Genomic DNA, 144,179 nt, shown 5'->3' with positions numbered 1-144,179 from the left:
ATTGGTGGTACTATGGTTATGTCAGTATTACAGGTCATGTTAATGATTTCAGCACCAATGTAGCGGTCCGGAAATTTTCTTTAGATTATCCTTGTTTTGTAGGAGCAAAAGGATCTTCAAATGCAGAACACCTGTATGGCATTATGTTCTGTTTACTGCTTTGTTATTTGTTTCCATCTTCTGTTTGTTCATTGCTGATAAAGCACACCTTACCATACTGAATGTACTATCTTTATGCAGAGACAGGGCATTTAAATGGTTGGGGTTTTCATTGCATAATTATTTAACTGTTATTTTTCCATTTAAAGGAAGTGCTGATTCAACTAACTCACATCTCAGCAAGAGGAACCAATGTGGGACAAAGACAATAACTGTCATGATCGCTGGCGTCATGGAAATGACCGGACCAAGGTGTAGCATGGTGAGCGTACATTGTTTTGATTGATAAATGTCGCCAACAAAACAAAGAACAAGGAAACGACCGTGAAGCTTACTTAGGCTATAATGCCCCTAACAAAGACAACTACCCACCATTACAAAAGGAAAAAAGGCTGCCTAAGTATGATTCCCAATCAGAGACAAAGATAGACATACCCGGCCGATTGAGAACCATACCCGGCCGAAACAAAGAAAATAGAGTTTCCCACCAGAGTCACACCCTGACCAACCAAACATAGAGAATAAAAAGATCTCTACGGTCAGGGCATGACAATAACAATGTTCTACGTTCTCTGCTCTCTGCTCTCTCTCTCTCCCTCACTATTTCTCTTTCTCAATCTCTCCTTTTCCCCCTCACCCTCTCTCTCTCCTCATCTCCTTCTCCCTATTGTGAACATTGCCACACAGATCAAGGTACTGTCAAACCTGAAACGCCAAACATACACTTTCATCATATGGAACCTTTCCACTGTTCAGCAATTAAAATCTCTCTTTAAACAAGTTTGGTTCTAGATGCTCTTAGGCCCTCAACCTGCTGTGAATTCCATGATGCTGTTTGAGTTTCAATACAGCCAAAACCTGCATCCCTGTTAAAAACAAACAAAATTACACACTCAAGGGTGTCATCCATCGATCACACACAGGAAGAAGGGAGAGGTGGTTCCACTCCAGTGAAACATTGTTCCCCCTGCTGCGGTCTTGGAAAATAGATTTGATCTCAATGAGGTTACCCAGATAAAAAAATGTTCAAAAAAGGAGCTCATGTGCTGCTCAACAGGACTCAGTCCTGAAATACTAGCCTCCCTCCACTGCTCAGTCGAAGGTGTAAAACATAGGGCGAGTTTATGGGTTAATAAGGCACAGCGTGATCAAAACAACAGTGGAGGGACTTTTACTCTAAAACATCCTATATATCCTCTGAGCTCGGTATTGTTTCTCCATCTCCACTGGGCTGCTCTTTAAAGACAGGCTCTAATTACTTTTATAGGGCTGGGGAGTTAGGCTGTAACTCAGATGAAGTGGATGTTGCACTTGATCTGAGTTAAAGCTAAAGGGCAGCTCTCTATAGCTTTGAAAGGCCAGTGGCATACACAGACCTCTCTGAATGGCTGCATAGTGAGCAATCTCTTTTCTTTTCTACCCATTATTGTAAATGTCCAATATGAAACGTGGAATGGCTGTCTATTGTAACAGCCTAGGTGTTTGCCTTGTCTGTATGCACGTTCTGCATCCAATGTTCTTTCGGAGAATAAAAGGAACCACACAGTATTGTTCTCCCAATAATTGGTGTTTTATAATGTCTCTTGTTCGAATCACCGAGCCGGCAAGGTGGAACAATCTGCCGTTCTGCCCTTGAGCAAGGCAGTTAACCCCAACAAGAACTGCTCCCCAGGTCCTGATGACCGGGATTTCGATTAAGGCAGCCCCCCCCCCACCTCACCTCTGACGGGCTAAGCACCTGGCCATGGATTAACAGAAGGTTAGTGTGTGTGCTGCTTGCTTAGCGAGTACCACTTCCTCCTGATTTGGCGAGTACCACTTCCTCGTGATTTGGCGAGTACCACTTCCTCGTGATTTGGCGAGTACCACTTCCTCGTGATTTGGCGAATACCACTTCCTCGTGATTTGGCGAATACCACTTCCTCGTGATTTGGCGAATACCACTTCCTCGTGATTTGGCGAATACCACTTCCTCGTGATTTGGCGAATACCACTTCCTCACACTGAGGCTCGAACCCTGGACAGGTGACCGCTCCTATACAGTACAGAACTTTTGATTGGTACTGTGTATGTTTTATATATATGTGTGTGTGTTTATGTTTTATTTATATATATATGCACACATATATTCATACACATATATACAGTTGAAGTCGGAAGGATACATACACTTAGGTTGGAGTCATTAAAACTTGTTTTTCAACCACTCCACAATTTCTTTAGTCGGTTAGGGCATCTACTTTCTGCATAACACAAGTAATTTTTCCAACAATTGTTTACAGACAAATTATTTCACTTAAAATTCACTCTATCACAATTCCAGTGGGTCAGAAGAAAACACACACTAAGTTGACTGTACCTTTAAACAGCTTGGAAAATTCCAGAAAATTATGTCATGGCTTTAGAAGCTTCTGATTGGTTATGGATGTATGGATAGGCTATGGGTGTATTTCAAGGCCTACCTTCAAACTCAACACCATGGGGAAATCAAAATAAATCTGCCAAGACCTCTGAAAATAAATTATAGACCTCCATAAGTTTTGTTCATCCTTGGGAGCAATTTTCAAAAGCCTAAAGGTACCACGTTCATCTGTACAAACAATAGTACGCAAGTATAAACACCATGGGACCGTCATACCGCTCAGGAAGGAGACGCATTCTGTCTCCTAGATATGAACGTACTTTGGTGCGAAAAGTGCAAATCAATCCCAGAACAACAACAGAGGACCTTGAGAAGATGCTGGGGGAAACAAGTACAAAGGTATCTAATATCCACAGTAAACGAGTCCTATATCGACATAACCTGAAAGGCCGCTCAGCAAGGAAGAAGCCACTTCCCCAAAACCGCCATGAAAAAGTCACACTAGGGTTTGAAACTACACATGGGGACAAAGATCGTATTTTTTGGAGAAATATCCTCTGGTCTGATGAAATAAAAACAGAACTGTTTGGCCATAATGACCATCATTATGTTTGGAGGAAAAAGGGGGAGGCTGGCAAACCAAAGAGCACCATCCCATCCGTGAAGCATGGGGGTGGCAGCATCATGTGCTTTGCTGCAGGAGGGACTGGTGCACTTCATAAAATAGAGGGAAACAGTTTGGCTATATTGAAGCAACATCTCAAGACATCAGTCAGAAAGTTAAAGCTTGGTGGCAAATGGGTCTTCCAAATGGACAATGACCCCAAGCATACTTCCAAAGTTGTGGCAAAATGGCTTAAGGACAACAAAGTAAAGATATTGAAGTGGCCATCACAAAGCCCTGACCTCAATCCTATAGAAAATGTGTGGGCAGAACTGAAAAGGTGTGTGCGAGCAAGGATGCCTACAAACCTGATTCAGTTACACCAGCTCTGTCAGGAGGAATGGGCAAAAATTCACCCAACTTATTGTGGGAAGCTTTTGGAAGGCTACCCGAAATGTTTGACCCAAGTGAAACAATTTAAAAGCAATGCTGCCAAATACTAATATAGTGTAGGTAAACTTCTGACTCACTGGGAATGTGATGAAATAAATAAAAGCTGAAATAAATCACTCTCTCTACTATTATTCTGACATTTCACATTCTTTAAATAAAGTGGTGATCCTAACTGACCTAAGAAAGGGAATATTTTACTAGGATTAAATGTCAGGACAGGAATTGTGAAAAACTGAGTTTAAATGTATTTGGCTAAGGTGTATGTAAACGTCTGACTTCAACTGTATGTACATACACACACACACTATATATATACACAGTACCAGTCAAAAGTTTGAACACACCTACTCATTCCAGGATTTTTCTTTATTTTTACTATTTTCTACATTGTAGAATATTAGTGAGGACATCAAAACTATTAAACATATGGAATCATATAGTATCCAAAAAGGTATTAAACAAATCAAAATATAACAAATCAACATTTGCATTTTAGATTATTCAAGGTAGCCACCATTAGCCTTGATGACAGCTTTGCATACTATTGACATTCTCTCAAACAGCTTCATGAGGTATTTCAATTAACAGGTGTGCCTTGTTAAAAGTTAATTTGCGGAATTTCTTTCCTTCTAAATGCGTTTGAGCCAATCAGTGGTATTGTGACAGGGTATAGGTGGTATACAGAAGATAGCCCTATTTGGTAAAAGACCAAGTCCATATTATGGCAAGAACAGTTCAAATAAGCAAAGAGAAGTTTGTTGTTGCTTATCAGGCCTACCACTGTTGTCATCAGCAAACTTGATGATTGAGTTGGAGTTGTGCATGGCCACACAGTCATGGGTGAATAGGGAGTACAGGAGGGGGATGAGCACGCACCCCTGTTGGGCCCCCGTGTTCAGGATCAGTGTGGTGGTGGAATCAGGAAACAGAGGCCCTTTAGAGTAATTGCATTATGACAAACTGTATTGTGTGTGATTTCCAGAGGATAGAAGGGAAGAAATCCATTGCAGGCAACAAGTTTTGGCTCCCATCTGGACAGCTCTTTAGTCAGATGGCTCCAGTGCAAGACGAGGGATATGGAAAGCACTACATCACAGTGAAAGATAAGCCAGAGCTATACAAAGACAACTACAAACATTTACCAAAGAGATTAAACCTTGATGGATCGGGATATTAAGAGAGCAAAGAGATATTTGCGACAGATATGGTTTGACATTTCTCTTTCCGACATTGGAAACAAGTTCCACAGACAAATTACTACTGATTATTTTTGTGTCTTCTGGTTTGGAATCCACAGTGGTGAGATCTTGGCTCATCATCGGTTTGGAATCCACAGTGCTGAGATCTTGGGTTATCGTCGGTTTGGAATCCACGGTGGTGAGATCTTGGGTTATCATCACTGCTTAGGTTTATCCAGTACAATGGTCACAAGTCAAATGTGTAATCTCTGACACAGATTAATCAGTATTTTAAAGAAAAAACCTGTCTGTCAAATCATACATTAATCTTGGAACTACCCATCCCGGATCCGGGAGAATTGTCATCAACTGAAACTAATTAGCATAACGCAACGGACAAAAAATATTACTAGAAAATATTCATATTTATGAAATCACAAGTGAAATATAGTGAAACACAGTTTAGCCTTTTGTTAATCACCCTGTCATCTCAGATTTTGAAATTATGCTTTACAGCCAAAGCAAGACAAGCATTTGTGTAAGTTTATCAATAGCCTAGCATAGCATTATGTCCAGCTAGCAGCAGGAAGCTTGGTCACGAAAATCAGAAAAGCAATCAAATTAACCGTTTACCTTTGATGATCTTCGGATGTTTTCACTGACAGGACTCCCAGTTAGACAGCAAATGTTAATTTTGTTCCATAAAGATTATTTTTATAGCCGAAATACCTCCGTTTGTTCTTCACGTTTGGTTGAGAAATCCACCGGAAACTGCGGTCACGACAACGCCGAAAAATATTCCAAATTAGATCCATAATATCGACAGAAACATGGCAAACGTTTTTTATAATCAATCCTCAAGGTGTTTTTCAAATATCTATTCGATAATATATCAACTGGGTCAGTTGGCTTCTTAGTAGGAGCGAGAGAAACAATGGCCGCATTTGTCTATTACGCACAAATCACTCTGAGAGCCACCAGCTGACCACTGACACAATGTTGTCGCTCACGCTCATTTTTCAAAATAAAAGCCTGAAACTATGTCTTGTGACACTAGACACATTAGGGAAGCCATAGAAAAAGGAATCTGGTTGATATCCCTTTCACTGCTCAATAGGGATGCATAGGAACGCAGAGGTTTCTAAATAAGAGTCACTTCCTAATTGGATTTTTATCAGGCTTTCGCCTGCAATATCAGTTCTGTTATACTCACAGACAATATTTTTACAGTTTTGGAAACTTTAGAGTGTTTTCTATCCTAAGCTGTCAATTATATGCATATTCTATTATCTGGTCCTGAGAAATAGTCTGTTTACTTTGGGAACGTTATTTTTCCAAAAATGAAAATAGTGCCCCCTAGTTTCAAGAGGTTAGAAATATAAACTTCACCCTGGTAATTGCTGGAGTATGTGTATTGAAGCCATTAGAGTACAATCATTCAACCTTCCTAGACGACTCAGAGCCAAGCTGAAGGAAGGGACAGTAGATTGCCCAGCTAGAGTGAGTTATTCTAGGAGGGAAGGAGAGAAAATTGGCCTCATTTCTGTGGCGAACCCTTAAGCTGCACAATCCACAGACAGCACATAGCTCCCTCTGTGCCAAATAAGCACTCTATAGGCACTGTTTCCCCCTAGCTCAGACAAACACAACCATAACTATTGGGTACAGTGCTATATAGTTTACAACTCAGATAACTGTCTTTTCTCCTCCATCCACAAAACCTCTGTATAAGTACTGTATGGTGCCAGGACAACAACCTCTCCCTCAATGTGATCAAAACAAAGGGGATGATTGTGGACTACAGGAAAAAGAGGACCGAGCACGCCCCCATTCTCATCGACAAGGCTGCAGTGGAGCAGGTTGAGAGCTTCAAGTTCGTTGGTGTCCACATCACCAACAAACTAACATGGTCCAAGCACACCAAGACAGTCATGAAGAGGGCACGACAAAACCTATTTCCCCTCAGGAGACTGAAAAGATTTGGCAGGGATCCTCAGATCCCCAAAAGGTTTTACTGCTGCACCATCGAGAGCATCCTGGTTGCATCATGCATCATGCATCATGCCTGGTATCGCAACTGCCCGGCCTCCGGCCACAAAGCACTACAGAGGGTAGTACATACTGCCCAGCACATCACTGAGGCAAAGCTTCCTGCCATCCAACCTAGTCATAGGCTCCAGACCCCCCTCTTTTACACCTCTGCCACTCTTTGTTGTTATCATCTATGCATAGTTACATTAATAACTCTACCTACATGTACATATTACCTCAATTCTCTCGGTAACCGTTGCCCCCGCACATTGACTCTGTACCGGTACCCCTCTGTATATAGTGTCACTATTGTTATTTTACTGCTGCTCTTTAATTACTTGTTACTTATATTTCTTATTCGTAATTTATTTATTTATATATATATATGTATATATATATATATTCTTTTTTTTTTTTTTACTGCATTGTTGGTTAGGGGCTCGTAAGTAAGCGTTTCACTGTAAGGTGAAACACCTGTGGTATTTGGTGCATGTGACTAATACAATTGGATTTGATTTGTATTTCTCAGTTCCATGAGAGAGAGAAAGCAGTCACAAGTCACAACAGAGATAATGATCAACATTTGCAGCAATAGAACTCTACTCAGTATGTGGATTTCTCCCATTGCTTTCCATTCTTCTGGCCTCAATAGGTGTTCCTATGAAACATGCATCAGTTTCCTGGGTTCATGATGCTTGCCTTTTGATTTGGAGTCAGTGTTTATGGAGAAAATGGCACTACGTGACTGGGATTGAGGATTATGAGGAGACGAGGGCCAAGCCACAGGAAAGGTATTGGAATTGTGTTTTTAATGCACTCACTAAAATACAGGGAGACAGTGTATAAAGGGGAATACACTAGTTGTTGAGCTCTAGTATAGTGTCCCTCCTGAGAGGGGTTGGGTGTTATGGAAGATCTAACTGGGATAAGATGGAGGTTCTCTGAGACACGGAGACCAATGCCTAATACATAACACAATCAGACTACTGGGTGTTCTGCAGCGATCTGGGTGTTATCTGCTACAACAGGGTTTCATAACTCCGGTCCTCCAGTATCTCCAACAAAACACATTTTAGTTGTTGCCCCAGACAAAAACACCGGATTCAACTTGTCACGGGCTTGGTGATAAGTTGACAAGTTGAATCAGGTGTGCTTGTCCGGGGCCATGACAAAAATGTGTACTGTTGGGGGTACTCGAGGACCGGAGTTGAGAAACTAGGGCTATCCCCGACTAAAAAAAATCTGTTCCTGTTCTTTCAACCAATCGATTGGTCGAAATGTTTAAAGTTATTTCTCCATAGATAGACAAACACACCCTGTGTGTTTAATAAAATCAACTGCATATGCACTGAGCTTGTCTGATGCTTTAAGCAGACTGTTTGATTAAATAATTAAGACACACAAATGACTCAATAAAAAGCCAGATGGTCATACTGTGTTAAAAAAATGACAGCGAGTGCCTGTGTGACTGGCGCATGTTATCTCGCACAGCAAGTATTTATTGCGCTGTCTGTGCTGAAGCATTTCAGCCAATTAGTTTCTTACTTGTTTCTGACTGAAAAGGTATGTTACTGAAATCCCTAATTTGTTTAGGAAAAACATTCCCTATTCCCTCAACCCTTGCTCTCTTTACGTGGAACATGTAGAGTACCGGTCAAAAGTGTAGACACGCCTACTCATAAAATAATACATATGGAATCATGTAGTAACCAAAGAAGTGTTAAACAAATCCAAATATGTTTTAGATTCTTCAAAGTAGCCACCCTTTGCCTTGATGACAGCTTGGCACACTCTTGGCATTCTCTCAAACAGCTTCATGAGGAATGCTTTTCTAACCGTCTTGAAGAAGTTCCCACATATGCTGAGCACTTGTTGGCTGGTTTTCCTTCACTCCATGGTCCAACTCATCCCAAACCATCTCAATTGGGTTGTGGTCGGGTGATTGTGGAGGCCAGGTCATCTGATGCAGCACTCCATCACTCCTTCTTGGTCAAATAGCCTTTACACAGCCTGGAGGTGTGTTTTGGGTCATTGTCCTGTTGAAAAACAAATTATAGTCCCCCAAGTGCAAACCAGATGGGATGGCGTATCGCTGCAGAATGTTGTAGTAGCCATGCTGGTTAAGTGTGCCTTGAATTCTAAATACATCACAGACAGTATCACCAGCAAAGCAACCCCACACCATCTCACCTCCTCCTCCTGCTTCACGATCGGAACCACACATGCAGAAATCATCCGTTCACCTACTCTGTGTCTCACAAAGACACGGCAGTTGGATCCAAAAAACTCAGACCAAAGGACAGATTTGTACTGGTCTAATGCCCATTGCTCAAGTTTCTTGGCCCAAGCAAGACTCTTCTTATTATTGGTGTGGTTTCTTTGCAGCAATTCGACCATGAAGGCCTGATTCACGCAGTCTCCTCTGAACAGTTGATGTTGAGATGGGTCTGTTACTTGAAATCTGTGAAGAATTTATTTGGGCTGCAATCTGAGATGCAGTTATCTCTAATGAACTTATCCTCTGCAGGTAACTCTGAGTCTTCCTTTCCAGTGGCAGTCCTCATGAGAGCCAGTTTCATCATAGTACTTGACCTTCATGTCTTAAAGTAATGATAGACTATTTGTCACGCCCTGACCTTAGAGGTCTCTATTTGGTTAGGTCAGGGTGTGATGTGTTTCTATGTTTTGTTTTCTATGTTTCTGCCGGGTATGGTTCTCAATCAGGGACAGCTGTCTATCGTTGTCTCTGATTGGGAATCATACTTAGGTAGCCCTTTTTCCCTCCTTTCAGTGTGGGTAGTTATCTTTGTTAATGGCACTTAGCCCTGTAAGCTTCACGGTTGTTTTTCGTTTCTTGTTTTGTTGGCGACATTTTAAATAAAAAGAGAAATGTACGCTCACCACGCTGCACTTTGGTCCTCTTCTTTTGATGGCCGTGACACTATTGTTTCTCTTTGCTTATTTGAGCTGTTCTTGGCATAATATGGACTTGGTCTTTTACCAAATAGGGCTATCGTCTCTATACCGTGTTACAACACAACTGATTGGCCCAAACGCATTAAGAAGGAAAGAAATTCCAGAAATGAACTTTTAACAAGGCACACCTATTAATGGAAATGCATTCCAGGTGACTACCTCATGAAGATGGTTGAGAGAATTCCAAGAGTGTGCACAGCTGTCATCAAGGCAAAGGGTGGCTACTTTGAAGAATCTCAAAAATGAAATATATTTTGATTTGTTTAACACTTTTTTGGATACTATATGATTCCATATGTTTAATAGTGTATGTCCTCACTATTATTCTACAATGTAGAACATTGTAAAAATAAAGAAAAACCCTGGAATGAGTAGGTGTGTCCAAACATTTGACTGATAAGTAAGTGTACCAGAGAGTCTGTTCTAACAATAAATATATATAAAGCCTTTATAATAGCAGACTAAAAACAGTTGCATGCCTTTGTGAATTGCGGTTTATTTATTGTTTGGGACTAATTATTCAAAGCTCCCTTTGTTATTTAATTTTAACCCTAAAATGCTTGATTGCATTTCAAAGCATGCATGTTTCGTATGCTGTGTGATGGCATGAACGAATGACTGATTGATTGATTGATACAGTAGCCTGAATAGTGAAATAGCCCCGTGGGAAACACTGTCCTACAGTGTTAACATGACACAGTTCATCAAATCAAATCAAATTGTATTGGTCACATGGCTGCTACTTGACATTATGTGAATATTGATGTGTATAGTGTGTATTGATGTGTATTAATGTGTATACAGGGCTCATCTATAAAAGAGAACATGGTCTCAGCATGACTCTGTCGTGTCTTTACTATCATTAAACTAAAGACTTCGTCCTGTCCCAGAATGTCTGACCCTAACTGGGCTCAGGGCGGTCCTCTGATTTAGTTCAAATCAAAAGGGAATTGTATTTTTCTGCATTAAACAGTCCACAATCATCCTCACTCATTCATCTTATACAACAATTAGATGTAAAACCTCATATCTGAGGCTATGATATAAACAGCGTTATGGTAATGTGGCCACACCGTCTCTCTTGAGCTTCCCCAAGTTGTGACAAACGGACCAGTTCGTAGCTGGATTCTTCACCGATCTTTTACACTTTCTCTGGAAAATGAAATTTGTTCGTACCTCACGTTCTGTGAGGTGGAAGGATTTCCTTTGTCCTCTGTGAAAGTTTACCCTCTCTCTAATATTGTGTGTCCATGAGGTCTAATCAGGAATTTACGACCTCTGACCACAGCAGTCTGGTTGTAGAAGCAGAGAGCGGGGGATGGTGCTCGCTGTACTCAAAGAGGGCAACGTCATGACAACTCCATGTCACAAAGGTTAAATTAAAAATGAAATTAAAAAATTGAAATAAATAAAATGTGATGAAGTGGAAAGCTGGTGTCTGGGGAGGATGGTTGCAGGAATACACTTAGAGGAGAGTAGCATTGGCGGGTGCAGAGAGGTAGACAACGAGCATGCCAAGGTCGTTGTAATAGAGGATGTGTGTGTGTCATTCACAACAAGCATAGTGTAATAATATAGACAGATGACTGATCCAAACAGCCTTGGGGTTATGCCCAATACATTATATCCAATCGTACATTCATACACACACACATACAAACATAAACAAGGGGAAAAAAAGAAAAAAAAACAGCCCCAACAGCAAAAAACAGTCCAGCCAAGTCACATGGGAGACCAAGTCCTCTCATCTTTGCTTCTGAACTAATGTGTCAAACTTATGAATATGGATGCAAACTGTCTTTCTTTGAAAGCCTCTATGTAAAATATGAAAAGAGTCCAGTGGGAGGTCATTTAAAATGCAGACAGAAAGTTGAAACACCAACTCTCTGATGAGTTTATCTGAGGAACAGAAGAGATGTGACGTGAGACCAGACTGTTGCAGGGCAAAAAACACCAGACACACATTCCAGGCACCTAACCGAAGATGGTAAAAATATATCATGGTTATCAACTGAATGCGATTAAATTAACAAAATGTGTATAATATCTTTCCCCAGGCATTGTTCTGCTTCACTAAAATGTCAATTCTGCTGGAAACAGTAAGTTTGTGTTTGTTTGTGTGTGTGTGTGTGTGTGTGTGTGTGTGTGTGTGTGTGTGTGTGTGTGTGTGTGTGTGTGTGTGTGTGTGTGTGTGTGTGTGTGTGTGTGTGTGTGTGTGTGTGTGTGTGTGTGTGTGTGTGTGTGTGTGTACACAGGTTAAACATCATACAGGTTAAACACAATACAAATGTACAGTGCCTTCAGAGAGTATTCACACCACTTGACTTTTCCCCCATTTTGTTGTGTTAAAAAGTGGGATTCAAATGGATTTAATTGTTTGTTTTTTGGTCATCGATCTACACAAAATACTCTACAATATCGAAGTGGAAGAACAATTCTACAGTTGAAGTCGGAAGTTTACATGTACTTAGGTTGGAGTCATTAAAACTCGTTTTTCAACCACTCCACAAATTTCTTGTTAACAAACTATAGTTTTGGCAAGTCGGTTAGGACATCTACTGTGTGCAAGACACATGTAATTTTTCCAACAACTGTTTGCAGACAAATTATTTCACTTATAATTCACTGTATCACAATTCCAGTGGGTCAGAAGTTTACATACACTAACACTGTTTAAAGACTGTGCCTTTAAACAGCTTGGAAAATTCCAGAAAATTATGTCATGGCTTTAGAAGCTTCTGATAGGCTAATTGACATACTTTGAGTCAATTGGAGGTGTGCCTGTGGATGTATTTCAAGGCCTACCTTCGAACTCAGTGCCTCTTTGCTTGACATCATGGGAAAGTTTTAAAAAATCAGCCAAGACATGAGAAAAACATTGTAGACCTCCACAAGTCTGGTTCATCCTTGGGAGCAAGAATGTTACCATGTTACCATGTTCATCTGTACAAACAATAGTACGCAAGTATAAACACTATGGGATCATGCAGCCGTCATACTGCTCAGGATGGAGACGCGTTCTGTCTCCTAGAGATGAACGTACTTTGATGTGAAAAGTGCAAATCAATTCCAGAACAACAGCAAATGACCTTGTGAAGATGCTGGAGGAAACAGGTACAAAAGTATCTATATCCACAGTAAAACGAGTCCTATATCGGCATAACCTGAAAGGCCGCTCAGCAAGGAAGGAGCCACTGCTCCAAAACCGCCATAAAAAAGCCAGACTACGGTTTGCAACTGCACATGGGGACAAAGATCGTACTTTTTTGAGAAATGTCCTCTGGTCTGATGAAACATAAATAGAATACCGAATGCACTGCAGAACAAGCCTATAGGAAAATAGTAGCTTTGGTCGCGATGGAGGTTAATGTTTCTCTATAGAGGCTTGTGGCTGGGGCCGAAACTGTGTGTGTGTCTAACTATGTGTGTGGATGGCGGACTAAAGCAACATTCAAAGCTTTGGCCATGTATTCGGTTGATCATGGACCTGGTGGCATTTAGGAGAAAGGAGCCAGGTTTTCTTTAGAGGTGTGAATTGTGGATTTTGCTCAATCGGAAAATGTATTTCTGGAGCTCGCCTCATGAGTTGTCTTTTGGGAGCCGCTGGCTGTCTCTATGTGTGTTTGTGAGTGGCTGGTTGGATGGTGTCTGTGGCGCCATGGGAATTTCTAATAGAGCCTGCCTGTGGGCTAAATTGAAATGCAACGCTTTGGTCATTGATCTGATCACGAATCTGGGAGGGTTGGATTGTGGATTTTTTTCTATGGGAAAGTTTACTTTTTAATCTTAGGATCAATGTTGTCACAGTTGCTTCTTGTTGAAGAGGCATCAGCTAACGTTAGCTTGCTATAGCTAGCTTTACTGTTCCTCTGATTCTGAATTATTTTGTGGCTGTTTCTTTCAAGCTGGCAAATCTAGTTAGCTAGATTGTTTGTGTATTGCCACTTGTTGATAACATTTGTCACTGGTATGGACTAGTAAATATCTAGTAAATATCCTAAAGCTAGTCAGCTAGACAATGATAGCCACAAGCTAAAACCGGCAATAGTGGGAGCAGAGAATTCACTTCATCTGCTGCTGGCTTGATAATGTTCACTCAAATATATTTTTCACTCAATGTAAATGACGAAATTAGATTTTTATTCTATTGAGATTGTAATTGTATCAATATGATGTGAATATTGTAGAAACACCCTCCCAGCCGTTTTCCATACTAAAACTAGCGGAACTTGGTGAGCACAAGCTTACCATGTATAGTAGGCTACAGTAGGCTTAACGTGTGACACCATACCCCCACACCAAACGTGATCACGACACGCAGGTTGAAATATCAAAACAAATTATATAAACCAATTATATATTTGGTTTATTTTTATTTCACCTTTATTGAACCAGGTAGGCTAGTTGAGAACAAATTCTCATTTGCAACTGCGACCTGGCCAAGATAAAGCATAGCAATTTGACACAAACAACAACTCAGAGTTACACATGGAATAAACAAAACATAGTCAATAATACAGGAGAAAGAATAAATCAAAAAGTCTATATACAGTGAGTGCAAATGAGGTACTATAAAGGGGGTTAAAGGCAATAAATAGGCCATGGTGGCGAGGTAATTACAATATAGAAATTAAACACTGGAGTGACAGACGTGCAAAAGATGAATGTGCAAGTAGAGATACTGGGGTGCAAAGGTGCAAGATAATTAAATAAATACAGTATGGGGATGAGGTAGATTGTATGGAGTATTTACAGTCGGGCTATGTACAGGTGCAGTGATCTGTGAGCTTCTCTGACAGCTGTTGCTTAAAGTTAGTGAGGGAGATATGAGTCACCAGCTTCAGTTATTTTTGCAGTTCGTTCCAGCCATTGGCAGCAGAGAACTGGAAGGAGAGGGGGCCAATGGAGGAATTGGCTTTGGGGGTGACCAGTGAAATATACCTGCTGGAGTGCGTGCTATGGGTGGGTGCTGCTATGGTGAACAGTGAGCTGAGACAAGGCGGGGCTTTAACTAGCAGAGACTTGTAGATGACCTGGAGCCAGTGAGTTTGGCAACAAGTATGAAGCGAGGGCCAGCCAACGAGAGCGTACAGGTCGTAGTGGTGGGTTGTATATTGGTGACAAAATGGATGGCACTGTGATAGACTGCATCCAATTTGCTGAGTAGTGTTGAAGGCCATTTTGTAAATGACATCGCTGAAATCGAGGATCGGTGGATGGTCAGTTTTATGAGGGTATGTTTGGCAGCATGAGTGAAGGATGCTTTGTTGCGAAATAGGAAGCCGATTCTAGATTTAATTTTGGATTGGAGATGCTTAATGCGAGTCTGGAAGTAGAGTTTACAGTCTAACCAGACACCTAGGTATTTGTAGTTGTCCACATATTCTAAGTCAGAATCATCCAGAGTTGTGATGCTGGACGGGCGGGCAGCGATTGGTTGAAGAGCATGCTCTACTTGCATTTAAGAGCAGTTGGAGGCCACGGAAGGAGAGTTGTAATGGCATTGAAGCACATCTGAAGGTTAGTTAACACAGTGTCCAAAGAAGGGCCAGAAGTATACAGAATGGTGTCATCTGTGCAGAGGTGGATCAGAGAATCACCAGCAGCAAAAGCAACATCATTGATGTATACAGAGAAGAGAGTCGGCCCAAGAATTGAACCCTGTAGCATCCCCATAGAGACTGCCAGAGGTCCGGACAACAGGCCCTTCGATTTGACACATTGAACTCAGAGAAGTAGTTGGTGAACCAGGCGAGGCAGTTATTGGATGAACCAAGGCTGTTGAGTCTGCCGATAAGACTGTGGTGATGAATGAGTCGAAAGCCTTGGCCAGGTCAATGAATATGGCTGCACAGTATTGTCTGTTATCCATGGTGGTTATGATATCGTTTAGGACCTTGAGAGTGGCTGAGGTGCACCGATGACCAGCTCTGAATCCAGATTGTATAGCGGAGAAGGTATGGTGGGATTCAAAATGGTCGGTAATCTGTTTGTTAACTTGGCTTTCGAATACCTTAGAAAGACAGTATAGGATAGATATAGGTCTGTAGCAGTTTGGGTCTAGAGTGTCACCCCCTTTGAAGAGGGGAATGACAGTGGCAGCTTTCCAATCTTTGGGAATCTCAGACGATACGAAAGAGTGGTTGAACAGGCTAGTAATAGGGGTTGCAACAATTTTGGCAGATCATTTTATAAAGAGAGGGTCCAGATTGTCTAGCCCTGCTGATTTGTAGATTTTGCAGCTCTTTCAGAACATCAGCTATCTGGATTTGGGTGAAGGAGAAATGGTGGGGGCTTGGGAGGGTTGCTGTGGAGGGTGCCGGGCAGTTGACCAAGGTAGGGGTAGCCAGGTCGAAAGCATGGCCAGCGGTAGAGAAATGCTTATTGAAATTCTCAATTATAGTGGATTTATCGGTGGTAACAGTGTTTCCTAGCCTCAGAACAGTGAGCAGCTGGGAGGAGGTGCTCATATTCTCCATGGACTTTACAGTGTCCCAGAACTTATTTGAGTTTGTACTACAGGATGCAAATTTCTGTTTGAAAAAGCTAGCCTTAGCTTTCCTAACTGCCTGTGTATATTTGTTGCTAACTTCCCTGAAAAGTTGCATATCACGGGGACAATTCGATGCTAATGTAGAACGCCACAGAATGTTTTTGTGCTGGTCAAGGGCAGACAGGTCTGGAGTGAACCAAGGACTATATCTATTCCTAGTTCTACATATTTTGAATGGGGCACGCTTATTTAAGATGGTAAGGAAGGCACTTTTAAAGAATAACCATGCATCCTCTACTGACGGGATGAGGTCAATGTCATTCCAGGATACCCCGGCCAGGTCGATTAGAAAGGCCTGCTAGCAGAAGTATTTTAGGGAGCGTTTGACAGTGATACGGGGTGGTCGTTTGATCGCAAAGCCATTACGGATGCAGGCAATGAGGCAGTGATCTCTGAGATCTTGATTGAAAACAGCAGAGGTGTATTTGGAGGGCGAGTTAGTTAGTCTATGAGGGTGGGGCTAATAAGCTAGCAGTGAGTAGGCCGGGGCTAACGAGCTAGTAGTTAGCAGACCGGGGCTAGCAAGCTAGCAGTTAGCTTACCAGGGCTAGCAAGCTAGCAGACTGGGGGAAGCAAGCTAGCAGTTAGCAGACCGGGTCTAGCAAGTTAGCAGAAGGGCCTTTGGGGGCTAATTTGTCCTGGGACATAAACATTCAGTTGTGCATTTCAGGTAAAATAACAAGGTCCTCCACTCCGACAATTAATCCACACATTAGACAGTCAACCGTTTCTAGTCATCTCTCCTCCTTCCAGACTTATTCTTCTTTGGACTTTATATGGCGATTGGCATCTAACTAACTTTCAAAATAAGGTGTATTACCACAACTGACCGAAAGACCTCAGTTCATCTTTCAATCACCCACGTGGGTATAACCAATTAGGACATGGCACGTGGGTATATGCTTCTATAAACCAATGAGGAGATGGGAGAGGCAGGACTTGAACCCTGTTCATCATCACAAATAGAACTGACTTCTATTTTAGCACTTGGCAACGCAGACACACGTTGGCACGCACGAGCAGTGTGGATGCAATGATTGAATAACATGTATGTGTACATTTATTTTGCGATGCAAGCAGTGTGGTCAGCATGTGAGTCATCAAAATTACAATCTTGCGTTCGGGCATTTCCGGCAGTCTTCCTGGTTTTTATATGCAGGTAGCATAAATTGTGCAATTGTAAACTAACAAATCATTTTTCAAGTTAGAACCCATGTATATTTAAGCAATAAGGCACGGGGGGATGTTGTATATGGCCAATACACCACGGCTAAGGGCTGTTTTTACACACGACGCAACCAGGAGTGCCTGGATAAAGCCCTTAGTCTTGGTATATTGGCCATCTACCACAAACCCCCGAGGTGCCTTATTGCTATTATAAGCTGGTTACAAATGCAATTAGAACAGTACAAATACATGTTTTGTCATACCCATGGTATACGGTCTGATATACCACAGCTTTCAGCCAATCAGCATTCGAAACACCCAGTTTATAATTGTTAACATACAGCACCAACTACATAAAATCTGATAGGGTCTATTACCTGCTACCTGAATTTTAGTGGAGTGTGGCAGTGTGTGGTAGAGGTGTAGGTAGGTAGGAGAAGGGAGGAGGGGGAAGGGAGGAGGAGGGAAGGAGAGGATGAGGGGAGCCAAGGTGCTGACAAACAGGGAGAGAGGAATGGAGAAACGGAGGGAGTACTGTACTGCATCGCCCAGCAGCTGTATGGGCGTCCATGCCTCACTCAGTCTGCTCTTCTCTGCCTGTTGTCTCTCCTCCCATCTAATGAAAACTAACTATGCCCCATTACAAGAACCAAAAATGTAAACGTGGAGACATTGCACCAAATAACAGTGCACAGTAGCATGGCTGTTTTAAACCAGCCTTACAGGCCAACAAAACATCCAGAGAGGATGTGATGGTGAGATTTTAATCGTAAGAGTAGAGGCTGCTATTGTGGGGCTGGAATTAGGTCTGCATAGGTCACACACCATAACAGTTTCAAAGAATAATCACATTTTCAAAACCACCCTAATCCTTTGTCTGCTTGCAGCGATAGTGATACATTTAATTTGTTGGTTTTTCCATCAGCAGCAACACTTCAGCTCCACTATAACACTTCAGCTCCACTATAATGGCCCTGCTACACTACAGCCATCAGGCGCCCAGCGTTGCAGTCAGACGTCAGCCGTTGAGGGAATGGTTCCTTTGAAATCAACGAAAGCTGCTATACTTGACTTCATAAATGTTAGTAAAATAACCTGTGGTGTCTAAAGGAGACCATATGCAACCAAAATATACTTTATTTCTCATTATTTCAATTCACAAGATAGAATTAACGTGCGCGCCAGCCATCAAGAATGGAACCTCTGCGATTAATGAGCTTGGACAGCTTTCATTGATTTCAAAGGAAGCATTTCTTCAACAGCTGACGGCAATGCCTGACGCACTTATGGCTATAGTGTAGCCGGGCTGTAACAGCAACAGTAGCAGAAACCATAACAACCATAGCAGAAGCAACAACTGAAGTAGCAACAGTAGGCGCAACAGTAGGAACAACTGCAGTAGCAACAGTAGCAACAACAGTAGCAGCGACCTGAGCAGAAGCAACAACTGCAGTAGCAACAGTAGTAGCAGCCATAGCAGAAGCAACAACTGCAGGAGCAACAGTAGCAGCAACCATAGCAGTAGCATGCATAGCAGCAGCAACAGAAGCAGCAGAAGCAACAACTGCAATAGCAGTAGCAACAGTAGCAGCAACAATAGGAACAACTGCATTAGCAACAGTAGCAGCAACCATATGACAAGCAACAACTGCAGGAGCAACAGTAGCAGCAACCATATGACAAGCAACAACTGCAGGAGCAACAGTAGCAGCAAACTTAGCAGTAGCATGCATAGCAGCAGCAACAGAAGCAGCAGAAGCAACAACTGCAATAGCAGTAGCAACAGTAGCAGCAACAATAGGAACAACTGCATTAGCAACAGTAGCAGCAACCATATTACAAGCAACAACTGCAGTAGCAACAGTAGCAGCAACCATAGCAGAAGCAACAGTAGGAGCAACAGTAGGAACAACTGCAGTAGCAACAACAGTAGCAACAACAGTAGCAGCGACCTGAGCAGAAGCAACAACTGCAGTAGCAACAGTAGCAGCAACAGCAGTAGCAACAGTAGCTGTAGAAACAACTGCAGTAGAAACAGTAGCAGCAAACAACTGCAGAAGCAACAGTAGGAACAACTGCAGTAGCAACAGTAGCAGCAACCATAGCAGAAGCAACAGTAGGAGTAACAGTAGGAACAACTGCAGTAGCAACAACAGTAGCAACAACAGTAGCAGCGACCTGAGCAGAAGCAACAACTGCAGTAGCAACAGTAGCAGCAACAGCAGTAGCAACAGTAGCAGCAACCATAGCAGTAGCAACAGTCGCAGCAACCATAGTAGAAGCAACAACTGCAGTAGCAACAGTAGCAGCAACAGCAGTAGCAACAGTAGCAGCAACAGCAGTAGCAACAGTAGCAGCAACAGCAGTAGCAACAGCAGTAGCAACAGCAATGGTAGCAGTTGGCTAGCTGGGTTTAGATGCAAACTTTAGGATCGTCACTTTAAACACGTCGTTGGACCTAGTATAAACCAGCTGTGGGCTGGGATTTATTGAATCATTCTGACAAAGGCATTCCTCTGCAGCAGCTGCTCCTGCTCCTGGGGTGTCCAGACAGATTATGGAGTCACATTCAGCAAGGCCAATCGTGTAGTGTAGCAACAGTGAATAACAATAACACTGTGGTAACTACTGCTTTAACAACAAACTGCTACTGCTATTGAGAAATGACAGAGGCTCTCATTTCCTCAAATAAGAACAGCCATGTTTTAAACTAATTATACATTGTCTAAGTCTAGACACAATTGGGAGACGGTTCTTTCACTATGGGTTATGGGGTCGTTACACTCAAAAGGCACCAAATTGGTGGAACACATTTTTTTAAAGGATCACACCTCATTTTAACATTCTGCCATAAAGAGCACATATTCAACTTCATAAAAATCAAGTTTTCCCATCTCAAATGGTTAAAAACTAACTACAGTAAGTGCATACTAAGTTCTAAATAAAGTAACAAGGTTGACCGTAACAGGGTTGACGATTTCATCTTAAATCAGCCATGAATCCCCTTCTGACAGGGGGAATGGAAGTGTGTTGTGTGCAACAGGGTGAGGCAACTGAAAGCTTCACAAAAATGTTTAATTGTTAAAATATTGATCTATGGGTAAAGGGGTTGACATGTTACGGCACTGCTACGCTATAGTCTTCAGGTGTCCGGCATTGCCGTCAGACATCAGCAGTTGAGGGACTGCTTCCTTTGAAATCAATGAAAGCTGCTACACTGAGCTCACGTTTCATCACGTCCAATGACAGCATCCAAGCTCATGAATTGCAGAGGTTACATTTGTGAAGGCTGAAGCGTTGCGCGATCATTCTATCTTGTGAATTAAAATAATGAGAAATAAAGTTAATTTTGGCTGCATATGGCCTCCACTAGACATCACAAGTGATTTTACTAAGATTTATGAAGTCAAGGAGCTACCAGCAAGCAGAAATTCTAGCTAACAATCTATCTACATTGACTTTATTCCCTATGTAAGCAAAAGCAACATCTGTAATTTAGAGGATCATTTAGTAATAACACTAGCAACAATTTAAGAGTACTTAAGAAAAACTGGACCAAAGCTATTGTACTAATGCATAATCAATGAATATGGTACAGTACAGTAGGGGAAAATAGAATAAAGATGCTCTTCCTCCCTGCTCCTCTCCCCTCTCAAAACAACGCGCTCTCTGTAACATGCTGACTAGACCAGGTACCCTCATGCGCCATCGCACTCATGTTGATTTTGTCCATCCACACCAAACGCAGGTAGTTATTTTACCTGAAATGCACAAGGTCCTTTTTTCTGGATCTTTGTAGAATTTTGACCCATTTTGAGTCACACAAAATCATGTGTTCTCTGCTCCGACATTTATTTCACAGATAAAAGGGGAAACCTAGGGCCGTCTGAGTGGCACAGGGTCTAAGGCACTGCATCGCAGTGCTAAAGGCATCACTACAGACCTGGGTTCGATCCCAGGCTGTGTCGCAGCTGGCCGTGTCTGGGACATCCATGAGGTGGCGCACAATTGGCCCAGCATCGTCCGGGTTAGGGGGGGGGATTTGGCCGGCCGGGATGTCCTTGTCCAATCCTTGTGTTAGGCCGGGTGCATGCACGCTGACCGTACTGTGCTACCTCTGACACATGGGGGTGGCTGGCTTCCAGGTTAAGTGAGCAGTGCGGCTTGGCATGGTCGTGTTTCGAGGGACGCATGGCTCTCGACCTTCGCATCTCCGTAGGGAATTGCAGCGATGGGACAAGACTGTAGCTACCAATTGAGTGAAAAAAGTACACACCAAAAAAATAAAATGGGAAAACATAGTAATTTCTTCTTCTTCTTCTGTGGAAGGCAACCAACTTCAAGGTACATTACCACCACCAACTGGATTGTAGTGGGAACCTCAGTTCATCTTTCAATCGCCCACGTGGGTATATGCTCCTAAAAACCAATGAGGAGATGGGAGAGGCAGGACTTGCAGCACGTCAAGAGTCAAAAATAGAACCAAGTTTTGTAGAATACAAAAGTATGTGGACACCTGCTCGTCGAACATCTCATTCCAGAATCATGGGCATTAAAATGGAGTTGGTCCCCCCTTTGCCGCTATAACAGCCTTCACTCTTCTGGGAAGGTATTCCTCTAGATGTTGGAACATTGCTGCGGGGACTTGCTTCCATTCAGCCACAAGAGCATTAGTGAGGTCGGGCACTCATGTTGGGCGATTAGGCCTGGCTCGCAGTCAATGTTCCAATTCATTCCAAAGTTGTTTGATGGGGTTGAGGTCAGGGCTCTGTGCAGGCCAGTCAAGTTCTTCCACACTGATTTTGACAAACTATTTCTGTATGGACCTCGCTTTGCGCATGGGGACATTGTCATGCTCAAACAGGAAAGGACCTTCCAGAAACTGTTCCACAAGTTGTAAGTACAGAATCGTCTAGAATGTTCGGGCTAGACCCCTTAGTTCCAGTGAAGGAACTTTATGCTGTAGCATTAAGATTTAAGGTGTAGGGGCTGTGCTTTGGCAAAGTGGATGGGGTTATATCCTGCCTGTTTGACCCTGTCCGGGGGTATCATCGGATGGGGCCACAGTGTCTCCTGACCCCTCCTGTCTTAGCCTCCAGTATTTCTGCTGCAGTAGTTTATGTGTCAGGGGCTAGGGTCAGTCTGTTATCTGGAGTACTTCTCCTGTCTTATCTGGTGTCCTGTGTGAATTTAAGTATGCTCTCTCTAATTCTCTCTTTCTCTCTTTCTTTTCTTTCTTTATTTCTTTCTTTCTCTCTCTCGGAGGACCTGAGCCCTAGGACCATGCCTCAGGACTACCTGGCATGATGACTCCTTGCTGTCCGCAGTCCACCTGGCCGTGCTGCTCCAGTTTCAATTGTTCTGCCTGCGGCTATGGAACCCTGACCTGTTCACCGGACGTGCTACTTGTCCCAGACCTGCTATTTTCAACTCCCTAGAGACAGCAGGAGTGGTAGAGATACTCTTAATGATCGGCTATGAAAAGCCAACTGACATTTACTCCTGAGGTGCTGACTTGTTGCACTCTCGACAACTACTGTGATGATTATTATTTGACCATGCTGGTTTAGGAACACATTTATGAACATTTGAACATCTTGGCCATGTTCTGTTATAATCTCCACCCGGCACAGCCAGAAGAGGACTGGCCACCCCTTATAGCCTGGTTCCTCTCTAGGTTTCTTCCTAGGTTTTGGCCTTTCTAGGGAGTTTTTCCTAGCCACCGTGCTTCTACACCTGCGTTGCTTGCTGTTTGGGGTTTTAGGCTGGGTTTCTGTACAGCACTTTGAGTTATCAGCTGATGTAAGAAGGGCTATATAAATACATTTGATTTGATCCACCAATCCCAGATTCGTCTTTAGGACTGCCAGATGGTGAAGCGTGATTCATCACTCCAGAGAATGTGTTTCCACTACTCCAGAGTCCAATGGGGGCAAGATTTACACCACTTCAGCCACAGCTTGGTATTACGCAGGGTGATCTTAGGCTTGTGTGCGCCCGCTCAGACATGGAAACCCATTTCATGAAGCTCCCAACAAGTAGTAATTGTGCTGATGTTGCTTCCAGAGGCAGTTTGGAACTCGATAGTAAGTGTTGCAACCGAGGACAGGCGATTTTTATGTGCTACGCTCTTTACCACTCAGCAATCCCATTCTGTGAGCTTGTGTGGCCTGTCACTTCGAGACTGAGACGTTGTTGCCCCTAGACGTTTCCACTTCACAATAACAGCACTTACAGTTGACCGGGGCTGCTCTAGCAGGGTAGAAATTTGACCAACTGACTTCGGGGCAAAAAAGTACACACCAAATAAAAGGGGGGGAAACATAGTTTTCTTCTTCTGTGGACTTTATATGGTGATTGGCAACCGGGGCAGCTCTAGCAGGGTTGAAATTTGACAAACTGAAATCGGGGCAAAAAAATACACAACCCCCAAAAAAGGGGAAAAAACTTGTTGGAAAAGTGGCACCCTATGATGGTGCCACATTGAAAGACACTGAGCTCTTCAGTAAGGCCATTATATTGCCAATGTTTGTTTATGGAGATGCATGGCTGTGTACTCGATTTTATACACCTGTCAGCAACAGGTGTGTCAGAAATAGCCGAATCCACTCATTTGAAGGCGTGTCCACATACTTTTGTATGTATAGCGTATGTGAGTCATTATTCACTTGAAAGAAATAATAATCTTCAGAAATGACTTTCTCAAAGAAACAAAGTAACTAGGGTTTAACAATGATGGTGAACATATTGGGGTTGAGTGGGTTAAAATCTTCCTTGAAGTCACAGAAGGTCATGTCAAAATGCTGAATGTTGGTGCTAGTAAGCCTTTATTAAAAAAATATGGAAATGTCTGCTCTACACAAAATTAGAACCTACATTTTTGCACCATTACCGCAAAAATGGGAGAGGCAAGTGGAAGAGAAGAAGGGAAAAAGTAAGAAACTTGTCTGTCGGCCTTTAAATACCAAAATTGGCTGAAGAAAATTGTAATAAATAAAAAGGTATAGCAGTTTCATTTAAGGACCAAAACGTTTACAGCTGTGCCATATAGATTGCAAAATAGTTGGGAAGAGATTTTCAATGTGCCAATTCCATGGCACATGGTTTATGAACTGTTACACAAAAGAATGCTTGATTCAAAACTTAGAGTTTTTCAATTTCAATTATTATACAAAATTCTTGCAACCAATATAATGTTGTATATATGGAGGATACAACCATCTCAGCTTGAAGAGACAGAATCATTAGATCATTTGTTTTGGTACTGTCCATACAGTATGTAGCTTGTTTTTGGTCGCAGGTTCAGGAACGGCTGAAGAATTGCAACATTTACCTGGAGTTAGCACTGCTGGGTGACTTAAAAGTCATAGTCAATCAATCAATAATATAATAATACTCTTAGTAAAAATGTTCATCTTTAATTTGCAATATGTAGAATCTATGAGAATAGAAGGATTCAGAACGTTTGTGAAACATCAGGGCACAGTTGAAAAATATATGGCAAATAGAAATCCAAACTTGATGGTTTTCACTGTTCAGAGAGATGGGAGGGGTTGAAGGATGGGACTAAAAACAAACAACAGACAACTATTGTAAAATATACTGTGTCTGTAAAATGTATATAGTGTGTATAATCTGGAAGTAGAAGCCTAAGAGTTGTTGTCCATGAGTTTACTCCAATTAGGGGAGGGATGATAGGGTTAGGGGAATATAATAAAGGAAAATATATACAAAAAATATATATATTTTACATATAAAAAATAAAAAAACTTCATTAATATTCATCATCTGATTGATTGAATTCTTCATGTGGTCTATATTAAAGGGCACCTCATTTAATATAACAGGCTTTTACGATTCAATATTGGTGAACAATTTATACTTAAAATATCAAAGGCACTAATTTCATGGAATGACCCCATAGCAGTAAAGGCTATAAGGGAATGGCTGGTTCATGCCCTTAATGAGGCTGAACCTTGACTCGCCTGTAGGCCTCACTCCTGGGTCTCTTGGTTCCTGCCTTTGGGCGGCTTGTCCTCAGTTCCCCAGTCATGGTCCTATCTGAAACACAATACAACGACGGCTATAAAGTCACATTAAGTTAGAGGTTTAGTAATGTCTGGTGTTAGGACAGCTGTTGACCTCGTAAAGAAAACCCCTGGGGAAACTGGAATAGAGTTGGACAGGTGAGCAGAGCGGGCTGCCAGATGCGCGCACACACACACACACACACACACTCACAGAAGGACAAATTAACCAGAGGACTCTGAGCCTAATTGCCCTCTGTATGCCAGAGTCAAATTAATAGCCTCTCACAGTTGTGTTGCTTCATTCCTTCCAACATGTACCTGTCTGTCAATGCAGAGTTCTCTCTCTCTCTCAAAGGGCATGGGACACCGTACTTCCTTTTTTTTTCTACTGACACTATAGCGCTCCATACTCCCTCAACTTCACCCAGGGGCCTGACTGACAGGGCTGCCCTCACTCTACTTCCTCCCTCTTGCCCTACCTGTCTGTCCAGCATCCCTTGTCAGTCCAAATAAAAGGTGGAATTCAATCAAACATACACATTGCAGTATAAATGTTTATTGCTAGAATTTGATAGTATATCTACTTAGGTCTCAACTATCTACTTAGGACTGCACATCTCTGTCCAAATGGCAGGCAGCATTACATAGCCCAATAGCAGTTGTAAATCAGACTCCGGCACAGCACACAGCCCAATGTTGAACAGCAGTCGCACTATACATCAGACTCTGGCAGCGGCCCAAAGCCCACCCTTACAGAAATGACACCCCATGACAGCCTTGTTTATGACAGAAAAGCACTCTTCTGTTTGTGGTGCATTACTGTTTTAGTGCAGGGTTTATGAGCACCATCGCCTGCCATCTGTTAGCTGCTGCCATGGCACTTTTAATCGCCCAACCCCGGAGATCAATATCGCTGTCGGGTCACGGGAATGCTCACAGCTTGGTAATGGGTAATTACGCATCATTGACTGAATGATTAGCGTTATTTATTTATTATTCCCTTGTATTGTTGGGAAACATATAGCACAGAAGGAGGAGAGAGGGAGATGAGATATATAATGCACTGTGGTTATTAATTATATGGAGACATTGAGCCCGCCCTTTCGACAAAAACGTGCAGTATTGGCCTAATTCTTCAACTACACTGATTGAAGTGGATTGAACAGGTGACATCCATAAGGGATCATAGCTTTCACTTGGATTCACCTGGTCAGTTTGTCATGGAAGAGTAGGTGTTCCTAATGTTTTGTACACCCGGTGTATATTATGCACTGTGATTATTAATTACACAGAGACATTTATGTATTCTGCCCTACCAAGCAAAAAGGCAGTTCCACAGAGCATGGAACTGAGAAAAACAGATTTTATTTACCTTGGTTTCACAGTAACTTTATGCAGTTACTGCTAACATGACCCCCATGTTCTCCAAAACATAATACAATAGAGGCAGGATACTTCTCCACATGATTAAGCATGCATTTAATGTAATGTAGTTACTGCCTTTTTGCTTGGTAGTGCAGTATTGTGGTTAGAGTAAAATAACAGCAGGTGTATATGAGTGGTAAATAGAAGCATGTCTGTTTATTATAATATGATTAAACTATATGAGTAGGCTGAATCCTCATACGTACAGGCTACTAAACCCCAAAATGATCATGTGGAAATCAATTGCATTTTGCAAGTATAACAGAGTGCATTCTGTTCTGCCCAAAGCGGAGATCGAACTAGCAACCTTTTGCACAACAACACACAAAACTACATTCACCCCCCTTTAACCTCCTCCCTTTAACCGGACAGAGCCCAACTGTGGATGGGGGTCACAGATCCTTTGTAAGGAAATTATGTTTTGTCCTGAGCTGGGATGCCCTGAGCAGCAACATTCTGCACAACTTTTAACATGCTGCAGGCGAGTTTACATCCACTACACAAGGGTCACACTCTCTCTCTCTCACACACACACACACACACACACACACACACACACACACACACACACACACACACACACACACACACACACACACACACACACACACACACACACACACACACACACACACACACACACACACCTGTCCTTCTTAGTGTGTGAGTGACAGATGCTTCCTTTACTTTGGCCCAAGCTGCAGAATCTGATCGATTCTTGGCAGATACGTATCTACATAGCCTCTTCAATAACCTCAGCTCACCAACCTCTCACCCACACACACACAAACTACATTCTAGACATGCTTCAGTCAGTGTACTACGAGGCACCCCTTTTATTGCACAGATAGTCAAGCATCCTTGATCAGATGTTGTCAGGTATCTGTGCATGGAATATGTGTTAGTAGAGCTCATCAAAGTATAAGACTTCTCACCTAAAGTTCAGGCACAATAAACATACAGTATATAACAGCAATTAGATATGTGCTGATGCATCATCAATGTGCTTTCTTACTAACACAGAAACACACAGACACAACTACAGAGAGAGAGAGAGAGAGAGAGAGAGAGAGAGAGAGGCAGACTGCCCTATACTCACGTCTTAGGCTGTGATATCCACTCTTGAACAGGGTCATGGGGGGGGGTGAGAGAGAGGGAGAGAGCGCAGAGGAATGCCTTGAAACGAGCAGAATCAGTGGAGGCTCTCCTCTTTTAATCTCTCCTTCCCAACCCTGACAAAGAGAAGAGGTGACTGTTCACTATGGAATCAATGACCATGCTCTAAGAACAGTACCAGCGGGATGTACCATGTCAAGCTCCACAGTGGGGGGGTGGGCTGACCCACTCTGTAACAGGCAGGGGGGTGCTGTGTGGACTGGAGAGAATGCTATAGCTGTGTGGTTGCTTGTATTGTATGTCACAGCCACACAGAGCACTCGGGAATTATTACTGTTTATTGTAGTAGCAAAGGAAATGGAGAAATGCAGGCTGTGCCGAGGGAGAGGAGAGAGAGGACAGATCCTTGAGAAGAGACAGGCATCACAGATGGAGGCTGTGGAAAAAACTAATGTTGTGGATCAGAGTCAGACACAAAGGGAAGTACTAGAGTCAGGGCCACCTCGCAAGCAAAATATTTTAGTTTAATTCTGCACATTAGTTTTACAACTAATTTCCTACAATTCTACCAATTGTGTCATTTTTTTTCACCTTTATTTAATCAGGCAGGCTAGTTGAGAACAAGTTCTCATTTGCAACTGTGACCTGGCCAAGATAAAGCATAGCAATTCGACACATACAACACAGAGTTACACATGGAATAAACAAAACATAGTCAATAATACAGTAGAAAAAAAGAAAACAACAAGTCTATATACAGTGTGTGCAAATGAGGTAAGATAAGAGAGTTAAGACAATAAATAGGCCATGGTGGCAAAGTAATTACAATATAGCAAATTAAACACTGGAATGGTAGATGTGCAGAAGATGAATGTGCAAGTGGAGATACTGTGGTGCAAAGGAGCAAGATAAATAAATAAATACAGTATGGGGATGAGGTAGATTGGATGGGGTATTTACAGTTGGGCTATGTACAGGTGCAGTGATCTGTGAGCTGCTCTGACAGCTGGTGCTTAAAGTTAGTGAGGGAGATATGAGTCTCCAGCTTCAGAGATTTTTGCAGTTCTTTCCAGTCATTGGCAGCAGAGAACTGGAAGGATAGGGGGCCAATGGAGGAATTGGCTTTGGGGGTGACCAGTGAGATATACCTGCTGGAGCGCGTGCTACGAGTGGGTGCTGCTATGGTGACCAGTGAGCTGAGATAACGCGGGGCTTTACCTAGCAGAGACTTGTAGATAACCTGTAGCCAGTGGGTTTGGCGACGAGTATGAAGCGAGGGCCAACCAATGAGAGCGTACAGGTCGCAATGGTGGGTAGTTTATGGGGCTTTGGTGACAAAACGGATGGCACTGTGATAGACTGCATCCAGTTTGTTGAGAAGCTATTTTATAGATGACATCACCGAAGTCGATGGTCAGTTTTACGAGGGTATGTTTGGCAGCATGAGTGAAGGATGCTTTGTTGCAACATAGGAAGCCAATTCTAGATTTAATTTTGGACTGGAGATGCTTAATGTGAGTCTGGAAGGAGAGTTTACAGTCTAACCAGACACCTAGGTGTATTCTAAGTCAGAGCCGTCCAGAGTAGTGATGCTGGACGGGCGGGCAGGTGTGGGCAGTGATCGGTTGAATAGCATGCATTTAGTTTTACTTGCGTTCAAGAGCAGTTGGAGACCACGGAATGAGAGTTGTATGGCATTGAAGCTTGTCTGGAGGTTAGTTAACACAGTGTCCAAAGAGGGGACAGAAGTATACAGAATCGTGTCGTCTGCGTAGAGGTGTATCAGATTTTCACCAGCAGCAAGAGGAACATCATTGATGTATACAGAGAAGAGAGTCGGCCCGAGGATTGAACCCTGTGGCACCATAGAGACTGCCAGAGGTACGGACAACAGGCCCTCCGATTTGACACACTGAACTCTTTCAGAGAAGTAGTTGGTGAACCAGGCGAGGCAATCATTTGAGAAACCAAGGCCGCCGAGTCTGCCAATAAGAATGTGGTGATTGACAGAGTCGACAGCCTTGGCCAGGTCGATGAATATGGCTGCACAGTAAGGTCTCTTATCGATGGTGGTTATGATGTCGTTTAGGACCTTGAGCGTGGCTGAGGTGCACCCATGACCAGCTCTGAATCCAGATTGCATAGCGGAGAAGGTACGGTGGGATTCGAAATGTTTGGTAATTTGTTTGTTAACTTGGCTTTCGAAGACCTAAGAAAGACAGGGTAGGATAGATATAAGTCTGTAGCAGTTTGGGCCTAGAATGTCACCCCCTTTGAAGAGGGGGATTACAGTGGCAGCTTTCCAATCTTTGGGAATCTCAGACGATACGAAAAAGTGGTTGAACAGGCTAGTAATAGGGGTTGCAACAATTTGGCAGATCATTTTAGAAAGGGAGGGTCCAGATTGTCTAGCCCTGCTGATTTGTAGGGATCCAGATTTTGCAGCTCTTTCAGAACATCAGCTATCTGGATTTGGGTGAAGGAGAAATGGTGGGGGCTTTGGCGGGTTTCTGTGGAGGGTGCCAGACAGTTTACAGGGGTAGGGGTAGCCAGGTGGAAAGCAGGGCCAGAGGTAGAGAAATGCTTATTGAAATTCTCAATTATAGTGGATTTATCGGTGGTGACAGTGTTTCCTAGCCTCAGAGCAGTGGGCAGCTGGGAGGAGGTGCTCATATTCTCCATGGACTTAAAAGTGTCCCAGAACTTTTTTGAGTTTGTACTACAGGATGCAAATTTCTGTTTGAAAAAGCTAGTCTTAGCTTTCCTAACTTCTTGTGTATATTTGTTGCTAACTTCCCTGAAAAGTTGCATATCACGGGGGCTATTCGATGCTAATGCAGAACGCACAGGATGTTTTTATGCTTGTCAAGGACAGACAGGTCTGGAGTGAACCAAGGACTATATCTATTCCTAGTTCTAAATTTTCATGCTTATTTAAGATGGTGAGGAAGGCATTTTTAAAGAATAGCCAGGCATCATCTACTGACGGGATGAGGTCAATGTCATTCCAGGATACCCGGGCCAGGTCAATTAGAAAGGCCTGCTCGCAGAAGTGTTTTAGGGAGCGTTTGACAGTGATGAGGGATGGTCGTTTGGTCGCAGACCAATTACGGATGCAGGCAATGAGGCAGTGATCGCTGAGATCTTGGTTGAAAACAGCAGAGGTGTATTTGGAGGGCGAGTTAGTTAGGATGACATCTATGAGAGTGCCCGTGTTTACGGATTTGGAGTTGTACCTGGTAGGTTCATTGATAATTTGTGTGAGATTGAGGGCATCAAGCTTGGATTGTAGGATGGCCGGGGTGTTAAGCATGTCCCAGTTTAGGTCACCTAGTAGCACCAGCTCAGAAGATAGATGGGGGGCAATCAATTCACATATGGTATCGAGGGCACAGCTGGGGGCAGAGGGAGGTCTATAGCAAGCGGCAACAGTGAGAGACTTGTTTCTGGAAAGGTGCATTTTTAGAAGTAGAAGCTCTAATTGTTTGGGTACAGACTTTGATAGTAATACAGAACTCTGCAGGCTATCTTTGCAGTAGATTGCAACACTGCCCCCTTTGGCAGTTCTATCTTGGCGGAAAGTGTTATAGTTAGTGATGGAGATTTCAGAGTTTTTGGTGGTTTTCCTAAGCCAGGATTCAGACACGGCTAAAATATCCGGGTTGGCAGAGTGTGCTAAAGCAGTTAGTAAAACAAACTTAGGGAGGAGGCTTCTAATGTTCACAAGCATGAAACCAAGGCTTTTACGGTTACAGAAGTCAACAAATGAGAGCACCTGGGGAGTGGAGTTAGGCACTGCAGGACCTGCAGGACCTGGATTAACCTCCACATCACCAGAGGAACAGAGGAGAAGTAGGATAAGAGTACGGCTAAATGCTATACGAGCTGGCTGTCTAGCACGTTCAGAACAGAAAGTAAAAGGAGCAGGTTTCTGGGCACGATAGCATAGATTCAAGGCATAGTGTACAGACAAAGGTAAGGTAGGATGTGAGTACGTTGGAGGTAAACCTAGGCATTGAGTAATGATGAGAGAGATATAGCTTCTAGAGACGTTTAAACCAGGTGATGTCATCACATATGTAGGAGGTGGTACAACATGGTTGGTTAAGGTATATTGAGCAGGGCTAGAGGCTCTACAGTGAAATAAGACAGTAATCACTAACCAGGACAGTAATGGACGAGGCATATTGATATTAGAGAGAGGCATGCATAGCCGAGTGAACATATGGGTCCAGTGAGTGGTTGGGCTGACTGGGGACACGGTGATTCAGACAGTTAGCATGGGGTGGAAATATATATTTTTTACAGTTTTACTTATGCCATGTTAATAATATCTGAGTGAGAATGACTAACAAAATTAATGTGGGTCCCCTGGAGGTCAGGGCCCCTGGGTACATGCTTGCTCCTTGTCTCTAAATCTTAATAGTAAGTTGAGTCCCCAATTGAGTAAAAAAAGAAAAAGAAAAACAACAGATGTTGCAGTTTTAAACAAAGTTTTCTGCAGTTCTACAATTTTTTTCATGGGGCTGAGAGAAATTATTACACATGTAATGCAATTTTTTTTTAAATACCATGGGTTGGAGATAAAAATATATTTTAAAGTTAATTCCTTGCAATTCTACACATTTTGCCATGTCTTATGCCATGTTAATATCTGAGTGAGTGTGACTAACAAAATCTATAGGGGCCCCCTGGAGGTCATGGCCCCTGGGCACGTGCCCTGCGTGACAGGTCGGTATTGGAAACTACAAGTTTAGATAGCTGACATGGCTAATTGTGTGAGGACAGACACTGGGATTCAAGAAGCAAGTACAGGAAGTGAAGATTTAAAGGATAAACAGACATATAACAAAACAAGAACAGCGTCTGGACAGGGGGAACAAAACAACAAGCCAGGGTTTCCCAAACTCGGTCCTGCAGTCCCCCCTGCACGTTTTTTGTTGTTGTTGCCATAACACTACACAGCTGATTCAAATAATCCAAGCTTGATGATGAGTTGGTTATTTGAGTCAGCTGTGCAATGCTAGGACAAAAAAACTAAACATACAGGGGGGACAGCACTAAGTTTGGGAAACCCTGCCCTAAGTGACCACATATGTCGCTTATGTCTGAAGCTAGATTTCAAGCACCAACTCACTCACTGGATTCAATGTGCTGCAATACAAAACAAGAGAAGACATGTATGCTACTATGCAGAAGAAGACATGTATGCTACTGTGCAGGAGAAGACATGTATGCTACTATGCAGAAGAAGACATGTATGCTACTGTGCAGGAGAAGACATGTATGCTACTGTGCAGGAGAAGACATGTATGCTACTGTGCAGGAGAAGACATGTATGCTACTGTGCAGGAGAAGACATGTATGCTACTGTGCAGGAGAAAACATGTATGCTACTGTGCAAGAGAAGACATGTATGCTACTGTGCAGGAGAAGACATGTATGCTACTGTGCAGGAGAAGACATGTATGCTACTGTGCAGTATAATAATTAAGTGACTGGGGCCAACTGGTCATAATCTTGATTGCAGTCTCCATCTCTTGATAAAGCATTCTTCAGGTTCATCACTGACAGTCATCTAGAGAATTCAACAGCAGTTTCTAGCTAGACTGGTTCTAGAAAAGTGCCTCATCATCAACCTGTGAAAGACACATTTTTATTTTATTTATTTATTTAACCTTTATTTAACCAGGCAAGTCAGTTAAGAACATATTCTTATTTTCAATGACGGCCTGGGAACGCAGGACAGACGGACGGGAGATTCTCTCTGTGTAAGAACAGTCTCATCTCTTCACTCACAGAGGTTTGCCCCAGAATGGTCATCCTTATTTTTCACTCTCTGTCTCTCGCTCCCATCTCGTTCTTCATCTCTCTCTATAACCTGACTGCCCCCCCCTCTTTATGTCCATCTCACTAAGTCGTGTCAGCAATACTCGCTCCGAAAACACCATGCAGTCTTTTCATCTTTCATGCAGCGGAACAACAGAGGGAATCGCATGAGCGACATCAAAGCTCAGTCAAGTCAGAGAGACTCCCTCGATCCCTCCCCTCGCCACTGTCTCACACACCGTTCCTTCAGACAAAAATACAGAGATTAAATCTACACATCGGTCACTCTCTATGGCACTGATGGCAGCAAAGTAGCATATTCACTAAGACATGCAAGTGAATCTAACAGAAAAAGAGCAGTGAGAATGTGTGATCAATGTACTGTTGAATGTAAACAGACGTGTTATTGATTTAATACACAGAGCTAACCTGAAGAGTTCACCTAGTTAACTGTGCATTGATACATTCAAATGATGAGTGTTATCAAAGTGACTGCTTCATTCTCATTCGTACAGTTGAAGTCAGACGTTTACATACACTTAGGTTGGAGTCATTAAGACTGTTTTTTCAACCACTCCACAAATTTCTTGTTAACAAACTATAGTTTTGGCAAGTCGGTGAGGACATCTACTTTGTGCATGACACAAGTAATTTTTCCAACAATTGTTTACAGACAGATTATTTCACTTATCATTCACTGTATCACAATTCCAGTGGGTCAGAAGTTTACATACATTAAGTTGACTGTGCCTTTAAAAAGCCTGGAAAATTCCAGAAAATTATGTCATGGCTTCTGATAGGCTAATAGACATAATTTGAGTCAATTGGAGGTGTACCTGTGGATGTATTTCAAGGTCTACCTTCAAACTCAGTGCCTCTTTGCTTGACATCATGGGAAAATCTAAAGAAATCAGCCAAGACCTCAGAAAAACATTGTAGACCTCCACAAGTCTGGTTCATCCTTGGGAGCAACTTCCAAATGCATGAAGGTACCACGTTCATCAATAGTTCATCAATCAGTTCATCAATTCAATAGTACGCAAGTATAAACACCATGTGACCACGCAGCCGCCATACCGCTCAGGAAGGAGACGCGTTCTGTCTCCTAGAGATGAACGTACTTTGGTGAGAAACGTGCAAATCAATCCCAGAACAACAGCAAAGGACCTTGTGAAGATGCTGGAGGAAACAGGTACAAAAGTATCTATATCCACAGTAAAACAAGTCCTATATCGAGATAACCTGAAAGGCGATGAAGCAAGGAAGAAACCACTGCTTCAAAACCGCCATAAAAAAGCCAGACTACGGTTTGCAACTACACATGGGGACAAAGATCATACTTTTTTTGAGAAATGTCCTCTGGTCTGATAGAACAAAAATGTAACTGTTTGGCCATAATGACCATTGTTATGTTTGGAGGAAAAAGGGGAAGGCTTGCAAGCCGAAGAACACCATCCCAACTGTGAAGCATGGGGGTGGCAGCATCATGTGTGGGGGTGCTTTGCTGCAGGAGGGACTGGTGCACTTCACAAAGTAGATGGCGTCATGAGAAAGGAAAATGAGGTGGATATATTGAAGCAACATCTCAAGACATCAGTTAAAGTTAAAGCTTGGTCGCAAATGGGTCTTCCAAATGGACAATGACCCCAAGCATACTTCCAAAGTTGTGGCAAAATCACTGAAAGGACAACAAAGTCAAGGTATTGGAGTGGCCATCACAAAGCCCTGACCTCAATCTCATAGAACATTTGTGGGCAGAACTGAAAAGCGTGTGTGAGCAAGGAGGCCTACAAACCTTATTGAGTTACACCAGCTCTGTCAGGAGGAATGGGCCAAAATTCACACAAGTTATTGTGGGAAGCTTGTGGAAGGCTACACGAAACGTTTGACACAAGGCAATGCTACCAAATACTAATTGAGTGTATGTAAACTTCTGACCCACTGCGAATGTGATGAAATAAATAAAAGATTAAATAAATAATTCTCTCCACTATTGCTCTGACATTTCACATTCATAAAATAAAGTGGTGATCCTAACTGACCTAAAACAGGGAATATTTTACTTGGATTAAATGTCAGGAATTGTGAAAACTGAGTTTAAATGTATTTGGCTAAGGTGTATGTAAACTTCCGACTTCAATTGTATGTACATGCCCTCAGTACCATGCCTATATACATTTAAAAACTGTTCAGTTACATACATACAGTACCAGTCAAAAGTTTGGACAGACCTACTCATCCAAGGATTGTTCTTTATTTTTTACTATTTTCTACATTGTAGAATAAAATTTAAGACATCAAAACTATGAAATAACTATGTCGTCTCACTATTATTCTACAAGGTAGAAAATAGAAAGAAAGACAAAACCTGGAATGGGTAGGTGTGCCCAAACGTTTGACTTGTACTGTACATACATCTCAAAGTTAAGAAATACACAACTACACTTTAGACGCACACACACACTAAGATCAATGACTGCAGACTGTCGAGCCAATGAGATCGACCATCAGCTAACTCCATTTTAATTAGAAAATCAATTTAATGATTACATTTTAATTAAACTCGTCCTATCTAATTAAGATATGATGATATTGAGTGGATTGTGGTCTCTTGAGTTTATTTATTTATCTGTGACGTTTACCCCTGTCAGCCAGTCCTTATCACTACCAGTGCACATACAATGCATTCCATTGAGGATATGCTGCTATCAACTGAAAAAACAGCATCTCTGGTTTAAAATGAGGTTGAAAATTCCAATGAATGCAAACTAGAAAACATAGTGGAGATCACCTTGTTCTCACTTTTTTTGGGTGCTGCGCATTTCCTCAAGGACTGCCGTGCTGAAGAAATGCCATGCAGAGACCCAATAGATTACATTTCATAGTTCGCCCCTTTAGTTTGTACTATATAGATCAACGTTTTTTTTGTGATCGAATCAACATTATATCATACCCTTTTCAATGCAACAAATCAAAACAAATCTAACTTTGCAAGATTTTGTCTGTGATTTTGTTATACGCAGAACCAGAGCGAAACGGAGTAGAATTATATTGGCGGGGGTAGCAGACCAGCGCGTTTGCACATTTGTTGATATTATGTGCTATTTAGCGAGTTATTTGCCCAGTTATATATACGTATAGGTCAGCAATGGGGAAGTAATGCTTCCTAGAAGAGCACAAAACCCGTAGGCTACATTTCAACCTGTCTTTGAAAAGCCAGTCAGTTGAAAAGCTTATTTTAATTAAAGGGGCAATTTTGTATTTTGAGACAGGCTTCAATATGCAAATAATGTAGGCCTGCATTGAACACCACATATAGGCTACTGAAGGCTATATCATAGAAATTAAAAGCTATTTCCATGTGAAAATGTTATGGGATTTGCTCCATTGGTATTGTTGGTAGACCTACATTATGTTTAAAATAGCCACAATAGCCTTTTGGCTACTGTTTAAAACTGTAAGGGTACAGCCTTAGTATTCACTGTAAACGCAAACTGGAAGTTCCTCAAAGTTTCTGATCACAATACCTCAAATTTGCTCAGTGCCCCCCAAAATTAGACGGAACATTGTCTACAAACTCTTTGTACAATCATTGATACAGTTTCAGAAGAAGAGACAGTCTTCAGCCAATCAGCACCTGTGAGAAATGACACAACACCGCAAAGCTACTTCAGTTATAGTAACACCCCCCAAATTACCACACAATATAATAGAGAACACACATCCTCATCATGGGTCTTGAATGAAGAGAACCGGAAGAAACTGTTTTGTGGCTGCAAGCACTGAGGATCAGTGAACTCCAGGAGTGTTCTGTCATCCTCTTCCCTAATTAATACAGCCTTCAAACAGAGCTGATCTGCTCACCATTAATGGCTTGTCAGAGGTAGTAGGCCAGGGAGCCAGCGAGCTCACACTATGGGTTATGATAGTTCACTGGGATGGAGAGAGAGGGCTAACTCAGCTCTATGGTCCTCTCCTTTGGAGAGAATTGTTAGTTTATACACCTGACCAGCTGTATCACACAATCTCCATATTATCTCGGTCTCTTGTGTGTGTGTGAGTGAGTGAGGGGCTGTGTGTGTGTGTGTGTGTGTGTGTGTGTGTGTGTGTGTGTGTGTGTGTGTGTGTGTGTGTGTGTGTGTGTGTGTGTGTGTGTGTGTGTGTGTGTGTGTGTGTGTGTGTGTGTGTGTGTGTGTGTGTGTGTGTGTGTGTGTGTGTGTGGAAGGGAGGGAGTGAAGGTCTGTGTGTGTGAGAGACAGAGAGAAGGCCTGATAAAGGTATTGTGTGTGTAATTGGTAGTGGCTTCCTCCTCTACCCTGAAGTGAAAGTAATTAAGATACAGCGGTTTTTAGAAGAGGATTGTAACTGTAATCCCTTCCTCCAATTCTAGTTTGCCATACAATGCAGCAACCAAGAAAAATATTGCTCGAGTTAGCCCGAAAGTTAATCCCAATGTCATTGTTCCTGTCAGGCTGTTTCCAATCATGTCCTTTTTAAATCCCCCTATTTTATGCAAGTTTACAGGTTCTCTATGCTCTGGAGAGGAGCAGCGCACGTGCACACACACGCCATCCCTGTAGACTACACTACACAGATTCCTTCTCCACATCACAGACTAGTGTTTGAAATGAACCTCCAACCTTCTTCGAGTTGCTAAACCGGTGTACCAATGTTTGTCCTCTGCATACCTGTCTCTGTTTGCTGAAATACAAACTTTTAATAAAACCTTAATCAAATACAACCACCGACGGTTTCCTAGTTGCTGTTGCTCTAATGGCAACTCAGTGTGAATGTGCATGTGCCAATTGAATCTCAACAAGGAAACAGTCAGTGGTTGTATTTGATTAACGTTTTATTTAAAAAGTATGGTTTTCAGCAAACAAAAAAAGGCATGCAGAGGACAAACATAGGTCCTCTGTCCATAGTGACTTGAAGGAGTCTGAGGATCATTTTAAAAACTCTAGTCTGCAAACAACTCCGGAGGAGTTGAGGTACTTGGCTAGAGCTTTTGTGCCTCATTGTAAAATCAAAATATGATAGCAACTATTCACAATAATGTAAGCAGTCTCTAAATCATATTATGACATGGTCCTCTAATTACAAAATGCCCAGACAAGTTTTTCATGACTACTTAAAATCTTCCAAAAGCAGAGCCAAGACAGGGGAATTCAGAGCCATGGGTGTAGTGGATATGGGTGTAGTGGATATGGGTGTAGTGGATATGAGTGTAGTGGATATGGATGTAGTGGATATGGGTGTAGTGGATATGGGTGTAGTGGATATGGGTGTAGTGGATATGGGTGTAGTGGATATGGGTGTAGTCTAATCTCTTGTCTGGAGGAATCCAAACAAAAGGAGTCACCTTGTGGACATCTAGCAAGCTGCACCTATAAACAGGGGTGAAAGAGAGAGACTACTCAGTATGTGGTACATTCAGGTCCTCATTTTGACTTTAAACTGGTCGTCTGTTAAGCATGGAGAAATGTGGCATCTGCTCTCGAGGCTGCAACCAGGACTCAGTGGTGGGCGTAAGATAGTAAAAATAAATCTGGGACATGCCAATTAATTCATGTTACATGGTATGGTATATATTAATTTGTGGATGTCCATCATCCATTTCGTATGATGTGTTACGAATTATAATTTGTATGATGTGTTACAAATTACAATTTGTACAATATGTTACAAATTACAATTTGTACAATATGTTATGAATTTTCAAAAGGTATGATATCTTACGAATTTACTGCAACCTGGACTCAGTGATAGGTGGCTAATGTTAACCAGGTTAGGGGTTAAGGGTTAAGGTTGGGGTAAAGGTTATGGTTATAAGGTAAGGGTTAAGGTTAGGGGAAGGGTTAGCTAACATAGTAAGTAGTTGCAAAGTAGCAAGTAGTTGCAGAGTTGCTAATTAGCTTAAATGCTAAAGTTGTCCGTGATGAGATTCAAACACGTAGACGTTCGCGTTATACACTGAGTGTACAAAACAAGCAGTAACATATGTGAAATGTGTATGTGACCATTAACATTTGATTTGATTAGGAAAACCTTCCTTATATTGAGTTCCACCCCATTTTGCCCTCAGAACAGCCTCAATTCGTCGGGGAATGGACTCTACAAGGTGTCGAAAATGTTTTACAGGGATGCTACCCTATGTTGACTCCAATGCTTCCCACAGTTGTGTCAAGTTGTCTGGATGTCCTTTGGGTGGAGGACCATTCTAGATACACATGGGAAACTGTTCAGCGTGAAAAACCCAGCAGCATTGCAGTTCCTGACACAAACCACCAGTGTGCCTTGCACCGACTACCATACCCCTTTCAAAGGCAAAATCTACACTGATTGAAGTGGATTTAACAGGTGACATCAATAACGGATCATAGCTTTCACCTGGTCAGTCTATGTCATGGAAAGAGCAGGTGTTCACCTAATGGTTAGAGCCTGTAAGTAAGCATTTCACTGTAAGGTGAAACCTGTTGTATTCAGCGCACGTGACAAATAATCTGATTTGATAATTAGTAATGCTGCATACTCGAAGAAAGTTTCCGGTAAAAAAGACTGAAAAGATTTGCCATGGGTCCTCAGATCCTCAAAAGGTTCTACAACTGCACCAGAGAGCCTCCTGACTAGTTGCATCACTGCCTGGTATGACAACTGCTCGGCCTCCGACCGCAAGGCACTACAGAGGATAGTGCATACGGCCCAGTACATCCCTGGGGCTAACCTTCCTGCCATCCAGGGCCTCTATAGCAGGGGATGTCACAGGAAGGCCCTAAAAAATGTCAAAGACTCCAGCCACCCAAGTCATAGACCGTTCTCTCTGCTACCACATGGCAAGCGGTACCAGAGCGCCAAGTCTTGGCTTCTAAACCAAGAGAAGAGGCTTCTAAACAGCTTCTACCCTCAAGCCATATGACTCCTCAACATCTAATCAAATGGCTACCCAGACTACTTGCATTGCCCCCCCTCCCTTTTTTTTACACTGCTGCTACTCTCTGTTATTATCTATGAATAGCCACTTTAATAACTCTACCTACTTGTACATATTACCTCAATTAACCGGTGCCCCCGCACATTGACTCTGTACCGGTGCCCCCTGTATATAGCCTCACTTTTGATATTTTACTGCTACTCATTAATTATTTTTTATTTTAATTTTTCTTAAATTTTTTACTGCATTTTTGGTTAGGGCTTGTAAGTAAGCATTTCACTGTACGGTCTACACCTGTTGTATTCGGCGCATGACAAAATCGATTTGATTTGATCCACCAATAAGAGCTACTATAGTACCCTGGTCTGAGCCACAGTTTGTTACAGGGGGATTACATTTGATACCACCTCTGATATTTAGCACTACTTGCATCCATGGATTTTTGATGGAACAGTGCTACTTTGTAATCGCAATGAAAACTAATGGTGACTCTGTATTATATGATAAAGCTTTTCCAGTTAAACTGACGCTTTGGGAGATGTGACTTAGGCTTATTGGGGACCAGTCTTGGTTACTTGTGTTTCTTGTCTCCCCCCTCCGCCTCTGGGTAGATATTGATGAGTGTGAGAGGAAACACCACAACCGCACCCAAGACCAGGAGTGTGTGAAAACATACAGGGACTCCCATTGTGTGCACATGGAGGGTCCTCACATAATACATGCAAGGCGTATGAATACCTCTCTTATGTAAGTAACTGGTGTAACAAAAACAAAACCCTTTCCGTTGTCATCAAACCATATCGCGGTTGCATTAAGACAGATAATCCCAAACTGGGGTACAGTTTTATATGTAAGATGGTTAAATAAAGAGCAAAATTATTGATTCTTATTATGTTATTATTTGTGCATTGGTCATATAAGAGCTCTGTCACTTCCCACGAGCCGAGTTGTAACAAAAACTAACACTCATTCTTATGTTTAATAAATGTATTGTATAGTGTGTGTGTGTGGCAGGCTTACAATGATGGCAAAAAACAACATTTGAGAGTGTGCTGACCGTGGTGCTGGAGTGGGTACGCAGCTGGAGGTTGAATGTTTGAAATGGTACGGACTGTAAAAAGTTTTGGAACCACTGCACTGAGATTAAAAGCTACACTGATTCAATGCAGAAAGAGATTCCCTACACTCTCAATCATTTTGAAACAAACTAACAATTTAGCTGTTTCTGTGGAGAGAAAAATTTGAAATGCCAGTGTCACCACTGTGCAGCTCCACCCATCATTTGGCTCACAACCACATTCACCTAAATTAGCCCTTGCTCTGAACAATTCATTTTTTATTGAGCATATAAATAACTGAAATTAAGACAGATACACAATACCACAATAGAAAACAACATTTAGAGGGGTTTAAGGATGCGAGTTTGGATTTATTATTTTGTTAAGTTATATTTCCCAGGTGAAACAAGAAGAACCCTCCTCACCCTACCCGTGAGTGGTGGGGGACAAGGCCTACTCCCAGGCTCCCAACTTTGTCTCCTTCCACTTCCTGCCTGTGTTCTCCAACATGTTCGCCCCACGGGTGCCTGCAGGCGCCACGCTGTGCTTCGGCCTGCTGGGGAGTCGTGGTCACTACGCTCGGGCAGGGAGACGGATACTCTGCTCCGTGAGCCCCATGCAGTGCCCTCTACTCTGGAGGCAGAGGTGGAGATGAGAGATTCTAGAGTGAAGAAGAGCGAGAAGGGAGAATGAGGGGGACAGTGGGAGAGAAGATGAGAGAGCACTGTCTGGTGTGGTGGAGAGATTTGAACTACTGCGAGAACATTGTGGGTAATGGCGAGGGGGAGGCCTCTGTGTAGATGGCTATGCTGTGTTACACAGGAAGTCCGGAACTAGCCATACTGTTGTTTTTTCTCCCTGGTCTGTCAATACAGGGATCATAATGTAAATCTTTTAAAATTGTATATTAGGCTTTAGGCTGCTCTCATTATCACCTTGGCGAATTTGAGGTATTTTTATGAATGAACCGGAGGCTGTGTGCTTAATACAATGTTTCTTTGGGCTATGGAATTAGTAGCTTTAGTGTTACAGGCAGAGCACCACCTCAGGTGTAATGCATACTATAAATGAGAGGTCATTAGTATTGAGTTTCCATACTTAAGTGATATTTGTCTATATTTGTTTTGTATGCGTTTGTTTTTTGTAAGGCATGTGTGATTTGAGGTCCTCTTCAAACTATGTTTTGTAACTTGTTTTTGCAATTTCTAAATGTTTATCATTTTGCTTAATTGGATATTCTCTGAAGTTGTAGGAATACGTTCATATAATAAAAATATATCCATTTAACAATTAGTCCCTGTAAAGCTTCACTGTGCATGAAAAAACACTAATATCGTTGGCCAGGGCGACTTGGCTGAGGCACTCGTCCCACTCACCAGGCTATTGGAGCTGTGTCTTAGCCAGCTGATTGCGGAGTGTTCAATTAAATCGTTCCACCATTCCATCACATTGCAAATGATAGGAGCTGGTCCTGGTCTTCTTAACACCCAGCAACGGTCTCCAGACACTATCTAAAGATCATTCAAATGACAATATTATCAAAACGTAAATCGTTTTCTAAATGTTGTCTATCCAGTGCACCTGGTCCTTACAGGGAGAATACACTACCTATCCATCTGCCCATGTATGCACTGGAAGGCAGACAAACAGGATCTATCAATCCAGCCATCCATCTGACAATGACCTGTACACACATACACACACTCCAGAATGTCACAGGTCAGTTCTTCAGATGGTCATGAGGCTTATCTGCCTGATGAATAGAACATTTTAGTTTTTCTAAAAAATAAAGGGTCTTATGCAAGGTTTGACAAATTCAGTCCCCAGGACCCCAAAGGGGTGCACATTTTGGTTTTTGCCCTAGCACGACACAGCTGATTCAAATAATCAACTGATTATCAAGCTTTGATGATTTGAATCAGCTGTGTACCATTAGCGCAAAAACCTAAACGTGCACGCCCTGGGGTCAAGGACAGAGCTGGGGAAACGCTGAACTAGCGGTTTAGTGTAGGGCCAGTAAGGTTGCTGGTTCAAATCCCAGAGCAGACTAGGTGGGAGAAGAAAAATAGTCAATGTGCCCTTGAGCAAAGCACTTGGACCATAATTGCCCCTGTAAGTCAGTCTGGATAAGAGCATCTGCTAAAAGAATAAATCAAATAGAAATATAAGACTTACTGGGTCCGGTTGAGCACATGAAAGGTTGAACCCCATGCAAACAGCACACAGCAAGGCAGTGTGTTCCCTACAGATAGGTAATTCACTACTCGTGGCCCGAGAGGACCTCTGGCATGAGTACTCATCCTGAACGTAAGTTAAACTACTGTGGATATGGCAGTGCCTAGCACAGCCTGGCATCGTCACCAACCAGGCTACCCTAAAAAGACGTGGCAACAAAGTGAATTTAGAGGTATGGCAACATGAGTATGTACAGCAAGGCACACAGAGTAGGATGTCATGCAGATTGTGGAGCTGGAGAGAAAAAGTTGACTGAAGTTGCAATCACTGGGTATGCTTCAGAATGTACTAAAATCAACAAGAACCTGCAAATGTATGTCCATGTGTCAATACAGGCTACTTGTGTCCCTAGACTAGATTAACTTTGTGCAGAGGGCTGGAATGAACATGAGACCCTCCTGGCTTGGACCCTAAACTGAGGGGGTAGGTGAGTAAGTGTAGATAATCAAAAAGCTGTCCCAAGTGGGTTTTGAGGCTTTGCCTGGCGCTACAACCTCCATCCTCCCAGTGTCCCAACACCTCTCTCAATAGACATTATGCTGGTACTGGTCACTCTATTCAAAGTGGACAACAGTATAAAAACCTGCAGTCTTTATTAACAAATTCTCCAACTTCATCTGTACAGAACAAAAACCTAAACCAGGGAAATACGTTATTCGGTTACATCTCAAGTACATGGCATAATCAGAGATGAAAGCAAAGGACCTCCGGAAATTTAAACACATATTACAAAACATTTTTATCATCATCTTAAATCATGTTATAGTCATTGTTAAAGTTATCATTTCATTTTGACTTGATGAAAGCTTTTGACAGAAATAACAGTAAGCAACAGTAGAACGACTCAACAGTATTTAATGCAGTCTGGATAGCACAAGAGAGGAGTGCTTGTAAAAATAAAAAAAAGCCATGAGATCTCTTCTAGGCGTCTGTTAGAAGGTTACCCCTCTCCCAAGTTGGGGTATAACCGCTTTGAGGGGTGCACATACACACCTTTGCTCAGTTTGAAGGGGTGTTAGGAGTGGGCCAGGGGCCTGTGGTATATGTATACACACACTATGTACATACATGAAGGATCCCTATCTTACACACACACACACACTTTATGTACATACATGAAGGAACACTATCTGGGATTGTCAGAGTAGGCACGCATTGACCAATCTACCTTTGAGCATGACAGCAGTCCATTTTACAAGTCAAATTATCAACTGTTTTTACAAGCAAGGAAGGAAGGAAGGACTCACACCAATTCAAGAACAAGGCAATGACATAGTAGCAATAGGAGAAAAACTACTCAAATCCCATTTACATGGCATTACAGTTTGTTTTGCGAAAATGATTGTTGAATCATCATCATGAAAATGCCTTTGAACTCTTCTCGTTGAGAGGGCTTTCCTCTGACTGGATTGGTTAAAGTTTAAGTCCCAACTGAATAAGTACTTTTGAGTAATAACTGAAACAAAAATGGCAGCAGACAGAATTCATTCCCGCACTGAGGAAAGAAGCTCCTGGAGTGACAACACCAAGCCCCCCTCCACCACCACCCTCAGCTCCCAGGCTTCACTCGAAGGTGAAAGCCCTTGGCTATACAGGCAATAGAGTACCACAGTATGTGTCGTAATACCCATAAAACCTAGTGGTCAAACGAGGAAATGGTTCCAATCGTTTCCCAACCATTCATTTTTTCTATTCAATTTTAGAAACACTGAACATAAGGGCTGTGTTTCATGTAGGCTTACCTTGGCATGACGTTTTGATAACCATGTAAATCGGTCTCCAACAAGGTGACTTTTATCAACAGTCAGCTCCATTTACTCTGATTAGAAAATGCTCATTAGCATAAAAGTAAACATGCAGAATTGCCAAAATGAGGCAAAGGTAAAAAGCCCTGGATTAACTATCCAATGTTAACTAAATGTTGTAATGAACAAATTGGCTACTTTGTTTTAAATGGATAATTCTGTATATTGTCTTGTGCAAGATTTAAATTGACACAATACCTGTTAGCAAAGGTGTCAGCAGGGATTTGTAGTTCTGCATGATGTCTACTTTTATGCTAATTTGCATTTTCGATTCAGAGTAAATAGAGTCGAATATATTGCTAAGTCACCTTGTCGGATTGAGATTTATACGCTTATCCAAACGTCACGCCAGGGTAAGATTACATGAAACACAGCCCTTATTTAAGTGTTTCTAAAAATCCCATGTGAAAAAAATAATTGAAACCATTTCCCTGTTTGACCACTAGGCTTTACGAGTATTTTGACACCACTGTGGGGCTCTGGAGAAAAGGCAACAAGAGAACATTCAAATCAAAAAAGGACTCAAACTTTGACCATTAGTAAACAAATAAATAAGGCTAGGACCAAACAATATACAGTACCAGTCAAATGTTTGGACACACCTCATTCAAGGATTTCTTTATTTTTACTTTTTTCTACATTGTAGAATAACAGTGAAGACAATAAAATGATAAAATAACACATATAGAATCATGTAGTACCAAAAAAAAGTGTTAAATCAAAATATATTTTATATTTGAGATTCTTCAAAGTAGCCACCATTTGCCTTGACTGCTTTGCACACTTGGCATTCTCTCAACCAGCTTCATGAGGTAGTCACCTGGAATGCCTTTCAATTAATAGGTGTGCTTTGCGGTCAAATTCCTGCAAAGAAACTACTACTAAAGGACACCAATAAGAAGAGGCTTCCTTGGGCGAAGAAACACAAGTAATGGACATTAGACCAGAGGAAATGTGTCCTTTGGCCTGTACAAATGTGAGATTTTTGGTGCCAAGCACTGTGTCTTTGTGAGATGCAGAGTAGGGGAACGGGTGTGCGGTTCCCACCGTGAAGCATGGAGGAAGTGTGATGGTGCTTCTCTGGTGACACTGTCAGTGATTTATTTAGAATTCAAGGCACACTTAACCAGCATGGCTACCAGAGCATTATGCAGCGATACGCCATCCATTCTGGTTTGCGCTTAGTGGGACTATCATTTGTTTTTCAACAGGACAATTACCAAACACCACCAGGATGTGTAAGGGCTATTTGACCAAGGAAAGTGATTGGGTGCTGTATCAGATGACCTAGCCTCCACAATCACCCGACCTCAACCCAATTGAGATCGTTTGGGATGAGTTGGACCAGAGTGAAGGAAAAGCACCCAACAAGTGTTCAGCATGTGGGAACTCCTTCAAGACTGTTTGAAAAGCATTCCAGGTGAAGCTGGTTGAGAAAATGCCAAGAGTGTGCAACGCTGTCATCAAAGCAAAGGGTAGCTATTTGAAGAATCTCAAATATAGAATTTGATTTTTTTTTTTTGGTTACTACACTTATTTCATAGTTGATGTCTTCACTATTATTCTACAACGTAGAAAAGTCCAAATAAAGACAAATACTTGAATGAGTATGTTTCCAAACATTTGACTGGTACTGTGCATATATAACTAAAATAACATACAAATGTGCAATGGTTCCAGTATAATTTCAAACAAAAACTTCTCTATAAGCACTTGTCTTTATTTTTTTGCATTGTTCTTGACCCCTTCTACCACCATCCTAACGCCACTAGATACCCTTGGCTTAAATCTGCTACATGGGAAGCTATGGAAATGTTAGTGTTCAAAATTAAACATATCTTCCTGCACCGTCTGTCACCAGTGTTGTGTCCAATCAGACCACCTAGACCCAGCTCTCCAACTTTGAAATGCCCATTATTAACTCTGAGTACCTTGAGAGAAATGTGTGAGACTACTCAACTGGATGTCCAGCCATCTGGTCAATGCTAACCGTTTCTCTACCATACCACCCATTCGGTTAGCATTGGCACTGGAGCCATCTATGATACACTGCCAGGTCTGTCAGTATAATCACAAATTGAGGAATCAATATTATTTATCATCAGTTATTATAAGTGTACAACTGATCTAATATACTGTAGGCTGTGTGACTCCTCTCCTATGCGGCTCAGTTGGTGGAGGACAGTTCACACCTGGCAGTCTCATGGCAAATCAGTGAATGTAATAAACATGGGCAACCTGAAGTCAGTCAACCCCCCCCACTGCCCTCTCAGGAGAAGAACAACAATGTAATAGAAAAACAGTTAACACCCATTTCACACACACTTTCATTCTCACAACCACTCACACTAAAAGCAATGTATCAGTACTGAAATCATTGAAAGCCTCTCGGGAAGAACATTAGTATGGAGACATTCTGTCTCTCTCACATAACTCTTACTGTTTATTGTGAAGCCACCCCACCTTCTACCCCACTGACCCCCCCACAGAAAACATCTGTAAAGAAATATTACCTCTAAATGAGATAAAGCAAAAAAGAAAACCACTGCAAGAGAAACCAAAAGCAGACTCCAGAATTTTTGCTCATGCCCCATCGGGCAGGCCTTACTGGGCCGCCCGACGGTACAGGTCTGTTAGCGTTAGCTGGTTAGCAGTGGAGCGATGGAGGACAAACAGGTGGCGGCAGCATCCTTCTAGAAGTCTCCTGTATAACTTCAGAACATCAGTCAGACACTGGAGTGGAGATGGTGGAGGGGTTATGAGTCGGTCTCACAGTCGGGGCATGTCCACTCTCACACCAGTGAAACCAACTATTATAGGGTCGACTGGGTAATCTAGGCCCGCACCCTACGTGGCCCTCTGACAGCATAGCAATGATGACAGAAGCTCGAATGGCTGGCTCCCCCTAGAAGCCGGTCTCGGGGAGGGATGTGGAGGAGGCAGAAGAGGAGGATAAAAAGGAGATGTTTGTACATAGAGCCAGGCTAAGGTCAGGGCAGCTGGGGCTATGTTGAGTGAGGGCCCTGTCCTGGTTCTGTGGTCCCTCTCTCTACCTGTCCTTCTGCTCCTGCATTAATCGCTTGGTCATGCGGCCACACAGCAGGCCAAACAGGAAGAGAATGCACACGCTCAGGCCAATCATAGCCAGGATGTAGGTCTTGGAGGGTGAGGTCATCACCTGCATGGCCAGGTCCGAGAAGCCTTCAGCCGGGGCCACCTTGGAGGGACATAGGGGGAGGGGAGCAGGTGTGGGTGTCAAAGTATGAAAAAGTAGAGATTGTTCAATGTGATATTGTGCGAGTTGAATCCTAGGCAATAAGAGGGTAGCAGCCACTGATAGCTCAATTCATGACAAAAAACATACACGCATTAAAAAGTGTGGTGGTAATGTTTGGTAGGTTCACACTTGTTTTGAAGGGACTCAGGTGTGAGTGTTGAAACCTCTTCAACCTATTATTATTTTTTTACCTTTATTTAACTAGGCAAGTCAGTTAAGAACAAATTCTTATTTTCAATGACGGCCTAGGAAGTGGGTTAACTGCCTGTTCAGGGGCAGAACGACAGATTTGTACCTTGTCAGCTCGGGGGTTTGAACTTGCAACCTTCCGGTTACTAGTCCAACGCTCTAACCACTAGGCTACCCTGCCGCTATGGGGGCGCCATGTCATTATTGGATAAAAAAACGTGCCCGTTTTAAGCGCAATATTTTGTCACAAAAAGATGCTTGACTATGCATATAAATTGGCAGCTTTGGAAAGAAAACACTGACGTTTTCAAAACTGCAAAGATATGATCTGTGAGTGCCCCAGAACTGATGCTACAGGCGAAACCAAGATGAAACCTCAAACAGGAGATGAGCTGAATTTTTGAAGCTCTGTTTTACTATCGTCTCCTTATATGGCTGTGAATGTGCCGTGAACGAGCTTATGCTCTCTGCCGTTCGTCCAAGATGTCTGCAGCATTGTGACGTATTTGTAGGCATATCATTGGAAGATTGGCCATAAGAGACTACATTTGCCAGGTGTCCGCCCGGTGTCCTTCGTCTAAATTGGTGCGCAATTCTCAGTGGCACTCATTTTACCATGCGATACAGAGGGAGAAGCACACTTCCAGGAACGATACATCATTGAAGAGATATGTAGAAAAACACCTTGAGGATTGATTCTAAACAACGTTTGCCATGTTTCAGTCGATATTAGAGTTATTTTGGAAAAAGTTTGGCGTTTTTATAACTGAATTTGTTTGTTTTTTTGGTAGCCAAACATGACGCAGAAAACGGACCGATTTCTCCTAAACAAATAATCTTTCAGGAAAACTGAATATTTGCTATCTAACTGAGAGTCTCCTCATTGAAAACATCCGAAGTTCTTCAAAGGTAAATGATTTATTGAATGTTTTTGCTGTTTTTTGTGAAAATGTTGCCTGGTGATGCTAACGCTAAATGCTAAATGCTAACGCTAAATGCTAGTTTTGCTATGGTATAGAAGCATATTTTTGAAAATCTGAGATGACAGTGTTGTTAACAAAAGGCTAAGCATGAGAGCTAGCATATTGATTTCATTTAATTTGCGATTTTCATGAATAGTTAACTTGAGGCTGTAGTCATGATCCCGGATCCGGGTTGGCTCGACGCAAGAAGTTAAGGCAAGCTAGTGACGTCTTGTTGGCATGTTTGTGCGTGCGTCTTGTTCACCTTGGCAGCGTAGCTCCACATGTCGATGCGGTCCTGCAGTCTCTTCTTACACTCTGGCTGCAGACGCACCCTCTTGTCCTGCAGAGCCTCCATCAGACAGGACATCTCTGACGAGAAACACAAGCAAAAAAGGTAAGGCCATTCAGCACAGAGGAAAAGGCCTTACAGGGGACAGGGATGAATGTACAAATGTGCAGGTGGTGTGTGTACTACTCACGGCGCCCTCGTCCTGGTGGAATGGCAGCACACTGGTGCTTGATGTCCAGAGCGCAGGCCGTGTGGAGGACAGGGTCCACAAAGATGTCTGCTTTACTCTCCTTCAGAATGTTCAGAACCTCCTGCAGAGAGGTGGGTGATAAGAGAAATTAAAAGGATGTTTCTCAGACTCTTACGACGGCTGAACGTTGTCAGTTTCTGTTTACCAAGAGGAGAGGGAAGAGAACAGAACCACCCACCTTCTTGCAGCCCTCCACTTTGATCTTGAGGAGGTTGACTTTAAGACACTCCTCTACTTGACCGGTCTGCTCCTGGGCCGCAGCCTCCTCTGGACACAGCCGAGAGATCTGACACGCAGAAGGGTAATGTATAACCACCATTTCTTAACTGTTAAAAACGTGTGTGTTTGTAATAATCCTGGGGTGTATTGATTGTGATGATTCTGTAGCGAAATCCTCCACACGGAAAACGATTTGCAACAAAAGTTTTTATTTGGCAAATTTAGGAAGGTCCCTCCCTATTTCATTCGGTTTGGTTCTTAAAAACTGTATATGGTTTCCATTGCAAGACAATGAATGCACCCCTGTTTAGACCCAATCACCTCATCAGTGCAGTGAATCTGCAGCTGTGGGTCCAGTCTGTAGTCCAGAGCTGACTCCTGTAGGATCACTCTGATCTGGTCCTCACAGTCTGGAGACAGACGCTGTGGAGACACACACACGTAAGAGAATGGTCTAAGTACACCCACACAGACAAAAACACACACAAACAGTACGTGTAACCTACCTACCAATCACTCAAACATGGTCGACTATACTGAACAAACATACAAACATGTCAAATGTGGGTCCCATGAGCTGAAATAAAAGATCCCAGAAATGTTCAATACCCACCAAAAGCGTATTGCTCTCAAAAGTTATGCACAAATTGGTTTACATCCCTGTTAGTGAGCAGTTCTCCTTTGCTAAGATAATCTATCCACCTGACAGGTGTGGCATATCAAGAAGATGATTAAACAGCTACATCCTGTGCTGGGGACAAAAGGCCACTAAAATGTGATGTTTCGTCACACAACACAATGACACGGATGTCTGAAGTTGAGGGAGCGTGCAATTGGCATGCTGACTGCAGGAATGTCCACCAGAGCTGTAGATCGACAATTTAATGTTAATTTCTCTACCATAAGCTGCCTCTCCAATGTCGTTTTAGAGATATAGACAGTACATTCACCCGGCCTCACAGCCGCAGACCACGTGTAACCACGCCAGCCCAGGACCTCCACATCCTGCTTCTTCACCTGCAGGGTCATCTGAGACCAGCCAGCCGGACAGCAGATGAAACTGAGGAGTATTTCTATTTCTGTCTGTAATAAAGCCCTTTTGTGGGGGGGAAAAACTCATTCTGATTGGCTGAGCTTGGCTCCCCAGTGGGTGGGCCACCAATGGCTGCACCACTGCCCAGTCGGGTGAATTACATACATTAGGGCCTAATGAATTCATTTCAATTGACCGATTTCCTTATATGAACTGTAACGCAGTAAAAATAGTTGAAATTGTTGAATTAATATTTCTGGTCCGTATAAGGAGACCCAGTAAACATGTGTAGTCTGACCTGGTCTGCATATTTGAGTTTGAGGCAGGAGACAACCTGCCCCTCCAGCTCACTGTCTCCTGTAGCCTTGTTCAGGATGCTTTGGCAGAATTTAGGGATGTCAGCCTTACACGACTTCCTCAGCACTGGGTTCAACCTGTAGTCTGGACAGAACACGACAGGGTGAACCATAGGGGTTAGTTTTTGGAGACAGGGTGAGAACCATAGGGGTAGGGTAATACAGTAAACACCTGTAGTATGTTTGATGGAAGCCATAATCTCTACTCATATTGTGAGCTATAGTGTGTGTGTATATTTAGTATCCACCTGTATTCTGTGTGATCTGTCTCTTTGTGATCATCTGTTTACACTTGGGGTCCATCAGCTCGCTGTTCTTGTTCTGCTTCAGGCACTGCAGCATGTTCTTGGCATCAGCCTCAGTACAGAACCGCTGGCAGAGACAGACAACACTAGGACACTCAGAAACACAGATGAAGGCAGCGTAGCTGGTGAAACGTTGCTCTTAATTATCGATTAAATGTATTGCATCTATGCAGATTACATACACAGACTGGGAGAGACCAACAGAAAACAAGCCAGTCATCATGTCTGTCTGGGACAGTCTTAGTAGCAGCCAGGGACCTCTCCTTCAGAAAATTATAATTACTCTGAAGAGCAACTTCATACGGACACAACGTAATCAGCAATCATGGTTTGACTGAAGCACCTTTGAGCATAGCTCCATTGTTAAAAAGTTCCTTACATTCCTTGCTTTGGGTCCTTGTGTTATGCATTCAGTGCTAAAATGACTGAAAAATACATACCCGAATCATCTGCTTGCAGACCCTCATGAGTTGGAAGTCCAGCTCTGGGTCCATCATCTCTACCTCCTGCAGCTTGAACACCCTGTGGTGACAGCGCTGGGTCAGCTGCCTCTTGTTCTCCTTCAGACATTCTATCACCTATTACAAACGTCACAGTCATCAATAGTTGCCATCATCGTAATCAATAGTTATGAAAAATACTGTGTTTACTAAATGCTTTTTCAAGGCACACAAACAGCTGTCAGTGGGCCTTACCTGGGCATTCCCGAAGGCCACGTTCTGGCACAGCCTCCCGATGTCCTGCTTACAGGAGTCGTAGAGCTCAGGTTCCAGACGGACATCTTCAGACATCTCCAGCTCCTCCACCCTCAGCTGCTTACGACACTTGACAGACACGCGCTGCTCCTTGACGTCCTGAAGAGTGTCGTTCCTCACCGTGGTGCTTAGACAGAGCACTACATCCACCCTAGAGAGACAGCAAGAGAGAACGTTTGGGTCCGTTTAAAGTTTCACTGTAGTTTGGTCAACTATGCCCAGGTTCTCTCTCAGACGAGACTCACTTCTTCTTGATGTTGGGGCAGAGTTTGAGCACATCCTCTTTGCAGGCCATCTTAAACTTGTAGGAGAAACGGAAGTCCTTAATCTGGACCTGAGAGGGAGAAGGGAAACGCAGAGAAATGGGAGTGAAGCAACTGTCAAAGTCGTGGGTTCAAATCTCACATACTATCAAACTGGATGAACACACTGCACTGTAAGTTGCTTTGGATGAAAGCATTGGTTTAGAGGCATATTGTATGTTTCTCACTTCCATCTATACAATCATTTCAGATCGACACCAGTGTTGAGTTAATTTGGAATTGGGCGACAGACACTCACTCACCAGTTGGAAATGTGTGACTCCCACAGCACACTTGTCGTTCATCTCCTTCTGGTGTTTGTTTTGCACCAGACACTCCATCAGATCCCCCGTGTCGATCTGGTTATCTGCCACCTCCTGGGAGAGAGAAGGGGAGAAATGTCAGTTAAATCAGCTGATGGATCATTTTACATTCTTGACAGGAGAGATATCCCGGTCATTGTTAGTAGAGTTAAAATGGGGGTTGGTGGTATGAGAAACCCTGAGAGGGCGCTCGGGGCTGTGGTAGAGGTAGGACTCACGTGACAGTGCGACTGGATGACTGGCTCACAGGCTCTCATCAGCAGGGTCTCAATCTGAATGTCCTGGTGGGAAAAGAGAAGAACGCCCTTTTACCATGTGACCAACCATAGTTTACCACAGCCAGTTCTTCTTACATAGCAGTCAGTAAGTCAGTCAGTCAACCAGTTAGTCAGCGTGTCCCTGGTACTCCAGTCTCTCTCACCTCAGACGCCAGTTCAGTCAGGTTGCCCACCACATCCCTGCACTCTGACACCAGCTCCTCTAGGTGGTCCTGTAGACACTCCAGTTCCTGGAACACCAAAAAAAAGTCCATGTCAAACTTTTTACACCCTGGTTGTACAATTACTGTCCCCCTGATCTAGCCCCAATATGTACAGCCATATTCTATAGTAAAGGACTGTCTGCATCCAGCATTTTAAAGCAAAACCATCACGTCAGCAGTTACAGGCTACAATTCAATTAATGGATGAGATGGCAGACAGCAAGCGGTCTCCTCCAGTACCTGTCCAGACTCCGTCTTCTCACTGCACCACTTCCCCAGGTCAGTCATACAGCGTCTCTGCAGCTCGGGGTCCAGCTTCACATCCAGCGCCCTCTGGTGGAGGATACGCTGCACCTCCACTTTACAGTCCCGGGACAGCTAAAGAATATCAAAAGAACAGAACTCAACACTATTAAAAAAAAAAAACTCAGGATCTGGATCAATTCCATTTCAATCCAGTCAATTGGACATTCAGGAACTTCCTAAATGTACTGATTTGAAATGGAATTGAGGCCAACCCTGTTTAGGATGCAGGACAAGAAAACTAGACAGTAGGGGAGATAGGAGCCCCCAAGACAGACCTGTGTCAACACTTATGGAAGGTCCCATCAGAATTATGTGTTTGCTTGAAGTGTACATTCAGTAATATTGAATGGGCAATCACAATAAATAATCCCACTTAACTTCACCAATCAACCATTCCAGTCAAATATTAAAAATGGCCCAATGCAGATGTTATTATATCAATATCAAATAATTTCTGGTAAAGACGATTTACTCAGAGAATTTAGCATGATTAAAGATTAGAATGTGATTACAGCCATGGTCAAAAAGTGGTCACTGCTCAATAGAACTCGGACAATGCTCCGTGAGCAGAACGGCGCCAAAGTCCAGTGTCATCTGACAAGCTAACTAGTGCCTGCAGGTTCATGTGGGATAACATGGGCTTTTTATAAATGAAATCCACAGAATAATAAAATGCTAAAAAAAGTGCGCACACAGACACAATTAATTTACAAAGCTAACAAACAGAATCAGTATGTACCCTCCCCCATTTTTGTTTAGTTTATTTATGAGTTTTCCCTTTAAAATCACCATAGAAACAGGCCCTCTCAAGGTTGATTGACCAGGGTTTGAAAAATAGAAAGCCATGGATCTCGAGAAGAAAATGACAAAGGGTACCAAGTTGATTTTGATTGGTCCAAAGCGTGGAAACGCCTCCAAATGTTACCACCTCACAACGTCGAAATATGGAAGCGATACAACCAAGACCAGTGCAGTCTAAACTAGCAACGTTCACAACAAACAATCTTATTTAAATCAACACTGTACAAGCATATTAATGTTATAATATTGTAGAGAACAATTTAATGATTCACTGTGTGTGATTCATACTGACATAGGCAAAAACAAAACTAGGTTTAGACACTAATTTAGTAGCACCCTCTTGAATTGGCCCGTATTTCACATCATTCTAGAGCAAGAATTTTGCTAGGACTGTCTGGGAGTGGTTATTGGTAGACCGGTTTGGAACTCTGTTATTGATCTATTAACCAATTTACCGCCTGGTGATGTCACCAGGCAGACCGAAACTCACGCCAATCAGGTTGATGAGGTCTTGCATAGATTGCATTTTCAACCAGCAACTACCAGGAAATAACACAGATTCCATTTTTTAACACTTTTACAGTGTTAGTTTCTGCAGGAAAACAGAACTTTGCACTGGGCCTTTAAGGTAGTCATTCTCAAGACCATTTCCTGAGTATAGTGATCGTTACATCACATAATCCCACTACTGATACCAATGACACATTCAACATGTAGAGGTGCATGCACTCATACTTTAAGTCGTTGGCTAAATTATTTCATCATCAAAAAAGTACTCGAATTGAAATTCTCCAACAAATGAAATCTATAATATGCCCTCATTTTGACCAGAATCAACTTTGGGAATCAGAACCTAATCATGATAATCATCACTAACAAAACACTGAACTTACAACGAAAACATGTCTTCCTGTTTCATCCACTGCATTTCCCTTTTAAAAAGGACAACACCATCAGAATGTACTGAGGACAGATGCATTTCTAAAAAAAGGTCCTAGATCACTTCAGACAATATTTTGGTTTTCTGTGATAATTTGACATTTAGCTACATCTATATTCATGTTCCTCTACATTAGCCACTGATAGCTACGTTTTGTGCAGCGCACTGCGGTGAAATCAATCCTACCCGCCGTCCCTGCTCCTCTGTGCGGTAGGCGTGGCGGTACAGACAGGAGAAGATGGCACCAGGTGGCATCATCTCACTTGTCTCGTTCCAGCCGTGGGCGTGGCACAGGCGGGAGGCATCACCCTGGCACTTCTTATAGAGGATGGGGTCCAGTCTGGCAGACAGTAAGAGGAGTGTGTGTGAGGATTAAGCAAATACATTTATAACATCCTTTTACATCAGAAATTGTCACAGTGATTTTACAGTAACCCAGCCTAGACCCAAATGAACAAGCAAAAGCACAATGTGGGAAACCATACCAGAGCACACTGACCAGGCATACTAAAAACCCTTAATATGGAGTCTGATCAGGCCCCTAATAGGCTTTGAATGTGTGAAGCATGTGAGAGAAAAATTACAGGGCTGTTTAATACTGTTTATGCATCGAAAAGCTATGAGGAGTACTCTCTCATCTGTATCTGTGGGGCTGAGTTGGGCCTCTGGAGCTTGAGCTGACAATCGAGTTGCAGCCTGACATTCCATAGACAACATGTGGTAGGTGTAACCGAGATAGCCTGGAGGAGTAGAAGAAAACCCCTCATTGTTTCTAATCATCCTGGAATCTGGGAAACTAAACCGGGGTTGGGTTAAAACGGCACCAGGTGCAGATAACCATAAGATGAACCCAAGATGGCCGATCTGCCTGGGGGGGGGTGGAACCAGCCATGACTAAGCATTCTTAGTGTCAGCTATATGAGAAACAGGATTCCTCTGTAATGGTTAAGCTCTCGGCAACACACTTTAAAGTGTGCGGTCGACCAGCCTCGTTATTGCAATAATGAATCAATATTGAATAAAGATGATTGTTTGAAGAAATGACAGTCTCTCACTTGATTAGAATATTCCATGACAAGCATCACCATAAACTAGTAGCATTGCTACTTACTTCCAGTCCCGTGCTATGAAGTACTGCAGTTCCAGCAGCCTGTGTTCACAGTCCTCCACCATCTTCTCAGTGTACAGGTGCTCCATCAGACAAGACAGGATCCTACACAAAAGCACATTGGAGCTTAACAACTCCACAGATATACAATGTACTACATGCAATTTGACATACAAATGTTCTGCTAGCTTTGTGTAAATCAAGCAGGAGAGAGGAACAATTTGGTGACTCACATGGGGTCTCCGTTGCGGATGTGTTTGCAGGCAGTCTGGATGACAGACTCACAAGCCTCGTTCAGGGCCCGGTCTATACGGTAGTCTGCCCCAGGATCAGCCTCCTGGATCAGGGTCTGGAGCTAAGAGAAAGAGCGAGAGACCCAAACCTTCAACAACCACTGTCTGGTAATGGGAGGGTTACACAGCTAGATGACTAGGCAAACTGCACGTGTAGTAAAACTTGACAGTGGTTCTCTTTTCTGTTTGACCTCGGTGGTGGGATGTCCTAAATATAACTAATTTTAAGATTTAACATTTTTAAAAAATAAATAAAAATATTTTTACAGGCATTTAAAAAAAAACTACAATAAAATTTAAGAAATTTAAATTAAAAAAAAAAAAAAAAAAAAAAATTAAAAAAACTCTGAACACCACCCCCTTCCAGACCTCCCCCGCCCACCTTACACAGCAGCACCACTCCTGGGGAGAACCCTGTGAACTCACAGCTTTCTGGCAGAGGTTGTCGATGGTGCCCATGTCTCCTCGGCCCACCCTCATGAGGCAGTGCAGGGTGCGTCCCTTGCGGTGGAGGCCGGAGCAGTGGGCCTCGATCTCCCCACGGCAGTGCAGCACGATCTCAGGGCTCAGAGAGAAGTCCTCCATCAACATCCTCCTGTAGTCTAACATCTCCCCCTGACACTCACCGCTCACCGTACGACCTGGAACACACACACGTCAGGAAAAGTCACATAGGAACTACAAGTGGGGCACTAGAAAGGCATTTCATTTCATTAAGTGGAGAGAAAAACCCTCAAAGTAACAGCAGTGTGACACCGTATGAGAGAAAGACTAATACAGATTGACAAAACAGGTTGACAGGGAGAGACACAGATATAGATTAGGAAGAAGAGACAGCCAGCCTAACCTCTGTGTACGGCAGACTCCAGACAGAGCAGCAGGTAGGAGAGGCGTGCCTCGCGGGCGCGGGGCATGTTGGTGTCCACGCTGCAGCGGTACTTCCTCAGGTCTGTCTTGCAGGCCTTGGCCAGGGAGTAGCTCACCTTGTAGTCCTGGGTAATCAGCTTTTGACGAGTGGTCAGGGCCTCTCTGCACTGTGGTGGCCAATAAAAACACAGCTCTGGTCACAATCTACATCTGACTCACTGACTATAGAATGGAATTACCAGAACAGATATTCCCATTCAAGGGTGTTCTCTACATTTTAGACAACCATGCTGACAAAATGCCTTGCAATAACAGCATTATTCATATGGACAAATGACAAGTAGCAGAAGATGGATATTATTATTTTGTCGATGACTCCGTTCCAACCAGGCTGAAGAGCAGAACACGTACCTTTTCAGACATGGCCTCCTCAAACTTGTGGTTGAAGAGACACTTGTAGACTCTGCCCTCTCCGGCTGGAGTCTAGACATCAAACAAAATAGAATTGTGATTCAATGATGAATTCATTTTCACATTCCCAAAGTTAGTGACAAAAACGCCTTTGCAAGGAGCTTGGATTCAACTCGAATAAAAGTCTGAATGCATCTGACCCCGAATCTCGGAGGACCCCGAAATGAAAGAGACGAGAAGTGAACAGGAAGAAGGTACTCACATTTTCACAGAAGCGCTCCCGGTCCTCCCGGCAGGAAAAGTAGAGGTATCTATCCAGGTGGAAGTCGTCTGAGGAGAGTTCAGCCACACGCATGATGGCCTTCTTACAGTCAGGCCTGATGGCATGGGTCCCGGGCTGCTCCTCTGCCTCCCTGACCAGACCCTTCTCCAGGCATGCTATCACCTCACCTTGGGAGTGCACGTCCTGAGGGACAGACAGGGTGGCATGGGGACAGTGAGATGGATACGTTCAAGTTGGCTACAGCACTGACACGTCTCTGTGCGAGGCCAGGAGAGGTGTTAGCGCCCAGAGTTGCATTTTGGATGCAATGTTTTTATCAAATTTTTTTTCAAAGGATTTATTTTAGCAATTTAATAGAACACACAACCACAAAAACAGTCAGAGAGGGGAGGAAATACACTAGTAAATACAGAGAAGTTAAATACAGAGAAGTTAAATATTTTAACTTTTTTTGACGCTGAATTATTTTTTATTAATTCAGCATCAGGAGTTATTGCCGTTGTGTTGCCCTGACAACTGGCTTCTGATTCCTGAAGGCATGGTCATTAATCATCCTGTAGAAAGGAATCATTCAGAGGATGCCAGGATGAAAATATAAATTGTTTAACACTGGGAGTTTCAGGAGCATGGAAGCTAAATTTGTCATAAATCATGACTGAAGTAGCTAAGTTACTGACTGCAGTGAGCAGTAACTCAGGAGGACTCATAGCCAGGAAAACCACACTGGAGCTCAGAGCAGCACAGAGGCAGTAACTCAAGCCTGACTACATTATGCCCAAAGCAGGAAACCTCATGTAGTCATAAGCCATGGTGGAACACAAAGTGTCAAATAAAAAGGAAAACCAAGCAAATTAGAAACCTGCACAAACAAAATGGGCATATCCTGCGCCTGTCCATGTTTTTTGTTACCTCTAGAGACAGAGACCAATTCATACAAATCTAATTCTATATAAAGCCCTCATGACAAAATACTGATTTAAAAAGTGAGCAAGTGTTCCATCTTTACAGACGTGTAGGCTACTGAGTCGCCAGTGAAATGAGTTGAGAGTAGACAGTAAGAAGAGACAGGTGTGTATGACAGACAAGGTTAGATCTATGCCTATAGATGTGGTCCTCTATAACTCAGCTGTTAAAGCATGGCCAGGATGGTGGGTTCAATTCCTGGGACAAAATGTATGTAAAGCGTCTGCTAAATAGCATGTACTCTGATATATCACAGAGCAATAACAGACAGGTGAGAGAAGGCCACGAGAGCAGTCACCTTCTCGCCGGTGGATATGCTGCCACAGTGCAGGCTGTTGATGTCCTCGCGACAATTGTCCATGAAGCCACAGATGAGGCGGTAGTCGCTGAACACGATGCTGGTCATCTTGGTGATGTACTGGTTGCACTGGTACTCCGTGATGTTGCCGCGGTGATCCACCAGGCAGGAAACCAGGTAGCCCTTTCCTCTCTCCTCTGCCGCACATTCTTTTATCTGAATGGAAGGAGAGGAAAATTATGGTTAGCATGTCACAATAAATCTTTCTTACACACTTAGTTTGCATGGGCATCAAAGGCCTGTGCACGTAGGGGTTAAGCCAAAGCCAATCCATGATTAAATAAATGGAAGAAACTACTATAGGCAAGCCACTTTTTTCTGTAATTGAAGCTTTTCCAGTTAAGTGCGTGGGTGTGTTAGGCCTACTTCCAAACGGTGTGTTGGTACTAGGTGACAGTGACAGTAGTAGCATGAGGACAGGACCTAGTAGCAGTAGGTAGCCTGATGGTTAGAGCATTGGGCCAGAAACCAAAAGGTCGCTAGTTCAAATCCCTGAGTCGACAAGATGAACAATCTGTCAATGTGCCCTTGAGCAAGGCACTTAACCCTGGAGCAATTAGGGTTGCCGTTGATAATGAGTTGGGATATGCAAAAAGCCAATTTCATGCATGTACACTTGTACATATGTGAAACAGGACAAATAAGCAGATGTAATCATTATTATTACCTATAGTCAGAGCCATAAAGCTCTGCCAGCTAGCTAGCCAACTTACGTCAGAGATGGTGGTCTTGCACACCTCCACAGCCACAGACTCAAACTTGGGGTCAGTCGTCAGGTTCAGCTTGTAGTTCCACAGGAGCTGGAGAAAGAAGACATTAAACAAGTCTATTGATAGCTTAGAGAAAAACAGTACAGGTCCACTGTGAGTGGGAAATGCAAGCAGGGGTGTGACAGCAGGTCAGACCACAAGTGGGGCGAACAACGCTGTATTAAATCGTTATTCACATTCAGTTACACAAACTGAAAGGACAGTTTAATGATGTGAGGGAGGAAGTTCAAAACACTTACATGGTTGCAGTCAGCGGCGATCTCGGTTTCCTGGAGAGAAAAAAAAAGGGTCAAACTATGATCCGAACCGTAAAGAGAAGCAGAAACATGCTGGGCAGTGAGCAATTAACAGCACAAGGCCAAACAAACAAACACAGTGATGCAGCACTTCGGTTGTCAGTTGGCATGGAGAAGAGCTGAACCCAACACTTAGCCACCAGTAAAATGACTCAACTTGTAGGGCTGTAGAAACATATGAGTGTCACCGGTCAATATCAGTCCCATTTGACTTTATACCGTTAGTGGGCCTGTGCTTAATATAGCTACTGTCTTGACTGAGCCCACCTCCTAAATTATCACAAGGCCATTGAGGAGGAGAGGAATGTCTGCATGCCTCTCCTTAGCACCTCTCAGGCCAGGCTGACTGATGTTTGGCCTCTCTATGGGAGCTGAGCCGCAGGAGGCTGACTAAGCAATGCAGGCCTGTCCAACAAAGCACCAATCAGCGCATTAGCGATAAAATAACATCTCTACAAAATGGCCTACTACAATCTACAGGAGGGCAGGGCCACATGGCAGCCAAATCTTATGTTAGCATTGGAAATAATATCACTATTTGAATATCATGCATTTTTTTCCAGTCAAAATAAAAAATACTTTGATTAAACTTTGGAACTGATTTGTAGTGCGACTTGGGAGAGGTGCCACTGCTTGCTGCAGTTCGGGGGATGGGCAGAGGTCAGAGTGTGTGAGTGTGTGTTTGACGAGCGAGCATACGGACTCTTGCTAGCTAAACAAACTTGTAGACCCCATATATCATCATCATATCTGGTAGTGCCCGTATAATGCATCAAATCGATGCAAAGAAACAAGCTAAGATAGCCAGGCTAATTGAGGCTACTGTATGTTGCTATGCTTCCCGTCCTTATCTACAGCAAATCCATTCAGATTCCACAGCCTACCTGGTGGTTGCTCGTTGTAGTGGACTCCTCATTTAGCTAACTTAATTCCATTTAGCTTTGATTAGAGATCTCCCACTTCACTTGCTACACATGGAGCCACTTTCTAGTGCCTCATTTATTGGCCGACAATAACACGCATGCAACCCCTGTAGGCTACGGTAGGTATTTATGGGGCGCAAGTCATGAAAACTACATTCAAATGTTTGTTTTATTGAATTAAGAATGTTGTGAAATATCATTCTGTTTAGCAAAGTCAGTAATATAATGTTGCTTAAATTAATTTAAAAAAGGTTAGCTTATTAACAGTGAACCTTTTTCTGTGGGATACACAAGGCAATTCTAGGTCTTGTGGCATATTTTGGTTAAACAATCCCCAATTCAATGGAATTGCAACCCTCTGCATGCACAGTGCTTTCTTCCATCACATGTACAGCTGATTCTCAAGATCTTGCACCCTAATGAGATGCTATTGAGCTTTTATTATTTTTATTTTACCTTTATTTAACCAGGTAGGCTAGTTGAGAACAAGTTCTCATTTGCAACTGCGACCTGGCCAAGATAAAGCATAGCAGTGTGAACAGACAACAGAGTTACACATGGAGTAAAAAATTAACAAGTCAATAACAGTAGAAAAAAAAGGGGGGGAGTCTATATACATTGTGTGCAAAAGGCATGAGGAGGTAGGGGAATAATTAATTTAGCAGATTAACACTGGAATTATAAATGATCAGATGGTCATGTACAGGTAGAGATATTTGTGTGCAAAAGAGCAGAAAAGTAAATAAATAAAAACAGTATGGGGATGAGGTAGGTAAAAATGGGTGTGAGCTAAGGACTACATGCTTTCTGATAAGTTTTGATCACAATAATGGGTGGGGTGAATATAATTTATTACATTTTTTTGTTAACTAGTAAATAGTAGCCTACAGCAAAGTGTGTTTAAATCATTTCTAACTTCCTAACAATTTCTGCTAGTTCGTTTTTGCTACCATGTGGGTTTTAGCTTGCTTAAGCCTGCTAACTGAGTGTTAACACTTGTTTTCATACACGTTTTATTTAAAAAAAATTAGAACATTTATTTATCTTACAAAGGAGTTGTTTAATCTAACTGCTTAATTATTTATCTGTACTTGGAATTGTATTTGTAATTTGTTTTGCTAATCTTTACAGGAAAATGCCACGGGCACTATCTGATGTGTAGAGACATTTCACAACAGAAGGAAAATGTAGTTGGAAAAGCTGTGTACATTTGCAAATACTGTGCCAAATCACATGTGAATAACGCAACAAAGATGCAGAATCATCTGCTCTAAAGTTCCCTCAGAGCTCACAAGCTACCTCTGACAAAAGTGCCTCTACTTCTATTCGAGGTGAAAATTATGATGAATCAGACACCTTATCGATAGCAACAGCTCATGTTCCTCCTGGAATCAAGTTGACTCAATGGAGGAACGCTGTCAGAAATGCTGATCAATGTCTTGCTCGAGCTGTGTATGCCACTGGTTCACCCTCTGATGCTCACAGGCTATGTGTATTGGAAGAGATTTCTGAATGTTCTTCGCCCAGCATACACCCCTCCAACCAGACATGCTTTATCTACTCATTTGCTGGATACAGAGTTCAAGTGAAGGTCAAGCAAATCATAGAGAAAGCAGACTATTGCAATAATCTCTGATGGGTGGTCGAACGATCGTGGGCAAGGAATAATTAACGACATCTCCACCCCTCAACCAGTATTCTACAAGAGCACAGACACAAGGGACAGACACAGCGGTCTCTTCATTGCAGATTGGCTGAAGGCAGTAATCAATGACCTTGGACCACAGAAGGTATATTTGCACTGGTGACAGACAATGCTGCAAACATGAAGGCTGCCTGGTCTAAAGTGGAGGAGTCCTACCCTCACATTACACCCATTAGCTGTGCTGCTCATGCATTGAATCTGCTTCTCAAGGACATCATGGCACTGAAAACAATGGATACACTCTACAAGAAACCCAAGGAAACAGTTAGGTATGTGAAGGGCCATCAAGTTATAGCAGCAAAGTATAGCAGCAAAGTGAGAAGAATAAGAGCACCACATTGAAGCTGCCCAGCAACACCTGTTTTTTAATTTGTTATTTCGCCTTTATTTAACCTGGTAGGCTAGTTGAGAACAAGTTCTCATTTACAACTGCAAACTGGCCAAGATAAAGCAAATCAGTTTGACACATACAGAGTTACACATGGAATAAACATACAGTCAATAATAGGGTAGGGGGAAAAAAGTCTATATACAGTGTGTGCAAATAAGGTAAGATAAGGGACGTAAAGGCAATAAATAGGCCATGGTGGTGAGGTAAGTACAATATAGCAATTAAACATTGGAGTGATAGATGTGCAAAAGACAAATTTGCAGGTAGAGATACTGGGGTGCAAAGCAGCAAGATAAATAAATACAGTATGGGGATGAGGTAGATTGGATGGGGTATTTACAGATGGGCTATGTACAGGTGCAGTGATCTGTGAGCTGCTCTGACAGCTGGTGCTTAAAGTTATTGAGGGAGATATGAGTCTCCAGCTTCAGTGATTTTTGGAGTTAGTTCCAGCCATTGGCAGCAGAGAACTGGAAGGAAAGGTGGCCAACGGAGGAATTGGCTTTGGGGGTGACCAGTGAAATATACCAGCTGGAGCACGTGCTACGGGTGGGTGCTGCTATGGTGAGCAGTGAGCGGAGACAAGGCGGGGCTTTAACTAGCAGAGACTTGTAGATGACCTGGAGCCAGTGGGTTTGGCGACAAGTATGAAGCGAGGGCCAGCCAACGAGAGCGTACAGGTCGCAGTGGTGGGTAGTATATGGGGCTTTGGTGACAAAACGGATGGCACTGTGATAGCAAATTGGATGCAGTCTGAGTAGTGTTGAAGGCCATTTTGTAAATGACATCGCCGAAATCGAGGATCGGTGGATGGTCAGTTTTACGAGGGTATGTTTGGCAGCATGAGTGAAGGATGCTTTGTAGCAATATAGGAAGCCAATTCTAGATTTAGTTTTGGATTGGAGATGCGTAATGTGAGTCTGGAAGGAGAGTTTACAGTCTAACCAGACACCTAGGTATTTGTAGTTGTCCACATATTCTAAGTCAGAATGGTCCAGAGTTGGGATGCTGGACGGGCGGGCAGCGATCAGTTGAAGAGCATGCATTTAGTTCTACTTGCATATAAGAGCAGTTGGAGGCCACGGAAGGAGAGTTGTATGGCATTGAAGCACGTCTGGAGGTTAGTTAACACAGTGTCCAAAGCCAGAAGTATACAGAAAGGTGATGTCTGCGTAGAGGTGGATCAGAGAATCACCAGCAGCAAAAGCGACATCATTGATGTATACAGAGAAGAGAGTCGGCCCGAGAATTGAACCCTGTGACACCTCCATAGAGACTGCCAGAGGTCTGGACAACAGGCCCTCCCGATTTGACACACTGAACTCTATCAGAGAAGTAGTTGGTGAACCAGGTGAGGCAGTCATTTGAGAAACCAAGGCTGTTTAGTCTGCCGATAAGAATGTGGTGATTGACCTGGCCAAGGCTTTCGACTCTGTCAATGAATACGGCTGCACAGTGATGGCGGTTATGATATCATTTAGGACCTTGAGCATGGCTGAGGTGCACCCATGACCAGCTCTGAAACCAGATTGCATAGTGCTCGGTTTGTTATCTTAAGGCCTTAGAAAGGCAGGGTAGGATAGACATAGGTCTGTAGCAGTTTGGGTCTAGAGTGTCTCCCCCTTTGAAGAGGGGGGTGACAGCGGAAGCTTTCCAATCTTTGGGAATCTCAGACGATATGAAAGAGGTTGAACAAGCTATTAATAGGGGTTGTAATATTTTCAACAGATAATTTTAGAAAGAGGGTCCAGATTGTCTTGCCCGGCTGATTTATAGGGGTCCAGATTTTGCAGCTCTTTCAGAACATCAGCTATCTGGATTTGAGTGAAAGAGAAATGGGGGAGGCTTGGGTGAGTTGCTGTGGGGGTTGCAGGGCTGTTGACCGGGGTAGTGGCTATTTGATGCTAATGCAGTACGCCACAGGATGTTTTTGTGCTGGTCAAGGGCAGTCATGTCTAGAGCGAACCAGGGGCTATATCTGTTTCTGGTTCTACATTTTTTGAACAGGGCATGCTTATTTAAGATGGTGAGGAAAGCAGTTTTAAAGAATAACCAGGCACACTCTATTGACGGGATGAGGTCAATATCCTTCCAGGACACCCGGGCAAGGTCGATTAGAAAGGCCTGCTCGCTGAAGTGTGTTTTAGGGAGCTTTTGACAGTGATGAGGGGTGGTCGTTTGACCACAGAGCCATTACAGATGCAGGCAATGAGGCAGTGATCGCAGAGATCTTGGTTGAAGACAGCAGAGGTGTATTTGGAGGGCAAGTTGGTTAGGATGATATCTAGGAGGGTGCCCGTGTTTATGGTAGGGTCAATGCTAATTTGTGTGAGATTGAGGGCATTAAGCATAGATTGTAGGATGGCTGGGGAGTTAAGTATGTCCCAGTTTAGGTCACCTAGCAGCACGAGCTTTGAAGATATGGGGGGGGGGGGCAATCAATTCACATATGGTGTCACAGCTGGCGGCATATGGTGGTTTACAGCAAGCGGCAACGGTGAGACTCGTTTCTGGAGAGGTGGATTTAAAAGAAGTTCATATTGTTTGGGTCCAGACCTTGATAGTAAGACAGCCTGCAGGGTTCTATCTCTGCAGTAGATTGCAACTCCGCCCCCTTTCGCAGTTCTATCTTGGTCGGAAATTGTTATAGTTAGGGATGGAAATGTCAGGTTTTTTGGTGGTCTTCCTAAGCTAGGATTCAGACACGGCTAGGACATCCGGGTTGGCAGAGTGTGCTAAAGCAGTGAATAAAACAAACTTAGGGAGGAGCTAATGTTCTTCTAATGTTAACATGCATGAAACCAAGGCTTTTACGATTACAGAAGTCAACAAATGAGGGCACCTGGGAAATAAGAGTGGAGCTAGGCATTGCAGGGCCTAGATTTACCTCTACATCACCAGAGGAAAGGAGGGGGAGTAGGAAAAGGGTACGGCTAAAGGCTTTAAGAACTGGTCGTCTAGTATGTTTAGAACAGAGAGTGAAAGGAGCAGGTTTCTGGGCAAGATAGAATAGATTCAAGGCATAATGTATAGACAAAGGTAAGGTAGGATGTGAATACAGTGGAGATAAACCTAGGCATTGAGTGACAATGAGAGAAATATTGTCTCTAGAAATATCATTTAAACCAGGTGATGTCACCGCATGTGTGGAAGTTGGAACTAAAGGGTTAGCTAAGGCATACTGAGCAGGGCGAGAGGCTCTACAGTGAAATAAGACAATCATTAACCAGAACAGCCATGGACAAGGCATATTGACATTAGGGAGAGGCATGCGTAGCCGAGTGATCATAGGGGTCCAGTGAGTAGTTAGGCTGGCTAGAGACACAGCTAGCGGGACGGGGCTAGCAAGCTTGCAGAAGGGCCTTAGAGGGACGTCGCGATGGAAGAAGTATTTTAGCCTCCTCGTGCGGTTACGTCGGCAGACCAGTCGTGATAGATTAGTGTTCTGTGTAGTAAAGGGGGTCCAGTCCAATCGGTAGAATGCGTATAGTGGCCCAAGAAATTGGCCGATGGATCTCCTCAGCTAACAGTCCAATATGCTCTAGACAGCTCGCGGGCCTCGGCTAGCAGGCAGGCATTCAGGGGACGTCACAACGTTGTAGCCAGTTGAATAACCCCCTCGGGCAGACTACGTCGCTAGTCCAGTCATGAAGAATCATTGAGGCTCCGAACCGACAGTAAAAGGGGTCCAGGCCAATATGCAAAATAGATATTGTAGCCCAGCAGTGGCTGATGGACCTCTTCAGCTAGCCGGGAGATGGGCCTAGCATGGGCTAGCTCCAGGCTAATTGGTGCTTGCTTCGGGACAGAGACGTTAGCCAGGAGTAGCCATTCGGATTGCAGCTAGCTAGCTGCGATGATCCAGGTGAAAAAGGTGCAGAGCTTGCGGTAGGAATCCGGGGATATGGAGAGAAAATAAGTCCGGTATGCTCTGGTTTGAATTGCGTCGTGTAAACTGGCAAGAGTTTTCCGAGCTAAAGGTTAGCTGATGACCGCTATCAGTGGTTAGCTGACTACTAGCTAGTTAGCTGGCTAGCTTCTTTTGGGGTTCCGGTTCAAAAGTAAAGAACAATACTTTAGAAAAAAGCAGATCCACACCACATTGGGTGAGGTGGGTTGCAGGAGAGTATTCTGAAGTTCAGGTTTAGAAAAATATTTTTTTTAAAGACAGGCGGGAAAAAAAGATATACATAAGACACGACGAGGACAAAGACATCTGACTGCAATGCCATCTTGGATAGAGTTCTATCCGTTGGGGTGGTGTCGTCATCATGTTTGACTGTCTCCTGGAGGGGAAGGAGTCTCTCCAAGAAATGGTCATAATCACAGTATGCCGATATGGACAACCCCATCAAGAGGATCCTCCTGGATGATGTATTTTGGGAGAGAGTGGTAAGCAGCCTGAAACCTATAGCAGTAGCCATTGCACAAATTGAGGGAGACAATGCCATCCTGTCTGATGTTCAGACTCTGCTTGCAGATGTAAGAGAAGAAATCCGTACTGCCCTGCTCACTTTACTGTTGCTCCAAGCAGAGGAAACTGCAGTTCTGAAATACCTCAAAAAGTGTGAAGACTTCTGCCTGAAGCCCATACACGCTACAGCGTACATGTTGGACCCCATGTGTGCTGGCAAGAGCATCCTGTCTGGTGCAGAGATCAACAAGGCTTATGGTGTAATCACTACAATGTCTCGCCACCTTGGCCTGGATGAGGGCCATGATGCCCAAACCTAAAGTTATAAGCAGCCAGCAAGCTTCATCTGGCTAGTGAGGCTCGACCAGATCGGGTTATGTGTTGTGAAGCAAGCCATAATAAGGATTAAGCACAATAGTGTAATTTGCAGCTTTTACTTCTGACCCACTGGGAATGTGATGAAAGAAATAAAAGCTGAAATAAATCATTCTCCCTACTATTATTCTGACATTTCACATTTTTAAAATCAAGTGGTGATCCTAACTGACCTAAGACCGGGTATTTTTACTAGGAATAAATGTCAGGAATCGTGAACAATTGAGGCGTATTTAAACTTCCGACTTCAACTGTATATAAATATGCTACACATTGTGTTGTTAAATAACTCTAAAATTAATAAACTTTATTGATCTTAAAAATGTCCCTGTTACATGCGGATAGATTTTTACTTTAGAAACGTGTCTGATGGAAGACGTTTTATGATGTCATCTTTAAAAAGTTATCATAAGCCCACTTCAGATACACGAGACAAGACGATTTTACTATATTTACATTTCAGTCATTTAACGCACGCTCTTATAGACAGAGGAGCAATTAGGGTTAAGTGCCTTGCTCAAGTGCACATAGATGATTCACATAGTGGCCTCAGGTATTCGAACCAGCGACCTTTTGGTTACTGGCCCAATGCTCTTAACCGCTAGGTATACTGCAGCGCAGTTTGCTTGATCTGAGTTTTTTGAACATCTCATGTCAGCTGCTGGAATTCCCAAAATGCAATCTTTAGCTAAAGTCTTGCAACAAGAGAGGTCCATTTAGCTAGTTAGAGAACACTGCGCTAACACTCGTTCAGTCAAGCAGCTAGCTAACCTAGCTTGCTTATATTTCTCTGACAAGTCAAAGTGTGCCCTGTCTCTGGTGCATACATATTTCATGATACAATACCCTGATACAAGTGGCAACTTTGTTTCATTATGTCATTGTAAAGAGGCACTGTTACTGTGGCAACGGTCTGATCTGAATGCCAGGTCTTCAGTCAGTTGATCTCCATCAAAACATTCTAAAATTGGATAGTTTTGTCTCGTTGAGTCTTATGTCGCCTGTTGTATCTGAACTGGGTATTAGGCCTATCCTTGACCTCAGAAACCATGAAAGTAGTGCACGCCTGCACAGGTTGAGCTTATGTGAATTTGAGAACTGAGCAGTTTAATAAAATTAGCCTACATCAAGCAGAGGGGACAACTGCTGTGTTGTACAGATTTCCTTGCAGTGTGCAATGAAATGTCATCAATATGAGTGGACGACAATGTTTAGGCCTATTTGCTGTAAACAAAACAGCAGTTGGCAGGATAAATTAAAATCTAGTTAGTGGGACAATAGCCTTTTGCAATAAAAACAACACTTGTTATTACCAAATCTAAGACCTTACAATGCATTTTTAGCTCTATTGAGACTATGAATAGCCCCCCCAAAACAAAAAAAACTTCAACCCGAGAGACATTTTCAAAATGCCTCAAATTTACCCTGAGGGGTTTTCTATGATGCAAGCTAGATCTACTTCGGGATTTAGCAATGTTATTGTGGATGTATTGTGTGTCCCTAGTTCCTAGTTCCAACAGTGCAGTAGTATCTAACAATTCGCAACAATACACATACCTAAAAGTTAAATGGAATTTAGCAATATATAAATATTAGGACGAGCAATGTCAGAGTAGCATTGACTAAAACACAGTAGAAGAGAATACAGTATATACACATATGAAATGAGTAAAGCAGTATGTAAACATTATTAAAGTGACTAGTGTTCCATTATTAAAGTGACCTGTGATTCCATGTCTGTCTATATAGGGCAGCAGCCACTAAGGTGCAGGGTTGAGTAACCGGGTGGTAGCCAGCCCTTCCAAAGTTAGCTAGCTTCACATTCTAGTTCAGGCTTTATCCGTACTACGACAGTGGATATCGCTCATCCCCCTGCAGCAAACTCTAGCAGGCTTGTAACTGTGCATGCATGTCGCACATGGCTAGTCGAATGCCAAACTCTTCTTAGATCCATGGCCAAGTTAGTGCCACATTTTCATTTGTGCCGAAATCAAAAATGAAAAGTTCATGAAAATTAGGCCCAGGCTTTTAGAAATGTCTCCATTTCATTGCTTATCTTTAATGCAGTCTTTGGTGTGCTTATCACTCCCATCTGTGAAACAGGTTGTTGTCATAGACATAATCCATAGTAGGGTTTTGTAACCTCTAACCCTGGCAAGCTGACGATTAAACCCATTGGGTGCAATGGCAGCCAGTCTTAACTTGGATGGGAACTGCCATATGGATTTTACAGTATGTCTATGGTTGATTGCAGCTGTCTGTTTGCCTTTCACAAAATTCTGAATCCAATAGTGCAAAAGCAAATGCTGTTATTTCTAAAATGTGTTGTGATAAGAAATGAGGTATTTTAACATTAAATGTTTTATTAATCAAGTGTTTTAATCTGTTGTCTTACTCAAATGAAGGGGATGATCTTTGCGGATGATCTTTGCAAGGTTAGGCCCATTGATTTCATTGGTCCTCAACTCATGGCTTAGATACTTCATTCAGGGTTAATGGAGTCCTAAATTCACCTGCTCCAGAGCAGGTTAGTTCTGAAGGATTCATTGCTATAGAAATTTTCCTGGCTGAAAGGTGAGCCACTTTCATGGTACCGGTTACCCTGAGTTGAACTCAGAGTTGACCAAAGTTACCTCGCCAACACCTCAAACTGCGTTCGTGTTATAGGGCTTTGAAGCTGAAGACGTGTTTCAAAATTCCAAACCAGAACTTTGAGAACCAAACGAGTCAATCCACAAAGCCTGAAAGTAAAGCCACACTGCCATGGCCTCCTCCCTACTCTGTGAATGGACCACGTCAACAAAACCACAACTACCAGGGAGGCTGACAGTGAGAGGAGTAGCCTGGAGACAGGCAAAATGCTGTGTGCCTCAAAAACAACCCACAGCCAAGAGAGCATGACTCTCCAGCCTCCTCAATGAACAGGCCACTGAAATAGGCCTCAACATCTGGTGAAAATAAATTAAATAATACATTTCACAATGAAGAGGACTGAGATGAGAGAAACTACCTGTCATTAATATTAGACAAGCTCCTTGAGGCTCAGGTGCTTATACAAATCTGCCTTCTGCAAACACCGGATTTGGACCGAACCAATACATGGGCTTGAGGAGACGATGAACATGACCTCCTCTGATGTCCAGGATCCGTCAATTCAAATCCCAGCTCTGCAAATGTTGTGAAAATAAGTTCAGTACTCACCAAAATATGGAGTTTTGCAGAGCAACTATCTCCATTACAGTCGTTACGCAAGGCTGTAATACCGTTAAGTTTGCAGAGCTGGCTAATGGGATCCTGGGTGTCAGAGGAGATCTCGTCATATTAATTGTCTCCTCAAAACCAGGTTGTACTGGTTCAGATTAGGATAGTCTCACCTCTAGCTTTCTGGCCCTAGGCAGGGGTGGTCCCTCAACACAGATTACTGTAGATATTGCCTTTTCCCAAGCCTATCCATAACCATTGGCTGGAAGCTTAAAAACCGTCACTGAATCTCCTCCTACATCCGCCTATTCTTCCTCTGAACAGGACATTGCTGTAAATGTTGGCTCTGATAGACAGTAAATGCGTTAGAGATTATTCCCAACATATCATTAGAGGATCAAGCTAGCCATTGCTAATTTAGCAATGCCAACGGTCATAGCTTGGCACACCTGTAGATATTAGCTAGGTGACTAGGTAATTAACGTTAGTTCACGTTAAGTGATGAAGACTTCACTTTACTAGTTAACACCGTCCTAAATGGCTGGTAAAAAAAAAAACATGCAGTATTTTCAGTAGTTCTCAAATGATGAAGTTATCGAAGCATATGGAATAATAAATGACCATACTTTCTTTACATCTTTCTGCACCCAAGTAGCTAGCAGGCTAAAAGTTAGCATCGGATAGCTAACGATAACGTTATAGCTTGAGTAAAGCCCACACCCAAGCTCTGGACACAATATCGCTCACTCCACCATACCTCTTTCCTATCCTGGAGGCACTCAAGCACAGCCAGGTTATTGTTCCAGGAATGTTTTGGACAAAGCCTGGTCAAGTCCTCCCGACAAGCCCCCTCTTCGGCCAGCTTCCAGCCGCTGGTGCGTCTACGAGGTGGCGAGGCCGCGACGACTGGAGAACCTCCATTTACAGCAGCCGGAACTGCGGCTTGATTTTGAGCCTGAATATTAACCCTAACTGCAGTATTGGCGATTACACTGTTCCCCGATTTCTGTCCTAGAATGGGATGCATATACAAAAAGACAGACATCAAAAGCAGAAGAGGAACACGTCTACAAGCCGCCATCTTCGGATAACTAGCTAGCTTGGATTGCTAGCTGCAAATTATGACTACAGTGGGATGGGACGTTTTCGTGCATACGTCGCGTGTGCGTTGTTGGCAACCTCAAGTCATAGAGCTACATTTTCTAGACTGAACATCTAATTGAGAACATTGATATGGTCCGACTCGTTAGTTTCTCTGTATCACAATCACCCCTTTAACTTGCAATAAACACAAGTAGATATAGTTTTTGACTCTAGACGGCTGCGTTTACACTGGAAACAAAATTCTTATATTGTTCCCACTAATTTATATTTTGACCACAGATCTTTTCACGTAAGCTCTTTTTCAGCTGATCTGATTGGCCAACAAACCAATTAGTGGAAACAGATCTGAACTGCCTGTGTAAATTCGCTATCGTAATGGGGAAATCTAGCACTTTTGTTTCTATAATCTGACTTCTGTCTGCTTTCATTTGTTCCTGACATAACCCATGATACTGATATTTAATCTACGAAAATACAAAATCATTGATTACTGATCTTTAAAAGAGCACTATAGACAATGCTCATGGTTGCAGACAATGTTTATTATTTTTTTAAAAACATGATTTATGAAAATAGCGAGCTAGCTAACCGTTTGCAGTTAGCAATCTGCAGTATGAATCACACACCAGGATAGGATTGGGCAGTACACTGTATATATATATATACAGTACAACAGGGTATTTGGAAAAAGCCACATGAGGGTTTTCTAATACCATCAAAACAGTTACATGTTTTAATAAATGTGAATATTTTTAAGTACATACCTGCAGTCAACTTGTGCAATGTTAGGAGATTAAGAACATTGCATTCTTCATCTCACCAGTCACATTATTATGAAGTTTACAGGCAGTACCCAGTCACGTGTTTGTTTACAAGCACACAATGAGAGACTAGAGCCTTGAGTGTCACTCACTGTTGTGCAGCATGATGTATGGTGATGTACTTACATATGGAACTCACAACTAAATATCTTATGACTATTAAGTCAGTCTGTTTTGTGTGTGTAGCAAACTGTGTAGCATTTTTAGTTACTTGTATAGTTTAGGTCAGAAACTGTACAAAATGTTCACAATATGGTTGTTAGCATTTTCTATGGTATTTTACGTGTACTTGTTAGCATTACTAACCTTTGGATTACAGCGCATCAGTGGGGTTTGAAAATAGCGCCCCTTGTGTTCAGTGTCAGTATTACAAACTATCCTGGAATGGCACATGGTCAGTATAAAGTTAAGACAATCTGGATGTCACCCCAACCAACATCAGGATGAACAATAACCAATTATTTATATTTTATTACATTTGAAAAAGTATAAACATTTGGTATAAAACATAAATGTATATATAATTCCCTCTGGATCTAAAATAAGCAAACCATTTTTAGTAAATTTTTAAGATTTTTGAAAAAGCCTGCTGATCAGGCTTGAATCAGAATACAGGAAATGTAACTTGTTAGCTATAGATGTCCTGATTTTCATCCATGGATCCATCTCAAAGGTTGCATTTGGACAGGCAGCCCATTTCTGATATTTTCTTCACTAAATGTGTCTTTTGACCAACCAGATCAGCTCTGAAAAAGATATGAAAAGATCTGATGTGATTGGACTTTTGACCAATTAGTGGAACAAAGATTAGGACCATGTTCAGTTGCCAAACGTTCTTGAACGTTGCAGATAGAAAATGTAATGAAGAGCCGATTGCATTCCTTATTCTACATAGCTTTCCAATCTAAACGTTCCAAAACGTTCAATCCTGTTGAACGTGACCCACAATTGGGCTGCCTGTGTGAACGCAGCCTAAGACCATTCAGCAGGATTTAACATTTTGGAACATTCAGATAGAAATAGGCAATGTAGCTCAAACATGCCTCTGATATGTACAGTAAGGACTCACATCGGTTCTATTCATGGAATTTCTATCTGCAACGTTCAAGAACGTTTGGCAACTGAACATGGCCCAGTGAAGAAACACAACATTGCGAAATTAAAACAAACATCAGCAGCATGGCTGACAAACAGATTCATCTTCACATCCAGAGGAAAAGCTACAGAGCAAAACACTGGGTAGTGGTGAGTGGGTATGAAACCCTAGTCTTGCTGTACTATATCTGTTGTGTCATTTTTGTTCATTTTGATGGGACATTTTCAGTTATCCTCAAATGTAAACATTTAGGACAGTGGTGTAGCTGTACTGGCACTCCAGCTATCAGTTTGTTGATAACAGTGCAGCAGTGTGATCTCTCCAGTCCCTCCACTGCAAAGCAAACCCAACAAAGGTTCCTCTGTAGTCTAAGAAAAAGCTGTTTTAAATGGATGCCATTTATACAGTGCAGCAGCTGCGCTACTCATACATGCTCTATGCTGGTGGTGTGTTTTCCATAATCTCTCCTTATTCCCACTTGTAGATTTTGAGCATCTTCTCAGTGAGCGAGGCCAGGTAACTGCCCCGATTCACCTCAAACGGGCAGATGTCCAACACTGGGAGGTCAGCAGGCAACTTCTGAATCAGGGATCCACTCCCTGCATCCCACACCTGGAACAAAATTACATGATTAGAATCAATAGATCAATGTGAAGCTCTTGATCAGAGACTCACGTTCTTTGCTTCACGGAAAAATGGCTCACTCGAGATATGCAGCCAGTCGGTGCAGCCAGCTGGTTTCTTCACCCTTCGTGCTGACAGACACAAGCATCTTTCTGGTAAGAAGAGGGGCGGGGGCGTATGCCTTATGATTTACGAGACGTGGTGGGATCATAACACCATACAGGAACTCAAGTCCTTCACAATCAAATGTCGACCGCATTGTCTACCAAGGGAATTCTCTTCGATTATATTCACAGCTGTATATATACATTGTTTGAAATGTTTCATCGACCTGTAATATAACCTTTTGAAGTTTCTGTCCGATGTAACGCTGACCAGAATGAGCGTTTGGATATGTATACCAAACAAGCTAACAAAAGAAGGTATTTGGACATAAAGGACATTTTCGAACAAAATAAACATTTATTGTGGACTTGGGATTCCTGGAGTGCTTTCTGATGTAGATCAAAGGTAAGGGAATATTTATCATGTAATTTCTTGTTTATGTTGACGTCAACATGGCGGCTATTGTGACAAATGTTTCTGAGCGCCATCTCAGATTATTGCATGGCTGGCTTATTCCGTAAAGTTTTTTTGAAATTAGACACAGCGGTTGCATTAAGGAGAGGTATATCTATAATTCCATGTGTATAACTTGTATTATCATCTACATTTATGATGAGTATATCTGTTGAATGATGTGGCTATGCAAAATCACTGGATGTTTTTGGAACTAGTGAATGTAACGCGCCAATGTAAACTCATATTTTGATAAATATGAACCGTATCAAACAAAACATACATGTATTGTGTAACATGAAGTCCTATTAGTGTCATCTGATGAAGATCATTAAAGGTTCGTGATTAATTCTTATCTCTTCTGCTTTTTGAAACTCCTCTCTTTGGCTGGGGGGAAAAAAATGGCTGTGTTTTTCTGTGCCTATATGTGGTGACCTAACAATCGTTTGTGGTGCTTTTGCTGAAAAGCATATTTGAGATCGGACACTGGTGGGATTAACAACAAGAATAGCTTTACAATGATATGAAATTCATGTATGTTTGAGGAATGTTTTATGAGATTGATGTTTTGAAAATGGCGCCCTACACTTTGACTGGCTGTTGTCATATCGCTCCCGTTAACGGGATTGCAGCCATAAGAAGTTAACCCTCGCAGACGGCATCCCCAGCCGCATCCTCAGAGCATGCCCAGACCAGCTGGCTGGTGTGTTTTCGGACATATTCAATCTCTCCTTATCCCAGTCTGATGTTCCCACATGCTTCAAGAGGGCCACCATTGTTCCTGTTCCCAAGAAAGATAAGGTAACTGAGCTAAGCGACTACCGCCCCGTTGCACTCACTTCCGTCATCATGAAGTGCTTTGAGAGACGAGTCAAGGACCATATCACCTCCACCCTACCTGACACCCTAGACCCACTCAATTTGTTTACCGCCCCAATAGGTCCACAGACGACGCAATCACACTGCACACGGCCCTAACCCATCTGGACAAGAGGAATACCTATGTGAGAATGCAGTTCATCGACAACAGCTCAGCATTCAACACCATAGTACCCTCCAAACTCGTCATCAAGCTCGAGACCCTGGGTGTCGACCCCGCCCTGTGCAACTGGGTACAGGATGTCCAGATGGGCCGCCCCCAGGTGGCGAGGGTAGGTAACGACACCTCCACCCCGCTGATCCTCAACACTGCGGCCCCACAAGGGTGCGTTCAGAGCCCTCTCCTGTACTCCCTGTTCACCCACGACTGCATGGCCATGCACGCCTCCAACTCAATCATCAAGTTTGCGGACGACACTACAGTGGTAGGCTTGATTACCAACAACGACGAGCCGGCCTACAGGGAGGAGGTGACGGCACTCGGAGTGTGGTGTCAGGAAAATAACCTCACACTCAACTTCAACAAAACAAAGGAGATGATTCTGGACTTCAGGAAACAGCAGAGGGAGCACCCCCCTATCCACATCGACGGTACAGTGGTGGAGAAGGTGGAAAGTTCCTCGGCGTACACATCACGGACAAACTGAATTGGTCCACCCACACAGACAGTGTTGTGAAGAAGGCGCAGTAGCGCCTCTTCAACTTCAGTAGGCTGAAGAAACTTGGCTTGTTACCAAAAGCACTCACAAACTTCTACAGATGCACAATCGAGAGCATCCTGTCGGGCTGTATCACCATCTGGTACGGCAACTGCTCCGCCCACAACCGTGAGGCTCTCCAGAGGGTAGTGAAGTCTGCAAACGCATCACCGGGGGCAAAACTACCTGCCCTCCAGGACACCTACACCACCCGATGTCACAGGAAGGCCATAAAGATCATCAAGGACAACAACCATCCGAGCCACTGCCTGTTCACCCCGCTATCATCCAGAAGGAGAGGTCAGTACAGGTGCATCAAAGCAGGGACCAAGAGACTGAAAAACAGCTTCTATCTCAAGGCCATCAAACTGTTAAACAGCCACCACTAACATTGAGTGGCTGCTGCCAACACACTGACTCAACTCCAGCCACTTTAATAAGTGAATTGATGTAAAAATGTATCACTAGCCACTTTAAAACAATGCCACTAAATATAATGTTTAAATACCCTACATTACTCATCTCATATGTATATACCGTACTCATTTAAACTGCTGCATCTACTGCATCTTGCCATCTGTATGTAATACATGCATCACTAGCCACTTTAAACTATGCCACTTTGTTTACATACTCATCTCATATGTATATACTGTACTCTATACCATTTACTGCATCTTACCTATGCCGTTCTGTACCATCACTCATTCATATATCTTTATGTACATATTCTTTATCCCTTTACACTTGTGTGTATATAAGGTAGTAGTTGTGGAATTGTTAGGTTACTCGTTGGTTATTACTGCTATACTCACATTAACATCTGCTAACCATGCGTATGTGACCATTAACATCTGCTAACCATGCGTATGTGACCATTAACATCTGCTAACCATGTGTATGTGACCATTAACATCTGCTAACCATGTGTATGTGACCATTAACATCTGCTAACCATGTGTATGTGACCATTAACATCTGCTAACCATGTGTATGTGACCATTAACATCTGCTAACCATGTGTATGTGACCATTAACATCTGCTAACCATGTGTATGTGACCATTAACATCTGCTAACCATGTATATGTGACCATTAACATCTGCTAACCATGTGTATGTGACCATTAACATCTGCTAACCATGTGTATGTGACCATTAACATCTGCTAACCATGTGTATGTGACCATTAACATCTGCTAACCATGTGTATGTGACCATTAACATCTGCTAACCATGTGTATGTGACCATTAACATCTGCTAACCATGTGTATGTGACCATTAACATCTGCTAACCATGTGTATGTGACCATTAACATCTGCTAACCATGTGTATGTGACCATTAACATCTGCTAACCATGTATATGTGACCATTAACATCTGCTAACCATGTGTATGTGACCATTAACATCTGCTAACCATGTGTATGTGACCATTAACATCTGCTAACCATGTGTATGTGACCATTAACATCTGCTAACCATGTGTATGTGACAAATTACATTTGATTTGATGCCGTTTCATATTTTTCAAACTATCTCCAAACTGCCTCAAATCAGAGTCATATGCCTCTCAGTATTATTGAGTTCTTTCAACTACAAAACAGTTGAACCATTGATTCTTCTCTAATCACAGCAGTGGGTGAACGTTTAGGGCTCTATCTGTAATGACTGACACAATGTGCTCCCTGTCTCCACAGTGGGCCATGATTTCCTTGACCCTGTTTTCAGTGCTGCATACAGATGTTCACAAAACAATTATTATTGCCAATGCCCACGATTCTGTACACAAGTGATACACAGAATTTAAATCATTGCCAGTCAATGCTCACCATTGTATACATGTACACACACACGGCTCACCATGGTGGAGTTAGTGGACTCGTCCCCGGCACAGACCAAAGTGGAGCCCTCCCCGGCTGGGCTTCTGAACACAGCGTTCTTGGTGAGCACTTTGCATGAGGAGCCGGCGCTGAAGGTCTGGACAGGGTAGCAGGAACACAAGGGCTCCTGGGCCGCATCCTGCTGTAGAGTCCTGTTCAGCTCCATCAGAACACAACGCAGAGAAGGGTTGGAGCGCCCTGGGGTCAAACACAGAGACTGTCAGTCAAAATACTGGTGCTAGTGGTCAACACAGACCCCTGTCCTAGAGAGCTACTGGGGAATTCAGGCTTTAGTTCATGCCGAGCTTAGAGATATTAGAATCAATCCTGCAGCCAGTGGACAGAAGCCAGGACTACTATGAGAGTGGGAAGATTTCCTGTATCCAACAAAGACTGGCAGCAGTATTAAGCAGAATTGTAATCAGACAAAATATTTTCTTTTTAACACACATTTCTATCCACAGTTAAGTAAAGTCACTGTATATATAATATATATATATATATTTAAATCACATCAGCTGTGATGGAAACAGGAAGTTTCAGTACAATTTTATAAATGCCAACATAATTTGTTCATTCGACATGGTGGGATCTTTTTGTGCAGGTAAAATTAATTGTGTGAGAAATGGCTGTGAAAACACTTATGCAACATATTGATATAATAACCATTCTATCAGAGTAAACTTGGAGTAACGCGATGATATGGTGTGTGGTCCTCCCACTACAACTCAGGAAACCATTAGGTTACACATAATATAAGTTACGATGAACATAACAGGGTGGTGAAAGTGCACGGTGATGAGCTTGATGCTGCTTCCCAATAAATATCGAGGGTCTTATTCTGGTGACATGATGATGATGGCTGCCGTTTGACAAATAAAAATAATCTTGCTCTTTTGTCGATAATAATCTCATCATGTAGTAGGCTATACTCGCACTGTATCCGCACGCTGTTGGCTAGAGCACGTGCCAAGACCAGAGTGGGCACATTCGCTATATAGCGCAAACATTTTTGAAAATGCAATAAACCCATTTAAATAGTATTTCCCATTTGGAACATGGGAATTAAACTGCAAAAGTTGTACACTACTTCATCACACACAACCTTTTATAACCAACCAAAACATCTCTGGTGGAAAAATGCCCATATTGTTTTTATGCATATTTTTGAATATTCACATGTAAATCTGTTGCCAATTGGATGGAAACCTAGCCACACACACACACACACACACACACATACACACACACAGCGATTCTGCTAGCACTTCGTGTTCGATTAGCTCTGAGTAGAGAAGAGCTGAACACAACCGGTTGCCAACAGTAAAACGTTATGATGACACACTTTAGCTCCTTCTCTTTACTACAGACAGTGCTTCATTGTCTCTCACCTGGTCTGTAGGTGACCAGACAGTGTCTGCTCTCTGGCTCCACCTGGATGTCTGTGCAGCCTCCTGTCTCCAGGGGCAAAATGTGGGGTCTGTAAGTGGTGCCGTCCACCTGCTCCCAGAAGCAGCCCCCTTCCAGAGAACCTGCGATGAGGCCGCCGCACGGGAACGAGCTGGAGGAGGCGCGAGGCACGTAGGACAGTGAGGCCACGGGACACCTGGGAGGAGCCAGAGGTCATGGTTTGGCTTGTGTTACACCATGTGAATAACATTTCACACACACCATGTACATATAACATTTAACCATCTTTGAGAATGAGTAGCAAAACCCAACTGCTGAAAATAAAATACCAATTTAACTTTTTCTGGTCAGATCCTGTGGTCAGGGAGGAAAACCTCTGGGCCCTAGCTACAGTGACTTCAGAAAGTACTCATACCCACTGACTTATTCCACATTCTGTTGTGTTGCAGCCTAAATTCAATATGGATTTAAAATATTTTTCCCTCACCCATCTACACACAATACCCCATAATGACAAAGTGAAAACATGTTTTTAGATTCTCTCAAATGTATTGAAAATGAAATCCCAAAATCTCATTTACATAAGTATTCACACCCCTGAGTCAACACTGTAGAAGCCCCTTTGGCAGCGATTACAGCTGTGAGTCTTTCTGAGTAAGTCTCTTGGAGCTTTGCACACCTAGATTGTTGATCATTCCTCGACAACCATTTTCAAGTCTTGACAGATTTTAAAATCAACTAACTTGACCACTCAGGAACATTCACTGTCTTTTTGATAAGCAACTCCGGTGCGTGTATTTGGCCCTTGTGTTGTAGGTTATTGTCCTGCTGAAAGATGATGTCTGCTTTCCACCAGAATTTCAGGTTTTCCTGTAGGACTTTGCCCATGCTTAGCTCCATTACGTTTCTTTTTTATCCTGAAAAACTCCCCAGTCTTTAACGATTTCAAACATACCCGTAACATGATGCAGCCACCAACATGCTTGAAAATATGGAGAGTGGTACTCGGTAATGTATTGGATTTGCCCCAAAAATAACAATTACAGAATTACTTTAGTGCCTTGTTGCAAACATAATTAATATTTTGGAAAAATGTTATTCTGTACAGGCAGGCTTCTTCCTTTTCGCTCTGTCAATTAGGTTAGTGTTGTGGAGTAACTACCATGTTGTTGATCCATCCTCCTTTTCTCCCATCACAGCCGTTAAACTCTAATGGTTTTAAAGTCACCATTGGCCTCATGGTGAAATTGCTAAGCAGTTTCCTTCCTCCCTGGCAACAGTTAGGAAGGATACCTGTATCTTTGTATTGACTTGGTGTATTGATACACCACCCAAAGTGTCATTAATAACTTCACCATGCTCATAGGGATAATCGATGTCTGCTATTCCTTTTAACCCATCTACCAAGAGGTTCCCTTCTTTGCAAGGCATTGGAAAACCTCCGGTATTTTGAATGTGTAGGGTGCAGAGACGAGGTAGTCAAACACTATTATTGAGTCCACGCAACTTGTGAAGCAAATTTTTACTCCTGAACATATTTAGTCTTGCAATAAAAATATGGGTTGAATACTTAGGACTCAAGACATTTCAACTTTTCATTCATTTGTAAAAAATTATTCAAAAACATAATTCCACTTTCACATTATGGGGTGTTGCATGTAGGCTAGTGGCAAAATCGAAATGTAATCCATTTTAAATACAGGCAGTACCACAACACAATGTGAATAAGTCCCAGGGAAGAACACTTTTTGAAGGCACTGTAGGATTTATAGATTAGAGGTCGACTGATTAATCGGAATGGCTGATTAATTTGGGCCGATTTCAAGTTCACACAACATTCGGAAATCGTTATTTTTGGACGACGATAGTTTAATAAAAGGTGTAAAAAAACAATGTAAGTCCGTTAAGAACACATTCTTATTTTCGATGACAACCTAAGAACTGTGGGTTAACTGCCTTGTTCAGGGGCAGAACGACAGATTTTTACCGTGTCAGCTCGGGGGATTCAATCTTGCAACCTTACAGTTAACTAGTCCAATGCTCTAACCACCTGCCTCACGAGGAGCCTGCCTCACGAGGAGCCTGCCTCACGAGGAGCCTGCCTCACGAGGAGCCTGCCTCACGAGGAGCCTGCCTCACGAGGAGCCTGCCTCACGAGGAGCCTGCCTCACGAGGAGCCTGCCTCACGAGGAGCCTGCCTCACGAGGAGCCTGCCTGTTACGCGAATGCAGTAAGAAGCCAAGGTAAGTTGCTAGCTAGCATTAAACTTATCTTATTAAAAAAAAAATCAATCATAATCACTAGTTAAACTACTAATATCATCAACCATGTGTAGTTATCTAGCGTGTCCTGTGTTGCATATAATCGATGCAGGGCGCATTCGCGAAAAAGGACTGTCGTTGCGCCAACGTGTACCTAACCATAAACATCAATGCCTTCCTTAAAATCAATACACAGAAGTATGTATTTTTAAACCTGCATATTTAGCTAAAAGAAATCCAGGTTAGCAGGCAATATTAACCAGGTGAAATTGTGTCACTTCTCTTGCATTCATTGCACGGAGAGTCGGTGTATATGCAACAGTTTGGGCTGCCTAATTTGCCAGAATTTTACGTAATTATGACATAACATTGAAGGTTGTGCAATGTAACAGGAATGTTGAGACTTATGGATGCCACTCATTAGATAAAATACGGAAAGGTTCCGTATTTCACTGAAATAAACATCTTGTTTTCAAGATGATAGTTTCCAGATTCAACTATATTAATGACATACGGCTCATATTTCTGTGTGTTATGTTATAATTAAATCTGTGATTTGATAGTGCAGTCTGACTGAGCGATGGTAGGCACCAGCAGGCTCGTAAGCATTCATTAGTTAGCTAGTTAGCGGGGTGCGCGCTAATAGTGTTTCAAATGTCACTCGCTCTGAGACGGAGTAGTTGTTCCCCTTGCTCTGCAAGGGACGTGGATTTTTTGGAGCGATGGGTAACGCTGCTTCGAGGGTGGCTGTTGTCGATGTGTTCCTGGTTCGAGCCCAGGAGAGGGACGGAAGCTATACTGTTACACTGGCAATACTAAAGTGCCTATAAGAACATCCAATAGTCAAAGGTATATGAAATACAAATCGTATAGAGAGAAATAGTCCAATAATTACAACTACAACCTAAATCTTCTTACCTGGGAATATTGAAGACTCACGTTAAAAAGGAACCACCAGCTTTTATATGTTCTGAGCAAGGATCTTAAACGGCACGTATTGCACTTTTACTTTGAAAATAAGAATTTGTTCTTAACTGACTTGCCTAGTAAAATAAAGGTTAAAAAATAAATAATTTTTAAAAAATAAACTTTCTACTCCAACACTTTGTTTTTGCATTATTCAAACTAAATTGAGCATGTTTCATTATTTATTTGAGGCTTAATATATTTTATTCATGTATTATATTAAGTCAAAATAAGTGTTCATTCAGTATAGTTGTAATTGCCATTATTACAAATATATATATATATATTTTTTTTTAATTTCTAAAAATATTAATATTTTTTATTATTAAAATCATTTTTTTATTTTTTATTTTATTTTTTTAACTCGGCCGATTAATCGGTATCGGCTTTTTTTGGGGGGCCTCCAATAATCGGTATCGGCGTTGAAAATTCATCGGTCGACCCCTAATATAGATACAGTTGAAGTCGGAAGTTTACATACAACCTTAGCCAAATACATTGAAACTCAGTTTTCCACAATTCCTGACGTTTAATCAGAGTAAAAAATCCCAGTCTTAGGTCAGTTAGGATCGCCACTTGATTTTAAGAATGTGAAATGTCAGAATAATAGTAGAGAGAATGGTTTATTTCAGCTTTTATTTCTTTCATCACATTCCCAGTGGGTCAGAAGTTTACATACACTCATTAAGTATTTGGTAGCATTGCCTTTAAATTGTTTCACTTGGGTCAAACGTTTCAGGTAGCCTTCCACAAGTTGGGTGAATTTAGGCCCATTCCTCCTGACAGAGCTGGTGTAACTGAGTCAGGTTTGTAGGCCTCCTTGCTCGCACACGCTTTTTCAGTTCTGCCCACAAATTTTTCTATAGGATTGAGGTCAGGGCTTTGTGATGGCCACTCCAATACCTTGACTTTGTTGTCCTTAAGCCATTTTGCCACAACTTTGGAAGTATTATTGGAGTCATTGTCCATTTGGAAGATCCATTGGACACCAAGCTTCAACTTCCTGACTGATGTTTTGAGGTGATGCTTCAATATATCCACATAATGCCATCTATTTTCTGAAGTGCACCAGTCCCTCCTGCAGCAAAGCACCCCCACAACATGATGCTGCCACCCCCCTGCTTCACGGTCAGGATGGTGTTCTTCGGCTTGCAAGCATCCCCCTTTTTCCTCCAAACATAACGATGGACATTATGGCCAAACAGTTCTATTTTTGTTTCATCAGACCAGAGGACATTTCTCCAAAAATTACTATCTTTGTCCCCATGTGCAGTTGCAAACCGTAGTCTGGCTTTTTTATGGCGGTTTTGGAGCAGTGGCTTCTTCCTTGCTGAGCGGACTTTCAGGTTATGTCGATATAGGACTTGTTTTAATGTGGATATAGATACTTTTGTACCCGTTTCCTCCAGCATCTTCACAAGGTCCTTTGCTGTTGTTATGGGATTGATTTGCACTTTTCTTACCAAAGTACATTCATCTCTAGGAGACAAAATGCGTCTCCTTGAAGAGCGGTATGACGGCTGCGTGGTCCCATGGTGTTTATACTTGCGTACTATTGTTTGAACAGATGAACATGGCACCTTCAGGCGTTTGGAAATTGCTCCTAAAGATTTCCAAGCTGTTTAAAGGCACAGTCAACTAAGTGTATGTAAACTTCTGACCCAAAGAATTGTGTTGTGATACAGTGAATTATAAGTGAAATATTCTGTCTGTAAACAATTGTTGGAAAAATTACTTGCATCATGCACAAACTAGGTGTCCTAACCGACTTGCCAAAACTTTAGATTGTTAACAAGAAATTTGCGAGCGGTTAAAAAACGAGTTTTAATGTCTCCAACCTAAGTGTATGTAATCTTCTGACTTCAACTGTAGGTGTAGTGGGACAAACTGTGGTTGAGATTAGACTAGCTGACCTATGACCCCTGGTCTGGGTATCAGACTTACCTAGAGCGTAGTGGCTGCAGCTCCTGGACATGTGTGCTGGTGTCTCTGGTATCATACACCAGCACAGAGCCGTTACTGAGACCAGCGTACACGTAGTTGTTGTTGTCCAGGCACCAGCAACAGCTCCACACTGGCTTACCCGTGTTGTACGTCTGCACCACTGTGTTGGCCATTAGACTGCAGGAGAGAAATAAATAAATAAATACAGTCCTTTAAACCATCAGCGTTTTGTTTTCAATCTAGGTCTGACTGATTCTTGTAATCAAAGAATGTTCTACCTTAACAAGTGCGATGTTCTTCTCCATCAGAGACTGGGGCTATTAAGTCAACACCATTCTGAAATAAACTGTCCTGATAAATCTCTCTGCTTGGACACTGACCGACTATCTGTCTCTTGTGGTTACCTGGTGAGTTTGATGGTGTTGTCCAGGGCAGCAGAGAGCAGGAGGCCGTCAGCTTGTCTGTTGAATGCCAGGCCTCTGATCTGTTTAACATGGATGGGAACATACTGGCATGTCTTCAGATTCACCGTACTCACCTTCTTCACACCATAGCCTGGCAGGTAGACACAGAGAGAGGAAGAGAGAGACCGAGAGCGTGAGGGAGGGAGAGAAATGATTCCAAGAAATGTCTTTCATGTCTTACAAAACTCAGAAATGCTTCTTGGGAGGTAGCAAATATTTCAGACAGTTAAAAATATGCCCTCTGATATTTTCAAATCTATGCAAAAATTCACAGTTATTCCGTACTGAAAGCATATCAAAGCTGATCAAAGGTCTTACCGGGCACCAGTGTGGTGTGTGGGGAGGGATGGGAGGCCAGCAGGCAGCTGAGGGGTTCACAGTAGGACAGCACCCTGCAGCCCCCCGCCTGGGACACTAGCACGGCCTTGGAGAAGACGTAGTGGCCCCCCTGGGTGCTGTCCTGTCTCTGTGAGAGCCCAGAGAGAGAGGCCCCTGGGTTCTCAGAAGGCCTACAGCCAGGCTGAGCCATCAGCGTCTTCAACTCCTGGGAGAGAAGGTAGAGAGTGATCCAACTGTTCAATGGAAGTCTGTGTTCAAGCATACCAGATGTGATCAACAAAACTTTGAAAAATCAAGATATGATTAATATCAAATGATTACAGCATGTTGTTCTAATCTACCTGATAAACGGATGGGGGAGAGAAAGGGGGAGGGGGAATTACAGATAAATCAATGACAACATCAAAAGGAACAAAGTACCTGTATCTGCTTGCGTAGTTTCCCACATTCGTCTGTCATCACCTGCAGTTGTAGCCGGCACTGGGCTGACTTTAGTTCAGCATTCCTACGCATTGACTGCTCCTGCTCCAATGACCTGCACATATAACAAAGAAACACATTCAGACTCACTGGCTGTGTCCCAATACCCATACCAGTGTACTACATCCTTAAACTGCATAATATGCACTCATCGTGGTATACTCATCGTCATATAGTAAAAAGTATGTAGTACACCAAGGTCACAATGCAGTAGCGGCTCCTGACTGGTTGAGTTGGTGGGGCGGGGCTGAGTGCGGGTGGATTTCTCCCAATTCAACAGACATGCATCGCATTAACCAGGCTGACAATAGCTCATTTGGAACTTGATTAATTCTCTAAGCTCTGAATAAAAAAGGAATAGAGTTACAGGCCTACTCAGGCTGGTTATAGGCAAACTATCACAATAGACCCACAGTGCATTTGGGAAGTATTCACACCCCTTAACGTAATAAAATGTGGGAAAAGTTACAACCTTAATCTAAAATGTATTGAATTATTTGTTTTCCTCATCAACCTACACACAATACCCCATAAAGAAAAAATAATTAAAGTACCTTTACATAAGAATTTAGAACCTTTGCTATGAGACTCGAAATTGAGCTCAGGTCCATCATGTTTCCATTGATCATCCTTGAGATGTTTCTACAACTTTGCAAAATTTAATTGATTGGACATGATTTGGAAAGTCACACCTGTCTAAGATCCCACAGTTGACAGTGCATGTCAGAGCAAAAACCAAGCAATGAGGTCGAAGGAATTGTCCGTAGAGCGCGGAGACAGGATTGTGTCGAGGCACAGATCCGGGGAACAGCACCAAAAAAATGTCTGCAGCATTGAAGGTCCCGAAAGACACAGTGGCCTCCATCATTCTTAAATGGAAGAAGTTTGGAACCACCGAGACTCTTCCCAGAGCTGGCCGCCCGGCCAAACTGCAATCGGTGGAGAAGGGCCTTTGTCATGAAGGTGACCAAGTACCCGATGGTCACTGAAAGAGCTCCAGAGGGAGAACCTTCCAGAAGGACAACTATCTCTGCAGCACTCCACCACAGTCAGGCCTTTATGGTAGAGTTGCCAGACAGAAGTTACTCCTCAGTAAAAAGCACGACAGCCCGCTTGGAGTTTGCCAAAATGCACCTAAAGACTCAGACCACAAGAAACAAGATTATCTGGTCTGATGAAACAAAGATTGAACTCTTTGGCCTGAATGCCAAGCATCACATCTGGAGGAAACGGGGCACCATCCCTAAAGTGAAGCATGGTGGTGGCAGCATCATGCTGTGGGGATGTTTTTCAGCAGCAGGGACTGGGAGACAGGATCAAGGGAAAGATGAACAGAGAAAAGTACAGAGAGATCCTTGATTAAAACCTGCTCCAGAGCACTCTGGACCTCAGACTGGGGCGAAGGTTCAACTTCCAACAGGATAACAACCCTAAGCACACAGCAAAGACAACGCAGGAGTGTCTTCAGGACAAGTCTCCGAATGTCCTTGAGTGGCCCGGCCAGAGCATGGACTTAAACCAGGTCAAATATTTCTGCAGAAAATAGCTGTGTAGCGAAGACAATTTGGTTCCATTTCAACATATTTATTACTGAAACAAAAGTGCTGCAACATACAGTACCAGTCAAACGTTGACATTACTCATTACAGGGTTTTTCTTCATTTGTACCATTTCCTACATTTTAGAATAACATCGAAGACATCAAAACTATGAAATAACACATGGAATCATGTAGTAACCAAAAAAATACAAAATAAAAAGTGTTAAACAAATCAAAATACACTTTATATTTGTGATACTTCAAATTAGCCACCCTTTGCTTTGATGACAGCTTAGCACACTTGGCATTCTCTCAACCAGCTTCAACTGTAATGCTTTTCCAATAGTCTTGAAAGACTCCATCACTCTCCTTCTTGGTCAAATAGCCTGGAGGTGTGTTGGGTCATTGACCGGTTGGGGAAAAAACTGATAGTGGGACTAAGCGCAAACCAGATGGGATGGAGTATCGATGCCGAATGCTGTGGTAGCCATGTTGGTTAAGCGTGCCTTGAATTCTAAATCAAATCACAGACAGTGTCACCAGCAAAGCACCCCCACACCATCACACCTCATCCTCCATGCTTAACGGTGGGAGCCACACATGCGGAGATCAAACGTTCACCTACTGTGTGTCTCACAAAGACACGTTGGTTGGAACCAAGAATCTCAAATTTGGACTAATCAGACCAAAGGACAGATTTCCACCGGTCTTACGTCCATTACTCGTGTTTCTTGGCCCAAGCAAGTCTCTTCTTATTGGTGTCCTTTAGAAGTGGTTTCTTTGCAGCAATTTGACCATGAAGGCCTGATTCACAGTCTCCTCTGAACAGTTGATGTTAAGATGTGTCTGTTGCTTGAACTCTGTGATGCATTTATTTGGGCTGTAACTAATGAACGTATCCTCTGCAGCAGAGATTACTCTGGGTCTTCCTTTCCTGTGGTGGTCCTCGTGAGAGCCAGTTTCCTCATAGCACTTGAAGAAACTTTCAAAGTTGTTGAAATTTTCCAGATTGACTGACCTTCATGTCTTAAAAGTAATGATGGACTGTTGTTTCTCTTTGCTGATTTGAGCGGTTCTTGACATAGCCCTATTTGGTAAAATACCAAATCCAGATTATCTTCTGTATAGCAACCCGACCTTGTCACAACTGATTAGCTGAAACGCATTAAGAAGTTAAGAAATTCTACAAATGTAATTTTAACATGGCACACCTGTTAATTAAAATGCATTGAGAGAATGCAAAGCATGTGTAAAGCTGTCATCAAGGCAAAGGGTGGCTACTTTGAAGAATCACAAATATAAAATATATTTTGATTAGTTTAACAATGTTTTGTTTACTACATGATTCCATGTGTTATTTCATACTGTGTCTTCACTATTATTCTACAATGTTGAAAATAAAAAAAAATAAAACAAAACCCTGGAATGAGTAGGTGTCCAAACTTTTGAATGATACTGTATGTATGTATGTATGTATGTATGTATGTATGTATGTATGTATGTAAATCAAATCAAATTTTATTTGTCACATACACATGGTTAGCAGATGTTAAATGCGAGTGTAGCGAAATGCTTGTGCTTCTAGTTCCGACAATGCAGTGATAACCAACAAGTAATCTAACTAACAATTCCAAAACTACTGTCTTATACACAGTGTAAGGGGATAAGGAACATGTACATAAGGATATATGAATGAGTGATGGTACAGAGCAGCATACAGTAGATGTTATCGAGTACAGTATATACATATGAGATGAGTGTGTAGACAAAGTAAACAAAGTGGCATAGTTAAAGTGGCTAGTGATACATGTGTTACATGTTACGATGATGTAGAGTACAGTATATACATATGCATATGAGATTAATAATGTAGGGTAAGTAACATTATATAAGGTAGCATTGTTTAAAGTGGCTAGTGATATATTTACATAATTCCCATCAATTCCCATTATTAAAATGGCTGGAGTTGGGTCAGTGTCAATGACAGTGTGTTGGCAGCAGCCACTCACTGTTAGTGGTGGCTGTTTAACAGTCTGATGGCCTTGAGATAGAAGCTGTTTTTCAGTCTCTCGGTCCCAGCTTTGATGCACCTGTACTGACCTCGCCTTCTGGATGATAGCGGGGTGAACAGGCAGTGGTTCGGTGGTTGATGTCCTTGATGATCTTTATGGCCTTCCTGTAACAACGGGTGGTGTAGGTGTCCTGGAGGGCAGGTAGTTTGCCCCCGGTGATGCGTTGTGCAGTCCTCACTACCCTCTGGAGAGCCTTACGGTTGAGGCGGAGCAGTTGCCGTACCAGGCGGTGATACAGCCCGCCAGGATGCTCTCGATTGTGCATCTGTAGAAGTTTGTGAGTGCTTTTGGTGACAAGCCGAATTTCTTCAGCCTCCTGAGGTTGAATAGGCGCTGCTGCGCTTCTTCACGACGCTGTCAGTGTGAGTGGACCAATTCAGTTTGTCTGTGATGTGTATGCCGAGGAACTTAAAACTAGCTACCCTCTCCACTACTGTTCCATCGATGTGGATAGGGGGTGTTCCCTCTGCTGTTTCCTGAAGTCCACAATCATCTCCTTAGTTTTGTTGACATTGAGTGTGAGGTTATTTTCCTGACACCACACAGGGCCCTCACCTCCTCCAAAAGATCGTTGTTGGTAATCAAGCCTACCACTGTTGTTCCGCAAACTTGATGATTGAGTTGGAGGCGTGCGTGGCCACGCAGTCGTGGGTGAACAGGGAGTACAGGAGAGGGCTCAGAACGCACCCTTGTGGGGCCCCGTGTTGAGGATCAGCGGGGAGGAGATGTTGTTGCCTACCCTCACCACCTGGGGGCGGCCCGTCAGGAAGTCCAGTACCCAGTTGCACAGGGGCGGGGTCGAGACCCAGGGTCTCGAGCTTGATGACTCTTGGAGGGTACTATGGTGTTGAATGCCGAGCTGTAGTCGATGAACAGCATTCTCACATAGGTATTCCTCTTGTCCAGGTGGGTTAGGGCAGTGTGCAGTGTGGTTGAGATTGCATCGTCTGTGGACCTATTTGGGCGGTAAGCAAATTGGAGTGGGTCTAGGGTGTCAGGTAGGGTGGAGGTGATATGGTCCTTGACTAGTCTCTCAAAGCACTTCATGATGACGGAAGTGAGTGCTACGGGGCGGTAGTCGTTTAGCTCAGTTACCTTAGCTTTCTTGGGAACAGGAACAATGGTGGCCCTCTTGAAGCATGTGGGAACAGCAGACTGGTATAGGGATTGATTGAATGTATGTATGTATGTATGTATGTATGTATGTATGTATGTACGATGAGAAAAGGCAGTATTAGCCCAAAATAAAGCAGAGGGTTCAACAGTCGACCATGCCCAAACATCCTGAATTTCAGGTTAGTGGCAAAACAGAACTTAACAGCCTCCCTGCTCAAATTTGATTAAATTTTTACGTACGTACGTATGTACGTACACACATTATATATATATCCTGAGTTCCTAGTGCCAACACATTCACAAATCAAAAGATGTTTAGTATTTAGTTTAAAAGCTCTGACGAATGCCAAGAGAACAAGAAACACTTCAATGCAAAAACACAACCCCAGCCCACCTCTCCCATGCATTGTGGAAAAGTGTGCATCGCTCTCTCAAACGCTCCCTACACACAGCAGCGAATAAGGTCAAATCAAGAGGAGCTCAGCTACCTTACCTCTTCATATTCTCCTGCTCTGTGTTGTCCAAAGCCCTCAGCTTGCGTGCATACAGGAGGACGATATCAGAGCGCTTGGCCTTCTTGTTGCACTGCAGACATGCACAGAGCAGTAAAGGTCATTATAGGGACTAGACATAATCTGGGGGAATGTTTTCTTATCAATAAATTACATCATTGTATGGTAAGTCAATGGAACTGGATTTTAGCTGTTTGTGGCAGTATTTTCTCAGATTGAAGTAATTCAGAGGGCATTTATTGGGTTTCAAATTATTGCTTGACTGCTTGAAGAAATTCCATCTCCAGCAGAGTCAATTGGGTACCAGTCATTACAGTGGAACAAGGAGCTTTTTGTCACCTAGGAGGGACTGCAAATACTGAGTACAGGACCTTCCTAAGCAACTCCACTCCTCTGCCCCCAGACATGCCGAGGCTGACAGACAGACATGCACACTGACCTGGGGACACTTGGCTCCCTGGCCCTGGCCCCTCACCCAGCGGCTAATGCAGGTGGAGCCGAAGAGATGTCCGCAGCGCAGGGTGGCCAGTCGGTGCTCCCCTGACGTGGTCCAGGGCTCAAAGCAGATAGAGCAGGTCTCCCCCTCCCCCTCATCCCCTTGGGACGACCGAAGAGCCGCACCACTGGTGGCCACTGGGGCTGTTACACTCTTGAAAAGGGGGCCGAGAGAGCATGCCGATGGTACTACAGAAACTGTACTAGCTAGCTAATCATGGAAATATTATTCCCCTCCAAGATTCCAGGCCTATCACTGGCAATGAGTGTGGTCTTACCTCAGGATTCACTTGATTTCCAGTCTCTGTCCTCACAGCCTCTGTGGTTGCATTAGAATCTATACACAGGATAGACATGGTTAGATTTAACTCCTCATAGGTGACAGTCTAAAATGGCAATGCGTGGAACAGACTTGAGCTCAAGGTTGGTTTACCTGAAGGATTTGGGCCTTGCAGTGGCGTGGCTGCCACAGGAGGGTTCATTCCAGGGCTGGAGGGAACAGCAGGTTCGTCAGGGTTGTGAGGGTCTACTGGCCCTGTGGGGTCTGCCTCATCCTCCGTCTCGCTCGACTCTGTGGTATTGCCAGAGTCAGGGTTGGCTGCAGGGACTCGCAGCAGGAAATCTAGGAAGCGGCTAGCAGAGGGAGAGGTCTGGGTGGGGTAGAGCGCACTGATGCCTGGCCTTTTATCATACACAGACAATACAGGAACAATAAATGAGTTGGTGAAATAGGTACTCAATGAAGTACACAATGTCTCCGGTACAGTTTAGAGGGAGTGACTCCAGTCCAACCATAACTACCTGGCTCTCCGCTGCCTCCGGACTGCTGCTGTAGTGACCCTGTGCAAAATATGACCCTCCACTCTGATTCGGTTCCGACTGAACGCCCAGGTGGTCGGGAGCCGTGGTGGGTCTAGGGGACCCGCGTCTACCTCGTCCTCAACCTCAGTTTCGCTGCCAGAGTCAGGGATGATGACAGGGGGCTCTACATTGCCTGCCATAGCATCTGGTTCTGGTTCCCTCCTGGGGACCCCCAACTGCAAGTCCACCTCCATCGGCTCCATTTGAAAAGCACTACGTAAAATATATTGTTATTATTATCCTGAATTTATCAAATAGAAACTTGTTCTTGTTGTAAAAGGTTTTCCATTTGGAGTAAACGGTTTCTGTTGCAGAAAAAAATACAAATAAACGGTTTGTAACAGAATCTGCGTAATGAGTACAATAGGGCACGCAATGCTGCCTGGAGCCACATAGCTAGGGTGACAACAAAAATCAGGTTATGTACAATGCCTTCAGAAAATATTCACCCCTTTGACTTTTCCCACATTTTGTTGAGTTACAGCCTCAATTTAAAATGTAGTTAATTGTGATTGTGTCACTTATCTACACACAACCCATAATATGGCAAAGTGGAAATGTGTTTTTTGAAACCTTCATAAAAATTGAAAAGTTGAAATGTCAAGTCACTAAGTATTCAAACCTTATGTTATGGCAAGCCTAAATAGGTTCAGGGGTAAAAATGTGCTTAACAAGTCGCATAATAAATTGCATTGAACAAAACTTGGAAAACGTCAAGGGCTGTGAATACTTTCTGAAAGCACTGTAACTTGCATGCAACGCTAACTAGTTAACTAAATTGCCACGCAACGTTACTTGAAAAATGGTTAACACAAGCTAAATTGGATGGACAATCTAACGTTACGTTCGTGATAAGACCAGTTATGTAAATGATAATATATTAGGTAGCTATGTAAGGTACATGTTAGGTGACCATTGGTACAGTTAATAGGTAGCCAGTTAGCAAGGTAACAATGATAGCTAGTTATCTAGCCAGCTGCTAGGAAGTGCAAAACACGAAGCGGGATTTTGGAACTAGCAGTCACCGTAACGTTACATTGAGACGGAAAGGCCGCTCTGCTAAGTAGCTAACTACTGTAGTTACTTGAAACCGTAAACATCACCATTAGCTAGCTAGTTACATTACCGATGTAGATATTTCGTGAGTCTCGAATGTGATCAATGAAAAAGTACGGAGTTTTCATATATAGCTAGTGGCTACCCTTTGGAAGTAACCTCCTTGCTAATAAACTAGCTCGCTAGCTCCACTCAGATCAGTCTGCTGCTTGCCAGGCAGTGTAAATTAGCAGCTCGCCTCTTCCTACCTTGAAAATTCGCGTTTTACCAAAACGATCCTTGACAGTAATCAAACTTCGTGAGTTACCATGACAAGCTAAATTGTTAAACTACATTACACTTAAAGCATGACATTTGATGTAACTATAATCCTTTGCTATCTCCGTCGTCATTTGGAAGGCTCGAATATCCCCGCCAGTCTTCAATGGCCCGCCCCATAATGTTTCAACGCCACCATTGGTGCGGCGCCAGACTACTAAATATTATGCTAATGCATACTGTCCTGAATACTGTAAATTGTCACTCACACACAAATCGCTTCATTATTAAATATTTTATTTTCAAAGCTTTGAACCATAGTAGCAAACATTTGATGGTGTTGCTTTAATAGTTTGTCAAATCAATTGCATATCATTTCACAGTTTCAATCAAAGTTATTCCTGACTAATGATGTAAGAATGTACTAGGCTTAAATGACATCACAGGCACTTGATCAACCGTCTGTTGGTGTGGTGTTGTTCATCCCATGATGAATTTGGGGTGGTCAGTTGATGTCTTTAAACTGGAGCTGAAACTGGAACTGTTCTTGTTAATCCTCTTCTCCAGCCTAGTTTCTGAGAACTCTGGAGAGGAAACTCTGTTAGTCCTCCTCTAACTGCTCCACCACTTTGCGGAGCCTGTCCACCAACACTGTGAAACAGACAGACTTGATTACACAATCGGTCCTGGGTATTATAACACCTCTTAATGATGACGATCAGAATGGAAATAAGAAACAATGATAACAGGGCAAATAGGAATCAATATGGAACAGGTGAAATAATTGTTTGTAGGCCTACAGTAGGTCATAATGTCTTGGCCTATTAGTTGTGTGTGTTGAAGGTATTACCTCCTGCCGTTGGCCTGTGGAAGCTGTCATAGGAGCGACAGGCGTTGATCAGCTCTCCCAACTGTTTTGGGGAGTCTTCAGGAAGAGGTTCAGTATATTTGTCTTTACTCACCCTCTTTAACACCTCTTCCGGTAAGCAGTCTGATCAGAAGACGAGAGAAAACAGAAATGGAATGACAGATGTCTAAATATTACAGAGTAACCATATGCTTATAGAGAGAGAGAAAACCCAACCATGTTATTTTCAGATGTATCATTGGCATTGCTGTTAGTAGAAAGGCTGTGTTTAATAAACACTAACAGAGTTGACACACACCTCTGAAGGGAATCTCGCGGGTTGCAATCTCCCATAGGACAATGCCAAAACTGCAATGGACACAATTCAAACAGAGTGAACTTGCAGTAGACCGAGAGCCTACATTAGACTAAAAAGTACCATTTCAACATAAAAAATGTAATGGGTTTGTGATTTTACATTAATTTACAATATCTGAGTGTGTGATGGAAAGCTGACCTATACATCTCACAGGCTTTGTTGTAGGGGTTGTTTATATTCTCAAGCTGCTCCGGGGAGCTGTAGCATAAGGAGCAGCTCTTCCGGTCCTTAGACTTCTTCAACGAAGTCTCTGTTTTCACCAGCTCCAAACCTCCTAGCTGACCACACAACAATTACATTGAGGTGGAGTACTTCGCCTATCACTTTGTAGTGCCAAACACACATGGATGTGTAGTGGAATGCATTAAACCTCATACCTTCACTCTGTACCCGGTATCTACTAGGAACTTTCTGCTGTTGATGCATCCGTGCACTTGAAACTTCTTCTCAGACTGGTGTAATCTACAGTGAAAGAGGGATTAGCTTGTCATGCCAGGGTAGCTCAGTGTGATTAGGATACACTTTCTTGTTCTGTGAACTTTGGTGAGCAAGGCACAGGGCACAGATACAGTGTACCCATTATTTTAGTGAAGGGGAAACACCAGACCATACTGTATATTATTGGTGGGTAGAAGTTAATAGGTGGGTCATAAGATGCATGAATAGCATCCAGCTTTTGGTGTCACTTTCCGCCGCGCAGGAGGAACCCTTTCATGTCCGCCAACATTTCATGTTGAAGGTGTCTGTACTGGTTGCGACAGAGCCTTATTCAACATAAAAGTATGATAGGCCAATTCCTTAGTTCAAATTGTATAAATATAACACATTTATGGCAACGATATGGCAGAGATGGTGCTTCATGTGCAATAGGTGTACTGTCTGGTCTACGTGTGTAAGGCACAGGGTAAAGAGTGGTTTACTGTACCTGTAAAGGCCTTGTGCTGCATCCAGACTCATGCGGGCCCTTCTGTCCCAGGGCAGCTTACTTTGGGAATCCAGCACCTCTCTTAGACTGCCCTTCTCACAAAACTCCATCACAATAAGGTAGTTTGGATTGGGACCTGCAGGACAACAAGGGTAGAGAAAAGCATGTCAGAAATCAGCTCAATGCAATTGAAGAATCCATAGACTCTAACCACTTCTGGGAAAATTGGAAAACACTAAACAAACAACAACACGAAGAATTATCTATCCAAAATGGAGATGTATGGGTAAACCACTTCTCCAATCTTTTGGTTCTATAACAAAGAACAAAGAGCAAAAACATATACATGATCAAATACAGATCTTAGAATCAACTATTAAAGACTACAAGAACCCACTGGATTCTCCAATTACATTGAATGAGTTACAGGACAAAATAAAAACCCTTCAACCCAAGAAGGCCTGTGGTGTCGATGGTATCCTCAATGAAATTATCAAATATACAGACAACAAATTCCAATTGGCTATACTAAAACTCTTTAACATCATACTTAGCTCTGGCATCTTCCCCAATATTTGGAACCAAGGACTGATCACCCCAATCCACAAAAGTGGAGACAAATTTGACCCCAATAACTACTGTGGAATATGTGTCAACAGTAACCTTGGGAAAATCCTCTGCATTATTATTAACAGCAGACTCGTACATTTCCTCAATGAAAACAATGTACTGAGCAAATGTCAAATTGGCTTTTACCAAATTACCGTACAACAGACCATGTATTCACCCTGCACACCCTAATTGACAACCAAACAAACCAAAACAAAGGCAAAGTCTTCTCATGCTTTGTTGATTTCAAAAAGCCTTCGACTCAATCTGGCATGAGGGTCTGCTATACAAACTGATGGAAAGTGGTGTTGGGGGTAAAACATACGACATTATAAAATCCATGTACACAAACAACAAGTGTGCGGTTAAAATTGGCAAAAACACACACATTTCTTCACACAGGGTCGTGGGGTTAGACAGGGATGCAGCTTAAGCCCCACCCTCTTCAACATATATATCAACGAATTTGCGCGGGCACTAGAAAAGGCTGCAGCACCCGGCCTCACCCTGCTAGAATCCGAAGTCAAATGTCTGCTGTTTGCTGATGATCTGGTGCTTCTGTCACCAACCAAGGAGGGCCTACAGCAGCACCTAGATCTTATGCACAGATTCTGTCAGACCTGGGCCCTGACAGTAAATCTCAGTAAGACCAAAATAATGGTGTTCCAAAAAAGGTCCAGTCACCAGGACCACAAATACAAATTCCATCTAGACACTGTTGCCCTAGAGCACACAAAAAACTATACATACCTTGGCCTAAACATCAGCGCCACAGGTAACTTCCACAAAGCTGTGAACGATCTGAGAGACAAGGCAAGAAGGGCATTCTATGCCATCAAAATAAACATAAATTTCAACATACCAATTAGGATTTGGCTAAAAATACTTGAATCAGTCATAGAGCCCATTGCCCTTTATGGTTGTGAGGTCTGGGGTCCGCTCACCAACCAAGACTTCACAAAATGGGACAAACACCAAATTGAGACTCTGCACGCAGAATTCTGCAAAAATATCCTCAGTGTACAACGTAAAACACCAAATAATGCATGCAGAGCAGAATTAGGCCGATACCCACTAATTATCAAAATCCAGAAAAGAGCCGTTAAATTCTACAACCACCTAAAAGGAAGCGATTCACAAACCTTCCATAACCAAGCCATCACCTACAGAGAGATGAACCTGGAGAAGACAAGCTGGTCCTGGGGCTCTGTTCACAAACACAAACACACCCTACAGAGCCCCAGGACAACAGCACAATTAGACCCAACCAAATCATGAGAAAACAAAAGATAATTACTTAACACATTGGAAAGAATTAACAAAAAAACAGAGCAAACTAGAATGCTATTTGGCCCTACACAGAGAGTACACAGCGGCAGAATACCTGACCACTGTGACTGACCCAAAATTAAGGAAAGCTTTGACTATGTACAGACTCAGTGAGCATAGCCTTGCTATTGAGAAAGGCCGCCATAGGCAGACATGGCTCTCAAGAGAAGACAGGCTATGTGCTCACTGCCCACAAAATGAGGTGGAAACTGAGCTGCACTTCCTAACCTCCTGCCCAATGTATGACCATATTAGAGAGACATATTTCCCCCAGATTACACAGATCCACAAAGAATTCGAAAACAAATCCAATTTTGAAAAACTCCCATATCTTTTGGGTGAAATTCCACAGTGTGCCATCACAGCAGCAATATTTGTGACCTGTTGCCACGAGAAAAGGGCAACCAGTGAAGAACAAACACCATTGTAAATACAACCCATATTTATGCTTATTTATTTTATCTTGTGTCCTTTAACTATTTGTACATTGTGTATATATATATATATATATATATATATATATATATATATATATATATATGACATTTGTAATGTCTTTACTGTTTTGAAACTTCTGTATGTGTAATGTTTACTGTTCATTTTTGTTGTTTTTCACTTTATATATTCACTTTGTATGTTGTCTACCTCACTTGCTTTGGCAATGTTAACACATGTTTCCCATGCCAATAAAGCCCTTGAATTGAATTGAATTGAAAAGGATGATTAAATGCAACAAGGGCACATCATCATCACATTTTGATATCATATCCTGCAATCACATGGTGATTATATCCCATCTCCTATTTGTTCAGTAACTATTTCACATACTGTAAAACAAATAGAGTAGCCCACTCACCACCCTCTTGCTGGACACAGATCCCAAACATTCGCAGGATGTTTGGCGACTCAAAGCGCTTCATAGTCTCCACCTCCTTTTTGAAGATGCTTCTCAGCTGACTGGGTGGGACAAACATTACCGATTAGACAAATAGATGTTTAGAACTGAAGTTTATACTAAAATAATTCTGAGATGTCTTGTATGCTACGCTACATACCTTGGGCTTGTGCTCCTTGGGTAGGTGTATCTTTTGATGGCTACTGTGAATTTGTTATACTCTCCTTTGTACAAAACTGAGTTGTCATTTTTTAATATGGGCTCTTTGGGCATGTCGTAGGTCAGCTCCTCTGGTTTGATCTCTCTGATGTCTTGAATTAAAATGCTGGGCTTCTGTACTGTCAATGGATAACACACAACAAAGCCAATAAGATAAAGTCACACAGGCACTTAGGAACATAACAGATCAATTACACAGATAACTCAAGGTATCACAGAGCAACACACAGTGTTGTAAAATACAGTGCGGATGGAGGGTGCTTGCCTGGTGCAGGATGCAAAACTGTGCTGTGTTTTGGGATCTGATTTGACTGACACATTGTTTATCATCCCATGCACATAATTTTCATCTGTGCAGAGTGCCGTCAATATAGTTTGTGTGAGTGGAACAATAGTGCTTGTAGTATCAAACAAAAACATAGAAAGGTGTAAACCACACAGGAACAAATGAGCAAACAGACTCTCAGCCCCTTTTTATCTGAGATTAAATGTGAGATTAATGAACACAGAAGTTGCTCAGAATCCAAATGAAATAGTAGTTACCAAATGCAGTATGATGTTTGAATGTGATCAATTGGCAACAACTAAGGACAAAACATTTTTTAGTTCCATTAAATTAGACATCTATATAGGCTTACTCACAGGTTTCCAACATTGCTTTGATGTCTTTCACATCCTTTTTGGTAGAGTCCATTTTCTCATGCATTGTGTCCAATCTTTCCTTGTTGCCCTCCGCCAGAGAATGTAGCACTGTGGGTTATATTGGCACTGATATGGCTAGCTATTTATTTGCATGAACTTAAATTCAATAGCTAATACTTACTCACAAGGATTCCTAAATCATTGCTTAGAATAATGAAAATGACTGCAGTTTCTACAGGTAATTGTTTTCAGGCTGGTTGTATTGGTGCTAGCTAGGTAACGTTAGCATGCTAAAGCTAGCTACCCCAGCAGTTGCGGTCGAACAAATGATGCTTTATTACCAAAGCGGTATTGTAAACACATCGTTCGTGGCCAGTGTTTACTTGTTTGTTGACTTTTGTACAGCTTTGACAGTGCTACTATCTTTTTTTGACAGGCAAAGACTCAAACGGCGTTCCATCAGAAAAATTGCGCACTTGGTAGTGTTAACCAGTGCTCGCCCAGTCGGCGAAAGCCAACATCACCCACCACAGAGAACGGTTGATTGTCAAGGGCAATGAATTCCATTCCATTTGAGTTGTCTCGCTGAAATGTTGTTTTGTTGACTGCTCAATCCACACAGCAGACATGGTGGGCTAGTTTAGGAATGCTGTGTTGCACGTATAGCGCAACATTTTATGTGGCGTCATTACGTCATGTACCTTTGTTAAATAGGCATGTGCGCCATCGGGTTTGCACATCTGGTGTTAAACTAGACATCGGCTAATACCGATGTTGGCATTTCTAGCTTTTTTTTTTTAATCGTCCGATAACGATATGTTCACCGATATATCGTGCATCCCTAATTGGCACAATGTCACCTGCCTGAAATTGCCCCACCCCACACACGGTGTACTCGGGTGTCTCACATTTTTGCAGCTCCAGACAATCAATCTCTCTGTCTTCCTCATCCTCTCTCCATCGTGTTGCCTCTTGAAACACCTGCTGTAGCTTCTGTCTCTGGTCCACCTGCAGGGCAAGCGAGAGCACCTGAGCCGCATCGTTCAAGCGCTCATTCAAACTTTCAAAATCATCTCCCTGGTCGTAGGCCTTCAGGATGCGCTTCAGGTAGTTGGCACTGGCATATTTCTTAACCACATCCTGGGCAGATTCTAAGGTGAATTTGAGCTCACTCAGGCCGTTCTCCACATGTGCAGGGTATTCCCCCAGCCCCTTCATCTTTACCGCCCTCACCAGCTCTTCCAAGGCTTTTACGCGCATACCCAAACGCTGACATCGCTTCTTGTTGGCTTTCACTTCACCACATAGAGAGTAGAGCTTCTCCGCTATGCCCAAGATGGGATCTATGATGTCCATGGCTGGAGAAAGAAGAAATGGTTTTAAGAAATGCATTTGACAAGGTTTTCCAAAAACACAGCTCTGAGAAAGTCTATCTACCAAAGCGTATATACAGTACAGTATACTAACTTGTTGACAGAGCACAAACCTTGTTCAACAATTTATGTTGAACCCATCCCATAGCAGCCTTACAAGTTCTGGCGACATCTCTCCCGCTAAAAATCAGTTAGACATTTTATGTGCAGATTGTATGTATGTAGTAGGCATTGTTATCACCTGAGGGCATTGATGATATCAGCTGAAACAGTACATCAGGTCCTTAGGGGTGTATTCATTCCGTAAACCGTTTCCCATATAAAAAACAAACGGAACAAACTGGGAGTGACCTACCTGAAATTGTTCAATAGAAACTCATTTGCGTTTTCTGTTTGTAGTAAACAGTTTGTTGCAAAACATTTAGCAACAGATTAAATGTTTGGCAACAGAATCGGCATAATGAATACAGCACAGGTCTTTTCTTGACCATAACCACTTATTTCCCAGAAGCTATTTTGGCACTGAGTAATGTCAGATAATGTCTTTTGAAAGCTAGTCAGGAAGAGGAACGGAAACTTGCTTAACCCTGATACACATCTGATGTGAGGTAGTAATGAGCTGTTTGAGTTCTTGCGATAGCTGAGGGAAGTTTATTTTGCCTTAATTTCAAAAAGAAAGAAATGATCACCAGTCATTACATTTACATTACATTTAAGTCATTTAGCAGACGCTCTTATCCAGACTTACAAATCAAATCAAATCAAATCAAATTTATTTATATAGCCCTTCGTACATCAGCTGATATCTCAAAGTGCTGTACAGAAACCCAGCCTAAAACCCCAAACAGCAAACAATGCAGGTGTAAAAGCACCTACAAATTGGTGCATACACCTTATGACATCCAGTGGAACAGCCACTTGCATCTAAATCTTTTTTTTTTTTTGGGGGGTGAGAAGGATTACTTACCCTTACTTACCCTATCCTAGGTATTCCTTGAAGAGGTGGGGTTTCAGGTGTCTCCGGAAGGTGGTGATTGACTCCGCTGTCCTGGCGTCGTGAGGGAATGACAAACAATAAGGGCTGGTTTCCCAGACCCAGTTTAAGCTCTGGAATAAAATGTACTTTAAAGTGAGAAAATTGCTGTTGATGACATGGATATGATGTGGCTACCTCTTGAAAAAAAAGTGTTTTAGATGCATGCCAGCAAACCCACTACACAACACTAAACAATACATTCATTTCACGATAACGCTGACAAACGGTGTCCACAAACTGTTAGGGCCTACATAAAAATAGTATGCAGGATCGCAAAATAGTATGCAGGATCATCTGGATATGTATGCAACAAGAGTTTGTTTTCAAAGTATCCCAATTAGCAGAAAACTGCCGACATGGCAACCCTGCTTTGACTAGCCCTTTAGTCAGCGAATCAGGGCTTCACCATGGAAACAAGATTGTATGGCAGAAAGACTTGCTTCAAGCTAATGTAAAACCTCTTAAGTATGCCCTTACATTTTATTTGATCTATTATTTAACTAGGCAAGTCAGTTAAGAAAAAATCTTATTTACAATGACATTCTACCCAGGCCAAACCCTAACAACACTGGGCCACCCTATGGGACTCCCAATCACAGCCGGTTGTGGAATTGAACCAGGGTCTGTAGTGACACCTCAAGCACTGAGATGCAGTGCTGTAGACCGCTGTGCCACTCTATGCAACGCCTTTAAACAATTCACTTAGGTAAAGAGAAATTATTCCATACCAGACTCCATTAGATCAAAAATTCTGAACCAACTATATTAATTTGGGAACATGTCGAAAATAATTAAACATTCGTGGCAATTTATCTAGCTTGCTGTTGTTAAATAATTTGTCCTGGGATATAAACATTGGGTTGTTATTTTACCTGAAAGGCACAAGGTCCTCTACTCCAACAATTAATCCACAGATAAAAGGGTGGATTTCTAGTAATCTAGTAATCTCTCCTCCTTCAGGCTTCTTCTTCTTTGAACATTATATGGTGGTTGGCAACCAACATTAAGGTGCATTACCACTACAGACTGGAGTGTGGACCTCAGTTTATCTTTCAATCACCCATGTGGGTATGGTATATGCTCCAAAAAACCACTGAGGAGATGGGAGAGGCGGGACTTGCAGCTCGTCACGCGCCTGGCTATGCACGCACTCGTTGCAAGCAGTGTGGTGCAATGATTGAATAACAAGTATGTGCACATTTATCTTGCAACACTCGCATGTGGTCAGCATGTTACCATATTTTCAATTTCCACTCTTACTTCACTAAATTCCTAAAGAAAAAAAACAGTAAAAAGTACCCAAAAGTACTGACACTCAAAAGTACTTCTTATATTTTTACAGGAAAATTGTCCAATTCACGCACTTATCACGAGAACATCCCTTGTCATCCCTACTGCCTCTGATCTGGCCTAATCACTAAACACAAAGGCTTTGTTTTTAAATTATGTTGGAGTGTGCCCCTGGCTATCTAAATATGAATTTTAGATTATTTATACTTTTACCTGTACTTTTGATACTTAAGTATATTTGAGCAATTTCATTTACTTTTGATACTTAAGTATATTTAAAACAAAATACTTCTACACTTTTACTTAAGTATGACAATTGAGTACTTTTTCCATCACTGAACAGATCCCCCCATATCACTAGTAGTGATATTGTCACATCTGTTGATTGGTTGCATTATCGATTGTTCCACACTTGGAACATCAACTGTTCAGTGACAATCAGCAGTTTTTGCATTAGACAGGAAACAGACACACTCTAGCAAAAAGTATTGTTCTCCACAGCAGGATGTAGGCTGTGAGACAAATCTCACGCATCACCAGCACTTGTTATTGTTCTCTGTTCAACTTCAAACCTATTGTAAGTTTGAAATGAAACATACCCTGAAAGGCTGTTGTTGTCAATGCTGAGACTTCACTGACATCTGAAACTCAATGTGATCTCCTTTCAGTTTCAGATGTCAGTGAAGTCTCAGTACCAACAAAACAACAGTCTCTCAAGGTTTCATTTGAAACGTACAATGTATGAAAGCCCATTCCCACCACCCAAAAAAACATTACAATGTCAATACTATCTCAACATTGCAAGATACTAACTTGAAATTGTGAGATACTAACTTGAAATTTCTAGAGAGTAGAACATATATATATGCTTCTTCATTTGTAGCATTATGTGGCAATTTCCATCTATCCATGTTGCAGTGATCAGCACAGCACAAACTATTGGCCAGATGGCATTTGCCCCAACACTTTTGATTCAATTGAATAAAAAATATGGACACAGTAGCATTGAAAATAGGGACAAAGTACTGTTGTTTAGACTGATTTGCCTCATGATTTGTTAACTCATGCACAATTAACAGGATATGTTAGTCTGATCTACTGTAGCCTACTGATAACAACCACAGCAACCACAACTCTTGATTTCCTCTAGCCAGGGGAAACAAAGCGGTAATGTTATGTATTTGTAGTCTAAAATATGCATATTTATACATGTATGTGTTAAGAGAAAATATGAACGTGATCAAATTCGGTTTATATTTAAACTTTGGCTGGCTAGGCTACCTAGACTTTATCAATTCCAAATTATTGGTTTGAATTAATTAAATATGTGTAATTGAATTAAACAATAATGTATGTTGATGCTAATTTTATGTACAATATTCAATTATTTTTGCATATGATAACAATAGCCTAATATATTTCATATGCCATAATCTATTGTTTTTGAACAGTTTCACTCAATTCATTCTAATTAACTTAATCATTATGACACACCCCTCACTATTGTTATTGGTTGCACTAATTGCACTGTTTGTCTACTTAATCTTGTTCAAGTATTCATGGTGTTAACCTGAAGAATGCACAGTGATGCCAAAATGTTGGTGATGTACCCAATAAATTACTGGGAGTTTATATATGGAGTGTGCAAATCTTTTTATTTTTTATAGTTTATTGAATTAATCAATCAAAACAAAGGTGTTGACATACTGTGTGATTAACCTTTACATTACAGATGCAAAGTCCTACACAATGCAACCCTGCACAAAGCAAGTTCAGTTCTATTATTCAATCGCAGTTGTCTAGTTTTTTTTAAACAATATGACCTGCTTCGAAAACATCTAGTCCCATCATAGCCCATATAAAACTGTTTAACAGATTATTTATTTCTATGTCATACCCTACAACTAGGGTCTGAAGTTTTACCTGGTTTGGTAGCCTACCAGATCTGGAACCACCAGTCTGGGACCTGTGGTGTCACCCCTGAAATCACCACACACTGTTACAAATGTAGAAACATTTCCTATAAGTATGGTCTACTATCTCAAAATTTCGACTTTAGTACCTACTTTTTTTTAGATAGTATCGTGACATTTCTTTGATAGTATCGACATTTTGTCCCATGGAGGGATTGGGCTTCCATACCCTTTGTGTACACCTACACCACTACTACGCACAGTAGAGCTGTGCACTTCCCGTGATTATTTCCGTTCAGGTCTACTTATCTAATTTCTTTGTTAACAATAGTAATAGCATGTTATATGTTCTTAAATGCATGCCTATGCCTTCTTACTCAATCAAGAGACACCAAATTACCCAGTTGTTGAATAAATAAATACATTTGCCCAATCAAAAGTTCTGAAATCTGCCTAAAATGGCGCTGAGTGTGCAGTGAAAAGATGATGCTGCCTTTGCCCCATCCACGAGAAGCTTGGCATTAATTTGATCCTAATGAGATCGGCTGAAAAAAATGTACAGAGCGGAACTGAAAGTACTATTCGCTATAGTGCAGTGGCATCATACACGCGTTGTACATTTATTTGGTCCTGTCATGTTTTGCTTCCGTGTGGGAACAACGCTCTTGTGCCTTCATTGGTTAAGATTTACATGTTGACATTTCTGTGTGAAATGGGGAAAAATACTGAACCGTCGGTAGCTATATAGTTGGTCAAATAAAAATTACAATTAAAAAACTTGCAGCTAGCTAGCTACACTAGAACATGTCAATACGTTTGTACGTTATATATATATATGTCTGTATGTTTGCGTTTGATGGCATGCTTTTTTTGATTTAGTAAGTAGCTAAGTAGCTAGCTAGCTAACAAAATGTTAACCAGGCTTGGAGTTTTTGGTTATATGAACATTGTCAAAACACTTTGCACTCGTACAAATAGGTACCTTCAAGGCTTCGCCTCAGATAATGATATAAAGAAATTTATTATAGAAAACACTGAGATAGTAAGAAAGCATAACTTGACCCCAGAAATCCATTTGAGACTGTTCACCCCAAATTGTCGGTTTTGGCATGCAAGACCAGAACTGTGGCCTTTCTCTGACCCATTCTGGGCAATATACTGGCCAGGGGGACAAGCACTCGCCAGGTATGTTATTGTTTTAAATACACTATTGTAAATTAATTACCACTAATAAGCCCATAATATAACCCAACACCTCTCTAGGTATCTATTGAGTAACCCTGGAGTGTCACAGGGCAAGAGAGTGTTAGATCTGGGGTGCGGCTGTGGAGCCTCTGCTATAGCTGCCAAGTTCTGCGGTGCTTCTCATGTAGTAGCCAATGACATCGACCCTGGTAAGACAATACTTTTGTACATTTCACTGATTGATTCTATCCTTGGGGTATGAAGACCACTGTCCTGATTCTCCCTCGTTCCAGTTGCAGCCATCGCGACCCAGCTGAACTGTGAGCTGAATGGCCTGAACCCCCTCCCTTGTGATACGGAGAATGTGATTAGTTCAGAGCCCGAGGAATATGACCTCATCCTCCTGGGAGACATGTTCTATGAGGAGGCATTGGCGGACAGCCTTCACAGCTGGTTAAACTGCTGCATCCAGACCCACGGGACACAGGTCCTGATAGGAGACCCGGGGAGGGCCCAGTTTGAAGGACACGGCATCAGGAGGCTCCTGCGTCAGGAGGCTCAGTTTGAACTGCCTAAAGCTGTCAGAGAGGAGAACTATGGACTGACCTGCAGCACTGTGTGGCGCTACCTGCCTGAACTCTGACAGACATTTTTCACAAACCCATATTTGTATGTGCTTTAGAGCACTCCTTCAACTGTTGTTGTTCGTGACACTTGACATATGTGCCTGGCATTGACTCAATTAAAACTTGTCAATCTTCTTTGCCATGAAGTCAAATGTACTGTTGTTAAACAAACACCTCTTTTGACATCTCAAACCTAAGCATATCTATTTTATTCAAAACCCAGCAATAATGCCACAGTAGTATGGGGTGTTGTCTCAACAACTAAGTTGTACACAGATCTATGATTTGAAAATGACAAGTAACAAATGTAAAACAGTACATATTTCAAATGCAATCAATCACATCTGTGTTAACAATAAAGCATGTAAACTTAAACTGCAGTCAGACTGCAATCCAATGACCTAACAGTAGGGGGCATCCACACTCCTTACTATCATTCATGACATGTCCTGATTTAGCCACTACCTCCTGACCCTGAGTTGGCTCTATAAAAATTATACTCCATATTTATTCATCTGGCAGATAAACACGCCCTTTTTAAATAATTCATAGTCAAATATAGATTAAACCCTTGGTTTTGTTTGGAATTATTTGAGCTCATTCAGAGGAGAAATCAGGCTTGGGCCAAAGCAAGGAAACTGACTCTGTAGTGGACTGGCAATCCTTCAGACAATTGAGAAACAGATGTACTATCTTGTTTAAGAAAGCTAAATCAAGCAACTTTTTAAGCTCTTATTTTGGAAAACAGAAAATGCACTGAAGCGTACAAATTGCTCTTCCTCCCTGCCTTATCAAGTTCTGCCTGACTGGCATAACTGAGAAGAATGTGATAAGTGATGCTTTTAATCATAATTTTATCTAGGCATGCTTTTTATTTGAGAGAAACGGTGGTATAGTTGACCCTGGTCAGTCAATCATCTGCTCTTCCCTCTGCCAGACTCTAGCTGACTCAACAGTTAATCTGTCAACTTCTAGGGAATCTTTGTTTTAATTTCAACAATTTACTATCTGTTATGTGCTAGATGCCTTGCTTAAGATTGATGTAAAATAAATCCTCTGGCGCTGATATGCTTGATCCATTTTTGCTGCAGCTCTCTGCCTCTCTGATTGCTGAATCATTAACCTGGTACTATCCCAAGGGTTTGTAAGGTGGTCCATGTACGCCCCTTCACAAAGGTTATGACCCATGTGACCTAGATAATTATCGGCCTTCTTGCCTAGCTAAAATATTAGAATCTTTGATTAATTCTCAGCTACCCTCTTTCTTATCTTTGAAATGTATTCTAAATGTACAGTGAATTTGGAAGGTATTCAGATCCCTTCCCCTTTTCCACATTTGGTTGCGTTACAGCCTTATTCTAAAATGTATTAAATAAATGTTCTCACATCAATTTACACACAATACCCCATAATGAAAAAGTGCAAACAGATTTGATTTTTTTGGGAAAAATAAAAAAAAGTACTTTAATCACATAAGTATTCAGACCCTTTGCGATGAGACTTGAAATTGAGCTCAGGTGCATCATGTTTCCATCAGCATACCTTCTGTAATGAAAGTCATGTATGCATTGGTACATCTTATCTTCTTTGTTTTACATAAGAAGTACAAAGGCAAAGAAGCCCATACCTTCCTGAGAAAAGCCTTTACCTAACATACATGCAATGAACCTACTACTATGTGAAGGGCCCAAACAGATAGAGAGAGAAGCACGTTTTTTCCATGTTACACATAGTTAAACAGGCAGTTCGCATCTCAGTGTACCTGAACAGACTTGGCTCCAACATATTATTTATTTCCAAATGTAAGATTGTATCACTACTTTCGTGCTTACATATTTACAACAGGAGAGAGTAACAATTTCTAAATCAAGGACAGGGTGCTGCGTGCATACAACCAGGTTACAGCAAGGACATCTCAAATGAAGTACAGTAAAAAGAATGTCTGTGCATTTACAACAACAAAAAATGGTTAGAGAATAAATAAATATGAAATGTTTTTCTGTGTATAAATTGCAAACATTGACAGAGAATAGAACACTGAGCAGCACATCCAACTAACTATCGAGGTTTGATCTTCAACCACTGTTATTGATGATAATCACACTACAAAGCTAAGATTTACTGAGACCGGTGTTTTTTTCTTCAGCGGACTGTAAATAACAACCATTAGCCTAGTTCAGTCACTTTGGTCCCAGAAGCTTTTAAGGAGTTTGTGTGTGTTCTTTCCATCCCTCCTCCTGCCATCCTCTTCAGTGCTCCCTTGGAGTAAGTACAAGTTGCTCCTAATGCCTTGATCCAGGGTCAGATAATCTAATGGGTAGGTTAAGGATTGTGGGTAGGGTAATCTGTTCCTAGGTCTGCATTTATGGGTAACTTTTCCCTCAGTACACTGTCCATGATACCTGTTGGAACTTATCTGGGCCTAAAAGGTTATGCAGGGCCTCTTGATCTGAAAGACAAAAGAGGTTAAGGTTTTAGCTGTTGTTGGGTTTTGAGAATGTGAAATATACTCATTCATTTCACTGATGGAGTGCTAAGATTTAGTGGGTCTACACCAGACGTTAAGGGTTATAAGAGGAAGGTACATAGTGTGTGCATGTAAGCTTGGAATGTGTTGAGTGCAGGGAAGCAATTACATGTGGCAGGCATTGATAAGAGGAGATGGGTGGAGATTTTAGAAACTAACAATGTCAATGTGGGAGAGAGTGTAATCCATAAGTTTACATATATGTTATTGTTAACCATCAGAGATCCTCTGGCAGGAGAAGAGAGACAGATTGGTATCAATAACCATGACAGCCTTGAGTTAGGGAGGAGTGAGCACTTTGGGGTAGAGGTCAGGTCAGATGAAGTGAGGAAGAACAGATATCACTAAGGTTCTGTCTAGCAACAGAGATGCATTGGCTGTTCAGATGTGGTGGAGGAGACTCAGCCTAGGAGAGAGGGTTAAATATCAGTGCTTGTGTGAAATGTCGGTTGTCTGAATTAAAGCTGTATCTACCCTTTGGGAAGAATTAAACTTGGTTAAGCTTCTCTAGTGTCTGCGAGGTTCTAATTTTCAGAGTAAATAACTAATACTATACAGTTGAAAATTTACCACACTTGTCTTTTGAATAACAATTTATAAACACACATACAGGTCTGGACTGGGCTAGTGAAACAGACGGTGCTGCTAACAGTATATTTTCCTCCACTGTCCCAGTCCCCATACCAGGCTCTCTGCTCGCAGACACACGTGACCGCCCTCAACCTACCAACTGTTTGAGCTATCAAAAGAGCTAATTGGATAACTCCATCGGCAACATTTCTAATCAGCTGTGGAGTGAACTTACGGTACATTCTTAATGCTGTTATAGTAGACGACTTATTCTTTGAGCTAAAGGCTCACCAGTGATGAGAGGACATCCATCGAAGGTAAAGATCCGGACATTGGGGCAGTTTGTAAGGACAGCCTTCACGGCCTTGCCTGTCAGGTTACGACATCGGGCCAACTGGAGTTCCTACAACACATCCAATCACATAGTTTATAGATCCCTGTCTGCCTAAACATAATACTCTGCCTCCAAAATAACATGGGAAAATGTCACACTTGGAAGTCTTTGTATAAATACAAAGAAGACTTGAATCAAGGTTGGATGTTATCTTTCCAAGTGTGCTTAGATACTAAGTTGCTGCCATAGCCATCACCTTGAAGAACTTGTGCCCATAGCTACTTTTTTGCACACTTATACTATACTAGGGGTATTAATTTATCATTTTAAGTTTGAAACAAACAAGATCTACACAACAACAAAAGCATAAAGGGACAGAGTTTATTGTCCTCTATGAGGAAATTATTTTCATATGCACATTTGTTGGTCTTCTTACCTTCAAACTATTAGAGCACGGTGCAGTAGCCAGCCCAATGACACCCTCATCTGTAACCTGAAACAAAGCACATATGATCTTATTTTTGCTGAGGTGACTGACAACTAAATACTTACAAGCAATAAGCAGTGTACATTAGCTACATCAGAAGTTTGGTACTTCTAATGTGCGTTGTGGTGGAAAAACCTCTCAGTTGGATCTCAATATACAAAAGCTTTATTACGAGCATCCATGCAAGGGAAAAAACAATTACAATCGCTCTTTCTTCATGCAGACATTTATAGACAAAATGGGGAGGGGGGGTCATATGTCACTTGGATGAGTCAGTTACTTCTACTTATCACTAGATAACAGTCCCAGAGGTAGAAGACAAATCATACCAAGGACACACGACCTCAGTTAACAGAAACCACAAAAGATTGTTTCACAAAAAGTTATAACATGGCAGTTTAGAAACAGTTATAAAACAGACTGATTAAGTCAAAAGAGCTACTTGAAACCATGCAATTGAGAAATCTTACAGATACTAAGAGGAACAGGATGACCTGTTCCTTATTCAGGCCATATAAGATGACAAATTAAATGTTCCTTTTCCAAAGCGTCAAAGTACCAATCTGGTAATGCTGCGTTCCAGAGGGATAAACCATAAATTCCTGTTATACTAAGATAATCTAAATCTTAGGAATAGGAGGAACACAGCCTTAAAAGTATTCAGTCCTAAACCCAGGGTTTAAGTTTATTTAGAGAGATATGTCATCCAATCTGTGCGTGAATCTGCAGTGAAAACGTAATAAGCATCTCACTCACTTAATTGAATTACCTGGGTTCCCGAGAGATTGAGGCTATGGAGAAGCCTGCAGTTTCCTGCCAGTGCCAGCAGGGCGGCGTCTCCCACAGCAGAGCAGCCCCAGAGGGAGAGGACCTCCAGCGAACTGCAGCCGTGGGCCAGCGCCAGGACCCCTTCATCGGTCACTGCAGCACACTCGGTCAGATCCACGACCTGCAGGCCTGGGCAGGAGGCCGCCAGGGTCCTTACACCTACAGAGAACCGACCAATCAACATGTTAGTTGTGTAGAGCAATGTAATTGTATTAGATCACATCATATGTCATATTGTGTTGTAATAATATTTACTTTGTGGGTGCTTATATTTGACCAGTTTCACACATGTACAAGTCTGTATTATATGCATGTGTGAATTGGAAATGTGTTTTTTGCATATCCCAACTCCCCCTGAGACAACCTCAGGAACCCCACTGTTCCTAGGCTGTCATTGAAAATAAGACTTTGTTCTTAACTGACTTGCCTGGTTAAATAAAGGTTAAATAAAAAAAAAAAAAAAAAAAAAGAGTGGGGTCACAGCAAGGGTCAGCCATTATCAAAGGCAATGTATTGTATTATGACGTTCATTACATTGTAAAGTACTGTATTGTAAACAAAGAGATGGTCCAGATGGGTTTTTCTTTAACACCGAAAATGTTCCATTTGGTAGGCAGGTACCATCTGAGGTGATGCTGGGTTGGCCTCGCAGAAGGATCGTCCGGAGCTGCGGACAGCGGATCTGTTGCAGGGCGGAGTCAGACACTCTGCAGTTCACCATGTCCAGCTTGTGTGTCCCAAGATGCATCAGCTGAGGACAAACACAGTAGGAAGTGTGCAGGAGTTGGTTCTATCCCAGTAGTAACACAGAATGAATAACATGACCTTGATTAGAATCATGTGTGTTAATAATAATATAATATATGCCATTTAGCAGACGCTTTTATCCAAAGCGACTTACAGTCATGTGTGCATACATTCTACGTATGGGTGGTCCCGGGGATCGAACCCACTACCCTGGCGTTACAAGCGCCATGCTCTACCAACTGAGCTACAGAAGGACCAGGTGTTAGTGCTGGCCAAACCAGAGAGGAAGCGAGAGGCCCAACTCGGGGGAAAATATGTCTCCTTCCAACAGGCAGTCTTTTTTTTGTTTCGCCCACCAAGCAAGAAGATTTTGTATGGAGGTCAATAAGAGTGTGTTGAATTTGGTCATCACTTTTCTGGGGGGTTTATTTGCAACGTGAGGTGGATTTTATCAAATAGAAGTTTTGTAATGCTTAAGTTGTTACAAATGTACTGATAAGTAGGACACGTGACCTCCCGGCAACTCTGAGAAGAAAATAATAATATTGGAGTTGTCTCAGGGTATCTATGCATATTCATGGTATGAGGCTAGTAGCATAGCGCATCTCTCCATTGAATACAAGCAGTCCACCTCAACGACCCTCATCGAATATTCAAAATAGGATTACTATATTGAATTGTATCCACCAAGCCAAAAATAATAATAGGTGGGAGCTAGACAGCTTGTGTCGTGGAAATATTTGCTCAATCATATTTCTCAGATACCGGAACTTGTGAATACAAATAGACTTTATTACAAAGTAACAAGCCAAGCTGGTCCACGATCAACCAACTTTCCAGCCTCGGCACACACTTTCTATAGTTTTCATCCTTACGTCACACACATAGTAACTCCTCTTTATGTTAATGACTCATCCCCTCTGGCATTTAGCCACCATTATCTTTTTGCCTTGCACTCACTTCAGCTTGGTTTCCATTTTCTTATTGGCAGACATTAGGGCATAGATTCTGTTGGTGGCGCAACCATAGCAAAGATACAAAAATAACCAGATATGCACACTCCTAATGCATGTGCATGTCTAATGGTGCTTAAGTAATGCAAACCTATGCTCATAATGCATGTCTAATGAACCTCACTGGACTAGGTAATGGCTTCCATTAGCCTAACAACCTAGACACACATATAGAGTGCACTGATTCTGCTTACTACTCTAAGATGTATAATGTGCACACATGTACTGGAAAATTCTCAATACCTGCTGTGCCGCTTTGTGGCTGACTCCCATTGTTAGGGTTGAGAGATGTATCTTGTCAGTATATCCATAATCCTTGGCTAAACACATGCCCTAGCTCAATTGAGGGCGCTGCTGGTGGATGATATATGTACTGCTAGGCTGGAACAAAAACCTGCACACAGTCAGAACTGAAAGTGTCCACTGTGGTTCCAGAACAGGAATTCTCCAGAACCACAGTGGACAACCGTATTTCATATAACACACAGCTAATACCTGGCTGATGTTTATGTCGGTCACCGTGCCCTGTGATGACATGATTCGTAGCAGCGTGTCTTTTATGTCCGCAGGTAAAGCCATGAAGTTACTGAGGTATCTGTCCGCATAGATTGCGACATATACGGCGCTTCTGCAAGAACGGAAATGTACATCAATGAACATGTAGCTATCTAATTAGTAGGTGACGTTAGTTACCCTAGACACCTAGCAAGCTAGCTAGACGAATTGTTACAAATCACATTTCATAGACGCTCAAAAAACTAACATTTCTGTAACCTGTCAGAGCTACCCACTCACATATTCAAAAGAGAATCCATTGCCAAAATGCCACTCCTGTGTCTGGGCAAGTGGGCATGGAGAAGCTAACCTCCTAAAGCTAGCTCCCTGACAGGTGATCCAAACACAGATAAAACAATGAGCCAGATATCTCACCAGATGTGAAGCATCCGGTTAGAGTTTCCACTCACTACCAAATTTGGTGACGACAGGAAGCCCAGTGGTCGGCTGTGGGAAAAGATGGAGAAAGATTTTGGACGGAATTCAGCAAATATTTTCATCGATGAAACATTTGATCTCCATACAGGTTTCTGTTTCCAAAATTATAATCTGTAACACAGCGTGGACTGCGTTTTTGACAAATTGTAAAAAAAATATATATATTTTTTAAAGCGTTGTTTCGAAGGAGTGCAAGGGCGAATTGAATGGTTGCAGCCTCTTCACAGAATAGGCGACTTTCTCATCAATGCGCAATGTCGAACAATCCCAGTCAGTCACTTTTCACCCGGGGCAAACTACACCTACCCGGGAGAAAAAGTGCATTTTATGCCTTTTATGTATTAATTATTTTAAATGTTTTATTGTAATCATATTACAGATACTTTTGAACAAAAAAAAAAAAAATTTAGCCAGCGGAAAATAGAAGTATTGCGCCGTGATTGGCTCAGTCTTCTGTCACTCATCGGGACACCACCACATCGCTAAATGGAAGTCCTTACTAAGGGTAGATATCCAACATTTCAGCCCTTTGTGTCCTGCCACTGACATAGCTTATATTACAAGTGCCCTTCCAAGAAGGCTCAAGGTTATTGGCCACAGATAAAATGACCTCAAATCACGTTATAGTCATCATCATCATGAATCAAGTCCACAATCTACTGGCAAATTATTTTTAATCCTCGTCATATGAAGATAAATAATGAAGAGAAATTATAGATCGGTACTCATCGGCCATTGGACATAAAGATTACACAACAAGTTGGAAATCGCAAATTCAACAATGAGTCGTTTGGAAGGAATCATTGGCTAATTGCAAGCATGTCAAAGCAATCACCAGCCTTGCTTTTCATTGGAGTGGCTGTGTGTGTTTTTTTCCCCTCCCGTTTCCCACCATAAATTCAGAGAATGCCAGACATTGATGACAAAATGTGCCCACAAAGGACTGTCGCGCCAGCCACCTTCCTGTTTAAATGAGCATATCACAAAGTCAGTCCAAAAAAGTATTGCATGCTGCATAAATTATGTAATATGCAAGGGAGATATGTATACTGTAGCTAAGAAAGTAATACCAAGTGTATGTTGTGTAGTAAGCTGTTAGTTGCTCATGTGCCCCACCCTAATCATTTGGTCTATGTTCACCAACGCGGTATTGTAAACACATAATTTGTGACATGCGTGTGCTTGTTTGACAGTGCTACTGATAGTAGTGGTGGCGCTTGGCTTGCATGTGAAAATTCAGTACACACAACATTCTATAATAGAATAGTGTTATTTGACGTGTCAAATTAAAGCTTATTTAACGTCAAATAGTCTTATGATATGTATCTTTTTTGACATGCAAAGACCCAAAACGGTGTACAATGTGCCTCATCCTAATAATTTTGTATATTTTCACCTCTTAATTTCACCTACTGTTCTAACTTGGTGGTGCCTATGTAGCCTATAACCTGTTTTAGAGAAATGTAATCATCAAATATCGTAAGAGCTTTCATTGTCTGTGTGAGCTTTCACCAGTCGTGTGTGGGCGGCCTCTGGTCTCTCTGCCCGAGGTGGAGCTGACAAAGAGAGAACGGAATACGAGCTGGCACGGACAGAGGGACACACCACCATCGGCAGGAATGTTCTGGAGGGGACAATCCTCAGGAACTATGAGGATATTCTGGCCATCATGGTCAGATTGAGACAGTTCTGCTGCCACCCTGACCTATTGGGCAAGACCACTGAAGAGTTATAAGTGCGTCTGATAGAGAGGCTGAGGCTAGTGCTGGACACTGGCTTTGATGAGGAGTGTGCTGTGAGTCTGGACTGTCCATCTGCCAGTAATCACACACTGTGCAACAGTATACTGCAGACTCTGCATCGCAGAGGTCATACGTACCGAGCAGGAGCAGGCTCGGTGCCCTCTGTGCAGAGGCCAGATCAAGGCCAGGGAGCTGGTGGAGTTTCCTCAGGAGGAGGAGGAGAACAACCTCTCAGAGAACTGGAGGAGTAGCTCCAAGGTGGAGGCTCTAATGCAGGGTCCTCAACCTTGTACCTGGAGAGCTACAGTCCTGTAGGTTTTCACTCCAACCCTAATCTAGCGCACCTGATTCTAAATGTATGTATGCATGTGTGTGTGTGTGTGTCACCCAGCTAACAGGTGACTCACAGGCCCGCCGGACTGGCCTGGTTATGTTATTACCGGTAGGTTGATGATAGTTGAAGTATCACGAGCTGTCCATCGGTGATAAGTCAAGTAGCACTATCATGCCCTCTTAAGGAAGGCACTCTCCTTATATACTCTTTTCTGGGCCAGGTCGGCTTTAGCGCTGAGTCATATTCTAACCTTGTGGCGAGCTATTTCTGTAAAGGGTCAGTTTGACATGTTACTGTGAAACATTACTAATGACACATGCATCCTCTATCCCCAACTCTTGCATCAGTTTAACCCATTCAACTTCTACTGCTAGTCTAGCTCTTCCTCTTTCCTTCGATGGCCCGCTCTCTCCCCCTTCTGGGTACGGTGCCCGAATGCAAGGCATCTCTTTAGGCCAGCTCTACGGCCCCCACTCAAGTTGCGGAACCGGTGGTGATGGTGTGTGCTGATCCAGTGAAGGGGGTGTCCTCAGAACCCCTTATTGTGCTACCGCATCAGTACATACGTACAAACATACACACATATATATACACTGCTCAAAAAAATAAAGGGAACACTTAAACACAATGTAACTCCAAGTCAATCACACCTCTGTGAAGTCAAACTGTCCACTTAGGAAGCAACACTGATTGACAATAAATTTCACATGCTGTTGTGCAAATGGAATAGACAACAGGTGGAAATTATAGGCATTTAGCAAGACACCCCCAATAAAGGAGTGGTTCTGCAGGTGGGGACCACAGACCACTTCTCAGTTCCTATGCTTCCTGGCTGATGTTTTGGTCACTTTTGAATGCTGGCGGTGCTTTCACTCTAGTGGTAGCATGAGACGGAGTCTACAACCCACACAAGTGGCTCAGGTAGTGCAGCTCATCCAGGATGGCACATCAATGCGAGATGTGGCAAGAAGGTTTGCTGTGTCTGTCAGCGTAGTGTCCAGAGCATGGAGGCGCTACCAGGAGACAGGCCAATACATCAGGAGACGTGGAGGAGGCCGTAGGAGGGCAACAACCCAGCAGCAGGACCGCTACCTCCGCCTTTGTGCAAGGAGGAGCACTGCCAGAGCCCTGAAAAATGACCTCCAGCAGGCCACAAATGTGCATGTGTCTGCTCAAACGGTCAGAAACAGACGCCATGAGGGCCCGACGTCCACAGGTGGGGGTTGTGCTTACAGCCCAACACCGTGCAGGACGTTTGGCATTTGCCAGAGAACACCAAGATTGGCAAATTCGCACCTGGCACCCTGTGCTCTTCACAGATAAAAGCAGGTTCACACTGAGCACATGTGACAGACATGACAGTCTGGAGACGCCGTGGAGAACGTTCTGCTGCCTGCAACATCCTCCAGCATGACCGGTTTGGCGGTGGGTCAGTCATGGTGTGGGGTGGCATTTCTTTGGGGGTCCGCACAGCCCTCCATGTGCTCGCCAGAGGTAGCCTGACTGCCATTAGGTACCGAGATGAGATCCTCAGACCCCTTGTAAGACCATATGCTGGTGTGGTTGGCCCTGGGTTCCTCCTAATGCAAGACACTGCTAGATCTTATGTGGCTGGAGTGTGTCAGCAGTTCCTGTAAGAGGAAGGAATTGATGCTATGGACCTGCCCGCCCGTTCCCCAGACCTGAATCCAATTGAGCACATCTGGGATATCATGTCTCGCTCCATCCACCAACGCCACGTTGCACCACAGACTGTCCAGGAGTTGGCGGATGCTTTAGTCCAGGTCTGGGAGGAGATACCTCAGGAGACCATCCGCCACCTCATCAGGAGCATGCCCAGGCGTTGTAGGGAGGTCATACAGGCATGTGGAGGCCACACACACTACTGAGCCTCATTTTGACTTGTTTTAAGGACATTACATCAAAGTTGGATCAGCCTGTAGTGTGGTTTTCCACTTTAATTTTGAGTGTGACTCCAAATCCAGACCTCCATGGGTTGATAAATTTGATTTCCATTGATCATTTTTGTGTGATTTTGTTGTCAGCACATTCAACTATGTAAAGAAAAAAGTATTTAATAAGAATATTTCATTCATTCAGATCTAGGATGTGTTATTTTAGTGTTCCCTTTATTTTTTTGAGCAGTGTGTATGTGTGTGTATATATATATATGACTAAGTATATAAAACATTGAGGACACCTGCTCTTTCCCTGACAAAGACTAGGTGAATCCAGGTGAAAGCTGTGATCCCTTATTGATGTCACTTCAATCAGTGTAGATGAAAAGGTGTAGACAGGTTAAAGAATGATTTTTAAACCTAGAGACAATTGAGACATGGCTTGTGTATGTGTGCCATTCAGAGGGTGAATGGGCAGCTGCTAGACAAAATCTATAAGTGCCTTTAAATGGGGTATGGTACTAGATGCCAGGTGCACCGGTTTGTGTCAATAACTGCAACAACACTGGGTTTTTCACGCTCAACACTTTTCAGTGTGTATCAAGAATGGTCCACCACCCAAAGGACATCCAACCTACTTGACACAACTGTGGAAAGCATTGGAGTCAACATGGGCCAGCATCCCTATGGAACGCTTTTGACATCTTGTGGAGTCCATGCCCCGATTAATTGAGGCTGTTCTGAGGGCAGAATTGGGTGCAACTTAATATTACGAAGGTGTTATTCATGTTTTGTACACTCATTGTATATCACATTGCTCATGGTCTTCCCCTACACACTGCTGTTTAGTTGTTTCACTGACAGGGGGTTGAAGGAGTGCTTCTATCGGTTCAGATTACACTGAGGAACCCTGTTGCGTCTGACTGAGGAGAGAAGCTGAAACTCTGGGCGGAGTACATGGGAGGGGTCTGACATTTACTTTCTTGTCCTGTCTCAGGATTGTTGGTTCAAAGACCTCACCCATCACCTTCATGGCTGTCTGGACCAGGCGATTGATTTTAAGTTAACTAAGAAGTTGCCAAACCAGGCTGAAATGCCATAGAATAGAATGCTCTCTATGACAGCCTGGTAGAGTATGAGTGTGCATGACCTTCTGAACTCTGCATAAAATAAAGGCGCGTTGGACCCTAGAACATTTGTAAGTGTACCTGAGTAATGTGCACAGGTTCTCCAGATGTTGCAGGATTAGATTAACTTTGCTGATGTTAAAAAGAAAAATTCTATTGCAACCTCCAAGCAATAAGGAATTGAGACCAAAAGCTCAAGAGAAGTTTCAAGTGTTTATTACCAAGGATACCGTTAGCTGAGAGCATACATTTAGAAAGTTCACAACACATCTTATACTCTTCCCTCCTTTTGGTCACCACCCTCTTGTAGGTGTCACCTCCCCAGCTATACATTTTATAACCCCAATACTACTTTCTGTTTATCTTATATGCATAGTCACTTTAACTATACATTCATGTACGTACTACCTCAATTGGCCCGACCAAACAGTGCTCCTGCACATTGGCTAACCAGGCTATCTGCATTGTGTACCGCCACCCACCACCCCCTCTTTTACGCTACTGCTCCTCTGTTCATCATATATGTATAGTCACTTTAACCATACCTACATGTACCTCAATAAGCGGTAGCGTAAAAAGAAGCCTTGCTGCTGTTATTTTCAAATGTCTTTTTACTGTTGTTTTATTTCTTTACTTACCTACACACACATACCTTTTTTCCCCGCACTATTGGTTAGAGCCTGTAAGTAAGCATTTCACTGTTGTATTCGGCACAAGTGACAAATAAACTTTGATTTGATTTGAATGAGTTTCCCATCTCTCCCCTGTGGAATGTCCATGGTCCTCTCTTTGTTTAGCTAGATGTCAGAATCACACCCCATCCATCTTCATTGTCCTGGGCCTGACCCTGCTCTCTGATCCTGGGCAATTTCCTCTTATCTGATTAGGTCAACCTTTCAAAATTAGCATGCACAGTTTCATGGCCTAAACTCCATTAATACTCACAGTAATCATTCACTAAACAGGATACAAACAAACTACCGTTTAACTTGAAAGATGTTACATTTTAACAGAATCCATCAGTCCCCAATATTAAACCATAAACATTTCTTGTTGTTTAATATCACTAAGCAATCATTTCAAATGCCTGCTGTCGACTTTCTTCTTCTTCTTTCTTCCCCAGACCTGAGAGTGTGATAGAAACAGACTTGATAGATAGAGAAAATGTGAAAACATTCAACAAAAAACACTCATGAGTTAAATTAATCCTAAATTCTACTGATTATCATAAGCTTCCTTGCAGATACATTTATAAACTACATCTCTGAACACAGCTTGAGGAACCAGACTGACACAATCTCCTGCTACCCCTGAACCCTATGCCCACTGATATGCTTTTCTGCTAAGATCCACAAAAGGTAGGGCTCTAAATATCCCCATTATGCTTTTCCTCAGTCTTCCATCAAGGGCTATTTCACCTCCTCTTGTGGCAAATCCACATTATAGATGCGTTTCAACAACAAGCTTTTACTATATGGACTTCTAACAATGCCATCAGAGCTACCCCCATAACTGCCAACACTGCCCAAGCTGCATACTCCAAAATCCACATTATTTTATCAATAGTCCAATACCATGCTGTTCCTACAGCACATCCCACAACCTTAAGTCTCTTATGTTATTACTCCCAATGTAATAGCAGTAAGTATTGTTAACGCTTTAACTCTGTCACTGTCAGTAACTTTCGTCAACGGCTTTACCGTTAGATCTATGATTGAGTTTGTGAGATATTCTCTGCCTTTTCCCCAGTCCCCTCCTAATGTTTTTCTGACCAGCTTATTTATTGCCTCCTTATGTTGTGCTACAGTAGGGACTGCTGGGTAATAATTACCATTACTTAGATCTGAATCACATCTCTCATCCCATGGCATACCCATACCCCACCCCCCTGTGAAAACCCTATGTGTGACATAGGTTTTAGGGCCTCAAGGTTGTTTTTCCGCAATCCCTCTACAAATTTCTGTTACCGTGACTTGGTCCCAGTTCTCTGGGAGGTATGTCAATTGATTATCTGCCCTTTGACATGGAGGAGAGAGCAGTGGGGTTGAGAGAGTGTCCAGTTGTACATATCTCTGGGTCACATGCTTCCTTATTGTCCCCTGCAACAGATGGGCTGCCACCACTACTGCAAGTGTCACGCCCTAACCGTAGAGATCCTTTTATTCTCTATGGTTGTTTGGTCAGGGTGTGACTCGGTTGGGAAAGTCTATGCTTTCTGGTTCTTTGTTTTTGGCCGGGTATGATTCTCAATCAGGGACAGCTGTCTATCGTTGTCTCTGATTGGGAATCATACTTAGGCAGACTTTTTTCCTTTTCTCATTTGTGGGTTGTTGTCTTTGTTAGTGGCATGTATAGCCTTACAGAGCTTCACGTTTGTTCTGCTGTTTATTGTTTTGTTGGCGACATTTAAAATAAAGGATTGTACGCTTACCACGCTGCACCTTGGTCCGGTCATTTCCTTGACGATGATTGTGACAGCAATATTTTTCTCTGGGAATACAACTTCTTGTATACATGGGTCTGTGGCAACCCTCTCACAGTGGTGAAAGAACTTAAGTAAAAATACTTTAAAGTACTACTTAAGTAGATTTTTGGGGTGCCTGTACTTTACTATTTATATTTTGTGCAACTTTTACTTTTACTTCACTACATTCATAAAGAAAATGATGTACTTTTTACTCCATACATTTTCTCTGACACCCAAAAATACTTGTTACATTTTGAATGCTTAGCAGGACAGGAAAATGGTCCAATTCACGCACTTATCAAGAGAACATCCCTGGTCATCCCTACGGCCTTAAATCTGGCGGACTTAATAAACACAAACACATCTTTTAAAAATGATGTCTGAGTGTTGGAGTGTTAGTGTGCCCCTAGCCATCTGTACATTTTAAAAACAAGAAAATGGTGCCGTCTGCTTTACTTAATAAAAGGAATTTGAAATTATTTATACTTTTACTTTTGATATTTAGAACCAAATACTTTGAAACTTTTTACTTAAGTAGTATTTTACTGGGTGACTTCCACTTTTACTGGGTGACAATTGGATACTTTTTCCACCATTGCCCTTTCAATTGTTGTTCCATCATCAGTAAAATAAAATATTAAAGTATGAAATGACACTATTTTTGCGACAGTTATGATCACCCTCCCTCCAAGTTGAGCTTATCCTCATAGTAGTCCTTCCACTCTGCACAGGCCACTGTCTTTCCCACACTGACCTATTCCCTGTGTAACCCTACACAGTGGAGTGGTAATCATTCTCTAATGAGTCTATCACCCATTTTCTTCATTTATAGGCAAGGCATCCCTCCGCCTCTGTCACATATATTCCTCTATTTCCTGTCTCAGTAAAGACTATGGCCTTGGTTTTCGGGATACCCTGGAGAGGGCTTACATGTGTTAACCCCACATCCGACACCAACACTCCATAGGAATGTCCTGTACCTCCCCCACTCTGCCACAGACATTGGTGTATATTTGTCTCATGAACTAATGTAAATAAGCCTTCATCTGCCCATATCCCTCGCTTTCCTCATGCAGTTTAACGACAAGGACTATCTGGTCATTGTACTCTCTTCGCATAATATTGTCCAGGGTCTGATTGTCCCAACAAGCTACTTCTCCCCACTATCCAAAATCTTCCCTGACCATTTCATTCCTGTTGGTGTTGGGTAATACGGAGTGACAGGTATGTAAAACCTCTTGCTCCGATATAATCCCCTCTCTTTCATATCTGTAGCTTCACCTGGCTTGAAGTTTTGTCCTCCGCTCACACTAACTTGAAGTTTAGTAACTGCTGTTATTTTAACTGGAGTCTATCGCACACAATGCCAAGATGAGGGAGGGACGAGAATCTGGTTTCATTCCTCAAACTCTCTGTTCCATTACGTTCTTTCCAAATGTCTGTTTGTAAGAGAACGATCCCTTATCAGAACATCGTACGTCTAGGACACTAGACCTATTTTCTAATGGAGCCACCCATATCCCCATGCCCTTTTAATTAGTTACGCTCACGGCTTCAGCAACTTTTGATGTTACCCTATCCCAATGAACCCGTTTATCTTCATATCGAGCTATCCACTCTATATAAAGTGTTGTTTGATTTTCTCCCCTTGGAGTGGTAGTGACTATAGCAGCCGCCACCAACACTACCCCAACTAAAAATGTCCCTATGCCCCACATTATTGCCCTTTTTACAGTGTGATCTACACTCCTCCTTCTTTTCCATCATCACCTCCTCTATCAAATCCTGCTCTAGCCTCTCCATCCTGCTCTAGCCTCTCCATCCTGCTCTAGCCTCTCCATCCTGCTCTAGCCTCTCCCAAGTCAGTAGGTGTTGGTACAGTTTTCACCTGGGACACGTGGATCCAGTGTGGGGTCCGGTCCACCTCGGCTGAAAGGGTACTCGGTTGATGGACCTTCAAGTACACCTCGTCTCCCAGCTGTAGTGAGTGTGCTTTCCAATCCTGGGGGAGTCTACGGTGGGCCTCTTTCACCTGGGAAGATACAGTACTCAATACAAGTGTAAGTTGTTTACAATAGTTTAGCAGTTTGTCTCCCATTCCTTGAAGATCCCATAGCTCCAGCTGAGATACTGGGGCCCCTAGTACCCTCATGGGTCTTCCCATGGCTATCTCGAATGGAGACAAGTGAGTCCTAGCATTTGCTGCCGCCCTGGTGGTGATCAGAACTGCGGGTAGATGGTCTACCCATGAGCCTTGCTCCGACAACAATGGTGAGATTCTCCTTCAACGTTTTATTGCTGTGTTCAAAATCTGCCGCTCCCATAGGCTGATATGGAGTGTGGAAGGATTGTTTCATCTTTAAAGCCTTACACACGGCCTATACCACCACTGAGGTCAAATTAGTCCCTCTGTCTGAATCTACAGATTGAGGCACCCCCCCGTCTGGGAATGATATCCTTCAATAGGGCCTTTGCCACATTCCCTGCAGTGGCCGCAGTCGTCGGGAATGCCAGTGCGTATTTCTTTCCCTGGCTTACCGATACTGGCCCTATGAAATGTATTTGCCAGTTGCAAAATGGCCATTCAGGAAGAGGAATATGTGTGTGTGGTGTAGGTACTGCGGGCGCTGCATTACATTGACTCCATACAACACACCTCCTTGTGAAATCCTTAAACACTGCTCGAGCTTTTGGGCACCCACAAGGTCTGTTTGAATTTATGCATCATGTTGGAAGGGCCATCATGAGTTATCCCATGATATAACTCTGCTAGTGTCCCTAAGATAGCTGGTGGAATCACCAGCTGACCCTCCTTTTTATGACGGCCTTCCGACGTCACCTCTGCTCCCCTCTCTAACCACTGCCATTTAACTCTACCAGGAGTGGCTTCCTGCATTTCCAGCAACTCTCTCTGTCCCCCACCATTGTACATGGTTGTCCCGCACAAACTGCATGTTTTTGTGTGATGACTGCATTGCAATGTCTATCCTTATGTACAAACATCTCAAACTCTCTATTTACGTCTGGAATTCCCTGTGCTGGAGAATGCATCTTCACACTGGTGTCCACTCTACCGGGTCATGTCCCCTACCATCAAAGCATTTAATGGTGTAGCCATTAATGAGAATGACGGTATAAAACTGTAGACATAACCGAATAGTCCCTGTGTTTTCTTAACCCCTCTAATTGTTGTTGGAATTGGCAGTCGTTGGATTGCGTCTTTTCGGCCAACCATAAGTTTTCTTGCATTGAGAGAAAGCGCAATTTGTGCCTTTTCATGGGACGCCTTCAGACCAACTTTTGTTAGGTTTCTCAAGAGGATGTCAAGATCCTCTTCATGGGCTTTCTGAGAATCTGAACGTAATAGCATGGCCTTTTCTGCCGTGTTGTTAGATGGGGTAAATTTGCTTCACCAGCTTATCTTTTATGTTTATAAGGGGCAGATGGCCTCAGCCTTTGATCTTCCCCCCCTAGGGCTGTCTTGTGTCCATTTGGGACTCCCACATTTAAAACAACCCATTTCTTTACCCCTGCCAGCTTTTCCAGATTTATAGTTTCACTCCCTCTTCCTGCTGGCCTGCCAGTTTGCCTTACATTTAGACCCCCCTCAGAACGAGAATAGATTGACGAGTTTAAGAAGAAACTTTGTTTCTGGCCATTTTGAGCCTGTAATCCAACCCACAAATGCCGATGCTCCAGATACTCAACTAGTCTAAAGAAGGACAGTTTTATTGCTTCTTTAATCAGGACAACAGTTTTCAGCTTTGCTAACATAATTGCAAAAGGGTTTTCTAATGATCAATTATCCTTTTAAAATAATAAACTTGGATTAGCTAACACTACGTGCCAATACAATAGTCATTTACAACATTAACAATGTCTACATATGTATTTCTGATCAATTTGATGTTATTTTATGGACAAAAAAATGTGCTTTTCTTTCAAAAACAAGGACATTTCTAAGTGACCACAAACCTTTGAATGGAAGTGTATATTCACCTGTAGATACTTGCATCAAATACAGCTCTAACCCATGAAAAACAGCACACAGTCATTGTTTTCACTGACATTAAGTACAAGTCTCCACTCCAGTATTCCCTTCCTTTGAACCCTGTCTTTGCACCAAACACGGGGCAGCAGGTAGCCTAGTGGTTAGAGCGTTGGACTAGTAAAGGTTGCAAGATCAAATCCCTGAGCTGACAAGGTAAATATTTGTCATTCTACCCCTGAACAAGGCAGTTAGCATTGTTCCTAGGCCGTCATTGGAAATAACTTGCCTAGTTAAATAAAGGTTAAAAAAAAAAATAATTAAACAACCGCACATTTATTCTCTGATGGGGATGTACCCCTACCTGAATCTATCACCTAATATGACCCTCCTGCATTGAACGACCCTCAAACAACAGTACATTATGGTGAGACTCTGTTTAGTGAATTTCCACCCCAGACCATACAACCCGACTGTAATGCCCTCACCCGAGCACCTAGGCCCCCACCCGGAGACCCTCTATAGACCTGTGCCGGGTATGTCCTAGTCACAGTCCTTCCCCGAAATTCAAAACTACTACCTATAGTCTGCACCCTTATGATGACCAGACTCTATTTCGGGGTACCCCTCCCACCAACAATGGTTTCACATAAACTAATGGAAACTTCACTCCTACAGATACTTTTGTTTAGCAACTTCCCAAAAAAATATGGGGCACAGGAGGTATTGGTAAGAAACTAGCTTACCTTTTTTATAATTATTTATAATTATTTTACCAGGTAAGTTGACTGAGAACACGTTCTCATTTACAGCAACAACCTGGGGAATAGTTACAGGGGAGAGGAGGGGGATGAATGAGACAATTGTAAGCTGGGGATGATTAGGTGACCGTGATGGTAATTTAGCCAGGACACCAGTGTTAACACCCCTACTCTTACGATAAGTGCCATGAGATCTTTAGTGACCACAGAGCGTCAGGACACCCATTTAACATCCCATCCAAGTGTCACTACCCTGGGGTATTGGGATATTTTTTTAGACCCAAGGAAAGAGTGCCTCCTACTGGCCCTCCAACACCACTTCCAGCAGCATCTGGTCTCCCATCTAGGGACTGACCAAGACCAACCCTGCTTACCTTCAGAAGCAAGCCAGCAGTGGGATGCAAGGTGGTATGCTGTTCATTCCACGCCAATTGTTAAAACGGGGGATTGCTTCGTCAGTGCCACGTTTGTATTTGTAAGCAACTGAGATGGGTCCAACCGTGTGCTAAGTCTGACTGAAGCGTACACACCATGATCTCTTCAATACACTTCATTATAATGGAGGTCTCTACAGTCTTTATTTTCTTTGGGAGAAAGCTTTTGGGGAAGAGGGGTGATGAATGTACAGACCTCTGAAAGACAGGGACCCAGGCTTGTGTAAGTTCCTCTGCACAAAGCAGAGACGCCATCAGGACCTGTTGCCAGTTTACTTAAAGACTTGTGTGGCCTCTCTAGGGTTCAATTCTAACTCGGTGTCACGGCCGTCAATAACAACGGTGTTGAGCATGTTAACACACTTGGCAGAGAAGTAATGTCAGTCAAACTTTATGTAGAAGTCATTAAGTTAATTTGCCATTGTCTGTTGTGTACAGGGGTTTTCTGATATGAGGCATGCTAGTTAACCCTTGTCCTTGAATACACTTCATTCTAAGCTGGTTTGCTGCCTAATTTGACAAGATTAATTATATTTAGCCAAACACTATTTTATTGTCATCATCTGATGATAGCCAAATAGATGCCATGAGTTATAATAATCAAACATAGATTTATTGGTAAATGAAAAAACAGTAGGCTGTTTGCTGCCCAATTACATAAGAGTAATTATAATGAGCTTTATTCACAAAACATCATTTTATTGTCATCATCAGATGATAGCCCGAACAGACGTCATAATGAAGTATAGGCCTAATAATAAAGATTTACTGGTAATAAATAAAAAATCTGGTAGACTATTAACCGACGTGAAAATTATTTTCATTTTCACAAGTGAGGTGTTGTGTGTTTTGTTAACATTCAAGTGACACAGTATGATTCTCTATTAATACAGTGGCTTTTAACTGTCCCAGTTTTGTTTCACACGGTCGGGAACTGACCAATAAAAACGTGTTAAAAGAAAAACAACACACTCAATCAAAACCGTCTAACCAATTACAGAGCTCTGGTGTAACGCCTATCACTGTTGAGCCTCCCACTTCTGTTGACACACCCCACGTAAGCAGCAAAGATATTTATAACTAACCCAAGATAGGTCATCAGTGTCATTTACAGTGGGAGCAAATTAAGCATAGTAGGTGGAACAAGCAAGGAGGTGAGCAAAGCCAAGCATGAGCTAATGAGAAACTATTGGCGCATTGTAGCATGTGTTGCGTCAAGTCTATAAAACTTAGTGTACTGTAACAGATTCTAGTTTTGGGAACAGAAACTTTTATTGAGATCAGACTTTTCATCAATGAGGAAATTTGCAGAATGTCAGCCCAGTTTTACCTAGTCCCATTACTTTTGACTGGACTTTCTCTCACTACCATTTTTGGTGGTGATAAAACGTTCAAAATGGATGCTTCAGCTTTATAGCCCCTGTGACGTGTCTGGGTTACCCCTTCTGTCTGTGAATGCATTTATCCATACTTGGCCAGCTGCCACTTCTTCTTCGGTGGGGTTTAACGGTGGTTGGCATCACCACCACCTACTGTACTGGAGTGCAGGCCAGAGACAGGGAGGAACTAAATCCTACCTGCCAGCACCGTTTCTCTTAAAATAATATTAGTTATTTGAGACTGTATCTAATGATGTTCTACTCAGTATGCTCTTTAAACTCAATTCCTGTTGCCCATACTCTCCCTCATACTGGATCTGTGGTGGATACTTGAATCAGTAATGAAAAGAGACAAGCTCCATCACCAATCAGGATAATAACTTTATTAAAAACGTATCGATAAGGGAGCTGGTCACACCAACCACAAAGTGAATGGAGTGAGAGCCCACTGAGTAGAGTGAGCCTCTGAGTTATATACTATCTCAGGATAGGTGCGACCTCAGAGATGACATACAATGGTTCCAAACACTAACCCCACACATCCTGTGCCAGACCTTGGCCCCAAATACAAATAACTTGTTGTTTTGTTCAGTACTAAGAATTTAAAAGGACATTTGTAGTTACTTAGTCTCCACCCTGCTAAAAACAGAACAAGTGGAAAGAACAATCTCCCCCAAGTCCCAAGGAGGGGGTGACTGATGCACAGACATTGTGGAGACAAGTGATTGGTTCCCCATTACTCACGCCATCTTTTTACATGGTTTGCAATAGGTAAAGACACATTCATGCATGGAAACAATGTTCCCTTCTGACCTCCTTTGCCCTATTTTCTTTCTGATGTTCTACACAGCAACAGGGACATGTGATAGACAATTCTGACTTCTCCCCTCTCAGGGCCCCAGGTGACTGAGGCCCATATGAGGGAGGAAGTGCAGTCGTCAACACCAGAGTCAGAAGGGAGACATATCAACAGTAATTAAAACATATTTAGCAAATGAGACCTTAATTATGTTACTTAGCTACTTCTGATTTCCCCCCCACAGATCTGTCTCCCTCTTTCCCTCACTGCCCACACTGTATCCGTACATGTTCCACTGTCTCTGCTTCCTGGCAGTAATCATACCGTCCTGTTGGATGGTTTCCTATCACATTTAATGTCTTATTCAACCGGCTGTGTCCCATTCTTAGTCTTGTTAAGATGACCTCTCTTCTGTCTCTTCCTGCCGTCCTCCCCTCCCCAACTTTTCTCTGTACTTGGAATAGATGCCTGCCCTTAGTGTCTCTGTTCCACTGCTCCTGCCATCTCTGCACCATCGTCCAAAGCAGAGAGGGAGTGCCCTTCTCAAATGGAACATTAATCTGTGCCACTCAGTCATGTTGTCAACAAGGCAGCATGGTGCGGAAACATACAGTGCATACAGTGCATTCGGAAAGTATTCAGACCCCTTGACTTTTTCCACATTTTGTAACGTTACAGCCTTATTCTAAAATTGATTTTTTTAAATTCTGCCTCATCAATCTACACACAATACCCCATAACGACCACGCAAAAAAAGTTTTTTTTAGAATGTTTGCAAATGTATGTATATATATATATGTATATATATATATATATATCTATATAATGAATCGTCACATTTACATAAGTATTTAAACCCTTTACTCAGTACTATGTTGAAGCACCTTTGGCAGCAATTACAGCCTCTAGTTTTCTTGGGCATGACCCTACAAGCTTGGCACACCTGTATTTGGGGAGTTTCTCCCATTCTTCTCTTCAGATGCTCTCAAGCTGTCAGGATGGATATGGAGCATCGCTGCACAGCTATTTTCAGGTCTCTCCAGATATGTTTGATTGGGTTCAAGTCCGGGCTCTGGCTGGGCCACTCAAAGACATTTAGAGACTCCTGTGATGTCTTGGCTGTGTGCTTAGGGTTGTTGTCCTGTTGGAAGGGGAACCTTCGCACCAGTCTGAGGTCCTGAGCACTCTGGAGTAGGTTTTCATTAAGAATCTCTCTGTACTTTGCTACATTCATCTTTCCCTTGTTCCTGACTAGTCTCCCAATCCCTGCCACTGAGGAGGGGTTCCGCCTGGTCAATCTACCATAAAGGCCTGATTGGTGGAGTGCTGCAAAGATGGTTGTTCTTCTGGAAGGTTGTCACATCTCCACAGAGGAATTCTGGAGCTCTGTCAGAGTGACCATCGGGTTCCTGAACACCACCCTGACTAAGGCCCTTCTCCCCCGACTGCTCAGTTTGGCCGGGCGGCCAGCTCTAGGAAGAGTCTTGGTGTTTCCAAACTTCTTCCATTTAAGAATGATGGAGGCCACTGTGTTCTTGGGGACCTTCAATGCTGCAGAAATGTTTTGGTAACCTTCGCCAGATCTGTGCCTCGACACAATCCTGTCTTGTAGTTTTACGAATAATTCCTTCGACCTCATGGCTGGGGTTTGCTCTGACATGCGCTGTCAACTGTGGGACCTTATACAGACAGGTGTGTGACTTTCCAAATCATGTCCAATCAATTGAATTTACCAGAGGTGGATTCCAATCAAGTTGTAGAAACATCTCAAGGATGATCAATGGAAACAGGATGCACCCCCACATACACTGAACAAAAATTTAAATGCAACATGTAAAGTGTTGGTTTCATGAGCTGAAATAAAAGATTCCCAAAATGTTCCATGTGCACAAAAAGTTTATTTCTTTCAACTTTTGTGCATACATTTGTTTACATCCCTGTTAGTGAGTGTCTCTCCTTTGACAAAATAATCCATCCACCTGACAGGTGTGGCATATCAAGAAGCTGACTAAAACGCATGATCATTGCACAGGTGCACCTTGTGCTGTGGAATGGGCAGTTTTGTCACTCAACACAATGCCACAAATCTCTCAAGTTGAGGGAGCATGCAATTGGCATGATGACTGCAGGAATGTCCACCAGAGCTGTTGCTAGAGAATTGATTGTTCATCTCTCTACCATATGCCGCCTCCAACAATGTTGTAGAGAATTTGACAGTACATCTAACCGGCCTCACAACCTCAGACCAGGTGTAACCACGCTAGCAACGGACCTCCACATCAGGCTTTTTCACCTGCCGGACCAGCCACCCAGACAGCTGATGAAACTGTGGGTTTGCACAACAGAAACATTTCTGCATAAACTGTCAGAAACCGTCACAGAGAAGCTCATCTGTGTGCTCGTCGTTCTTACCAGGGTCTTGACCTGACTGCAGTTTGGCTTCATAACCGACTAAAGTGGGCAAATTCTCACCTTTGATGGCCAGTGGCATGCAGGAGAAGTGTGCTCTTCAAGGATGAATCCCGGTATCAACTGTACCGGGAAGATGGCAGACCGCATTTATGGCGTTGTGTGGGCTAGCGGTTTGCTGATGTCAACGTTGTGACCAGAGTGCCCCATGGTGGCGGTGAGGTTATGTTATGTGCAGGCATGGGCTACAGACAATGAACACAATTGCATTTTATCTATGGCAATTTGCATGCACAGAGAAACCGTGACGGCCCCATGTCTCAAGGATCTGTACACAATTCCTGGAAGCTGAACATGTCCCAGTTATTCCATGGCCTGTATACTCACCAGACATGTCACCCATTGAGCATGTTTGGGATGCTCTGGATCAACGTTTACGACAGGGTGTTCCAATTCCTGTCAATATCCAGCAACTTTGCACAGCCACTGAAGAGTTGGACAACATTCCACAGGCCACAATCAACAGCCTGATCAACTCTGTGCGAAGGAGATGTGTCGCGCTGCATGAGGCAAATAGTGGTCACACCAGATACTGACTGGTTTTCTGATCCACGCCCCTACCATTCTTTTAAGGTATCTGTGACCAACAGATACATATCTGTATTCCCTGCCATGTGACATCCATAAATTAGGGCCTAATTTATTTATTTCAGTTGACTGATTCCCTTGTATGAACTGTAACTCTGAAATTGTTGCATATAGCATTTATATTTTTGTTCAGTAGAGTTTGAGTGTCATGTGGGCGTGCTGCTGCTTTGTCGCATGATGAGGGGACTCAATTGGCGCATTTGCAGCGCATAAACTCAAGTATGGGTAGCTGCAGCCTAATATGGCTCAGAGTATTGACAAGATGGTCGAGTGACCAAACATTTCTTCAAAGATAGAAGGCAGGCCGGAGGGAGTAAGATCAGGTGGGACCATTCTAGTCAATGAGAGGGCAAATACGTGTGTGAACAACAGGCAGAACTAAGTAGTTTTTCTCAAAGTTGCCGGAATGACAAGTGCATTCACTTATATTAGTACATTTGTAACACTTTTAACATTACGAAAATTCTATTAGATCAAAAAAGCCTGACATAATTCGACACTCTCATTGACCTCTATGAAAGAAATTCCCACTTGGTCCACTCATAGTAATACTGCTTTCTTAACTAAGTGGTCAAGTGGGAATTTAGTTGTTGTGAAGTCGTAATTACCAGTTGGATGTGTCGTGTCTGACTGATGAAATTATATGACAGGCTATTTTATCAAATCGATTACCTAACATTTGATTGATTACGTGATTGAATTAAACCATGCATCAATTCACTCGTTAATAACCTGGGACACCACGGAAGAGTGTTTATAGAGCTGCTGTCTTCCGAATGAACTCTTAAAGCTCTGAAGATCTTTTATATCAATAGCAGTCAATTATTCAGTCTCATCTGAACGTCGTAAATTTCTTCACGAACCCTGGCTAACAAGTTGAATCAACAATACAAATATTGGCTTAATTATTTATTAACGAAATACCTAAATAATCACACAGAATTACTGTACACATTATGGATCATACATCGATTACTAATCATGTCATAAAAGAAAAAATCCCTTGCGGACGAAACTGATATGACAGCTGGTTACACAAAAAAAGGGGGTTGAGTTTGAATGAAAGAGCAGGAGGACTGAGGGACAAAGGGGATTGGGTCTCTATTGGACCTTGTGAAGCTATGCTACCGTAAATACAGAATCTTATGCGTTCTAATAACTGCCTATTCGGAAAAGGAAAATGCAAGATATATATAGAGTTGAAGTCGGAAGTTTACATACACCTTAGCCAAATACATTTAAACAAACTTTTTCACAATTTCCTGACATTTAATCCTAGTAAAAATTCCCTGTCTAGGTCAGTAAATTTCGCTATGTAGAGTGGATATTTAACCATACGCAACCACAGCTCATGCTGGGTTTGATTAGTCTGATGTGAATTGGGTCACAGGGGCTTTTATACTGGGGAAGACAAGGGCGTGTTTCATCCCTTTCCAATGTCTGTTCACTTGGGTGTGGTCACTGAGTGAGTGTAGTTTACTGATGAAAACAATTCTTTCATTTAGAAGGCTAAAATTAACATTGAATCTTTTCACAAATAGTTTCAAATTTAAACATTTAAATTGTACAACAATTCCATGTGAATCTGATAACTAGAATGTGTAGACTTTCCAAGATACAATTTATGTTGTCCTGTCATCAGTAATAATGTCCCAGGCAACAACTGATCAGACATCATATTCTCTAAGTACCAACGGATACTTTCAACTGGTTGGATTCCAGAAATATTGTTCCATTCCCAACCTTTTGATGTTACTGTATTGCAAAGTCTCTCTCTGTCGTAACAAACGATTTTCAAAAGTGGAGAGAAGGGGGAAAGGTATTTATGGGGGGGGGTCATAAACCAGTGGAGGGAGGAGAGGGAAAGAGGGTTTTATGACCCTCACCCAACAGGGCAAAGTCATGACAGATGCATTGGCTAATGGCCAACAAGATAAACCATAAACTAAAAGGACAGGTATCATGCGTGTAAACAAATTATAATGTAGCCATTATCCAATGGCTGTGAATGCATCCAACTGGTATTTACGACTTCACAACTGGTAAATTACCAACTTCCACTTGGTTAAGAACGCATCATTAATGGATGTGAGAATTTATGTATGACTGAGAAAAATCCACTCGAACGGCCCTCCAACTGGTAATTAGTAGTGGGAAATGTGCCTTTCATCCTGAGCTCCCACTTCTCCCACATGCTGACCTCTGACGTGACTTACTAAGTAAAGGACGTCGATAACAGCATTTTTGGCAGTTAAATACAACAGCAAAACATTATTTATCTATTAATCTATTAATATGTTTTTAAAACACTAGAATTTGTTTACAAACATAACAGCTGTGCTTTCAGTTTATGGTTGACACAGCTTATTGGCAATTAGCATATTGGCGTTCAAAGCACCTGAATGCATCCAACTGGTATTTACAACTTCACAAATGGTAATTACCACCTTTCCACTTGGTTATGAATGCAGTATAATCCTCTCGTTTTGCTTCTTTCTCTCTGGTATGGGCGAGTGGGCGTATGTATGGAAAGCAAAACGGCTAATTGGGCAGATTTGTTGCCACTCAAGACCGTTTTGCGTGGCTGATTGGGCTGCGTGGCGAGTTTATAATGGTTACTACAAGCTCCACTCCTTTGATCTATGTGTGTGCGTGCATGTGGGTGTAGTGAGATTTTTGCAGTAGCGGACACCTTTTAGTAAATACTTACATAGGTAAGTATTTTATTTTTGTCTTTTCATTTTGTTGCCTTCCCTTGCTAGTAGTAGCTAGTGATCGGAGGTTCAGCTCCTTTAACTGATTCTGATATTTTCGACTTGTTCCTCAGACCATCCAGTGCATGGACATCTTGTGCCAGTGTGATCCGTGTTCAAGCACCCTGTTGTGGAGACTACAGCACATCAAGCCTGTGGGCGGACAGGTCAGTATCTCATCAAATATGATACAACATTGTGTAAAACATTTCATTTTTTGATAAATCAAAATGTTGACTTTTTGTTCCCTTTTCCCCAAGTTTTCTACATGAGACGTGACATGCAGAACATCAGGCGCACCTCACGAGAAGCAGTGCATGATCAACACCACCCTCAACACCACCCTCAATCTACTTGAACTGATGTAACTCGCTCTCACTCTGGGGGTAAGATATAGTTTAAACATCACAGAAAGAAATTCCCACTGTGCCCATGACAAAATGCATTCGTTGTTCACTTGTTATTCAACAATGTCAGTAGTCGTCAGTAGAGGATGCCTGGTTATTCTTTAAAAGTGCTTTCCTCACCATCGTAAATAAGCATGTGTAACTGATGTGAAATGGCTAGCTAGTTAGGGGTGGTGCGCACTAATAGCGTTTCAATCGGTGAAGTCACTCGCTTTGAGACCTTGAAGTAGTGGTTCCCCTTGCTCTGCAAGTGCAGCGGCTTTTGTTGAGTGATGGGTAGCGATGCTTCGTGGGTGACTGTTGTTGATGTGTGCAGAGGGTCCCTGGTTCGAGCCCAGGTTGGGGTGAGGAGAGGGACGGAAGCTATACTGTTACATTGATGCTGTTGACCCGGATCACTGGTTGCTGCGGAAAAATAGGAGGTCAAAACGGGGGTGAGTGTAACCGATGTCAAATGGCTAGCTAGTTAGCGGTGGTGCGTGCTAATAGCGTTTCAATCGGTGACGTCACTCGCTTTGAGACCTTGAAGTAGTGCAAGGGGAATAGCCCCAGTGATATGCAACTTGTCAGTGAAGTTAGGAACCAATATACACAGGCAGTTAGGAAAGCTAAGGCTAGCTTTTTCAAACAGAAATTTTAAAAAGCTATCCACTGCACTGAGGTTAGGAAACAATGTCACCACCGATAAATCCACAATAATTGAGAATTTCAATAAGCATTTTTCTACGGCTGGCCATGCTTTCCACCTGGCTACCCCTACCACAGGCAACAGCCCTGCACCCCCTACAGCAAATTGCCCAAGCCTCCGTCATTTCTCCTTCACCCAAATCCAGACAGCTTATGTTCTGAAATAGCTGAAAAATCTGTACCCCTAAAAATCATCTGGGCTAGACAATCTGGACCCTCTCTTTCTAAAATGATCTGCCGAAATTGTTGCAACCCCTATTACTAGCCTGTTCAACCTCTCTTTTGTATCGTCTGAGATTCCCAAAGATTGTAAAACTGCCGCGGTCATCCCCCTCTTCAAAGGGGGTGACACTAGACCCAAACTGCTACAGACCTATATCTGTCCTACACTGCCTTTCTAAGGTCTTCGATGACCTTGATATCATAACCGTCATCGATAAGAGACAATACTGTGCAGTGTCGTGGAATATTGCCTCAGAAATATAACACTCTTACAAGAACTTGTGAATTCAATATAGACTTTAATACAAAGTAGCAAAGCAGTGCTGGTCCGCGGAACAACCAACCTCCCCGAGTACGGGCTCTGCTTTTATACACATACAGCATATGGGTACATCCCATATGTGAATGAAGTTACTCCCCTCAGTCCTTCTGCCACCATTATCTTTTAGTCTGAGTTCTTTGCTTGTTCACGCCCAATAACGCCCATATCTGCTTCCGTTTAGATTATAATGGTGGCGGGACCCCTTTATGTCATACAAAAATAATACATTTATTGCATGCTTATGTTTCACCTGTCGGTCATTTTGCTACTATCCTCCTTCCTGTGTCCTTCTGACATTAGTATGTCCAGCTGTCATAAATGTACTTATGGTATTGGCTAATGTACTCATTTTCGTTTAGCTTAATGTAATCTTTGACATGTTACCCTACTCAGAAATAGCTAATGTATTGGGTGTCACCTTCTCTTCCTCTGGCCAATGTACTTATGTCCTTGCTACTTCAGCCTAGCAGCTGCACCTATTTATATTACATGAGTTCCCACAGCAGCCGTATTCATCGACCTGGCCAAGGCTTTCGACTCTGTCAATCACCACATTCTTATCGGCACTCAACAGCCTTGGTTTCTCAAATGACTGCCTCGCCTGGTTCACCAACTACTTCTCTGATAGAGTTCAGTGTTTCAAATCGGAGGGCCTGTTGTCCGGACCACTGGAAGTCTCTATGGGGGGCCACAGGGTTCAATTTTCGGGCCGACTCTCTTCTCTGTATACATCAATGATGTTGCTCTTGCTGCTGGTGATTCTCTGATCCATCTCTACGCAGATGACACCATTCTGTATACTTCTTGCCCTTCTTTGGACACTGTGTTAACTAACCTCCAGACGAGCTTCAATGCCATACAACTCTCCTTCCGTGGCCTCCAACTGCTCTTAAATACAAGTAAAACTAAATGCATGCTCTTCAACCGATCGTGGCCCGACCGCACCTGCCCGCCCGTCCAGCATCACTACTCTGTTCTGACTTGGAATATGTGGACAACTACAAACACCTAGGTGTCTGGTTAGACTGTAAACTCTCCTTCCAGACTCACATTAAGCATCTCCAATCCAAAATTAAATCTAGAATCGTCTTCCTATTTTACAACAAAGCATCCTTCACTCATGCTGCCAAACATACCCTTGTAAAACTAACCATCCTACCGATCCTCGATTTTGGCCATGTCATTTACAAAATAGCCTCCAACACTATACTCAACAAACTGGATGCAGTCTATCAAAGTGCCATCCATTTTGTCACCAAAGCCCCATAAACTGCGACCTGTACACTCTCGTTGACTGGCCCTCGCTTCATACTCGTCACCAAACCCACTGGCTCCAGGTCATCTACAAGATCCTGCTAGGTAAAACACCGCCTTATCTCAGCTCACTGGTCACCATAGCAGCACCCACCTGTAGCACGCGCTCCAGCAGGTATATCTCTCTGGTCACCCCCAAAACCAATTCTTTCTTTGGCTGCCTCTCCTTCCAGTTCTCTGCTGCCAATGACTGGAACAAACTACAAAAATCTCTGAAACTGGAAACACTTATCTCCCTCACTAGCTTTAAGCACCAGCTGTCAGAGCAGCTCACAGATTACAGCACCTGTACATAGCCCACCTATAATTTAGCCCAAACAACTACCTCTTTCCCTACTGTATTCATTTTATTGATTTATTTTGCTCCTTTGCACCCCATTATTTATCTCTCTACTTTGCACATTCTTCCACTGCAAATCTACCATTCCAGTGTTTTACTTCCTATATTGTATTTACTTTGCCACCATGGCCTTTTTTTGTGTGTTGCCTTTACCTCCCTTCTCACCTCATTTGCTCACATTGTATATAGACTTATTTTCTACTGTATTATTGACTGTATGTTTGTTTTACTCCATGTGTAACTCTGTGTTGTTGTATGTGTCGAACTGCTTTGCTTTATCTTGGCCAGGTCGCAATTGTAAATGAGAACTTGTTCTCAACTTGCCTACCTGGTTAAATAAAGGTGTTCTCAACTTGCCTACCTGGTTAAATAAAGGTGTTCTCAACTTGCCTACCTGGTTAAATAAAGGTGTTCTCAACTTGCCTACCTGGTTAAATAAAGTTGTTCTCAACCAGCCTACCTGGTTAAATAAAGGTGTTCTCAACTTGCCTACCTGGTTAAATAAAGGTGTTCTCAACCAGCCTACCTGGTTAAATAAAGGTGTTCTCAACCAGCCTACCTGGTTAAATAAAGGTGTTCTCAACCAGCCTACCTGGTTAAATAAAGGTGTTCTCAACCAGCCTACCTGGTTAAATAAAGGTGTTCTCAACTTGCCTACCTGGTTAAATAAAGGTGTTCTCCACCAGCCTACCTGGTTAAATAAAGGTGTTCTCAACTTGCCTACCTGGTTAAATAAAGGTGTTCTCAACTTGCCTACCTGGTTAAATAAAGGTGTTCTCAACCAGCCTACCTGGTTAAATAAAGGTGTTCTCAACCAGCCTACCTGGTTAAATAAAGGTGTTCTCAACTTGCCTACCTGGTTAAATAAAGGTGTTCTCCACCAGCCTACCTGGTTAAATAAAGGTGTTCTCAACTTGCCTACCTGGTTAAATAAAGGTGTTCTCAACTGGCCTACCTGGTTAAATAAAGGTGTTCTCAACTTGCCTACCTGGTTAAATAAAGGTGTTCTCAACTTGCCTACCTGGTTAAATAAAGGTTTTCTCAACCAGCCTACCTGGTTAAATAAAGGTGTTCTCAACCAGCCTACCTGGTTAAATAAAGGTGTTCTCAACCAGCCTACCTGGTTAAATCAAAACCTGGGTGTTCTCAACTAGCCTACCTGGTTAAATAAAGGTGTTCTCAACCAGCCTACCTGGTTAAATAAAGGTGTTCTCAACCAGCCTACCTGGTTAAATAAAGGTGTTCTCAACCAGCCTACCTGGTTAAATAAAGGTGTTCTCAACCAGCCTACCTGGTTAAATAAAGGTGTTCTCAACTTGCCTACCTGGTTAAATAAAGGTGTTCTCAACCAGCCTACCTGGTTAAATAAAGGTGTTCTCAACTTGCCTACCTGGTTAAATAAAGGTGTTCTCAACTTGCCTACCTGGTTAAATAAAGGTGTTCTCAACCAGCCTACCTGGTTAAATAAAGGTGTTCTCAACCAGCCTACCTGGTTAAATAAAGGTGTTCTCAACCAGCCTACCTGGTTAAATAAAGGTGTTCTCAACCAGCCTACCTGGTTAAATAAAGGTGTTCTCAACTTGCCTACCTGGTTAAATAAAGGTGTTCTCAACCAGCCTACCTGGTTAAATAAAGGTGTTCTCAACTTGCCTACCTGGTTAAATAAAGGTGTTCTCAACTTGCCTACCTGGTTAAATAAAGGTGTTCTCAACCAGCCTACCTGGTTAAATAAAGGTGTTCTCAACTTGCCTACCTGGTTAAATAAAGGTGTTCTCAACTTGCCTACCTGGTTAAATAAAGGTGTTCTCAACTTGCCTACCTGGTTAAATAAAGGTGTTCTCAACTTGCCTACCTGGTTAAATAAAGGTGTTCTCAACCAGCCTACCTGGTTAAATAAAGGTGTTCTCAACTTGCCTACCTGGTTAAATAAAGGTGTTCTCAACCAGCCTACCTGGTTAAATAAAGGTGTTCTCAACCAGCCTACCTGGTTAAATAAAGGTGTTCTCAACTAGCCTACCTGGTTAAATAAAGGTGTTCTCAACTAGCCTACCTGGTTAAATAAAGGTGTTCTCAACTGGCCTACCTGGTTAAATAAAGGTGTTCTCAACTTGCCTACCTGGTTAAATAAAGGTGTTCTCAACTTGCCTACCTGGTTAAATAAAGGTGTTCTCAACTTGCCTACCTGGTTAAATAAAGGTGTTCTCAACCAGCCTACCTGGTTAAATAAAGGTGTTCTCAACTTGCCTACCTGGTTAAATAAAGGTGTTCTCAACTTGCCTACCTGGTTAAATAAAGGTGTTCTCAACCTGCCTACCTGGTTAAATAAAGGTGTTCTCAACAGCCTACCTGGTTAAATAAAGGTGTTCTCAACCAGCCTACCTGGTTAAATAAAGGTGTTCTCAACCAGCCTACCTGGTTAAATAAAGGTGTTCTCAACCTGCCTACCTGGTTAAATAAAGGTGTTCTCAACCAGCCTACCTGGTTAAATAAAGGTGTTCTCAACCAGCCTACCTGGTTAAATAAAGGTGTTCTCAACCAGCCTACCTGGTTAAATAAAGGTGTTCTCAACCAGCCTACCTGGTTAAATAAAGGTGTTCTCAACCAGCCTACCTGGTTAAATAAAGGTGTTCTCAACAGCCTACCTGGTTAAATAAAGGTGTTCTCAACTAGCCTACCTGGTTAAATAAAGGTGTTCTCAACCAGCCTACCTGGTTAAATAAAGGTGTTCTCAACCAGCCTACCTGGTTAAATAAAGGTGTTCTCAACCTAGGTGCCCACCTGGTTAAATAAAGGTGTTCTCAACTTGCCTACCTGGTTAAATAAAGGTGTTCTCAACTTGCCTACCTGGTTAAATAAAGGTGTTCTCAACTTGCCTACCTGGTT

At 42.5% G+C, this 144,179-nt stretch overlaps 5 protein-coding genes and 1 long non-coding RNA gene across 22 annotated transcripts; 1 reads left to right on the top strand and 5 right to left on the bottom strand.

The window, feature by feature from the left end:
• Positions 1-42,227: 42,227 nt before the first annotated feature.
• Positions 42,228-43,725, bottom strand: LOC118358747 (uncharacterized). The gene is made up of 3 exons (XR_004820532.1): positions 43,481-43,725; positions 43,249-43,383; positions 42,228-42,533 (listed from the first exon to the last, which is right to left on the bottom strand). It is a non-coding gene; the product is annotated as an uncharacterized LOC118358747 (long non-coding RNA).
• Positions 43,726-44,683: 958 nt separating this feature from the next.
• LOC118359279 (Golgi apparatus protein 1) lies at positions 44,684-74,377 on the bottom strand. Of its 2 annotated transcripts, XM_035737737.2 has the most exons (26): positions 73,819-74,377; positions 61,996-62,025; positions 61,700-61,786; positions 60,927-61,142; positions 59,645-59,848; positions 59,383-59,454; positions 58,952-59,138; positions 58,531-58,745; positions 58,045-58,166; positions 57,815-57,916; positions 56,890-57,043; positions 56,657-56,695; positions 54,897-55,034; positions 54,597-54,683; positions 54,394-54,456; positions 54,116-54,229; positions 53,796-53,884; positions 53,491-53,701; positions 53,236-53,373; positions 52,739-52,862; positions 52,433-52,575; positions 51,423-51,524; positions 51,061-51,168; positions 50,823-50,943; positions 50,606-50,712; positions 44,684-49,129 (listed from the first exon to the last, which is right to left on the bottom strand). In XM_035737737.2, the coding sequence occupies exons 1-26, from the start codon at positions 74,140-74,142 to the stop codon at positions 48,962-48,964; spliced, it is 3,465 nt and encodes a 1,154-aa protein (XP_035593630.1). In that variant the 5' UTR covers positions 74,143-74,377; the 3' UTR covers positions 44,684-48,961. The 2 variants fall into 2 exon arrangements, with proteins under 2 accessions (XP_035593630.1, XP_035593632.1); XM_035737739.2 differs by lacking the exon at positions 56,657-56,695 and having other exon boundaries at positions 73,819-74,373.
• Positions 74,378-75,434: 1,057 nt separating this feature from the next.
• On the bottom strand, positions 75,435-96,675 carry LOC118359280 (E3 ubiquitin-protein ligase RFWD3). Of its 4 annotated transcripts, none has more exons than XM_035737740.2 (13): positions 96,489-96,675; positions 95,125-95,397; positions 94,757-95,004; positions 94,602-94,660; positions 94,268-94,477; positions 93,810-93,901; positions 88,529-88,643; positions 88,088-88,313; positions 87,710-87,860; positions 87,306-87,482; positions 82,116-82,330; positions 80,705-80,922; positions 75,435-76,694 (listed from the first exon to the last, which is right to left on the bottom strand). In XM_035737740.2, the coding sequence occupies exons 2-13, from the start codon at positions 95,385-95,387 to the stop codon at positions 76,551-76,553; spliced, it is 2,118 nt and encodes a 705-aa protein (XP_035593633.1). In that variant the 5' UTR covers positions 95,388-95,397; positions 96,489-96,675; the 3' UTR covers positions 75,435-76,550. The 4 variants fall into 4 exon arrangements, with proteins under 4 accessions (XP_035593633.1, XP_035593635.1, XP_035593634.1 ...); XM_035737742.2 differs by having other exon boundaries at positions 94,757-94,956; XM_035737741.2 differs by lacking the exon at positions 96,489-96,675 and adding an exon at positions 96,311-96,455.
• A 103-nt stretch (positions 96,676-96,778) lies between these two features.
• On the bottom strand, positions 96,779-105,837 carry LOC118359278 (mixed lineage kinase domain-like protein). Of its 9 annotated transcripts, none has more exons than XM_052480575.1 (12): positions 105,625-105,837; positions 104,684-104,823; positions 103,252-103,701; positions 102,344-102,451; positions 101,643-101,820; positions 101,444-101,544; positions 98,650-98,785; positions 98,102-98,186; positions 97,863-98,002; positions 97,665-97,714; positions 97,349-97,489; positions 96,779-97,149 (listed from the first exon to the last, which is right to left on the bottom strand). In XM_052480575.1, exons 3-12 carry the CDS (start codon positions 103,697-103,699, stop codon positions 97,100-97,102), a joined length of 1,437 nt encoding a protein of 478 aa, XP_052336535.1. In that variant the 5' UTR covers positions 103,700-103,701; positions 104,684-104,823; positions 105,625-105,837; the 3' UTR covers positions 96,779-97,099. The 9 variants fall into 9 exon arrangements, with proteins under 9 accessions (XP_052336535.1, XP_052336537.1, XP_052336538.1 ...); XM_052480577.1 differs by having other exon boundaries at positions 104,694-104,823; XM_052480578.1 differs by having other exon boundaries at positions 104,684-104,797.
• A 1,825-nt stretch (positions 105,838-107,662) lies between these two features.
• Positions 107,663-110,832, top strand: etfbkmt (electron transfer flavoprotein subunit beta lysine methyltransferase). The gene is made up of 3 exons (XM_035737730.2): positions 107,663-109,140; positions 109,219-109,349; positions 109,434-110,832. Exons 1-3 carry the CDS (start codon positions 108,866-108,868, stop codon positions 109,781-109,783), a joined length of 756 nt encoding a protein of 251 aa, XP_035593623.1. The 5' UTR covers positions 107,663-108,865; the 3' UTR covers positions 109,784-110,832.
• Positions 110,833-111,543: 711 nt separating this feature from the next.
• Positions 111,544-117,610, bottom strand: amn1 (antagonist of mitotic exit network 1 homolog (S. cerevisiae)). 5 transcript variants are annotated; one of them, XM_035737726.2, is made up of 7 exons: positions 117,203-117,610; positions 116,768-116,900; positions 115,047-115,263; positions 114,454-114,671; positions 113,634-113,690; positions 113,155-113,266; positions 111,544-112,215 (listed from the first exon to the last, which is right to left on the bottom strand). In XM_035737726.2, the coding sequence occupies exons 2-7, from the start codon at positions 116,849-116,851 to the stop codon at positions 112,148-112,150; spliced, it is 756 nt and encodes a 251-aa protein (XP_035593619.1). In that variant the 5' UTR covers positions 116,852-116,900; positions 117,203-117,610; the 3' UTR covers positions 111,544-112,147. The 5 variants fall into 5 exon arrangements, with proteins under 5 accessions (XP_035593619.1, XP_035593618.1, XP_035593620.1 ...); XM_035737725.1 differs by having other exon boundaries at positions 117,068-117,205; XM_035737727.1 differs by having other exon boundaries at positions 115,134-115,263; positions 117,068-117,205.
• Between the last annotated feature and the right edge of the window lie 26,569 nt (positions 117,611-144,179).

This window comes from Oncorhynchus keta, chromosome 26 (genome assembly GCF_023373465.1).
Source record: "Oncorhynchus keta strain PuntledgeMale-10-30-2019 chromosome 26, Oket_V2, whole genome shotgun sequence".
Classification (NCBI taxonomy): Eukaryota; Metazoa; Chordata; class Actinopteri; order Salmoniformes; family Salmonidae; genus Oncorhynchus; species Oncorhynchus keta.
Note: the sequence above shows the minus strand (reverse complement) of the source record. Positions and strands in the feature narration are given on the sequence as shown.

Excerpts from the sequence above, each read along its gene's own strand:
- LOC118359279 (XM_035737737.2), bottom strand. The coding sequence starts at position 74,142 with ATGGCGGCTTGTAGACGTGTTCCTCTTCTGCTTTTGATGTCTGTCTTT. Across the intron at positions 54,457-54,596 it reads TGACTGAACTGGCGTCTGAG|GACATTCAGATTGAGACCCT; the intron begins GTGAGAGAGACT and ends TTTTCCCACCAG. Across the intron at positions 51,525-52,432 it reads AACTCAAATATGCAGACCAG|CGTCTGTCTCCAGACTGTGA; the intron begins GTCAGACTACAC and ends GTGTCTCCACAG.
- LOC118359280 (XM_035737740.2), bottom strand. The coding sequence starts at position 95,387 with ATGGAGCCGATGGAGGTGGACTTGCAGTTGGGGGTCCCCAGGAGGGAA. Across the intron at positions 93,902-94,267 it reads AGGGAGCCAAGTGTCCCCAG|TGCAACAAGAAGGCCAAGCG; the intron begins GTCAGTGTGCAT and ends GCATGTCTGCAG. Across the intron at positions 87,861-88,087 it reads ACACACCACACTGGTGCCCG|GCTATGGTGTGAAGAAGGTG; the intron begins GTAAGACCTTTG and ends TCTACCTGCCAG.
- LOC118359278 (XM_035737731.2), bottom strand. The coding sequence starts at position 103,735 with ATGCATTTCTTAAAACCATTTCTTCTTTCTCCAGCCATGGACATCATA. Across the intron at positions 101,545-101,642 it reads CCAAGGAGCACAAGCCCAAG|TCAGCTGAGAAGCATCTTCA; the intron begins GTATGTAGCGTA and ends TGTCCCACCCAG. Across the intron at positions 97,490-97,664 it reads CCGCGAGATTCCCTTCAGAG|ACTGCTTACCGGAAGAGGTG; the intron begins GTGTGTGTCAAC and ends TCTTCTGATCAG.
- etfbkmt (XM_035737730.2), top strand. The coding sequence starts at position 108,866 with ATGTTAACCAGGCTTGGAGTTTTTGGTTATATGAACATTGTCAAAACA. Across the intron at positions 109,141-109,218 it reads GGGGGACAAGCACTCGCCAG|GTATCTATTGAGTAACCCTG; the intron begins GTATGTTATTGT and ends ACACCTCTCTAG. Across the intron at positions 109,350-109,433 it reads AGCCAATGACATCGACCCTG|TTGCAGCCATCGCGACCCAG; the intron begins GTAAGACAATAC and ends CCCTCGTTCCAG.
- amn1 (XM_035737725.1), bottom strand. The coding sequence starts at position 117,087 with ATGGATTCTCTTTTGAATAT. Across the intron at positions 113,691-114,453 it reads TCAATCTCTCGGGAACCCAG|GTTACAGATGAGGGTGTCAT; the intron begins GTAATTCAATTA and ends GCTTTGTTTCAG. Across the intron at positions 113,267-113,633 it reads CGTGCTCTAATAGTTTGAAG|GAACTCCAGTTGGCCCGATG; the intron begins GTAAGAAGACCA and ends GATGTGTTGTAG.